The following is a 144,179-nucleotide window of genomic DNA, read 5'->3' on the forward strand; positions in this document are numbered from 1 at the left end:
TCAGTCAAAAAGTGTGGCGCTGGAAAAGCACAGCAGGTCAGGCAGTATCTGAAGGGCAGCTTTGACAATAGAGAGCTTTCTCAGGGTTCAATGACAAGCACACTTTCTCCTCCAGACCTGTCAAATGTTTAATAAAAACATTTTCATTCAATTACTCTCACTCTACCTCGGCCACTGTTTGACTGGTCTCAAGCAGTTCCTGAGCTTCTGAGCTCAGGGCTCATCAGCTGTGTCTGCATTTGTCCTTGTCTTTTTTTCTTGTTTTTTTTTTCTTTTTTTTCTCTTACTTTTACTTGATTTACTTGGTCCAGGGGCGCAAGATGTACCAGGAACTAGATAGGGCATGTCAGAAAGGCAAGGTCAGGGTGATCATGGGGTACTTCAATATGCAGGTGGACTGGGTGAATAATGATGCTGGTGGATCCAAAGAAAGGGAATTCATGGAATGCTTACAGGATGGCTTTTTGGAACAGCTTGTGAAGGGAGCAGGCTATTCTGGACTTAGTGCAATGTAATGAGCCAGACTTCATAAAAGATCTGAAAGTAAGGGAACACTTAGGAGGCAGTGATCATAATATGAGGAGAAAGTGGGGACTGCAGATGCTGGAGATCAGAGCTGAAAATATGTTGCTGGAAAAGCGCAGCAGGTCAGGCAGCATCCAAGGAACAGGAGAATCGACGTTTCGGGCATCATTCCTGAAGAAGGGCTGATGCCCGAAACGTCGATTCTCCTGTTCCTTGGATGCTGCCTGACCTGCTGCACTTTTCCAGCAACACATTTTCAGCAGTGATCATAATATGGAAGAGTTCAGCCTGCAGTTTGAAAGAGAGAAGGCAAAATCAGATGTAATGGTGTTACAGTTAAATAAAGGTAATTTCAGGGGCATGAGAGAGGAACTGACGAAAGTCGACTGGAAGCTGAGCCTAGAGGGGAAGACAGTAGAGTAACAATGGCAGGAGTTTCTGGGTGTAATTGAGGACACGGTGGCCGGTGGACGGTGGACGGTGGAGGGGGGGGGTGGGGGGGGGGAGTGGGTGGGTTTAGACAGCCATGGCTGACAAAGGAAGTCAGGAAATGTATCAAAGAAAAAGAGAGCCTATAAAGTGGCCAAGAGCACTGGGAAATCAGAAGGTTGGGAAGGTTACAAAAACAAAAAGAGGATAACAAAGAGAAGTAAGGAAGGAGAGGATCAATTATGAAGGCTAGCCAGTAATAATGAAAATAATAGAAAAAGTTTCTTTAAATACATAAGAAACAAAAGAGAGACAAAAGTAGACATTGGGCTACTCCAAATTGATGCTGGAAGGCTAGTGATGGGAGATAAGGAAATAGCTGAAGAACTTAATAATTACTTTGCATCAGTCTTCACAGTGGAAGACATGAGTAATATCCCAACAATTAAGGAGAGTCAGGGCAGAGTTAAGTATGGTAGCCGTTACAAAAGAGGAAGTGCTAGAAAAGATAAAAGGTCTAAAAATTGATAAGTCTCCTGGCCCCGATGGGCTACATCCTAGAGTTCTGAGGGAGGTATCTGAGGAAATAACGGAGGCATTGATTGTGATCTTTCAAAAGTCACTTGGAGTCAGAGGAAGTCCCAGGTAATTGGAAAATTGCTGTTGTAAACCCCTTGTTCAAGAAAGGATCAGGACAAAAGATGGAAAATTATAGGCCGATTAGCCTAACCTCAGTTATTGGTAAAATTCTAGAATCCATCGTTAAGGATGAGATTTCTAAATTCTTGGAAGTGCAGGGTCAGATTATAACAAGTCAGTATGGATTTAGTAAGAGGAGGTTGTGTCTGACAAACCTATTAGAATTCTTTGAAGAGGTAACAAGTAGGTTAGACCAGGGAAACCCAGTGGATGTTATCTATCTAGACTTCCAAAAGGCCTTTGATAAGGTGCCTCACGGGACGCTGCTGAGTAAGGTGAGGGCCCATAGTGTTCGGTGTGAGCTACTGGCATGGATTGAGGATTGGCTGTCTGATAGAAAGCAGAGAGTTGGGATAAAAGGATCTTTTTTGGAATGGCAAGTGGTGTCCCGCAGGGTTCCGTGTTTGTGCCGCAGCTGTTCACTTTATATATCGATGATTAGGATGAAGGGACTGGGAGCATTCTGGCAAAGTTTGCCGATGATACGAAGTTAGGTGGACTGGCAGGTAGTACTGAGGAGATGGAGAGGCTGCAGAAAGATTTGGACAGTTTAGGGGAGCGGTGCAGGAAATGGCTGATGAAATTCAACGTGAGCAAATGCGAGATCTTGCACTTTGGAAAAACGAATACAGGCACAGACTATTTTCTTAATGGTGAGAAAATTCATAAAGCCGAAGCACAAGGGGATCTGGTAGTGCTAGTCCAAAATTCTCTAAAGGTTAACTTGCAGGTTGAGTCAATGATTAAGAAAGCGAATATAATGTTGTCATTTACCTCAAGAGGGTTAGAATATAAAAGCAGCGACGTGCTGCTGAGACTTTACAAAGCTCTGGTTAGGCCCCATTTTGAATGCTGTCCAATTTTGGGCCCCACACCTCAGGAAGGACATACAGTCACTGGAGCGTGTCCAGCAGAGATTCACACGGATGATCCCTGGAATGGTAGGCTGAACATATGATGAACAGCTGAGGGTCCTGGGATTGTATTCATTAGAGTTTAGAAGGTTGAGGAGAGATCTAATAGAAACTTACAGGATATTGCATGGCTTAGAAAGGGTAGACTCTGGGAAGTTGTTTCTGTTAGGCGGGCAGACTAGAACATATGGCACAGCCTTAGAATTAGAGGGGGTCAATTTAGAAGGAAATGAGGAGACATTTCTTCAGCCATAGAATGGTGGGTCTGTGGAATTCATTGCCACAGAGCACAGTGGAGGCCAGGACATAGGGTGTCTTCAAGGCAGAGATTGATAAATTCTTGATCTCGTAAGGAATTAAGGGCTACAGGGAGAGTGCGGGTAAGTGGAGTTGAAATGCCCATCAGCCATGATTAAATGGTGGAGTGGACTCAATGGGCTGAATGGCCTTACTTCCACTCCTATGTATTATGTTCTTATGTTGGCTTTGAGCTGTTGCAGTACCTGGTGGCATCAGTGGCTTCTCGTTGGATGCTGCCTGAACTGCAGTGCTCTTCCAGCACCACTAATCCAGTATTTGGTTTTCAGCATCTGCAGTCATTGTTTTTACCTCTGTATTAGCTAGGCCCATCGAGGACCCCTAGAGGCGAGTATGTCAGTGGAGACAATGTTGGAGAATGGAAGGTGGCGCAGTGTTCCAGTGCTGCTAAGGGGATTCATGCCTGGCCACCAGGCCTATGGCAGAGCACTTAACCAGAAGGACGGTAAAGTTGAACACTTTTTCTTTATTTCTTCATTTTCTGCCTTTATATTCACTGTTTTGGTTTATTTTTCTGTGTTTTAAGATGATGCCAGAGAGTGGGACACTATACAACAAAATACATGACAATAAAGAAATCAAATCATGTTTGCATCAGCATCATGTTTGGGCGGCACGGTGGCACAGTGGTTAGCACTGCTGCCTCACAGCGCCAGAGACCCGGGTTCAATTCCCGCCTCAGGCGACTGACTGTGTGGAGTTTGCACGTTCTCTCCGTGTCTGCGTGGGTTTCCTCCGGGTGCTCCGGTTTCCTCCCACAGTCCAAAGATGTGCAGGTCAGGTAAATTGGCCATGCTAAATTGCCTGTAGTGTTAGATAAGGGGTAAATGTAGGGGTATGGGTGGGTTGTGCTTCGGTGGGTCAGTGTGGACTTATTGGGCCGAAGGGCCTGTTTCCACACTGTAATGTAATCTAATCTAAATGATCACCCAACCTAATCTAACATTCGATGGATAGCCATCTACAGCCTAGCATCTGAAGTGCAAACCTGGAGACTTTGGGATGAGTCCAGGGTGTTTACTTGTACTGTCCTTCCAGGCTGAATGCCAGATCCCTACCATCTTCTGAGTGAAAAAAAATGTTCCTCACCTCTCTTTAATATTTCTATTAGTCAATTTAAATATATGCATCTCGTCCAACTCCAATTTGCTTTTCCTTGAATATCTTGCAATCTCATAAATTTGTGCGCTTTGTTTCAGAGCATGCTTGAATATTTCAATCCGGCTCTTATTCAGGTCGTCCACTATGAGTGGGGCATAGAATCGATTCATCCCTTAGCTTCGATCTATGTTATGAACAATGGAGTTATGACATTATAAAAAACTGACTATTGGGGGGAACGTTACTGAAAGGGATGGCAATGGTGAACATTTAAAGATGGAATAACTGCAACAGTTGTTTATTTCTGTTCGGCACAAAAATAAAACAGGATAGGTGACCTGTCCATGGCTAACAGAGGAAATTAGGGACAGTATACATTAGTCATAAAAAGCAGCAGACTGAAGATTTGGGAACAGCAAACAAGGACAAAAAGATTGGCTAAGAAGAAAGAAAATAGAGTATGAGGGAAAGCCTGTGGGGAACATACAACTGATTGTAAAGGCTTCGATAGGTGTGTAAAGGAAAAAAAGATGAGTGAAGACAAATGCATGTCCCTTTCAATCAGAACAGGGAAAGTCATAATGAGAAGTAAAGAGGTGTCAGACCAATACATATTTTGACTCCATCTTCACAAAGGTGAACACAAATAATGTCCCAAAAATGTTGGGGAATACAGGGTCCAGTGAAATGGAGGAACTGAAGGAAATCAGTATTGCAGGAAAATGGTGCTGGAAAATTGATGAGATTAAAAAGCAATAAATCCCCAGGGCTAAACCAAAACAGAACTGCAGATATCTGCAATAAATGCCATTGGTTGTGAATCCTATCAGATCGAATAGATCGGTTGGAGAAACAGTTAGAGGCAATGAGGAATTTACAAGAGCAAGGGGTGTGATGGATGGCAGTTATAGGAAGGGAGAAAAGTCACAGATACAGTCACATGGATGGGTTAACTCCAGGAAAGGTAAGAGAGGTAGGCAGGTAGTGCAGGAGTCTTCTGTGGCTAATCCCCATTTCAAACAAGTATGATTCTTGGGTAATGTAGCACGAACAGCCACGTTTCTGGTATCGAGACTGGCTCTAATGCAATGAGGGGTACGTCGGGTTCCAAGAGATTAATTGTATTAGATGACTCTCTAGTCTGAGGCACAGACAGACATTTCTGTGGCCAGCAGCAAAAAATCAGAATGGTGTGTTATCTTCCTGGTGCCAGGATCAATGATGTCTCAGAGAGGGTGCAGATTGTTCTCAAGGGGGAGAGGGCCCAGCAGGAAGTCATTGCATACATTGGAACCAATGATATGGGAAGGGAAAAGGATGAGATTCTGAAGGGAGAATATACAGAGGCAGGAATTTAAAAAGGAGGTCCTCGAGAGTAGTATTATCTGGATTACTCCTGGTGCTGTGAGCTAGTGAGGGTAGCAATAGGAGGATAGAGCAGATGAATGCATGGCTGAGGAGCTGGTGTATGGGAGAAGGATTCACATTTTTGGATCATTGGAATCTCTTTTAGGGTACAAGTGACCTGTACAAGAAGGACGGATTGCACCTAAATTGGAAGGGGACTAATATACTGGCAGGGAAATTTACTAGAACTGCTCAGGACGGTTTAAACTAGTAAGGTGGGGGGGGGGGGGGGGGGGGGGGTGGGACCCAGGGAGATAGTGAGGAAAGAGATCAATCTGAGACTGGTACAGTTGAGAACAGAAGTGAGTCAAACAGTCAGGGCAGGCAGGGACAAGGTAGGACTAATAAATTAAACTGCATTTATTTCAATGCAAGGGGCCTAACAGGGAAGGCAGATGAACATAGAACATAGAACATTACAGCGCAGTACAGGCCCTTCAGCCCTCGATGTTGTGCCGCCCTGTCATACTAATCTGAAGCTCATCCCACCTACACTATTCCATGTTCGCCCATTTGCCTGTCCAATGACGACTTAAATGCACGTAAACTTGGCGAATCTACCACCGATGCAGGCAAAGCATTCCATACCCTTACTACTCTCTGAGTAAAGAAACTACCTCTGACATCTGTCTTATATCTATTTCCCATCACTTTAAAGTTGTGTCCCCTTGTGTTTGCCGTCCCCATACTTGAAAAAGGCTCTCCCTGTCCACCCTATCTAACCCTCTGACTATCTTATATGTTTCTATTAAGTCACCTCTCAACCTTCTTCTCTCTAATGAGAACAGCCTCAAAGCCCTCAGCCTTTCCTCGTAAGACCTTCCCTCCAAACCAGGCAACATCCTAGTAAATCTCCTCTGCACCCTTTCCAAAGCTTCCACCTCCTTCTTATAATGCGGTGACCAGAACTGTACACAATACTCCAAGTGCGGCCATACCAGAGCTTTGTACAGCTGCAGCATAACCTCCTGGTTCCAGAACTCAATCCCTCTATTAATAAAGGCCAAAATACTCTATGCCTTCTTAACACCCTGTCAATCTGGGTGGCAACTTTCAGGGATCTGTGTACATGGACACCGAGATCTCTCTGCTCACCAGCACTCCCAAGAATCCTCCAATTGGCCCAGTACTTTGCATTCCGGTTACTCCGGCCAAAGTGTATCACCTCACACTTGTCCACATTAAACTCCATTTGCCACCTCTCAGCCCAGCTCTGCAGCTTACCTATGTCTCTCTGCAACCTACTACATCCTTCGTCACTATCCACAACTCCACCAATCTTAGTGTCGTCCGCATATTTACTAAGCCACTCTTCTAAGCCCTCATCCAGGTCATTTATAAAAAGGATGAACAGCAATGGACCCAACACCGACCCTTGCGATATACCGCTAGTAACTGGACACCAAGATGAACATGTTCTATCAACTATAATCCTCTGTTTTCTTTCAGCAAGCCAATTACTGATCCAAACTGCTATGTCTCCCACAATCCCATTCCTCCGCATTTTGTATAATAGCCCACTGTGGGGAACCTTATCGAACGCCTTGCTGAAATCCATATACACCACATCAACTGGTTTACTCTCATCTACCTGTTTGGTCACTTTGTCAAAAAACTCAGTAAGATTCATTAGGCACGACCTACCCTTCACAAAACCGTGCTGACTGTCCCTGATCAGATTATTCTTTTCTAGATTCTAGATAAATCCTGTCTCTTATAACCTTTTCCAACACTTTACCAACAACTGAAGTGAGACTCTAATTACTGGTCTCTAATTACCAGGGTTGTCTCTAATACCCTTTTTGAACAAGGGAACCACATTTGCTATCCTCCAGTCCTCAGGCACTATTCCTGTAGACAGTGATGATTTGAAGATCAATGCCAAAGGCTCGGCAATCTCTTCCCTTGCTTCCCAGAGGATCCTAGGATAGATCCCATCCGGCCCAAGGAACATGTCTATTTTCACACTCTACAGTATTTCTAATACGTCTTCCTTGTGAACCTCAATCTCTTCTAGTCTAGATGCAAGTATCTCCGTATCTTCCTCGCCAACATTGTCATTTTTTAAAGTGAACACTGTCGAAAAATATTTATTTAATGCTTCCCCTATCTCCACTGACTCCACACACAACTTCCCACTATTATCCTTGATTGGCCCTAATTTAACTCTCGCCATTCTTTTATTCCAGATATACCTATGGAAAGCCTTATGGTTAACCCTGATCCTATCCGCCAACAACTTCTCATGTCCCCTCCTTCTGAACTCTCTTTTTAGGTCTTTTCTGACTTCCTTGTAACCCTCAAGCGCCCAAACTCAGGGCATAGTTAGGAACATGGGACTGGGATATCATAGCAATTACAGAAACATGGCTCAGGGACGGGCAGGACTGGCAGCTTAATGTTCCAGGATATAAATGCAACAGGAAGGACAGAAAGGGGGGTGGGGCAAGAGAGGAGGGGGAGTGGTGTTTCTGATAAAGGATAGCTTTACAGCTGTATTGAGGGAGGATATTCCTGGAAATACATGCAGGGAAGTTATTTGGGTTGAACTGGGAAAAAAGAAAGGGATGATCACTGTACTGGAATTGTATTACAAGACAATTTTCTGATTCAGTATGTGGATGTACCGATTAAAGAAGGTGCAAAACTTGACCTACTCTTGGGAAATAAGGCAGGGCAGGTGACTGAGGTGTCAGTGGGGGAGCACTTTGAGGCCAGCGGCAATATTAGTTTTAAAATAGTGATGGAAAAGGATAGACTAGATCTAAAAATAGAAGTTCTAAATTGGAGGAAGGCTAATTTTGACAGTAACAGGCAAGAACTTTCAAAAGCTGATTGGGGGACAGATGTTTGCAGGTAAAGGGATGTATGGAAAATGGGAAGCCTTCAGAAATGAGATAACGAGAATCCAGAGAATGTATATTCCTGTAAGGGTGAAAGGAAAGGTCGATAGGTAGAGGGAATGCTGGATGACTAGAAGAACTAAGGTTTTGGTTGAGAAAAAAAAGGAAGAATATATCAGGTATAGACAGGAGAGATCAGGTGAATCCTTATAAGAGTATAAAGGCAGTAGGAGTATACTTAAGAGGGAAATCAGGAGGGCAAAAAGGGGACATGAGATAGCTTTGGCAAATAGACTTAAGGTGAATCCAAAGGGCTTTTACAAATATTTTAAGGATAAAAGGGTAACTAGGGAGAGAATAGGGCCCCTCAAAGATTAGCAAGGTAGCCTTTGTGCGGAGCCGCGGGAGATGGGGGTTATACTAAACAAGTATTTTGCATCAGTGGACAAGAACATGGAAGATATAGACTGTAGGGAAATAGATGGTGACATCTTGAAAAATGTCCATATTACAGAGGAGGAAGTGATGGATGTCTTGAAACACATAAAAGTGATAAATCCCTAGGAACTGATCAGGTGTACCCTAGAACTCTGTGAGAAGCTAGGGAAGTGATTGCTGGGCTCCTTGCTGAGATATTTGTATCATCGATAGTCACAGGCGAGGTGCTGGAAGACTGGAGGTTGGCTAACATGGTGCCAAAGTTTAAGAAGGGTGGTAAGGACAAGCCAGGGAACTATAGACCACTTAGCCTGACGTCGGTGGTGGGCAAGTTGATGGAGGGAATACTGAGGGACAGGATGTACATGTATTTGGAAAGGCAAGGACTGATTAGGGATAGTCAACATGGCTTTGTGCGTGGGAAATCATGTCTCACAAACTTGATTGAGTTTTTTGAAGAAGTAACAAAGAGGGTCGATGAGGACAGAGTGGTAGATGTGATCTATATGTACTTCAGTAAGGCGTTCGACAAGGTTCCCCGTGGGAGGCTACTTAGCAAGGTCAGATCTCGTGGAATACAGGGAGAACTAGCCATTTGGATACAGAACTGGCTCAAAGGTAGAAGACAGAGGGTGGTGGTGGACGGTTGTTTTTCAGACTGGAGGCCTGTGACCAGTGGAGTGCCACAAGGATCGGTGCTGGGTCTACTATTTTTCATCATTTATATAAATGATTTGGATGTGAGCATAAAAGGCATAGTAAGTTTGCAGATGACACCAAAATTGGAGGTGTAGTGGACAATGAAGAAGGTTATCTCAGATTACAACAGGATCTTGATCAGATGGGCCAATGGGCTGAGGAGTAACAGATGGAGTTTAATTCAGATAAATGCGAGGTGCTGTATTTTGGGAAAGCACATCTTAGCAGGACTTATACACTTAATGGTAAGGTCCTGGGGAGTGTTGCTGAACAAAGAGACCTTGGAGTGCAGGTTCATAGCTCCTTGAAAGTGGAGTCGCAGATAGATAGGATAGTGAAGAAGACATTTGGCATGCATTCTTTTATTGGTCAGAGTATTGAGTACAGGAGTTGGGAGGTCATGTTGTGGCTGTACAGGACATTGGTTAGGCCACTGTTGGAATATTGCGTGCAATTCTGGTCTCTTTCCGACCGGAAGAATATTGTGAAACCTGAAAAGGTTCAGAAAAGATTTCCAAGGGTGTTGCCAGGGTTGGAAGATCTGAGCTATAAGGAGAGGTTGAATAGGCTGGAGTTTTTTTCCCTGGAGCGTTGGAGGCTGACCTTATAGAGGTTCATAAAATGAGGAGTATGCATAGATAAATAGACAAAGTCTTCTCCCTGGGATGGGGGAATCCAGAACTAGAGGATATAGGTTTAGGGTGAGAGGGGAAAGATATAAAAGAGACCTAAGGCAGAGGGTGGTACGTGTATGGAATGAGCTGCCCGAGGAAGTGGTGGAAGCTGGTACAATTGCAACATTTAAAAGGCATTTGGATGGGTATATGAATAGGAAGGGTTTGGAGGGATGTGGGCCGGGTACTGGCAGGTGGGACTAGATTGGGTTGGGATATCTGGTCGGCATGGACGAGTTGGACCGAAGGGTCTGTTTCCATGTTGTCCATCTCTATGACTCTATGCTGGGGAGCTGAGAAAAGACAATAATCAACGAAGAAACTCAGCAAATCTGGCAGCATCTCTGGAGAGTGACTGGGTTTTCCCAGCAATTTGTTTTTGTTTCAATCTCCAGGGCTGACAATCTCCATCCCAGAACAGTTTAGAGAAGTGGCCCTAGATATAGTGGAAGCATTGGAAGTCATTTTTCAAGAAATATATTGATTCAGGAACAGTTCCTGTGGATTGGAGGGTAGCTAGTATAACTCCACTATTTAAAAAAAGGTCCAGAGAAATTAGAGTATTATAGACCAGTTAGTCTGACATTAGTGGTAGGTAAATTGCTCCAGTCTATTATAAAAGATTTAATAGCAGAGCACGTAGAAAATGATGACAGCATATATCAAAGTCAGCATGGATTCATGAAAGGGAAATTGTTCTTGTCAAATCTATTAAACATTTTTTAAGGATGTAACTTGTTGAGTTGACAAGGGGAGCGAGTTGATGTGGTTTGCTTGACATTTTCAGAAAATTTTGATCATGTCTCACATAAGAGATTAGCAGGTAAAAGTAACTGGGATATTGTACCAGCATGGAAAGAGGACTGGTTGGCAGGTGAGAAACAAAGAGTAGGGTTAAATGGGTCTACTTCTGAGTGGCAGGCTGTGACTAGTGAGATACAGCAGGGTCAGTGTTTGGACTTCAGATATTCACGATATATATTTATAATTTGGATGAGGCAAGTGAATGTTCAGTCTTCACAAAGCTGAATGGACAAACTTTGAGGAGGATGCAGAGATGCTTCAGTGTGATTTGGATAACTTGAGTGAGTGAAAAATGCATGGTGGGTGCTGTGTAATGTGGATAAATATGAGGTTATCCACTTAAGTAGCAAAAACAGGAAGGCAATTATCTGGATAAAAGCAAATTACTGTGGATGCTGGAATCTGAAACCAAAAGAGAAAATGCTGGAAAATCTCAGCAGATCTGGCAACATCTGTAAGGAGAGAAAAGAAGAGAAAAAAGAGAAGGCAATTATCTGAGTGGCAATGGCTTGATTAAGGGGGAGCTGCAACTCCTAGAACCTAGTGTCCTTCACAGCTGGGGAAAGAGGGAGGTACAGCAAGACCTGGGTGTCTTTGTTTACTAGCTGCTAAAAATAAGAATTCAGGTGCAGCAAGTGGTGAGAAGACAAATGGTATGTTGGCCTTCACAACGAGAGGATGTGAGTACAGGAGCAGGGATGTCTTGCTGTAAATGTACAAGGCCTTGGCAAACTCCCACCTGGAGCATATGTGCAGTTTTGGTCTCCTCATCTGAAGAAGGATGTTTTGGCGATGGAGGCAGTGCAACAAATGTGTAGGTGGAACTGGGTATTGCTGATGTTGGAGATTAGAGTCAAGATTAGAGTGGTGCTGGAAAAGCACAGCAGGGCAGGCAGCATCTGAGCAGCAGGAAAATCGACGTTTCGGGCATTCCTGATGAAGAGCTTTTGCCTGAAATGTCGATTTTCCTGCACCTCAGATGCTGCCCGACCTGCTGTGCTTTGCCAGCACCACTCTAATCTTGACTGCAACAAATGTTTACCAGACCAGTTCCTGGGATGCCAGGATTGATGTGTGAAGAGCATTTGGATCAGTTAGAACTTTTTAAAATTTCACTTATTGGACATGGGCATCATTGGCTGGCCAGCATTTATTACCATCCTAAATATTCACTGGAGTTTAGAAGAATTAGGTGGAACCTCATTTATCTTCTCCACTTGTAGGAAACCTATAAAATTCTAACAGGACTGGAGAGGGTAGTTGTAGGAAGGAGATCCCCAGTGACTAGGGAGTCCAGAATCACGGGTCATAGTCATCAAGGTCATAGTCATCCTACATTATTTAGGACTGGGATGACGATGAGTTTCTTCACTAAAAATGAGTGAATTGTAGAATTCTCTGCCACAGAAAGTGATTGAGGTCAAAACATCGAAATTCAAGGAGTTAGGTGTAGTTCCTTGGGCTAATGGGATGAAAGAGTATATAGAAAAGGTAGGAATAGCATACTTAGTTGGATGATCAGCCCATATCATGTTTAATGGTGGAGCAGGCTCAGAGGGCCGATAGGCCTACTCCTATTGTCTATGTATCTATTGCAACAGGAATATTAACAATGTGAGGTAGTTGTTAGCAACAGCCCTAAGAATCTCACCATTCTGCTTGTAAAAAGCATAAAGTATGGTGCAAGTGGATCCTGCCATAGAGATCCTGCCACACATCTCACCATTGCCCAGCCTGCTCTGAACCCTGCAAGACCCCATTCTATTTCTTCTTGTATGGTTGTGTTGTATAACATACCAACTTTTTGAAGCACCTTGGGGCATGTGATCAGGTTAAGGGTGTAATATTTAAACATTGTAGTTGCTGTAGGTTTACAAACCCAAATGCCCAAACCTGATCTTCCAGCTTCCAGCTGGCTGATTTGCTGTCTGTCACAGCTAGGGGCATTTTTGGGGTGCTTATTGTCTGGAGACCATTATCATCAAGGCTAGGCAGGGAACAATTCCCCAACCTGAACCTCAATGAGAAACAGTGTGTGAAACAGATATGCTTCAGTAAATACATCCTTATTATATATACAGTATCGATCCCTTGCACCATCAGTGCAGGATGAATACAGCATCACCAGCCACTGAGAAGGGGAGTGTGGCAATGAACTTTACTGTGTTAGGTTCCTTGCAGGCTGAACTAAAATATTTGTAACCTTACAAGTTTGCAGCATACTGTTGGGTAAGGGAGTCCTTGAGCACCTTGGGTACATGCTTACACTATCAGCACCTGACTCGTAGTGTATGCTGGATGTAAAGGTGTGGCTGTGAGGCTTGAAACACAGTTAAGTTTGTTCAAGTGTAGTGCTGCAATGAATGCTCAGCAAGGGTTCTTATTGATAGATGTTCTTGATAGGTGGATCATAGGGATGCGGTGTATTGAGCAATGTCTGAAGCCGAATTTGACTTCACCTCATAACTGCCCCCCGGGCCAATTAGGGTTGGGTAGCAAATGCTGGCCTAGCTAGAGAAGCGCACATGCCATGAGTGAATAAAAAAGATTGTAGCTGTTTTAATGATACTCCATGCAACTCAAGGTTGCTTTGTCATCTTTGAAGGAAAAGGCAGAAGATTTAAACCCAGCAGGAATTCATGCATTTGAGTTAGACTAGGTTTGTTAATTCCTTTGATTGATTAACCATATCTAGAGGAGTGACCATAAGACATAAGCAGAATTGGGCCATTCAGCCCATTCACTATTCAATTATATCTGATATGTTTCTAAACCCCATTCTCCTGTCTTATCCTCATAACCCTTGATCCCCTTAATAATCAAGAGTCTATCTATCTCGGTCTTAAATACACTCCATGACTTGGCCGCCATAGCCCTCTGCAGCAATGGAGTTCCTCAGATTCACCACCCTCTGCCTGATGAAATTCCTCCTTATCTCAGTTCTGAAGAATCTGAGGTTGTGCCCTCAAGTTCTAATCTTTCCTACTCGTGGAAGCATCTTCACCATGTCGACTCTTTGTCGGCAAGTTGGTAATCTGTAAGTGCCATTGAGAAACCCTCATCCTCTAAAATCCATCAAGTACAGACCAAAGGTCCTCAGCTGCTCCTCATATGACAAGCCCTTCATTCCTGGGATCATTCTTGTAACTGGCCCACCTCTACGACCAGAACATCCTTCCTTAAATACGGGGCCTTGAACCTTTTTTATTCACGTGTGGGACAAGTACATCACTGGCTAGCCAGCATTTTAATTGTCTGTCCCTGGTTTCCCTTGAAAATGTGGTGATAAGCTGCCTTCTTGAATGCCTACGGACCACATGCTGTGGGGTAGAACTACAATGCCTTTAGAGAGGGAATTCCAGGATTTTGACTCAGGAACAATGAAGGACTGGTGATATATTTCCAAGTCAGGATGGTGAGTGGCTTGGAGGGGAACTTGCAGGTGATGGTGTACCCATGTGCCCTTGTCCTTTTAGATGGAAAGGGTCATGCATTTGGAAGGTGCTGTCTAATGTCTGCCATGCATCTTGTAAATAGTACGCACTGCTGCTACAGAGTGCCAGTAGTGGAGAGAGTGGATGCTTGTGGATGTGGTGTCAATCAAGCTTTGTTCTAGATGGTATCAAGCTTCTTGAGGGTTGTTGGGACTGCACCCATCTAGGCAAGTGGGGAGTATTCCACCAAACTTCTGACTTGTGTCTTGTAGATGATGAACAGGCTTTAGGGAGTCAGGAAGTGAGTTACTTGTTGCAGTATTCTTTGCCTCCAACCTGCTCTTGTAGCCACTGCATTTATATGATGAGTTATATTTCTGGTCAACGGGTAACCCTGAAAATATTGACAGTGGTGAATTCAGTGATGGTAACACCACGGAATGTTTCAGGGCAGTGATTAGATTGTCTCTTATTGGAGATGGTCATAGCCTAGTGTGTGGCGTGAATGTTACTTGCCACCAATCAGCCCAAGCCTGGTTATTGTCCAGATCTTGGTGCATTTGAAAATAGACTGCTTCGGTATCTGAGGAGTCATGAATGGTGCTGACTATTGTTCAATCCTCAGCAAACATCCCAACTTCTGACCTTTTAATGGAGGGAAGGTGATTGATGAAGCAGCTGAAGATAGTTGGGCCTTGAAACTACCCTGAGGAACTCCTGCAGAGATGTCCTGGAACTGAGATGACTGACCCCCAACAACCCTGACCATCTTCCTATCCAACAGGCATGACTCCAACCAGCAGTGAATTTGAACCCTGAAAACCATTGGTTCCAGTTTTGCTAGGGCTCCTTGATGCCGTCCACCTTCCTTCCCACCTGTCTGTCCCACCTTACCCACCGACTTATCACAATCACCCCCCCATCTGCATTCACCAATCGCCATTCCACCTACCTTACTCCCAACCCCACCCTTACCCTCCTATTTATCTCTCAGCCCCCTTCCCCTCCACATTCTTGATGATAATGCCCAAAATTATCTCCTGCTCCTCAAATGCTGCCTGATCTGCTGCACCTTTTCCAGCGCCACACTTTTCGACTCTTGACTCTCCAGTGTCTGCAGTCCTCATTTTCTCCCAGGGTTCCCTAAACTGGGCATCACTGAGCAGGTTATTGCTGAGCAGGTGCTGCTTAATAGCACTGTTGATGACTCCTTCCATCACTTTACTGATGATCGACAGTAGATTGATGGGGCGATAATTGGCCGGGTTGGATTTGTCCTGCTTTTTATGTACAGGACATACCTGGGCAATTTCCCATATTGCCAAGTGGATGCCAGTGTTGTAACTGTACTGGAACAGCTTGGCTAGGGGAGTGGTAAGTTCTGAAGCACAAGTCTTCAGCACTATTGCCAAAATGTTCTCAAAGCCAATAGCTTTTGCAGTATTCAATTCCTCCAACCATTGCTTGATACTATATGGTGTAATTCCAATTGGCTGAAGACTGGTATCGCTGATGTTGGGGATCTCTGAAAAAGGCCAAGATGGATTGTCCACTTGGCACTTCTGGCTGAAGATTGCTGCAAATGCTTCAGACTTACCTTTTGCAACTGCGCATAATATTCCAAATACAGTCAGACCAAAGTCTACACAGCTTCTGCGCTTTTCCAGCAACACATTTTCAGCCCTCTTGAAATGAATGCTCACATTGCATTTGCCTTCTTAGCTACCAACTGAACCTGCATGGTAACCTTTAGAGAATCCTGAACGAGGACTCCCAAGTCCCTTCATGTTTAAGATTTCCAAAGCCTTTCCCTATTTAGAAAATAGTCTGTGCTTCTATTCTTTCTAGCAAAGTGCATGACCACACACTTTCCCACATCGTATTCCATTTGTTGCTTCTTTGCCCACTCTCCTAAAGTGCCCAACTCCATCTACTTCCTCCTCACATGCACAACACTACCTGCCCTTCCACCAATCCTTATGTTGCTCAGTTTGCAGATGACAACGTCCCCAGTTCCTTCATGTACAACATTAATGTATAACATGAATAGTTATGGTCCCAACACGGACCCCTGCAGAATGGTGGCACGGTGGCACAGTGGTTAGCACTGCTGCCTCACAGCGCCAGAGACCTGGGTTCAATTCCCGCCTCAGGCGACTGACTGTGTGGAGTTTGCACATTCTCCCCGTGTCTGCGTGGGTTTCCTCCGGGTGCTCCGGTTTCCTCCCACAGTCCAAAGATGTGCAGGTCAGGTGAATTGGCCATGCTAAATTGCCCGTAGTGTTAGGTAAGGAGTAGATGTATGGGTGGGTTGCGCTTTGGTGGGGCGGTGTGGACTTATTGGGCCGAAGGGCCTGTTTCCACACTGTAAGTAATCTAATCTAATCTAAACTCCATTAGTCACCAGCTGTCATCCTGAAAAAGACCCCTTTACCTTTACTCTCTGCTAATCCTCTATCCATGCCAGTACCTTGCCCCTAACACCATGCACTATTATCTTATTTAGCAGCCTCCTGTGTTGCACCTTGTCAAAGGCCTTCTAGAAATCAAATACACAACATCGGGTTATAGTCCAACACGATTACTTGGAAGCACTATCTTTCAAGGCACTGGCTCATCATCAGGTGACTGAGGCAGCCCCTCGAAAGCTAGTGCTGCCAAATAACCCTGCTGGTCTGAAACCTGGTGTTGTGTGATTTTTAACTTTGTCCACCTCCAAATCATGGATATCAAATAGATCATGTACACTGGCTCGCCTTTGTCTTTTTTTGCTTGTTACCTTCTCAAAGATTTTCAAACAGATTTTTTCAGGCATGACCTCCCCTTGACAAAGCCATGTTGATTCAGCCCTACTTTACCATGGACTTCCAAGCACTAGGAGAAAGCGAAGACTGCAGATGCTGGAGATCACAGTCGAGAGTGTATTGCTGGAAAAGGTCAGGCAGCCGGTCAGGCAGCATCCGAGGAGCAGGAAAATCAACATTTTGGGAATGAGGCTTGTGGGCCAACGGGGCTGAGAGATAAATGGGAGGGAGGTGGAGCTGGGGGGCAAGGGTGGCTGAGAATGCAATAGGGAGATGAAGGTGGGGGTAATAGTGATAGGACAGAGAGGAGGGTGGAACGGACAGCGGGAAAAGACAATGGACAGGTCAAGAAGGCGGTGCCGAGTTGGAGGCTTGGGAGTGGGATAAGGTGGGGGCAGGGGAAATGAGGAAACTGGTGAAATCCATTTTGATCCCGTGTGGTTGCAGGGTCCTAAGGTGGAAGACGAGGAGTTCTTCCTCCAGGCTTCAGGTGGTAAGGGTTTGGCAATGGAGGAGGCCCAAGACCTGGATGTCCTTGGTGGAGTGGGAGGGGGAGTTGGAGTGTTCAGCCACAGGGTGGTGGGGTTGGTTGGTGCAGGTGTCCCAAAGATGTCCTCTGAAACGATCTGCAAGTTGGGGTCCTGTCTCCTCGATGTAGAGAAGACCACATCGGGTACAACAGATGGAGTAGATGACATTGGTGGAGGTACAGGTAAATTTCTGTCAGATATGGAAGGATCCTTTGGGGCCTTGGATGGAGGTGAGGGGAGAGGTGTGTGCATAGGTTTTGCACTTCCTGCGGTGGCAGGAGTGGGGTGAGGGCAGCTGCAGGGGTGTGGATCTGGCAAAGGAATCACGGAGGGAGTGGTCTTTCTGGAATGCTGATAGGGGTGGGAGGGAAATGTATCCCTAGTGGTGGGGTCTGTTTGTAGGTGGCGGAGAATGATGTGATGTGTCCGGAGGTTGGTGGGATGAAAGGTGAAGACTGAGGTAGGGTCTCTCCTTGTTGCATTGGGAGGGGTGGGGTTCAAGGCTGGAGGTGTGGGAAGTGGAGGAGATATGCTGGAGGGCATCATCAGCCTTGTGAGAGGGGAAATTGTGGTCTTTGAAGAAGGAGGCTGTCTGGGATTTTCTAAGGTGGAATTGGTCATCCTGGGAACAGATGTGGCAGAGGCAGAGGAATTGGGAATAAAGGATGGTGTTTTTACAGGAGGCAGGGTGGGAGGTGGTGTGGTCTAGGTAGCTGTGGGAGTCGGTGGGCTTGTAGTAGATGTCTGTGGTTAGTCAGTTGCTGGAGATGGAGAGGATCAGGAAGGGGAGGGTGGTGTCTGAGATGGTCCAGGTGAATTTGAGGTCGGGGTGAAAGGTGTTAATGAAGTTAATGAACTCTTCAACGTCTTCATGGGAGCATGAGGTGGTGCCGATACAGTCATCAATGTAGCAGAGGAAAAAGTGGGGGATGGTACTAGTTAGCTGCAGAAGATGGACTGTTCCACGTACCTGACAAAGAGACAGGCATCGCTGGGGCCCATGTAGGTTTCCATGGCTACTCCCTTGGTTTGGAGGAAGTGAGAGGATTGGAATAGGAAGTTGTTAAAGGTGAGGACCAGTTCAGCCAGGCGGATGAGGGTGTCAGGAGAAGGGCACTGCTTGGGATGGCGTGAGAGGAAGACCCAGAGGGCTCGGAGGCCTTCGTCGTGACGGATCGCTGTGTGCAGGGACTGGATGACCATGGTGAAGGTAAGGTATAGGAGGCCAGGGAAACAAAAGTCTTGGAGGAGGTGAAGGGCATGGGTGGTGTCCCGAACATGGGTAGGGAGATCCTGGACTAAGGGGGACAGGACGGTGTCCAAGCACTCCACAGTTTCATCCTTAATACTTGTCCTGGAAACTGTAATGACCTCTGCTGAGCCTTCCCTCCCCCACCCCCACCTTTAACTCTTAAAAACTTTTCATGCACCTGATTCTCGAGAATAAAGGCCTTTAATCCCTCTCTTCCCACCTGAGGTGCTGTCCCACAGCAGGAGAAGTACCTCTATGTGATGTTGCCTGTCATTTTCACCAATTTACTCTGGCACTGTCAAAATATATCGTATGGTAATCCATCCCTGCACTGCCTGGTGAGGAAAACATTTTCCCCTTTAATTTCTAAAATATTTGATCTTGGTAATATTATAAAAAGGAACCAATTTTTTTTAAAAAATGTAGTTGGCAAGTATTGTAGGCAAGGCCAAGTGTTTGTTGTTGTTAACCCCTAAATGTCCTTGAGAAATTATTCTGCTTCATTTGGCTGTGTCAGTGTCATAGATGACAGACTTATCCCAACATTTTTAAATGTGAGGCTGAATATTACCAAAAATCTACAATGTGTCAAGATGGTGATTTTCATGGAAGTATTCTTTCCATACACCCTGACAAGATTTCACATGCTATCCTCCAAAAACTGCTTCATTTTCTGTGCACCATGTCCCTGTAGTACCCTATTTGTTGCATTATCCCACTCGCTACAGGTAGCACTATTTAGTATTGCTAGAACCTCCCAGAATTCCTGGCACAGCACCATTTTTTAGCCTACCCAGTGCTTCTAGATCAGTGCTCACTGCCTGGAGCTGCCCTGCTGGAGATCCTGTCAATTACTCAAGTCGCGACTAATCGGGCACCATTTTGCCACTTGGTGGATAGAGGGTGAGTGGTGTGGTTGTCCATGAAGTCTGCTTTGGAATGATGGTGACTGCTGTCCATCTGGATCTTCTGGAAAACTGTGTCCAGTTCTGGTCACCCAGTTATAGGAAGGAGAGGGTTCAGAAGAGATTCACCAGGATGTTACTGGGTATGGTAGGTTTGAGTTATAAAGAAAGCTGGACAGGCTGGGACTTTTTTCACTGGATTGTAGGACGTTGAGAGGCAACCTTGTAGAAGTTTATGAAACAATGAGAAATATAAATAGAGTTGATGGTAGTTGTCTTTTCCCTAATTTCAAGACCAGGGAGCACATTTTGAAGGTGAGAGGGGAGAGATTTAAAAAATACGTAGGAGGCAAATTTTTTACACAAAGGGTGGTTCGTGTGTGGATTGAACTTATAGTCATAGAGATGTACAGCATGGAAACAGACCCTTCAGTCCAATTTGTCCATGTCAACCAGGCTCTTGAGGAAGTGGTGAATGTTGGTACAATTACAATGTTTAAAAGTCATTTGGACATATACATGAATAGGAAATTTTTAGAGGGATATGGACCAGGAGCATGCCGGTGGGACTAGTTTCGTTTGGGATTATGTACAGCATGGATTAGTTGGACCGAAGGGTCTGTTTCCATGCCGTATGACTCTATGGCTCTGGGAGCAAACATTGAGCTGAGGGTTGTCAGGTTACTGCTCTCATTTTACAATGTGAATTGGCACTATCTTATTTCTATCCAATCGGGTGGGAGAATGGGAAACTGCATATCAATGAGGTAAGATTAATTATAATGACACGTTAATGTATGTTAATGCTTGCAAATAGGTCTCTCGCCACCCACTAGTAAGAATCTCACTCGCCATTCAATACTTTGTTATAAAATGGACTTTGACACTAGGGAATTTTCTTATTGCTGACCTCTCAGGATTTTCCCAACTTTCTCTCCAACACTGAAATTGTTCAAGGGCTGGGAAAATTCATGTTGTGTAAAAATGACCAGAAACTCTATTTTTGTGATATTACGTTGAGTGAGAGATAGATATTTGCAAGGTCACTGGGGTTAAGACACCTGTTGGTACATCTGCAGTGCTTTTAGGAAGAGAATTCCAGGAGTTTGATCCAACAACAATGAAAGAACAGCAATAATACTTCAAGAAGTTTTAGCAAACTATTGCAGAGCAACTTGCATATGGTACACTTTGCTGCCACAATATGCTAACAGTGGAGTAATTGTATGTTTAAGATAGTAGATGGACTCCCATTTGAGTGAGCTGCTTTATCCCGGATGGTGTCGAGTTTCTTGAGTCTTGTTGAAGCTGCACTAATCCATATAATGTGGAGGGAGTCTAATTTTCTGAAGAGTGGCATCTGTAGCATTTGGGACCTCAAAAGGACATCAAGATGGATCATCCATTCAACCTTCTGGCAGAAGCTGGTTGTAAATGCTTGACTAAATCCGACACTATTTGGAATTCAGTGTGAAAATTGCAACTGCTTGGATCAGAAAATCCCTGGATTTTATGGTGATGCATCAAATACCAGCTGTGGTACAGAGAAGAATCTGAGCAGGACACAGAAGTGTTAGATCACTGCCAAGTACATTAAAGGGACTCAATTCACACAAGCATTCTAGAAGATTTTACTAAATTAGATCTCATAACGTTGGAGGGGACACTAGGTGGAGGGCTTTCTTCCATAAGAAATTTATTCAGCTCTCAACTTCTTTGTACCAAATGATATAGATGAAAGAATCAAAAAGATGTGTGTGGGCATAAGTGGGGCCTCTGGAGTCTCCAGACCACGGATCTTGAATTTTATATTTGGTGAGCTGCTCAGTATGCTTTCTAAAGTAGACAGGCAGGTGGCTGGAAGAACACAGCTAGCCAGGCAGCATCAGGAGGTAGAGAAGTCAAGGTTTTGGGTGTAACCCTTCTTCAGGGCCTGTTCTTCCAGCCTCCTGCCTGTCTACCTTGGATTCCAACATCTGCAGTATTTTTCTCTCTAACCCAGTACACTTTCTAAGCAGTTGTTCAGTATGTCATTTCCTGTCTGTCTCCTTGATAAAGGCATGAGTGCCTGCTGATGACATTGAATGTAAATCTTCTAAAACAAGCAACATAGGAATTAGGAGAGGGAGCCAAGCATTTCAGCCCTTTGAGCACTCTCCACAATTTAACATGATTGTGACTGATCTTATCCTGGTCTCTTGTTATGGCAATGGAGAACTCTCCTGTTCCCCACAGCCCTGTATCTCACTTTTCATCAGACACATATCCATTTGCTTCTTTAATCTGTTGATTGATTCTGCCTCCACTGCATTCTGGGACAGGAAATCATTTCATAGAATTATAGAACCCCTACAGACTATCTGGCCCAACAAGTCCACACTGACCCTTCGAAGAGAAACCCACCCAGATCCATTCCCCTACCTTATCACTCTACACTTACCCTGATTAATACACCTAACCTGTGCATCCCCGAACGCTATGGGCAACTTAGCCTGGCCAATTCGCCTTAACCTGCACATCTTTGGACTGTGGGAGGAAACCGGAGCACCCGGAGGAAACCTACCCCGACACGGGGAGAATGTGCAAATTCCACACAGTCATCCGAGGCCGGAATCGAAGCCGGGTTCCTGATGCTGTGAGGCTGCAATGCTAACCACTGAGCTACCATGCCACCCTTATGAATTGACTTTATGAGGCAGGTGCTTTATTGGGACCTTCATCACCAAAAACTAATGTGAATCATAGAATCATACAGAACAGAAGAGGCCTTTTGACCCATTGACTCTGTATTGCCAAAACGACACTAAACTGCATTAGTCCCACTGGCTAGCACTACCCCATAGCTGGTGACCAATGCAAAATCCACCCACATTTTGCCCTCAAGATCTTTTGTTAACTGCTATTGACCTACAGGTTGGGCTCCAACCTTATTTCCCTCCCTATTAAGTTGACCAAGTTTACAAATCTGAGTCCTACCACTCCCTGACATCCTGGCTTTCTTACAGTGTACAATAAGGATTTTTACCTACGGAGATGAAACATTATTAAGCATAGTATTCTAACTAGGTAATAATAAATTTTGATTTTAAAATGTTAATAGTCAAACTATGAATATCTGTTAAAATTATTTAAATTAAAATTTTATTGTTGCATTTATGATGCATTTCTGTGTCAAGTTCTGACTCACAACTACTTACATCCTTAATACCATCTTCTTATATGAAAAACAATTTGGACCTATATAACCATTTTCCCATGTAAAAGTCTTCAATTCTTTGCAAGGTATTTGGGACCATTTGAAGAGTGCAAAATTAAATGTCACCAGACACTAGTTAGACTACACTTGGTATACTGTGAAGAGTTTTGGTCCCTTTATCTGAGGAATGATATACTGAGATTGGAGGCAGTCCAGAGAATGTTTACTGGATTGATTCCAGGTATTGAGGGATTTTTCAATGAGTTGTTGAGTAGGTTGTGTTTATGCTCATCGGACTTTAGAAGAATGTTAGGGAGCTTTTTTAAAACATTTAAATTTCTTAGGGGACTTGATTGGGCAGATGCAGAGTTTCAGTCCCCTCTTTGGAGAGTTTAGAACCAGAGGGTGTTATCTGGAGAGTAATGAGGCGAGTAGTTAAGACAGAAATCAAGAGGAATTTCCTCTCTGAGAATAGTGCATCTGTGGAATTCTTTGCCGCAGAGAGTTGTCAAGACTGATTTGTTAAGAATGTTCAAGGCTGAGACAGACATGTTTTTAATCAGTCAGGGAATTAAGGGTTGTTGGGTAAAAGTAGGTAGGTGGAGTTGAGGATTATCAGATCAGCCATTATCTCATCGAATGTTAGAGATGACTCAATGAGCTGAATGGCCTATTTCTGGTTGATTTGTCATGACCTTCTGGTCCACATTCTATTCCTGAAATGTGTCTTACTCTTTGGGAGACTCCTGCTGAAGAATCCTGTCTCAAGTGCAACAAAACAATAAATCACAAAGTGGTTGAATAAAGCTATAGGCAGTAAAAATGGTGGAGCTATTCACAGGTGAAGGTTCAGCAGTACTGAGGTAATTTCATGACTACCTCGCTTTATGAAACTTCTCCAGCTACTGAATTATCAGAGCAAAAAGCAGTATCAAGATTGTTCAAAGCAACAGTTTTATTTTTGTTTTGCTTTGGAACTTCTCCAGTGCCAATGAAAAATCCACAGAGGGACATGGTGAAAACCTTCACTCCTTACAAAAACATTTTAGTCCCAGTCTAATGGGCAACTTGATTATAGCACAGAGGAAAAGAGAACTCAAGAATAACATAACTATATATATCAAGGTGATTATTATTGATTTTTTGGCACCTTACTTTTTAAAAATACTGAATGTGTTGAGTCCTAAACTACATTTGGATAAGAACGTGAATAAGAAATATTGGGAGGGATTTGGGCCAAGTGCAGGCAGATGGGACTAACTTAATTTGGGATTATAGTCGGCATGGACCAGTTGGACCAAAGGGTCTGTTTCTGTGCGGTATGACTCTGTGACTATTATAACTTGGTTGATTGGAATGCAGTTAAAACAGATGAATTCTCACAGTCTTTGGAACTTTCCTTGGGCATTGGGTGATGAATCAAGTTGTCATTCTATGTGAAAGAAAGAGAATCACTAATGTTAATTAACACCAGCATGATCATTCTGCAAACATGATTCATTAGAAGCCAATAATTTATCTTACTGTTTCTGCAATTGATGGGATTGGTTTGGTTTTGAAGATGTACTTGTAAACGGTGTGGACTATGGGAGCAATCAGACAAGGATCCAGATTCTCATTTCCACCTGAATCAGGTATCAGAGTTAATAACACAATATTAGATTGGATTCATTGTAAAGTTTCTGCTGAATACAAGATTGAGATCTATACCTCCCGCATAACACACAGTTAGAACAACAAACAGATAAATTCTGTATAGCACGACCTGTGTTCGATTCTAGGAGCGCACATTAGGAAGAACATGAAGACCTTAGAGATGCTGCTGAGGGTATTTATTGGAATGATACTAGGAACTAGGAACTCAGTTGTGTTAACAGATTGAAAACGTTATGGTTGTTCTCCTTAGAGCATAGAATTTTGGAGCTTAGTTAGAGATGTGTTATCATTTGGAATGAACTGTCTGAAAGAGTGGTGAACACAGATTCAATTGCAACATTCATTGGGGAACTGTAAAAAAAAATTTGAATTTGGAAAACAAACACTCTGCTGTATGTGCAGCTGATCTAAAGATTCAGCGCATGTTTGATGGTTGAATGGTGTCCTTTATGTTGCATCATTCTATGCATCTTCAGACATTCTAAACCAATTCATGACAATATGACTTAATTCATCCTTCGGCTCTGGATGTCACTAGCATGGCCAGCACTCATTGTCCATCCTTAGATGCCCTCGAGAAGGTAATGATGAGGCACTTTCTTGAACCTCTGCTTTGTGCACGGAGAAGTTATTCCCAAAAGCTGCTAGATAAATAATTATTAATTTTTGGTCCTTGTCAATGAAGGAATTGTAAAATATATTCAAGCCAGAATGCAAGTGATTGGCAGGGAAATTTGAAGGTGAGATTGTTTCCATGCACATGTTGCTCTAACCTTTTAAGTAGCAGAGTGTGAAAAATAGTGAGGTGCTGCTCAAAAAGGCTGGATGAGTTGCTACATCATATCCTCTTGCTGAAGGGACATAGGCTTTAAGGTATAGGAAGACCTCTTTAAGCCGTTCTGCAATCACTGATCTTTGCTTCAACTCCATATACCTCATTCTGCTTCATATACCTCAATCCCATTGACTAACTAATATCTCATTTCTTATTTTAAATTAACAATTGATTTAGCATCAGTTTTCACTTGCAGGTGGGAGTTCCAACTTTTATCATCCTTATGATCATAATTTCAATCTTGCACAGTCTGACGCTAATATTTAGACCTTGTCCTGAATCTTAGCCAGTCAGTAAAAGTAGTTTGCTGTCAGTTATCTGTGAGATAATGGCCTGAAAACATCACTGTCTTAAACTGTCTAAAGAAACACGACCCCAATTGGTGTAATTATTCCTTGTAAATTAACCCTTAAGACTCCATATAACATACTGGTAAACCTATGCTGAACTTTCTCGGAAGCCAATATATCATTCATAAGGAATAGTATCCAGAAATGTCCACTGTGTTCCAAATCATGTCTTATCAGAAATTTGTATAACTTTGGCAGCCATGATTGTATTGAATGGTGGAGCACGCTCAAGGGGGCTACTCCTGTGCCCAGTTCTTATGACTTCTATCTCCTTGTTTTACTGTAGAATTTCACAGGATATATAGCAGAGGAATTATTGCCGAACCACTCCATGCCAGAATTTCTGCTCTTATTGAGCCTCCTCCAATTTTTCCCTCATCTAAACCTACAACGACACTTCTGTCACCCTGAACAGCAAGTGCTGCATGTGTACAGGTACACCAGCATATACAAGTTTTCTACCAATTCATATTTTAATCTTGCTTTGGAAACTCTTCATTTTCTAAAATCAAAATCCTGAAATGCTCCATCCAGTCTTACTGCGGGATATTTGCAGTACACAAACTGCATTGATTCTAGAAGGTGGACCTTAAGCATCTCATTAGGGATGATGAGAAGTTATTGCCAGTTCTGGCAGTGGTCCCTTCATCCCACGAATGAATTTTTAAAAAGCCTGTGGTCTAAAAGTGCTGGGTAGTGCTGGCACTGTAGTACAAGAGAGGGAACGGCAGTGGGATGCTGAAAAAACTGAGAATTTCTTAGATTACTTACAGTGTGGAAACAGGCCCTTCGGCCCAACAAGTCCACACCGACCCGCTGAAGTGCACCCACCCAGACCCATTCCCCTACACCTAACGCTACAGGCAATTTAGTATGGCCAATTCACCTAACCTGTACATTTTTGGACTGTGGGAGGAAACCGGAGCACCCGGAGGAAACCCACGCAGACACGGGGAGAATGTGCAAACTCCACACAGTCGCCTCAGGTGGGGAAATGAACCCAGGTCTCTGGCGCTGAGAGGCAGCAGTGCTAACCACTGTGCCACTGCGCCGCCCACTGGCTGCACCACTGGGATGTGAGGAGAGTGTTACCACAATTTAAATGAGGAAGGAATTGGATAGGAACCTTGCAGGCCACTTTATCCCCACCGAAAAATGCAGCCCGAAACCATAGGGACAATCCCTGAAATCAGACTCAAAAGAGAAGGTGGGGGAAAGCAGGACAGCCTAGGAAAAAGCAGCATAAAGAAACAGCTAAAATAAAAGAGCAAAAGAGAAAAATCGACATGAAGACAAAAGGCAGGATTAGGACAGGCCATATTCTCTGATTTAGTCCGTGTTATGGTATAGAAACTCAATCAGTAACCAAGCATTATTTTTTAACCATCTTATCAAAGTTGATGAGTGTAAATGTAGCTGAAGAGGGTTATCTAAGCTTCCCAATTTACATTTTAATTATACTTACCAGTCAGCATACTGACTACCAAACCCACTATTAATGTGCTCAGCCACGCAATTGGGCTGTAGTAGAAAAATGATATCGAGTAGATAGTCTCTGCTATGATAGGCCTGAAATATGAAAAGAAAAGTATTAACTTTGTTCTAATGAGTAAGTGACAATTTATAAACATCTAGGTCAGAGACCTGGAAACACAGGGGAACTTCTTGACTCTGACCTGCCACTTCCAAATGTTACCAACTCTCCTGGAGTGTCCACCATCAATTGCTCGGCAGTTGTTCAAAGTAATCTGGGTGATTTTAAAATGATGTTTGAGTAGATAAAGCTCAGAACTCGAGCAGGAGTTCTGGCCTGTCAGGGTTTATCTCGGTTGCATCATGTTTGAAAGGGCAAAGGATGTGCGGCCAGCCACTGCCCTCAGGAAAATGGCAGGGCTTGCTTTGAACAGGAGGTCAACCCAGAGGAGGCTGCTGCAGTGGCAGCCATAAATCAACTTTCATAAAAGCCGAAAGAAATACAGACACTGTAAATCAGAAATAAAATTAGAAATTGCTGAAAAAGCTCAGCAGGTCCAGAAACATTTGTGGAGAGAAATCAGATTTAACAGTTCAGGTCAAATGACCCTTTCACAGAACAGGGCAGTTTCTTTCTGCTGCCAGACCTGCTGAGCTTTTCTAGCAATCTTTATTAAGTCAACTTTTTCAACTGCCTGGAAAATTCATATCCCTCCCCACCGCCCCCCAACACCACCACCAGAAATCTGACAGGAAAGCTTCTCAGTCCTATTTCAACAAGCTGAGGATCCCAAGACTCATGGTAAGGACATCTATGCCACCAAACAGAGTCACAGAATCAATCACATGTCTAACGCATGATTATTCACATAACAAATTCTGTCACCCATAAAGGGTTCTATGGGTCCTTGCATGGTTGGGAGAGCTCAGTCCTTGAGCCACATCTTGGACTGTACATTTTGTGTGTGTTTCTGGGAGGTGGAATTGATCTTTGCACTCACAACTACTGGCAGGTTGTATTTGGTATTGGATCTTCACATTGGATGAGAGGTAACTCTCCAAATTGGGGAAGTATTCCACATTTGGGTGGATTCCTCTCTTGAACTTAATGGAGGAATAGACCAGAACTTGCATTGGGATGGGTTAATAAAGGTCATACCACATTGAAACAGACCCTTCGGTCCAACTAGTCCAGGACAAGCATGCTCCCAAATTCAAGCAAGTCCCACTTTCTTGCTTTTGGTCCGTACTCATCTAAACCATTCCAATTCATGTTCTTATCCAAATGTCCTTTCAATGTTGTAACTGTATCCACATCCACCACTTCCTCTGGCAGTTCAATCCACATACAAATGACTTTCTATATAAAAAGTTACCCCTCATAACCTTTCAAATCTTTTTCCTCTCACCTTAAAAATATGCCTCTCGTCTTGAACTCCCCCCACCCTAGGGAAAAGACCCTTGCTATTTATCTTATCTATGCCCCTCATGATATTTTGAAGTTGCTGCTGAAACAGATTCTTTGGTATGCCTCTGTGAAGATGTGAAATGAGTCTTGAAGAGTATTTTCTGAAAGGACGAGTTGAGTGTCACCTCCACAAGTGGGATCAGTGTTCCACAAGTGGGATCAGTGTTCCACAAGTGGGATCAGTGTCATTTGCTTCTTGGATTTCAACTAGTTGAGGTCGAAAGGTTTTCCATCTGCAGACAATGTCCACCTCACTAGAAAGCTTGTCCTTTTACAAAGTGGAGTAAATTCTGGCAAAGTTTGCTGTCATATCACCATTGGTAAGGACTTTTGTCAACCCCTTGTGGAGAAGATGGAGGATGTTGATGAATTTTACTGGACAGCTGGCCGCTGATAGGGTCTTCCATAGCACTCCCTGACTTATTAACATATTCAAAAGCCTTGACTGGATCGATGAAGGCCATGTAGAGAGGTTGGTGTTGGTTCTGATGTTTTTCTTGGAATTGTTAAGCAGTGGAAATTATGTCTACAGTTCCATGATTTAGTTGGAAACTATATTGGCTTTCCAAAAAAAATTCTTCAGAAATCAGGAAAAGGCTAACAAGGCTTTAGGTAATGATCTTCCTGGTGCTGGAGAATAGGGAGATTTCTTGATAGTTGCTATAGTCCACTTTGTCTCCTTTCTTGAAGATGGCAGTGTACCTTTCATTGACAGGGCAGATTTTCAGGAACAGTCGTAGAGGTCATGGGTGTGGTCTGCTCCTCCAGCTTTCAAAATCTCCAGTGGAATCCCACCCAATCCTGTGGTATTTCCATTCTTCAGATCTTTCATGGAGGGTTCAATATCTGTCCAAGGTCATCTTCGGGGAGTTACGGGATTTCCTTGAACACATCCTTTTTAATGAGTGTATTGTGGTTTAGGAATTCTTTGAAGTGTTCTCTCCATGGTAAACTGATGTTTTCTCTATCTCTCAAAAGGGTTCCATTCATACTCCACACAGGTGTGAGGCCAAGGGATTTGGGTCTTTGCTGGCAGTGAAGAAGTTGCAGCTCTCAGTCCACCGTTGGTTTTTAATTGCCCTAGATGTTCTTTGTAATTCTCCTTTTGTTATTTGATGAGTTCTCTCTCCTCTTTGCCTTGCTGGTGATGTTGTTTTGACAGACATGGGGAGCTTTCCTCTTTGTATTGATGAGGATTTGAATGATGTGGTCGTTCTCAATGAATCAGTCTTCACGTTTTCTGATCTTGAAGACAATGGTTTCTTCACAATGTCAGATAATAACTTACATCAGCTCTTTTAGTTTTCCTTCATTATATTAGAATGAACGCTCTGGAGATTTTATTGAAGATGTTGTCAGACATTAGCTAGCAAGCCTGACTCATGAAGTCACTAAACGTTTAACTTTTTTTGAACTGTTTCTTCATCTTCAGCCCTTTCTGATGACTTTTGATGGACATTGAGAAGTGGATGAGCCAGTGGTCTGTCCAGCAGTTGGCTGCATTGGTCATTGCTTTAGTGATGAGGCCATCCTTTGGGATTGAATGATGATGAAGTTGATCACGTGCCAGTGTTTTGATCATAGATGTCTCCAGAAAGTCTTGAACTCTATCAGTGGTTGGGCTGCAATGTGGCAAGTAACATTCATTCTACACAAATGCTAAGTAATGACAATCTCTAATAAGAGACAATGTAACCACCATCTCTTGACATTCAATGATGTCACCATCACTGAATCCCCCACGATCAACAGCAGGCAGATTCTGATTGGCAGAAACTGAACTGGACCAGCTACATAAATGACTACAGGAGTAGGTCAGATGCTATAAATACCTGTGAATAACTCACCTTCTGACTCTCCAAAACCAGTTTACCAGCTACAAGGTACATGTCAGGAGTAAGCTGGAATACTCCAACAACACTCAAGAAGCTTGACACTATCACGATCAAAGCAGCCCGCTTTAGTGACACCATATCTGCAAAATGTTCAGCCACTCCATCACCAACACTCGGTAAGAAGTGTGTACCATTTATAAGATGCACTGCAGAATTTCATGAGCTATCCTTAGACAGCACCTTCCAAACCCATGACCAATGCCATCTAGAAAGAAAAGGGCAACAAATACATCGGAACACCATCAGCAAGTTGCCCTCCAAGCTATTCACCATTCTGACTTTGAAATATACCAGGTAAAAACAATAACTGCAGATGCTGGAAACCAGATTCTGGATTAGTGGTGCTGGAAGAGCACAGCAGTTAAGGCAGCATCCGAGGAGCAGTAAAATCGACATTTCGGGCAAAAGCCCTTCATCAGGAATACAGGCAGAGAGCCTGAAGGGTGGAGAGATAAGTGAGAGGAGGGTGGGGGTGGTCCAGCACCAGCTGTTGGTAGGTGTTGGTGTCTGCGAGTAGTGCATTGACTTTCTCTATGTAGTCCCTTCTGTTCAGGATGACTGTGAGCCGACCCTTGTCTGCAGTTAATATGACAACGTTTTTGTCTTTTTTGAGGTTTTCTAGGACTTTCTTTTCTAGTGTGTTCAGTTTGTTTCCTTCCCTCTTTCGGCTCAGAGTAGGTGCAATTGTCTGTCTGAACATTTGTTGTGTTTTTTCCGTGAGTTTGTTAGGAGAAAGTGAGGACTGCAGATACTGGAGATCAGAGCTGAAAAATGTGTTGCTGGAAAAGCGCAGCAGGTCAGGCAGCATCCAAGGAGCAGGAGAATCGACATTTCGGGCATAAATCCTTCTTCAGGAAGGGCTTATGCCTGAAACGTCGACTCTCCTGTACCTTTGATGCTGCCTGACCTGCTGCGCTTTTCCAGCAACACATTTTTCAGCTCCGTGAGATTATTGTCCTTCAATGTGGTTTCTAATGCCGCTAGGAAATCCTTCTTAGCAGCGTCTCGGTAATTGAAATTTAGTCCTTTTACTAGTACTGCTTTTTCTGTGTCTGATGGGGGCCTGGATTCGGTCTGAGAAGTTCTTTATCCACGCCCCTGTGTTATCGGTTTTGTTTTTGTTTGTGAGTTTGACAAGTTTTTTCTTCAGGTCCCGATTTTTCTTCATCTCTGTTTGTCGTTGTTTGGTGTTTACGTCTCGTTCTACCACATCTGTCCATTCTTGATTTGTTGCTTGTTTGAATAACGATTTTTGATGCGCAGTTTCCCTGTTGTATTTTCGGAGTCTGTGGTGGGCGTCATTGATTAGTTCTCGGAGCATTCTGCAGCCGTTTCGTTGTGTTAAACATCTGGCTTGAGGTGTTTTATCAGCGGTTTGTAGTGGAGACATTTTGGCAGTACCTGTTTTCTCAAACATTCATGCAGCAAGTACAGTTGTTCGCGGGTGGAATTCTCTCGGAGGGCATTCCTTTCCCATCTTCGGGCAAGTTGTAGCGTGTTGCGCCCATAGGTTTTTGCAAGGTTTGTGAAGGTTTGTAGCTCAGGTTGAGGTTTAGGGTGTAGGTTTTCTCGCTGAGCAGTAGGTTTGATATCCAAGACCACTCGGAATCCTAGTAGCACATAAACCTACCAAGACTCGCAAGCAAAAACTAACAACCTTAAAAGACCCAGTACCACCCATGGACAAAACCAACGTCATCCAAAAAATTCCATGCAAGGACTGCCACAAACACTACGTAGGACAAACAGGAAGAAAGTTAGCCACCAGGATACATGAACACCAGCTAGCCACAAAAAGATACGACCCTCTCTCCCTCGTAGCCCTACACACGGATGAAAAAAAAACCACCATTTCGACTGGGACAACACATCTCTCCTGGGACAGGATAAGCAAAGACATGCCAGAGAATTCCTGGAGGCCTGGCACTCCAGTCACAATGCCATAAACAAACACATAGACCTAGATGCCATCCATCAACCCCTCAGAAAACAAACAGGAAATGACATCACCACAAACCTCAGGAACCCCATCCAGGAGAAAGATATAAATTGAAAGCAGGAGACAACAGCTTCGCTTCACTTGGAGGTCACCACTGATGATGTTACCTAGCCAGGTAATGAAACCTCTGGATATCAAACCTATAGCTCAGCGAGCAAACCTACACCCTAAACTTCCTTTACCTATTAACCATTGAACTAGGACTCCAAAATCCCTCTATTCTTTTGTTTGCTGCAGTCTTTCTCCACTTAAATAATATTCAGTCCCTCTGTTCCTGCCAAAGTGCATAATCTCATACTTCCGCATATTATATGCATCTGACATGTTTTTACCATTCACTCACTTAACATGATCACATCCCTTTGGAGAATCTTTATGTCATCCTCACCACTTGTCTTCCCACTTATTTTTCTGTCATCCACAAATGTTGTCATTCACATGTGGAACATACATGTCACTGGTTGGCCAACATTTATTGCTTGTCCTTAATTGCCCCTTGAGAAGGTGGTGATGAGCTGTCTTCTTGAACTACTGTAATCCATGTGCTGTAGGTAGATCCACAATGCTATTAGGGAGGAAATTCCAGGATTTTTACCTGGTAACAGTGAAGACACAGCGGTATATTTCAAATTCTGGATTAGTGGTGCTGGAAGGGCGCAGAAGTTCAGGCAGCATCTGAAGAGCAGTAAAATCGACGTTTTGGGCAAAAACCCTTCATCAGGAATACAGGCAGAGAGCCTGAAGGGTGGAGAGATAAGTGAGAGGAGGGTGGGGGGTGGGGAGAAAGTAGCATAGAGTACAATAGGTGAGTGGGGGAGGGGATGAAGGTGATAGGGCGGGGGGGAGAGTGGAGTGGATAGGTGGAAAAGAAGATAGGCAGGTAGGACAAGTCATGGGGACAGTGCTGAGCTGGAAGTTTGGAACTGGCGTGAGGTGGGGGAAGGGGAAATGAGGAAACTGTTGAAGTCCACATTGATGCCCTGGCATTGAAGTGTTCCGAGGCGCAAGGTGAGGTGTTCTTCTTCCAGGCGTCTGGTGGTGAGGGAGCGGCGGTGAAGGAGGCCCAGGACGTCCATGTCCTTGGTGGGGGAGGGGTGGGGTCTGAGGGCGGAGGTGCGGGATGTGGACGAGATGCATTGGAGGGCATCTTTAACCACGTGGGAAGGGAAATTGCAATCTCTAAAGAAGGAGGCCATTTGGTGTGTTCTGTGGTGGAACTGGTCCTCCTGGGAGCAGATACGGCGGCGGCGGAGGAATTGGGAATACGGGATGGCATTTTTGCAAGAGATAGGGTGGAAAGAGGTGTAATCCAGGTAGGTGTGGGAGTCGATGGGTTTGTAAAAAATGTCGGTATCAAGTTGGTCGTCATTAATGGAGATGGAGAGGTCCAGGAAGGGGAGGGAGGTGTCAGAGATGGTCCAGGTAAATTTAAGGTCAGGGTGAAATGTGTTGGTGAAGTTGATGAATTGCTCAACCTCCTCGCGGAAGCACATGGTGGCGCCAATGCAGTCATCAATATAGCGGAGGAAGAGGTGGGGAGTGGAGCCGGAGTAATTACGGAAGATGGACTGTTCTACGTAGCCAACAAAGAGACAGGCACAGCTGAGGCCCATATGTGTGCCCATGGCTACCCCTTTGGTCTGGAGGAAATGGGAGGATTCAACTGAGAAATTATTAAGGGTGAGGACCAGTTCGGCCAAATGAATGAGAGTGTCAGTGGAAGGGTACTGTTGGGGATGTCGGGAGAGGAAGAAACGGAGGGCTTGGAGGAAGTGGAGGGCTTGGGTGGTGTCTCGAACGTATGTGGGGAGTTCCTGGACTAGGGGGGATAGGACAGTGTCGAGGTAGGTAGAAATGAGTTCAGTGGGGCAGGAGCATGCTGAGACAATGGGTCGGCCAGGGTGGTCAGGCTTGTGGATCTTGGGAAGGAGGTAGAACCGGGCACTGCGGGGTTCCCGGACTATGAAGTTGGAAACCTCCCACAGCTACCTGGATTACACCTCTTCCCACCCTACATCCTGCAAAAATGCCATCCCGTATTCCCAATTCCTCCGCCGGATCTGCTCCCAGGAGGACCAGTTCCACCACAGAACACACCAGATGGCCTCCTTCTTTAGAGATCACAATTTCCCTTCCCACATGGTTAAAGATGCCCTCCAACGCATCTCGTCCACATCCCGCACCTCCGCCCTCAGATCCCACCCCTCCAACCATAACAAGGACAGAACGCCCCTGGTGCTCACCTTCCACACCTACCAACCTTCGCATAAATTCCTGAAGAAGGGCTTATGCTCGAAACGTCGCTTCTCCTGCTCCTTTGATGCTGCCTGACCTGCTGCGCTTTTCCAGCAACACATTTTTAAGCTCTGATCTCCAGCATCTGCAGTCCTCACTTTAACCTTCGCATGTACCAAATCATCCACCGACATTTCCGCTACCCCCAAACAGACCCCACCATCAGGGATATATTTCCCTCCCCTCCCCACCCCTTTCGGCCTTCCGCAAAGACCGTTCCCTCCGTGACTACCTGGTCAGGTCCACGCCCCTTCAACCCACCCTCCCATCCTGGCACCTTCCCCTGCCACCGCAGGAATTGCAAAACCTGTGCCCACACCTCCTCCCTCACTTCCATCCAAGGCCCTAAAGGAGCCTTCCATATCCATCAAAGGTTTACCTGCACATCCACCAATATCATTTATTGTATCCGTTGCTCCCAATGCGGTCTCCTCTACATTGGGGAGACTGGACGCCTCCTAGCAGACCGCTTTAGGGAACATCTCCGGGACACCCGCACCAATCAACCACACCGCCCCGTGGCCCAACATTTCAACTCTCTCTCCCACTCTGCCAAGGACATGGAGGTCCTGGGCCTACTTCACCGCCGCTCCCTCACCACCAGACGCCTGGAGGAAGAACGCCTCATCTTCCGCCTCGGAACACTTCAATGCCAGGGCATCAATGTGGACTTCAACAGTTGCCTCATTTCCCCTTCCCCCACCTCACCCCAGTTCCAAACTTCCAACTCAGCACTGTCCCCATGACTTGTCCTACCTGCCTATCTTCTTTTCCACCTATCCACTCCACTCTCCCCCCCGCCCTATCACCTTCATCCCCTCCCCCACTCACCTATTGTACTTTATGCTACTTTCTCCCCACCCCCCACCCTCCTCTCACTTATCTCTCCACCCTTCAGGCTCTCTGCCTGTATTCCTGATGAAGGGCTTTTGCCCGAAACGTCGATTTTACTGCTCCTCAGATGCTGCCTGAACTTCTGTGCCCTTCCAGCACCACTAATCCAGAATTTGAAATATACCGCTGTGTCTTCACTGTTACCAGGTAAAAATCCTGGAATTTCCTCCCTAATAGCATTGTGGATCTACCTACAGCACATGGATTACAGTAGTTCAAGAAGACAGCTCATCACCACCTTCTCAAGGGGCAATTAAGGACAAGCAATAAATGTTGGCCAACCAGTGACATGTATGTTCCACATGTGAATGACAACATTTGTGGATGACAGAAAAATAAGTGGGAAGACAAGTGGTGAGGATGACATAAAGATTCCCCAAAGGGATGTGATCATGTTAAGTGAGTGAATGGTAAAAACATGTCAGATGCATATAATATGCGGAAGTATGAGATTGTGCACTTTGGCAGGAACAGAGGGACTGAATATTATTTAAGTGGAGAAAGACTGCAGCAAGCAAAAGAATAGAGAGATTTTGGAGTCCTAGTTCAATGGTTAATAGGTAAAGGAAGTTTAGGGTGTAGGTTTGCTCGCTGAGCTGTAGGTTTGATATCCAGAAGTTTCATTACCTGGCTAGGTAACATCATCAGTGGTGACCTCCAAGTGAAGCGAAGCTGTTGTCTCCTGCTTTCTATTTATATCTTTCTCCTGGATGGGGTTCCAGGGGTTTGTGGTGATGTCATTTCCTGTTCGTTTTCTGAGGGGTTGATGGATGGCATCTAGATCTATGTGTTTATTTATGGCATTGTGGTTGGAGTACCAGGTCTCTAGGAATTCTCTGGCACGTCTTTGCTTAGCCTGTCCCAGGATAGATGTGTTGACCCAGTCGAAATGGTGGTTTTTTTTCATCCGTGTGTAGGGCTACGAGGGAGAGAGGGTCGTGTCTTTTTGTGGCTAGCTGGTGTTCATTTATCCTGGTGGCTAACTTTCTTCCTGTTTGTCCTACGTAGTGTTTGTGGCAGTCCTTGCATGGAATTTTGTAGATGACGTTGGTTTTGTCCATGGGTGGTACTGGGTCTTTTAAGGTTGTTAGTTTTTGCTTGCGAGTCTTGGTAGGTTTGTGTGCTACTAGGATTCTGAGTGGTCTTGGATATCAAACCTACTGCTCAGCGAGAAAACCTACACCCTAAACCTCAACCTGAGCTACAAACCTTCACAAACCTTGCAAAAACCTATGGGCGCAACACGCTACAACTTGCCCGAAGATGGGAAAGGAATGCTATCCGAGAGAGTTCCACTCACGAACAACTATACTTCCTGCATGAATGTTTGAGAAAACAGGTACTGCCAAAATGTCTCCAATACAAACCGCTGATAAAAACACCTCAAGCCAGATGTTTAACACAACGAAACGGCCACAGAATGCTCCGAGAACTAATCAATGACGCCCACCACAGACTCCGAAAATACAACAGGGAAACTGCGCGTCAAAAACCGTTATTCAAACAAGCAACAAATCAAGAATGGACAGACGCGGTAGAACGAGCCGTAAACACCAAACAACGACAAACACAGATAAAGAAAAATCGGGACCTGAAGACAAAACTTCTCAAACTCACAAACAAAAACAAAACCGATAACACAGGGGCGTGGATAAAGAACTTCTCAGACCGAACCCCGCCCCCATCAGACACAGAAAAAGCAGTACTAGTAAAAGGACTAAATTTCAATTACCGAGACGCTGACAAGAAGGATTTCCTAGCGGCATTAGAAACCACATTGAAGGACAACAAAGTCATGGAGCTGAAAAATGTGTTGCTGGAAAAGCGCAGCAGGTCAGGCAGCATCCAAGGTGTAGGTGAGTCGACGTTTCGGGCATAAGCCCTTCCTGAAGAAGGGTTTATGCCCGAAACACCGATTCTCCTGCTCCGTGGATGCTGCCTGACCTGCTGCGATTTTCCAGCAACACATTTTTCAGCTCTGATCCCCAGCATCTGCAGTCCCCACTTTCTCCTAACAAACTCACGGAAGAAACACAACAAATGATCAGTCAGACAGTTGTTGCACCTACTCTGAGCTGAAAGAGGGAAGGAAACAAACTGAACACACAAGAAAGAAAAGCCCTAGAAAACCTCAAAAAAGACAAAAACATTGTCATATTACCTGCAGACAAGGGTCGGCTCACAGTCATCCTGAACAGAAGGGACTACATCGAGAAAGTCAATGCACTACTCGCAGACACCAACACCTACCAACAGCTGGCGCTAGACCCAACCCCAAAACTAGGAAACAAAATTACATATCTCCTAAGAAAATTACACAGTTCCGGACAATTAAACAAGACGGAATTCCAGAAAATGCAACTAGACGGGACCAACACCCCACGATTGTATGGACTACCAAAAATCCATAAACCAGGAGCCCCCCTCAGACCCATAGTCTCACGACCCGGAACACCAATTTACAGACTGGCCAAAGAACTACACGCAAGACTGAAGTACCCAGTAGAAGAGTCACTGCACTCCATCCACTACCCCCAGGAATTCCTAAAAATCATCAAAAACACCAAAATAGTGGAAGACGAAACAATGATCTCATTCGACGTAACAGCACTGTTCACCTCCATCAACATCGATCTGGCAAAAGAAAGACTTACCACACTTTTAGAAGAGACCATCACACAGCCCAACAATCATCAATCACATTACCAACAAAAACATCATGAAACTAGTGGACCTGTGCCTAACCACCTACTTCACCTTCAACAACATAATCTACAAACAAACCAACAGCACACCCATGGGATCTCCACTATCAGGATTCATAGCAGAAGCAGTGATGTAAAGACTAGAACAAACAGCCCTACCAACCATCAAACCAAAAATCTGACTCCGCTACACAGGTAACATATTTGTCATCACAAAATGAAATAAGGTAGAAAAGACAACACCCTCACAGGCATAAAGTTCACCAAGGAGGAAGAAACCGACAACAAACTCACATTCCTGGACGTCACAGTTGGAAGAAAGGACAACGGAGAACTACAAACGTGCGTATACAGAAAACCGACAAACACTGACTAAATACTTAACTACACCAGCAACCATCCCAACACACAAAAACAAAGCTGTATCAGAACACTATTTCAACAAGCCAGCACACACAGCAGCACAGGTGAACTTCGGAAAACAGAGGAGAACCACCTATACAACGTATTCAAGAAGAACGGATACTCAAAAAATACAGTCCACAGATTCCTCATGAACAAACCACGACAAGCAGACCAAACACAGCCAGAAACCCTAACCACTTTACCATACATCAAAGAAGTCTCAGAAATGACAGCCAGACTACTGAGACCCCTCGGAATCCTAGTAGCACACAAGCCCACCAACACTCTCAAACAAAAACTAACAACCTTAAAAGACCCAGTACGACCCATGGACAAAACCAACATCATCTACAAAATTCCATTCAAGGACTGCCACAAACACTGCGTAGGACAAACAGGAAGAAAGTTAGCCACCAGGATACACGAACACCAGCTAGCCACAAAAAAGCATGACCCTCTCTCCCTCGTAGCCCTACACACGGATGAAAAAAAACACCAATTCGACTGGGACAACACACCTATCCTGGGACAGGCTAAGCAAAGACATGCCACAGAATTCCTAGAGGCCTGGCACTCCAACCACAATGCCATAAACAAACACATAGATCTAGATGCCATCTATCAACCCTTCAGAAAACGAACAGGAAATGACATCACCACAAACCCCTGGAACCCCATCCAGGAGAAAGATATAAATAGAAAGCAGGAGACAACAGCTTTGCTTCACTTGGAGGTCACCACTGATGATGTTACCTAGCCAGGTAATGAAACGTCTGGATATCAAACCTACAGCTCAGCGAGCAAACCTACACCCTAAACCTCAACCTGAGCTACAAACCTTCACAAACCTTGCAGGTAAAGGAAGTGAACTGTTGGACTTTATTTCAAAGGGATTGGAGTATTAAAGTAGGAAGGTTTTGTTAAAACTACACAAAACACTAATCAGTTACCATGTATTGTTTTGGATCCCTTATTTAAGGAATGATATACTGACTGACAAAGTTCACTAGACTGACAGCATGTATCACACATCTTTTAATACTATCGCAACTCTGAAAATCACGAGATTCAGTAGAAACTGTTATAGAAAATAATTGACTTTATTAAACAAAAATATATCACTTGCTTCTTGATGCTTAAACCAAATCTGCAGATGGCTAAATTCAGACACTACAAGCCCTTTTAATTATTGGTTAAAATATTGTTTTGAAACTGAAATTTAACAAAAGTAATTTCAAGACATAAAAATTGAAAATAGGAGGGTTGATGATGCAAGGTCACAGGTGTTGATATGATTCAAGCTTATACCAGATAAGTCTGATAAAACCTGGCGTGATAGATCAAAGTTTCTTTTTTTTCTTTGTTTGTCATGGAGCTGACTGACTGAACATAATCTCATGTAGCTCCCAACATTCTTTTAAGAAAAGAACAGAAAGGTCTATTACAGAAGCAAAGCAGAAAGTATATTACACTACACTAGATCTATTGGAATAATCTCATTTCAAAAGGTCAGAAAGAAAGATTAATTTCTTTTAGCCCATCAATAATCTTACTGACACTTAAACCTCACTAATGGATTGCTCTTATCTCCATGTTAAAGCTTCTTCCTCACCTGGCACTCACCTGGCTTATGCCTGAAACGTTGATTCTCCTGCTCCTTGGATGCTGCCTGACCGGCTGCGCTTTTCCAGCAACACATTTTTCAGCTCTGATCTCCAGCACCCGCAGTCCTCACTTTCTCCTACTCTATAATTGTGTTTCTTTTGACAAATTTCTGTAGTATAATCAATCAATTGCTATTTACTAAATATCTCTCCTCAGGACCCTTGAAACAAACTGCTATCTCAGCTCACTGGTCATACAAGATAGATTTCTTCAACTCACGATTTCAACATTTTTGTATGTGTCTTGAACACTTCCACAATGTTGTATTTCTGGATCTTTCTTCCAATGAGCCATCGTTTCTCAATACTTCAGTCCAGTTCTAACTGCTTGAAGGTTTAACAGCAGCTCTGTTGTTATTAACCCTGTCTCTCTGCATGAACATGCTTCTGGCATTGCCCCTTCACCCCACTCCTTTTGCTCTCTGGAGGTTCTAGAACCCAAGTCAGCAAATACTTGGCAATTGTCTCCCCAGGTGCCTAGCTGGTTAGTTAACTTAAATTATATGATTTCTTGTAAATGCTGCTTTGAACTCACTGTTCAAAATTACTTCCTGACCTTATTTGAAACAAAAAAAATTAACAGGCCTGAAAACTAAATTGCATTTTTCTTCCACTTTAGAATCCAAACTCCCAAACAACAATTATACGTTTTAAATGGTCATCACTTTTTTTTCTCCATTGATGCTGCAGACCTGCTGCTTCTTTTTGGAATTTTCTGGTTTAATATTGAAAGGCTGACTCAGGTTGGCATGGATTCTTTATTTCAAAACCAGATTTCTTATTCCCAGACCCAAAGATCTGTTTAATTGTCTATGGGTTAATCTATTCTGAGACTCAAAGGATATTGTAAAAGTGGAGAAGTCACAAACATTATGATAAAATGCACACTTCTGATCAATTCTACATTGACATGCTCACCTTTCTTCCTGTTTGGTAAATATTATGGTGGTCAGCGGAGATGTTACATTCACAGGGGTAGAGGTGGTCGTATTAATCTCCATGCAGCCTGCTGTTGATGTCTCGAGTAATTCTTTAAATTCATTAGAAGGTGGATAGATCAGGCCACCAATCCCTATCCATGTGGACAAGACTACTCCAACAAACCAACCCACACATGCTCCCTGGGGGAGGTGAAACAAAGAAAAGGGCCTTAATTCAAAGGATGCCGAATGAAAAATAAGCACAGGTAAATAGTAAAACAAAGGGGCAGCACGATGGCTCAGTGGTTAGCACTACTGCCTCACAGACCCAGGTTCAATGCTAACTTTGAACGACCGTGTGGCCTTGCATGTTCTCCCAATGCCTGCATAGGTATCCTCTTGTGCTGCAGTGTCCTCCCACAGTCCAAAGATGTGCAGGTCAGGTGCATTAGCCACGGTAAATGTGATGTTATGGGGATAGGATTGAGGCTAGGTCTGAGTGGGATGCTCTTTAGATGGTCAGTGCAGACTTGATAGGGATTCTATGATTATTGGTATGTCTCTGTTTCAAATAGTCTGTATTGAGTGCAATGCTCAGCCATGGTAAGAAAGTTTATAACTGTAACGTACAAAACATTTGAATTCTGTTACAAGCAGTACATCCAACTTGTTGGAAAGTTCCAGCTAATAAACTCAACTGCCAAAGCACTTCATTTTTGCCTTAAAGCTTAGACTGAGGCATGACATGAGATCTCCACCAATTGTACATCAGAAGTCAGTCTTTAGGATAAATGTTATGCATTTAGTCTAAGGTAACAATGATGCCTTGATGCTTCTCTGTTATAGTCTCGAGTTTGCTCTACCACAGAGAAGGCATGTTTAGATAAAACTAATCACCATCATTTGGACTTCCTGTTCTGTTCAACCATGGCTCACTTGGTAACACTCCCAGTTTTGGGTCACTGGTTCTGGAGTCAAGTCCCACAGCATAGATTGAACTGAAAAGACAATGCTGACAGGCTGATTTACAACTTTCAGTGTTGCACCAAAGGTTAAACCTGGTACTAGTCTGTTCTCTCGGGTAGATATAAACATCCCATTCACTATTAGAAGAGTGGGGGACTTATTTCATTGAATGGTACGGATTAGCTCAGTTGGATGATGGTTGGTTTACAAAACAGTGTAATGCCAGCAACAATGTTGATTCAATTCCTGCACCAGCTGAGGTTCCCATGTAGGACTTTACTCCTCAAGCTCTCCCCTTGCCTGAGGCCAGTTACATCACCATGAGTTGTCACTCTGATGAAGGAGCAGATGTATGGTCTGGCAGGACTGTGGTGACTTTACCTTCACAATACTGAAGGGCTGAAGAAACTACTCCTGTTTTTTATTTTCTTATCCCCGGTGTGATCAACTCCATGAAAACAGATAATCTGGTCATTATCACATTGCTTTTTGTGGGAGCTTGCTGGAAATTGGAAATTGTGTTTCCTGCATTTCAAATGTATTTAATTAGTTGTAAAGCTTTTTGAAATGTTTGGTAGACATAAAGATGCAACATAAACACAAATCTTTTCCCCCACACCTCCCAAACACTGAGTTACAGTGCATATACACCAATTCAGGGTAAATTCTCCAATAGTCTAAACAGTGTATGCACTCAAGATCCATTTGGTAGCTTATGGTATTTGCAATGCACTGTTCACAAAATTCAATTAGGCTGGAAAGCAGGCATTGTTATTAGATGCACATTTAACCAGCATGCTTTGCTTCAAATGTAGGCAAATTTCATGCAGCTGGGTAAATTAATTTGAATAATTTTTGCATGTTCTTTACACAGAGTTGTGAATGCACTGCCAGCAGTAGTGGTGGAAGCAGAGTCATTAGGGACATTTCAGTAACTGCTGGACATCCACATGGACAGCAGTGAATTGAGGGGAGCGTATGTTAGGTTATTTTATATTAGATTAAGATTAATCCTCAGCACAACATTGGGCTGAAGGTCCTGTGCTGTGCTGCACTTTTCAATGCTATCCACCCTGTTGAGTGGCTACATGCTGAATCAGTTGGTGCAAAATCAAGAAAAGTTTGTCGGACTCAAAGTCAGTTTGTCTCTTAGAGGGATGGTGTTCTGGCTGGAACGGGAACGGGAAATGGTTGTAGACGAGAATGAGAACTAATGAAAATGCTGGATGATGGCACAAAATTAAACCAATGAGCTCCAAGGTGTTCCAAAATTGTACTAAAGTCGGGATTGAGAGGATTGCAAAGGAGAGATATTTTCTCTTTGTAGAGGGCGAAAATGGCAGCAGATTCTTGGAAGGCAGTGGGAGGCAATAGTTGTGGTTGTCAACACTGAGTGCAGTCCCAAGGATAGAACACAGAAAAGTGCAGCACAGCTCAGGACCTTCAGCCCAATGTTGTGCTGAGGATTAATCCTAATCTAATATAAAATAACCTAACATACGCTCCCCTCAATTCACTGCTGTCCATGTGGATGTCCAGCAGTTACTGAAATGTCCCTAATGGCTCTACTCCCACCACACTGCTGGCAATGCATTTCGTGCATTCACAACTCTGTGTAAAGAACATACCTCTGATGTCTCCTCTATACCTTCTTCCTAACACCGTAAAACTATGATCCCTTGTGGCAGTCAGTCCTGCCCTGGGGAAATGTCTCTGGCTATTGACTCTATCTATGCCTCTCATTACCATATATACCTCGATCAGGTCACCTCTCTTCCTCCTCCTCTCCAGAGAGAAAAGTCCGAGCTCAGTCAACCTCTCCTTGTAAGACAAGCCCTCCAGTATAGGCAGCATCCTGGTAAACCTTCTTTGCACCCTCTCCAAAGCCTCCGTATCTTTCCTATAATAGAGCGACCAGAACTGGACACAATATTCTAAATGTGGTCTCACCAGAGACTTGTAGAGCTGCAGCAAAACCTTGCAGTTCTTAAACTCGACCCCCCTGTTAATGAAAGCCAAAACATCATATGCTTTCTTAACAACCCTATCTACTTGGGTGACAACTTTGAGGGATCTATGCACTTGAATACCAAGATCTCTCTGTTCCTCTACACTGCCAAGAATCCCGTCTTTAATCCTATATTCAGCATTCAAGTTCGACCTTCCAAAATGCATCACTTCGCGTTTATCCAGGTTGAACTCCATCTGCCATTTCTCAACCCAGCTCTGCATCCTGTCTATGTCATGCTGCAGCCTGCAATAGCCCTTGTTACTATCAATGGCTCCTCCAACCTTTGTGTCATTGACAAATTTACTAACCCACCCCTCAACCTCCTCATCCATGTCATTTATAAAAACTACAAAGAGCAGAGGCCCAAAAACAGAGCCCTGCGGGACGCCACTCAATACTGACCTCCAGGCAGAATACTTTCCATCTACAACCACTCTCTGCCTTCTGTCAGCCAACCAGTTCTGAATCCAGATAGCCAAATCTCCCTGTATCCCATACCTCCTGACTTTATGAATGAGCCTACCATGGGAACCTTATCAAATGCCTTGCTGAAGTCCATGTACACTACACCAACTGCTTGACCTTCATCAACCTGTCTCTTCACCTCCTCAAAGAACTCAATAAGGTTTGTGAGGCATGAACTACCCCTCACAAAGCCATGCTAACTGCCTTTAATCATGGTATGCTTTTCCAAATAGTCATAAATCCTATCCCTCAGAATTCTTTCCAAAACCTTGCTGGCCACAGACATGATCACAAAAACATCAGTGAGTGGTTAAGCTCAGGAAATACAGTTTCAAATGTCATATCCAGTGTTCTCTCAGTACTCACAGCATCACACTCCCAATCACCTATCAATAATTTCTATCAACCAAGTCTTGTACCTAAATCCTTGCTTCACTCATAAGCTTTCCACCATTGCTTACATTACACCCACATCTTACAGGAGAAAGTGAGGACTGCAGATGCTGGAGATCAGAGCTGAAAATATGTTGCTGGAAAAGCGCAGCAGGTCAGGCAGCATCCAAGGAGCAGGAGAATCGACGTTTCGGGCATGAGCCCTTCTTCAGGAATGAGGAGAGTGTGCCAAGCAGGCTAAGATAAAAGGTTGGGAGGAGGGACTTGGGGGAGGGGCGTTGGAAATACGATAGGTGGAGGGAAGTTAAGGTGAGAGTGATAGGCTGGAGTGGGGGTGGGGATGGAGAGCCCCTCCCCCAAGCCCCTCCTCCCAACCTTTTATCTTAGCCTGCTTGGCACACTCTCCTCATTCCTGAAGAAGGGCTCATGCCCGAAACGTCGATTCTCCTGCTCCTCGGATGCTGCCTGACCTGCTGCGCTTTTCCAGCAACACATTTTCAATCCACATCCTACAGTTTGCATTCAATGCAAGTTATTCAGTTTGATAGCCACATCACCCATTTGCTTTGTGTAGAACTTACTGATGCACTTTTCTCTCTCTTGCAGGACACACTGGTGCATTGCTGGAGGGGTTCATGGAGAAAACTGTGCCTGCTACCATTGGAATGACAATAATTGAGATCATGGCCAACAACAGTGCTGAAACTACTGGAGACGTTAGTGTGAATGTATGTTGTCATCCTTCTGACATCCCACTTCACCTTCATCCCAAAGTCTCTTTATGATTTATATTCTTCTTGCTCAACCATTCCCCACTCCTCACTAAAAACCATATGGCAGAACTCTCAGAAGGCAGTGGGAGTAGAAAGCTATGGTGTCAATGCTAAGCAGCAGGATGCACAAGATTGCCAATGACATCACATGAGTGGTCAAGCTTAGGAAACACACTTTCAAATGCCATATCCACCATCCCTCCAGTGTTCTCTCTCAGTACTCAAAGCATCACATTCCCTTTCATCAATCGACAATTTCTATCAATCGGTCAGATTGTTGGAAGCAACCCAATCAGTCTGACCTTTTTGGGCTTTTTCCATTGCCTCACATTTCTCCTCTTGAACAATTTATCTGTCTGTCTTGTTCCTTTCTTCTTTCTGACACTAAAGAACTACACTCCGGTCAGATAGTGAAAGGAGAGCAGGAAGATCGTATTGAGGAAGAAACAGCTCTCATTCTTGCTGCCACCAGCTCAAATCCTGGCACTAGAGGTACTTTAGAAAACACCATCGAACTTGCACATGATACCTGCAATGGTGCATGTGCAAACAATGGGTGGGTCCAAATCCTGGAATTCCCTTTCTCAGGGCAGTGGGGAGCCACCTAAATGCATGTGTTGCAGTGGTCCAAAATGGCAGCTCATCACCACTTTCTCAAGGGCAAGTAGGTTTGACCAATAAATATTTGTGAAAGTGAGGACTGCAGATGCTGGAAATCAGTCAAGATTAGAGTGGTGCTGGAAAAGCACAGCAGGTCAGGCAGCATCCAAGGAGAAGGAAAACCGACGTTTTGGGCAGGAGCCCTTCATAAATATTGGCCTAGCCAGCAAGAACCACACCCAACAAGTGAATAAAACAAAGGGGCACGAGGTGATAGCTACTTCTCTCTGGCAAATAGAATGAAATGTATTCTAGTGTCTTTGCGCGCAAAGTCTGTTATCTCACTTACATTTCTGAATAGCAAACTGGAACAAGAGGCAAATATCCTCTGGATGAGCTCAGTGAATCTGACAGAGATAAGCTCAGTATTAATATTCTATCACTCTGTGGCTGCAGATCCCGCTGCAACTGGTGGGAGATTTCGGTGAGCACCTCCTTGATGAAGTGGTTGAATCTAATGTTACTTGCTAAAGTTAAATGAAGAAATTTGTTTCTTGTAGACCCTTCAAAGCAAAAGGACACAGGGTTCCCTTACCCGTATCCTCTCCTGTTACCACTGTTCATTTCCCTCCATCTGCTCTAGGTCCACAAAGGGAAGAAACTGCTTCACTCTCATCTGAAATGAAGTATTCTGAACAGAGCCCTTGAATTCTAAATCAAGACCACATGCTATAAGATTTCCAATAGAGTACAGCTTCTTTAATATCCTATTATACAATAATTTGGTAGACTAAATAATAATCCAGCAAATATTTTTACTAATTCAGCAGCAGCCAGTACAAGTCTATCCCAATGATTTGGCGTTTCTTTAAGAGTGTGAATGAGAGCTCTTATTGCTCAAATGCACGGCCAACTCTGAGATGCTATGCCTGATTCCTCAACTGTGCAATATTTAGGTGTGGGCCGATTGTGCTCACACTGATTCCTCCCAGAGTGGCTTCTGGTGAGGATTGGACCAGAAGGACACATTGGCCTGGATGCTGTTTTGAACAGAGGCAGCATAAACTACAGGTGTGAAGGCAGTGGAATTTTGTGGAAATTGAATCTTAAAATGCAGATGCACAGAACCATTCAGCCCATCATATTAGAGTTGTTCTTTGTCTGCACATTCTGTGTAGCTGTCACACAGAATACCTGTATTTTGTTCTGTTACCCTGATGTACTTACGTAAGGTATGATAGGTCTGGTTAGCACACAAAACAATACTTTTCACTGTATCTTGGTACATGTGACAATAATAAATCAAACTGAATCATGTCTGCGTCAGTTCCTTTAAAAAGCAACCCAGTCAGTCTGATTTTCCTGGGTGTCTTCCATTGCCTCATACTTGTCCTCTTACACAATTCATCGTGTTCCCTTTTTGAAAATGTAACAGGGCTTCCTGGACATATCTTGGGTGAGTGGTTCATTCTTTGAAAATAATTCTGTTTCATCCATGCAAATGAAACATTATCATTAACCCCATGTCTAAGTTTTGGACCAGATTCACTAGATAAGCCAGGACTGTACTCCATCACAATTGCGCCAGTGGAATCGTATCTCCACAAATACCGTACTTAAGTGCTAAAATTAGTCTTTATTGATGCTTGATAATAAGTTTATGGCCTTACCTTACCATTGCTCTTTGGAAATAATGCTGCTAAAGTAAATACACCTAGTATGGGTCCTAGGATCATTCCTTCAAAAGTTAGCGTTGCCTAGACAGAATAACAAATAAAAAGCACACTTACTACTAGAAATATTTGTGTAAAGTTAAATTGTCGTTACATTTGTACATGTCTAAACAAAGTAAAATTGTTATGTATGTAGTCCAAAGTCTGACTGAGAGATTGAGGAAAAAGCAGGATCATGTGAATCCTGCATATGAGTAAGGACATCCTGCACCGTTGTCACTCCATCATGGGAATGGCCTCAATCACCATGGCAGCAGATTCCCATTGATTTTGCAGAGGGACAGTTGTCACTAGTGGTCGTAGATGCCCACTCCAAGTGGTCCAAGGAGATGGTCATGAAGTCGGTATTAGCAGAAATAACGATCGGCTGACTGGATTAAATACTTCCCAAATTGGGTGGACTTTAAACTAGTTTGGCTGAAGGAATGGGAACCTAAGGGGAGGCTCTGAGTTAGCTAGAGAAGGTGAGGGCTTAAGGAGAAAGAGAATCAAGACAGTAAATAAAAAGCAAGAAGCAGCTGGGCAGTGTAGCACTAGGATGAATGGAAACCAGGTAAGCAGCAGAAAAAGAGAGAATGTTTAAAAGTAAAGGTTCTTCTGGTGGAGGGGTTAGGATTCAAAACAAAGGTATAAAAACTGGTATAAGGCCACTTTTTCTGAATGCTTGCAGCATTTGAAACAATGTAAATGAGTTGACGGCACAAATTGTCACGAATGCGTATAATTTAGAGGCCATTACAGAGACATGGTTGCAGGGTGGTCACGACTGGGAGTTCAATAAGGGGTATCAGACTATTCAGAAGGACAGACAGGAAGGAAAGGGATGTGGGGTAACTCTGATATTTATGAATGACATCTGGGCAGCAGTGAGAGATGATATAGGTTCCATGGAGAAAAAGGTTGTATCAATGTTGGTGGAAATTAGAAATAGTAAGGGGAAAAAGTCACTGAAGGGCGTTGTCTATAGGCCACCAAATAACAATATCATGGTAGGGTTGGCAATAAACAAAGAAATACCTGATACATGTAGAAATGGCAATTACCAAGGGGGATGTTAATCTACATATTGATTGATCAAACCAAGATGGTCAAAGTAGTCTTGAGGAGGAATTCATAGAATGTATCTGTGATAGTTTCCTTGAACAGTGTGTAATGGAACCTATAGAAGGAACAAGCTATCCTAGATATGGTCCTGTGTAATGAGACAGGAATAACTGATGAGCTCATAGTTAGGATCGTCTTGGAAGGAATGATCACAGTATGGGTGAATTTAAAGTGCAGATGGAGGGTGAGAAGGCAAAATCCAATATCAATGTCTTGCACTTAAACAAAGGAGGCTACAATGTGATGAGGGAGAGGTTGACTAAGATAGAATGGGAGCAAAGATTACGTAGTGGGACAATTGAGGAACAGTGAAGGACTTTCAAAGTGATTATTCACAGTGCTCAGCAGAAGTATATAGCAGTGAAAAGGAAGGATTGTAGGCAAAGGGAAAATCATCCATGGATAACTAAGGAAATAAAGGAGGGTATCAAATTGAAAGCTAATGCATATAAAGTAGCAAAGATTGGTGGGAAACTCATGGATTGGAAAATCTTTAAAGGTCAACAGAAAGCCAGGAAAAAAGCTATAAGGAAAGATTATGACAATAAACTGGCTCAGAATATAAAAAACAGACAGCAAATATTTCTATAAATATATAAAATGAAAAAGAGTGGCTAAAGTAAACATTGATCCTTTAGATGTTGAGAAGGGGGATTTAATAATGGGGAATGAGGAAATGGCTGAGGCGTTGAACAGATGTTTTCTGTCGGTCTCACAGTGAAGACACAAATAAGCCAATAATTGATGACAAGGAAATTATAGCAAGTGAGGAGCTCGAAACTATCATTATCACTAAAGAGTGCGTTGGGCAAGCTAATGGGGCTAAAGGAAGACCAGTCTCCCGGCCCTGATGGTATGCATCCCAGAGTATTGAAAGGGACAATAGGGGAAATAACAATTGCACTTTTGGTAATTTACTAGAATTCAGTGGACTCAGGGGCGGTTGGCAGATTGGAAAACAGCAAATATGATGCTACTGTTTACAAAAGGATGTAGACAAAAGGCGGGTAACTATAGACCTGTTAGATTAACTTCTGCAGTGAGGAAACTGCTTGAATCTATCATCAAGGAGGAAATAGCAGGACATCTGGATAGAAATTGTCCCATCGGGCAGGCACTCCATTGGCTTATGAAAGGCAGGTCATGTTTAATTAATTTATTGGAATTCTTTGAGGACATTACAAGCACAGTGGACAATGGGGAATCAGTGGATGCGGTGTATCTGGATTCCTGATTTGGAGATGCCAGTGTTGGACTGAGTAGACAAAGTTAAAAATCACACAACACCAGATTATAGTCCAAGAGGTTTAATTGGAAGCACTAGCTTTCAGAGTGCTGCTCCTTCACCTGATGAAGGAGCAGTGCTCCAAAAGCATAGTGATGTACATATGTTATCTACAATGTCAGTGTAATAGCTAAAATTGTTAGATGCATATCTATGGTTAAAGGGATGTTGAAATAAATGATATGTATGTAGTTGGGTGTGTGCTGTCCTTTGAAGAGAGTGGATCAGCTGACCTGGAGGTGGGAGCTATGGGACAGACTAAAAACCATTGTGGAGCTGAGAGACCTACAATAAAGTATTCACTGTTCAAGTGTATACCATCTACCTTGTGTTCCATTTATACTTGTCATAAATAATTTGAAGTTCATCTATAAAAAAAGGTGCTATAAAAGGTATTATAAAAATACTCAACATTTCCTCTTTCAGTATTTACAGCATTTTCCTCTCATATTTCACTATGTCAGTGCCTACAATACTTTGCCTTTTGAAACTTATTTACCTGAATTATATTTCTTCCCATGAGAGAACTGACTCCAGTCAGGCCTATTGTAACTAGTCCAAAAGTCATTGCTGCATCACAGAAGAACAGTTAAGAGATTAATCTTAGTCAAATAGTATATCTTTAAAGTCATATCTCCAAAAGACCTTGCAATTTGTTCATTGTATGAAATAGTTTCAAATCTCATTGAAGCTCTTAATGTGGAATCTGAAAATCCAGTCAAGTCCTGGATCTGAAAAAAAAATTCATTAAGATTCTTCCCAGTGTGTTCTGTTCTGTCTTTTTCTACTAAGGAACCCATGGATTAATTTTCTAACCCAGCATGGGGTATATCAGAAGGAAAAACACTGAGCAGATTATCCTTTTTCCTGCTGTAAGCCTCACCAGAATTTCAATAAGATGAAATTTGAGAGCTGGAGCAAATCCTGCAAATATCTCTAACAAAATCCCAAACTTTCAACGGAAAAGGTCACCAAACCCCTCTGTGAATGCTTTCCTTCTACATAAGACCGACTTACTCTATTGGAAGCAGAAGAACATAGGAGAATGTTTCTTGAGGGCCTCTTGCTCCAGAGAGTGGCATAAAGCAATGACAACATTTTTGCAGATGCATCCTTTTGAACACAGAGAGCTCATTCCAGCCATATCCCTATCTTTGGGTATTTGGAGAGGAATGGTAGCCTAGCACAGTGGTGGATAAGATGTGTGCTTCATTGCATTTACACACCTTAGCAGAATCCCTGATCTTCAAACATAATACATTTAATATGTCTCAATTTCTAACCTTCCTCTACAATTTGACAGAAAAAGCTTCAAATACAAAGCCATTAAATTCAGTGTGTTGGGTCAATTTTCTTACTGGATCCTGTTTGTTAGAGAAATCTGCAAAATTGTTTTTAGAAAGGACCAGATTTCTACATCTACCAATAAACCCTAGGAAATCTCAATCATCCAATCTCCAGAATTAAGATATACGCATTAGTAATGGAAGTGTAATTTTTGAGTCTATCTTCTGTCTAACATAAGCAATTATGAATGAAAATGAGTTTCTTGATAAAATTTACACACAACTTTTATATAGGAATTCTTAGCAGAATCAACTAGAGTTTCAATTTGTTGAATCATTGTGTTCTCATTACTGAATTAACACTAATCAATATTGATATAACAATTTAAACTGTATTGCAGGCTAATAATGCAAAACCTGGTAGTTTAGAGTAATATTGGAGACATGATCAGTATTACATGGTAATACCAATGCGAGGGGCAGTACTACAGAGTGATAATGGTGCAGCGGACAGAACCTCAGTTTGGACATGCAATTTATAAGACTGTCAAGCCCTTGGAGAAGGTTTATTCAAATGATCCAAGACATGACAAGCTTCAGTTATGTGGAGACACTAGAGAAGCTGATAGCAGAGAAAATTAAGAGGACATTTGTTAGTGAGGTTCAAAATTATAACTAGCTTTGATAAAGAAAAATTGTTCCAACTGACAGAGAATGCAGGTTTAAGGTAACAGTTAAAAGAACCAGAAGGTGACATGAATATTTCTTTTTTTTTCACAGCAAGTTAATGTGATGAAATAAATGCACTGCCTGAAAGTGTTATGGAAACGTTAGACAGTAACTTTCATGATTGAATTGGGTAAAATGCTTTAAAATATTTACAGGGTGATGAGAAAGTGAGACCAATTGGATATGCTTTCAAAGAGTTTGAATGATCATGACTTACAGTGAAGCTTTTCTTCCACTGTACTAATCTAATTTCTTTTTATTAAACCTCTTTTTCTAATTGACCTGTTCAAAGATGTTATTACATACCTCTGGAGCAGGTGAGACTTGAACCTGGGCCCCTTGGTCCAGGGTAAGGACATCACCACTGTGCCACAAAGGCCCCCAAAAGCTCAAAACACAAATTTGAGTGGCATCCTTTGTGTACCATACTAAGCTTCTCTGTATCCTTCCAATTTTAGCATATGTACTGACAAAGCATGCTGCTTATAAAATTTGGCAGTTCCTAGCCCATTCCCATTGAGCGAAAAATGTTTCTATAGCAAACAACTATAATGTTAATGAACACCTCAATCCTAAATTTCCTTTTCACCTTCTCAGCTGTTACAAGTATGGCAGAGATGACTTTTTGCAGCTGCTAACTTAGCCGTATTTCCAGCTACAGAGATATTGAAATGGTTTGTTGCAGTTTGGATATCATCACCACTTGGCAGGAAAGTAGCTTCAGTATATTGCACAACTAATGAGATGACAGAATTTTCAAAGATTTTAAATGAGCTTTCAAAGTGGACCACTATGCATGTATACAGGATGGAAATCAATCACTTGATGATCAGCTCTAGAAGGGAAATAATCTTTTTTTGGTTTGCCAGAAAAGTCTTTAAGAATACTAGCATAAGGGAATGCGAAGTGACGCTAAACGATAGGGGCATTCTATCATGCCTTGTGCACAGTATTGGCCCTTATCCATCAAATGATGCATTTACCTCATTACAGTTGGCCTCCAATTCACAAGAAATGTTAATGGGTAGAAACCTGCCTATTTCTGTTCTGCCAAATTTTAGCCAACACGTACCCAGGTAACAAGGTTTCCATGGCATAAATGAAAACAACTACGACATTCAGGTTTCAAGCTCTAATCCTTTTTCTGAATGAAACTACACATGCAAGGATGAATGTACCACAAACTCAACGTTACGGGTTCACCTTTGACCACTTTCTTTTAGCTATGTGCATGCAATAAAACAAGACGTAAAGTTACAATCAAGAATGGATTCACATTCTGTTATTTTTTTCATTAATGATTTCCACATCAGTACATTTATCAGGAAAGTGAAGTGAAAGTAAAAACTTCCAAGACATTAGTAACAAGGCATCAAACTTCATCAGTGGTCGTCCCTCCATCATAAGGTCAGAAGTGGAGGTGTTTGCTGATTGCACAATACTCAGTACTATTTCTGACACCTCAAATAGTGAAACAGTCCATGTCCAAATGTAGGAAGAACTCGATGATATCTGGGCTTGGTAAGTGGCATGTCACATTTGTGCGAAGCAAGTGGCAGGAAATGACCATATCCAATAAGAGAGAATCTAACCATCACCATTAACTTCAATTGCATTGTCGTTACTGAATTCCCCACTATCAATCTTAGCAGAGTCCCTGACTTCAGATTCCTTGGGGATTACCATTGACCAGAAAGTGAACTGGACTAGCCACGTAAACAATGTGGCTACAAAATAGGTTAGAGGTTCGGACTGTTGCAGGGAGTCAAGAGTGTGGTGCTGGTAAAGCATAGCAGTTCAGGCAGCATCCGAGGAGCAAGAGAATCGACGTTTGGGCAAAAGTCCTTCATCAGGAACTCACTTGAATCCCCAAATCCTGTCCACCATCTACAAAGTGCAAGTCAAGAGTAAAATGGAGTCTTCCCCACTTTCCTGGATGAGTATAGCTCCAACAACAAAGAAGCTTGATACCATCCAGGATAAAGCAGTTCATTGATTGACACCACATCCACAAGCATTCAGTCTCTCCACCAATGACGTTCAGTAGAAGCAGTGTATATCATTTACAAGATGCATTGTAGAAGTTCACTCATGCTCCTCAAACAGTATCTTCCAAATCCATGGGCATTAACTAGAAGGACAAGAGCAGCAGTAGATGCATGGGAAAGTCATTACCTATAAGTATCCGACCAAGTTACTTACCAGTCTGACTTGGATATACAGCACCCTGCCTTCAGGTTCACTGGGCCAAAATCCTGGAAATCCTCCCTCACAACATTATGTGACCATCTATGTGAAATGAACTGCTGGAGTACCAAGAAAGAAGTTCACCACCACTTTCTCAAGGGCAACTAGGGATGGTCCAGTGATACTGGCATCCTGTGAATTTGCAGCAAGTGGGTGCTCAAGAAACTTCAGCTCAGAGGTGATGAGCTGGATTTTGAGGTATGGGCACTGCGACACACCAGAATGGGGAAGAGTTATCTGGACACTGTTTCGAGGAGACAGTTACATCCTTTGTGATCATGGTTAAGGAGGGTGTGACTCCAAGTGAGGCAGGTATTACAATCCAGAATTTAGTTTTAGAGGAGCTTCAGCCAGTGCCCTTGTTCAGCAGGCATGAGATTCTTGCTCCTGGTATGATCAAGGGCACAGACTGCAGGGAGGATAAGCACACTGAACACAACATCATGGTACAGAGTGCTATGCAACTGTGGAGAGAAAAGAGAAATGTAGTAGTAATACAGGATATTATAGGAGAATAGATAGTGTTCTCTGAAACAAAGACAGAGTCCTGAAGGCTGTGTTGTCTACCTCGTATTAAAGTGAAAGACACTACTTTGAGACTGTAGAGGAACTTGGTGTGGTAGGGAAAGGATCCAGTTGCTGTGGTATACGTAGGTATCGATGACAAGGGTAGGATGATGAAAGAGAGATTTTGCTGAGATTTTACAAACAGCTTGGGGCTAGTTTAAAAAGCAAAACCACAAAGGTAATAATCTCAGGATCACTACTTCAATATGTCCAAACTTGCATAGAGTAAATAAGATTAGAGAGGTAAATGCTTGGTTCAGAGATTTGTTTGGAAGAAATGAGTTCTGATTCATGGGGCTCTGCACCAATGCTTGAGAAAGTGAGAGAGAGAGAGAGAGAGAGAGCTGTTTTGCTAGGCAGGCTTCATTTGAACCATACTGGTTTATAAGGACATGGAGCAGGAGTAAGCTATCCAACCCTTCAAGCCTACTGCCATTTAATGTGATCATGGCTGATTACATCATGTGCTCAACTCTGCTTTCCTGCCTGTTCTCCATAACCCTTAAACCCTATATTAATTAGAGATCTGTCTATCTCCTCCTTAAATTTACTCAATGTCCCAGAATCCACCATACTCTGGAGAGAGTGAACTCCACAAATTCACAGACCTGGGTGAGAAATAATTTCTTCTCATCTTGGTTTTAAAACTGCTCCTGCTTATGCTAAAACTATGACTTCTCATTCTAGATTTCCCCACCTAAGGAAACACGCTGTGCCTACTTTGTTAATCTCCTTTGGTATCTTATACGACTCAATTAGATCTCTTGTCATTCTTGTCATTTTTCCAAACTCCAAAGACTACTGATCTAAGCTGCTCAAACTCTCTTCACAAGGCAAACCACTCAGCTCAGGAGAAGGAGAATTGACATTTCGGGCATAAGCCCTTCTTCAGGAATGAGGAGGGTGTGCCAAGCAGGCTAAGATAAAAGATAGGGAGGAGGGACTTCGGGGAGGGACGTTGAGAATGCAATAGGTGGAAGTAGGTTAAGGTGAGGGTGATAGGCCTAGGCCGGGGGGGGGCTATGGGGGGGGCGGAATTTACTTCAGCAGATGCAGTAAATGATGCATGTGGAGGTGCATCCGCTGCACCCGATGTGGCCTCCTATACACTGGGGAGACAGGCCGCCTACTTGCGGAACGTTTCAGAGAACACCTCTGGGACACCTGCACCAACCAACTCAACCACCCCGTGGCTGAACACTTTAACTCCCCCTCCCACTCCACCAAAGACATGCAGGTCCTTGGACTCCTCCATCGCCAGACCATGGCAACACGACGCCTGGAGGAAGAGCACCTCATCTTCCGCCTAGGAACCCTCCAACCACAAGGGATGGATGCAGATTTCTCCAGCTTCCTCATTTCCCCTCCCCCCACCTTGTCTCAGTCCCAACCCTCGGACTCAGCACTGCCTTTTGACCTGCAATCTTCTTCCCGACCTCTCCGCGCTACCCCCACCCCCCCACCCCCCATTTCATCTCTGAATGGATGGAGTGTGAACAGTCTGAAAGAAAACAAATATAGAAAAATTAGTTGAAAGACAACCTAGGAGTTTAGAGGTCAGAATCTTCTTCCTGTTCGAAAGTTCTCCCCAAGGTTTCCAGATTGGTTTAATAAAATCTTCAACACAGACAGCAGCCATAGAACTGATGCCAGAAGAAATTGTGCTGTGGAGAAGAAGGAAAAAGTAAACAGAAGTTTCTACATTCCCAACTTTGCAGTTCACATGAAATGCAAAGAATTTGTTTAACCCCTTTGCTAGCACAGTCGTTACTTACTGTCAGTAATTTAATGTCCTCAGCAAACATCATGATTTCAATAGAACAGCTTTAATTGTATTTCACATACTTCAAAATGAAAAAGTTAGTGAGGTTGAAGACTTGTGAGGAACTCATTTCCAATATGCAACATACACACTTACTGCCTTTTCTATGGAGATAATTATCAGACATTTGTGTGTCCGGAGGTGGAGAGGCCATACAGTTAATTAGTACTTATCTCAGACCGTGTAAGTTGGTGGCTGATTTATACTTTCCTTCTGGTTTACAGGTCCATGTGAGATAGGAACTGAAGACTTTGTAATAATAATTAAGAAAGGAGATGTGGAGGTTCCGGTGTTGAACTGGGGTGGACAAGATCTGAAGTCACACAACACCAGGTTATAGTCCAACAGGTTTATTTAAAACCACCTCACCTGACAAAGAGAGAGCACTCCAAACGTTTGGACTATAACCTGGTGTTATGTGATTTCTGACTTCATAATTGACAGTGCAACTAAACATACAGGAAATAGTGGGGAATCCACTGTCTAGTGAGAATGAAGAACTTAAATAGTTCATTTGAAGTATTTGGAATATTAATGTGACAGCTGACAATGCTCCTATAGACACCTATATACGAGAGGGGCTTAAAGAGGTGCCTAAGGAGGTGGCAGATATACTTGGTTTGATTTCCAGAATCTAAAGTATTCCCTGTGGATTGAAAAATACAAAGGTAACTATGCTGGAAAGAAAGGAGGAAGAAACTGGAAACTGTGGTCAGTTAACCTGGTGCCAGTAGCCAGAAAAATGCCAGCACCAATATTAAAGAAATAGTAACAAGCCACTTGGAAAATTTCAATCTGATTAGGCAAAGTCAACAAGGCTTTATCCAAGAGAAATTGCTTGACAAGTCCTTTAGAGTTTTTTGATGATTTACCTTGTGGGTGTAATCAACAGGATAAATAATGGGAAACCAGTAGATGTGATACACTTACATTTTCAGAAGGCTGTAGTGACTGTAACAAGGTCAGCCAGGTGAATACGAGTTCCCTGATTGGGGCTGTTAATCTGGTTTAATCAGGGAGTTCTGGCTGACAGATATAAACAGGAGAGTTAGAAGTTTTGTCACTGACAGCTGGTTCCAAGGAAGCTGGATCAGTGTCGAGTGCTATGCATATGCATAGCTTCACCAAGATTTCCTTACTCTCATAATCCACTTGCAATATTACGTTTGGTACTAAGAGAATTAAGGGATCTGGGAATAGAGTATCATTGATCAAGTTTAAAGTAATGATTGTCAATTTTGTAATACTAGTCTTGTAAATGGGTTTAAGGATACAGTGTGGGGATAAAGACATTAAAGTGGATGATCAGCTATGATCAGTTTGAATGATGGAGCAGATTTCACAGGTTCATGCTCTTATGTTCCTGGAGTGAGAAGGTAAGAATTAGTTGTGATTTTATGAATGGCAGGGCAAGCTTGGTAGGTCATATGGCACACTTGACCAAAACCTAGGAATGCCTCCAGAGTTGGTAACTCAATGACACATGATGAATTGCTAAAATAACGATAGATTTTCTAATAATGACCAATGGAAGTTGACAGTAACAATTTTTTTGTATATTTTATTTCCAATTCAAAAATTGTGAAAATATATTCAGTATCAACATCTGGCAAAAAATTCCAACTAATGTTAACCTAATTCTAAAGTTGTGAGAAATTACATACCTTAAAGTGCCACTGTATGCACCGGCAACAAAAAGTCCAGGAAATCCAGGCATCTGATGAAACAGCTCCATAACTAATAAGGGGGTCAACTTCCAAAGGAAAATTTAGAAAGAAAAATGAACATTTGTGAAAATGATTCAGAATATTTATGTTACAATGACACTATGTTTCAGCATTGGTTCAGCTGTAGCAACCTTTCCTCTGAATGTGAGGATTCTGGATCTAAGTTCTTTTCCAGAGACCAGAGGGCATTCTCGGCTGATATTTCAGTGCAAGACTAAGAGAGTATTAGGTGAGGCATGAAACTAAATCCTTGTCTGTGCACACAAATTAATTTATAAGATCACATTAAACTATTTGAAGAGTGCAAAGTTATCCCGATAGCTAGGTCAATCATCAACAAAATCAGTATCGGTAGGACCACTGGAGACAGTGTAGGTTTGATAAGCTGGAGGCTGTCTGTGTGGGGTGTGTTGCATCTCTAGTCACTTCTCGTCCATGCTCTCTCACATGGGTGATCTGTGCATCTGCCGGAAACCTCTGAAATGACGCTGCCATGAAACCACTGGGTCCTACCTGGCAGCTTCGACGCATGAACTGAAAACTTGAACCCACTTGTAAATCACCAAAGAGCGAGTTCTGCTGTAAGAGGGCCCTGACACTAACATTATTTAAAAGACCAGGCACCTAATCTAAAGATCAGGTAATTTAGAATATCATCTGCTATTTCTAAGTCACTGGACATGACCTGGAGTGCATTTGGAGATATTGTGCAGAGTTCCTGCATTGGCAGGAGGTGTTGTTGGATTCTCAGAGGGCTGACATAGGGTTTAGTGTGCTGTCCACGCAAGGATTGCAAGAGATAAGGGTTCCTACAGTCACAGTGCGTCTGGGGAAATGGAGCAAAGGCTGCAGAATGGTTCAGCTGTTTGTATGCCCCTTATAAACTGGCTATAGACTCCTCTCTGCTCCTTGGTAATGACAAGATCCCTCTGGCAACTCAGCCAGTGCTCTACAACTTACCAGGGAGTGAAGTCAAAAATTAAGTTAAAATAAAGATGCATTGCCATTTGATGTCAAATTGATGCCTGAAGCTCTGAGACACTGCATGTAATTGAGAGGATAGGATAGAGTGGTGTTTGCACAAGAAAACCCTTGAACAATGCATTGGAGCTATAGCTAAGCAATAATATCCTGCAGATGCCAGTCTGGGAGAGGCCAAGATCACAGACTGGTTTTATCTGCAGAGTACTCTGTTTCAGGCTACAGAAGAAAGGTGGCAGGTTAAATCATTGTAATTCATCCAGGGTTTGCTCTTCATTGTTTGCTAACTGCCCTTTTTTCAAAAGAATACATATAACTTATTGGTTAGCATTTTTCATATTTTGTCTTTTCTTGTGTCTTGGGTGTTAACTTGTCCTTTCATTTGCATCAGGATCAATATCACTACAAGATATGGCCTTACATGCAAGAATTAAGATAGTGTTTTCTCCAAAAAGAGTTTGGAGGGGTTAGCTGATTGTGGTCAGTTTCATTAATCACCTCAATCACTACAGCTGTGGAACCAACCATGGTGCAATGTCTAGAGAGTAATAACTCAACTTCCACTACAAGTAGTTTTCAAAGAGAGCAATTGAAGTTCAGACTATTACCATGTAATTTAAGAGTGCTGTCATTATAGCTCTAGGTAGTCTTTGAAGGGGAACTAGGAGTGGCATTCCAAATGATGGGTCAACCTCAATGGGTTATTAGGAGATGGCCTGTGCATCCAAGTAAGTGTCTAATTTGACAGTTTTTTGAAATCCTTTCCTGAAAATAGGTAGCCATGATGTGGAGACTTCACCAGATGGAAGATTAGTGCTCTGAAAGCTTTGGATTTCAAATAAACCTGTTGGACTATAACCTGGTTGTGTATGACTTCTGACTCTGAAAGTGAGTCCTCCAACACCTGCATTAAATCCCATTTCTCTCCTTTTACAATGTGCCATATTATCTTTTCAGCATATTTAGCTTAAAACACTTTGCATTTATTTAGTGTTCCAATGCACATTGCAGTGATCATGTCATAATTTTGCTGTTGTACCCAAAGATGGTGAACTTGGCCAAGATACTGAGAAACGTGATGACTAGGACCATGAAAAAGCCCTGGGGAAAGTCTGCAGTTAGTACCTTTTTATGGGGATCTGAATATAAATTGCAGACAATATATATTTGTTTTACTAATGCAAGAATCAAAATAAAACGCATGTTATAACAAATACATTTAATTTCAAAAATAATTTTACTTACCTCGTCAGTGGAGTTAACTCTGTTCGCTTTTATTGGGTCACAGTTTTCGTAAACAGCGTACATAACTAAACCACATAGGCAGGATATTGTGAACAGAATACAAATACTAATCAAATTCAGGATGACAGCTCTATTAAAACCAAAGTACAGTGTTAGTTATACATAAAATAGGATTCTTTACAACCTATAATACTTACAAAGAAAGGAAGGACTTGCATTTCCATGTCCTTAAGATGTCTCAAAGTGCTTAAATACCAGTAATTACATTTGAAATGTAGAAAAACACAGTCACAGAAAAAAAACCAAAGTGAGGAAGCTACGTCATCTTTGACTGAAGGGTGCGTATTGGCCAGGACATGTTAAACTAGCCCGCTTTTCTTCATATGATGTCACTGGGTCTCTGACAATAATCTCGATCAATCTATTCTGTATCATCAGTAAAATTAAACAAGGAGAAGTCAACAATGTTGTCAAGCAGCAATCATACAGCAAAACTCCGTTCATTGATCCTCATTGTGGATTCTACTGCTTCTCAGATGCTGCCTGAACTGTGTGCTTTTCCAGCACCACTCTAATCTAAACTCTATTCTAAACCATTCCAGACCCAATTACAGTTTTCAAATCCTCTGGGACTTTTCCAGAATCTAAGGATTCTTGCAAGTTTATTACCAGTGCACCTACTATCTCTGTAGCTACTTCCTTTAACAGTCTAAGCTGTACCCCATCAGGTCCAGTGGACTTGTCAGCCTTTAGCCTGATTTGTTTCCCCAATTTATTTTTCTCTAGTACTAGTTATTCCTCACCCTCTTCATCTCCTTGATTTAGTATTTTTGGAATATACTTAGTGTCCACTACTGTGAAGATTGACATAACATATTTATTCAACTCATCTGCCATTTCCTGGCTCCCTAGTGTTATTTCCCCAGCTCTGTTCTCTAAGAGGCATATGTTCTTTTTCACATATTTTAAAAAAAGCTCTTTTTCATAGAATCATAGAATCCCTACGGTGTGGAAACAGGCCATTTGGCCCAACAAGTCCACACCAACCCTTCAAAGAGTATCCCACCCAGACCCATTCCCTTACCCTATAACCCTACATTTTCGCTGACAAATGCACCTAACCTACATATCTCTGAACATAATGGGCAATTTAGCATGGCCAATTCACCCTGACCTGCACATCTTTGGTGGCTTCTTTTTTATGTTACTAGCTAGTTTGCCCTCATAGATTATTTTCTTACTCATTTTTTGGATTTTATTGTTGACTTTTAAAAAACATTCCCTATCTACTGATCTACCACAAATCTTTGCCACATTATATGTTTTCTTTCAATTTGATACTATCTTTAACTTCCCTGGTTAACTATAGTTAATTTATCTGGAATTCTTCTTTCTCTTTAGAATATTTCTTTGCTGTGAGTCAAGAGCTCTTTTTTTACATGTCTGCCTATGTTTATCAACCATGTTTTCTGCTGAATTCCTTCCCTAATCCACTCCAGCTAACTTTGCCTTCATTTCTTTGAAATTACTCTTATTTAAGTTTAGCACAGTTCTTTCCAAACCAATTTTCTCACTCTTAAACTGAATGCTAAATTCTACTTTGCTGTGGTCCTCGAGGATCTTATATTCTAAAATCATTTACTAACCTGCATCATTACACATTGACAAATCCAAAATAACCTATACCTTGTTGAATCCACATATTGTTTGCGAAAACCATCTCAAATATATTTTGAATTCTTCCTGGCTATCTCTATCAATTTGATCTCTTCAGTCAACATAAAGATGAAAGTCAAGCATCTGTTTTACATGCAAACATTATCTTCTGATATATTCTTTGTCCTATAGCACAGCTCCTGTTAGGGGGTCTATAGACCATGCTTATTAGTATGTTCTTCTCTTTGCTATTCCTTACATCCATCCATACGAATTCTATATTTTCTGATCCAAGATTATTTCTTGCTAAAATACTAAGAATCTCGTACGAACAAAGTTACCCCCAGCACCCTTGCCTTCATACCTGTCCTTTCAAAATGATACATAACCCTGAACATTTAGATCCCAGCTTCAATCTCCTTGTAATAATGTCTCCATAACAGCCATAAGGTAATACTTGTTCACTGTGATTTATGCCATTAATTCATTTATACAGTACTAACTACTATAAACATTCACATAAAGGGCCATTTAGGTGTTGCCTTTTTGCCTTTTTAGTTTTTGATCCCTTTTTGTCTCAATTTGTTGCTTTCGGTTTGTATGCTCTGCTCCTCTGTTTCACTCTGGGTTTAATTGTTAAAATAGTTGCTGTGCAGTACCACCCCTCTCCTTTTTCCAGGACACTGAACCCAGTATGGATCAAATAAAGCCTGTTTGACTGAAGCCACTCCTTTCTATCACTGTACAGACACTGGTGCCTTAAGAATTGTAGCCCGTTCCTTTAAGCCACGGATTTAACACCATTATTTCTCCTATGTCAGTTTGCTGTTGGCTCAGTTAGTAACTCTAATAATGTTAACCTTTGGAGGTTCTACATTTTAGTTTAGCTAGTAACCCTTCAAAATTCTCCAGGAGAATCTGGTACCCAGTTAGTATCCTCAATAGCTCAATTTCCTTTAACTGTAACTATGCAAATCTTATTGGAACCAGTTGATGTATTGACTGGTACACTTTGGTTAACTGGGATATGGGTATATCTGCACCATTAGCAGCTGAAGTACATTGAACAATTCAGTTTAGATTTGAAATTTCAGAAGTTTTGTGCCTCATCAGTTCCTGGTTCCCTTGGAGTAAAGGCCTGTTTAAGTCCTTCCAAATTCCTTTGTCTTAACAATTAAGAAAGTGATGGAAAATCATCAAACTGATTTTGCAATTTTGGCATCGCGAATGAGATTAACTTACTTTTTTGCTTCTTTCTCGCTCTTACAAGCCAAGTATCTTTGTACTTGCACTTGGTTACAGCCATATAGCGATATCCATCCAAATAAAGCTCCAAAACACGCAGTCCAAAAAGTGTATCTTTTCCTTGGGTCAGGATCAAAGCTGAATAAAAGATAATTCCCAATTAGTTCACCAAATATAACTTCTTTTTATCTTCTACATATATCTGTTACAAACTCACAACAAAGTACTGGTGTCTGTCAGGTAAGTGAAGACATGATTCCTACACTTGCTTCTGATCAATTATTCCTTTAATCTATTTTAAATAAAATTGATGAGATGTAGGAGCTGCTGGACTGGCTAGAATTTATTACCTAACTTTAATTGCTGTTGCATGGGTGGTTCTAAATCAAGAAACTAGAACTCGTTGTAAGTTATGTTCAAGCAGTGGAGGAGGATTGCTGGACTTGTTGAATGCTGTGCATTCAAAGTTGCTTGTTTTTCATTTCGCCTATTTTTCTGATCAACCTATTCAGGGATGTTGTTACCTACCTCTGGAGCAGGTGGGACTGGAACTGGGGCCTCTTGGAACCAGGGACAGGGACACTATGACTACACCACAAGAGGACCCTATAAACATGTCAGACAGTGAATTAAGGACAGAGCTGAAGATGGCAAGGGCTCATCTGGGATTTGAACACAGGCCCTCAATTGATTTCTCAGTCAGGAGTCATCAATATGACCAAAAATGTCTGACTGTCTCCTGGACAAGTGGACAACTGGGGTGCATGAACATTGTAGGAGCAGGGAGTCACCAAATTCCATAAAGACAGCTTCTTTCTCTCCTTGTGAAGAAGTAACAAAGAATTGGAAGACAGCTAGCTGTTCTCACTCACCATTTGCCTTTAAGCTTCTGCCTTTAACCAGTGACTGAGACACTGAAGTGTGCCAACTGACCTGTGTCTGCAGAAAAGAACTGAAAGAACTTGAAAAGGTCATTGGAGATCAGAAAGATTTTGAAAAAGCCAAAAGGACATCTAACTGTATGCTGAGGTGTGGTGCTACTGAATTGTGTTCCACATTTTTTCTCTTGATACCCATAACACATGTGCTCAGTATCTATATCTGTCTGCATTTAAAAGTGGCGTTGAGAAAAAGGTAGAGTTTAAATTAGAGAACTTTAAATTGACAATCAATATTTTTGTGGTTAGAACTGATTTTTTTGTCATAAATAGCAGTTTCATGTTAAATGCAGAAATGTGGTCAGTGATTTCTGTTATCTGAGTTCATCAGATAGGAAAGCTGAGAACCTTTAAGTAATTTGTTTCAATCATTAACTTTTCTGACACAACCAAGAGTAGCAGGGCTCAATTTTCAGTGCACTTTCCCAAGTGGGTCATGAGACTTCAATAACACTCAATGCAAAGATTCTCACTCAAAAAGATTAGTCCGGCCACCATTCTTTGCAATGTTCCAAATCTTCCCAAAACTTCCAACGTGGATTGATCCCTTAATCAGCACAGCCAGAAGACTAATCACCATAATGCACAGCTGGAATGCATCTGTCCAGACAACAGCTTTAATACCACCCTGGGAAGAAATGACAAATAAAAATGGATTTAGCTCAGTGGCCAAGTGAGAGATGCTAACACTGCAAGTGGCTTCACCATGCTCCTGACAGAGTACCAGTCCAGTTCAATTTTAAATGCATCGATAATTGACGACCTCATTTAAGGGAATAGAATTAGCTATTTGCTCCATGAGCAATTCCTTCTTCCAGGCTTCGTCAGTTGCAGACATTTCTATCTAGTCAATCCCTTTCTAAATTTTACAAACCACAATCAAATCAACCCTTCGGATTCTATATTTTAGGCAATTGAAGTTTAATGCCTCTGATTTTTCATCAGAAACTAATCATTAGAACTCAGGTTATATTCTGGTGAATCTCTGCTGCATTATCAGGTACAGGCTGATTGTAGCAACAGATGAGTTCAGTTCATAAACTCTTAATCCTTGGGTGGGACAAATGATCTGGGAGTTCAAAGTCCACAAAGGTAGCTGGGGGAATTAAATTCAGTTATTCCAATAACATCTTGAATTAACAAGCTGGAATTATTGATGGAGAACATGAAACTACTGATTATCTTTTTTTTAAAAAACTAGTGTCTAGTGTCATTCCAAACCTTTCATGGTTTGGTACATATTTTCCTAACAATGCAGTTGATTCTTAACTACAGATATTTTTATATTAACCTGTTCTGACATGTTATGACACACCACTATAACAAGTGACACTTGAACCTGGGCCTTCTGTCACAGAGTTATGGACACTACCATTGCATCTCAACAGCCTGTCTAATCAACCTGTTAATGACACATCTCCAGGGCAGATAGGATATGAACCTAGATTTTCTGGGGCTCTTAACTGCGCTCTGATATGGCATAACAAGAATAACAGTCTGAATACACCAGCTAACACTGCCCCAGACATTAACACAATAAAAACACACCCAGCCAAGTCAACCCTATAACATCCTTATCTTTAACATCTGAGGACGTGTCAAAAATGGGAGAACTCTAATCAATCTACAGCCCCTGACATAATCATGCTTACAGAGTCATACTTTTCAAATAATGTCAGAATCCCAGATAAATCCTGACTGAGAAAAGATGTAGGAACCTTGGTGTACATCCAGCACTGGATTTCCTCAATATTTACTTCAGATCCTGTGAACTCTCATAGTATTAGGTCTAAGCTGCAAAGAGAAACCCCCTGCTAACTATCACCTACAAACCTCTCTTCATGTGAATAAATACACATTCATGTTAAACACCATTTGAAAGACAGCAGCAAGGACATGAATGCAGTCCACCCGAGGCACCCACTACTGACTGAATTGCCTCAGTCTTAAAGGACCTCTGGATGTATGTTTGCTCACTGAGCTGGAAGACTCATAAAGGACCTCTACCAGATTGGTCTTGCAGCAGTGAGATACACCCTTGACTTTATCCTCACCAATCTACCTGTCTACCTGTCATAGCTGTGTCTACCCATGACTGTGGTGTTAAGAGTAACTACTGTAGAGTCCTTGTGATGTGTGACTCTACATCAAATAGATTACAAACAGATCTAATGTCTCAAAATATGGCATCAAGGCGGCACTGAGAAGCTGTTCACAGCTGTGTTTTGGCATATCCCTCTCCATACCATCACCTTAAAGACAGTGAACTAATTCTTGTTCAATAAAGAGTGTAGCAGAGCACTGAGTATGTCTGAAAATGGGGTGCTAATCTGGTTAAGATACAATGCAGGATTACACAGATAACAGTGGAAACAATATATTATAGTCAGAGCTAATTACTCTCACAATCAATGGATCAGGTTCCTACTATACTCAGTCATGAATGGTAATGACCAGTTAAGTATCTCATTAGAGGAGAGGGTCCATGAATATTTAATCCTCGGTGGAAGGTAGAGTCCAGCACTTGAGCATAAAAGCCAAGGCTGAAGGGCTTTCAAAGATCTTCAGCCGGGCATGTCGATCCATCTTGGTGAATCTCTGAAGACTGTACTGTCGGAAAAGATTTGCTAACGTACGATAGGCCCACAAAAGCAAAATTGGCCAAACTGTACCAGAACACCCAGAATTTCCGAGCAGCTCACAAGCTGGATCAGACAGCACACAGACAAGGGAATACACGGTAAGCTCCCATGGACATGACAGAGCACCACAGATATGTCACAACCCTAAGTGCAGTTTCACAACCCAGCAATACCAAAGCCACACAAAGAGCAGGACAGACAGGCACCAGCAAAGGACATGTTCCAGGAACAGGACAATGGAAGCACCTCACCACTTTAGAAGAGACTTTAACACCTACCTGTGAACCATGATACTGTCAGGATGTTGCATTGCGTGAAGGAACAGGACATTCATCCGATTAAACTGTTTTCCAATTAGCATTCTTGTAACCAAATTACTCCATTTCCAGAAACATTGTAATTTTCCATTTCTTAATCAGTGTCATTGTGCAGTTTTACTATAAAACTGATCTCATCCTCACCTCTGGGAGGAGAAATCTGATCTACCTCTGCAGACTGTCAGTTCTGTGTCAGCCTCATCAATTTCTCCTCCAGTGATATAGCTTGCAATAAACTGTTTGTTAATTTCGCTTTGAGCTATCTTTTGTGATCTCTAACCTATTGGGCAAATTTCTCCTTTGGCGTGAGTCAGCAGGCCCTTTGTTTTTCCCTCTCAACAGGGTAAGTGATACTTACATTTTAAATGTAACCCGATTGGTACCTGGCGGCCAGCCCTGCCCAGCGGCTCAGACCAGAAAAAGGCTGGGCGACTGCGGAGGGTGGCCACCATTCTGATCTGTCTTCATCTACTGTAATTCGGAAATTGAGTAATGACCCTGGCCTGGGGAGGTGAGCATTTGGCTCCTAAATTGCTGCCAGAACTTGCCTGTGGAGGTAGTCTGGTAGCGGGTTAAATTTATTTTCAAATTTAACTAATTGGCTGCTGCTGCAATTTGGAACCTGAGTCGTGACTCTGGTCTGTGGAGGTGAGCATTTGGCTCCATAAATTGTTAATTGACTTTTAAGCTGTCAGGTCTGGGCCCGAGGAGGTCGCCTGTTGGGAAAGTAAGTGAACTGGCAGCCGGTAATTCGGTACTAAACAGCGTGGACTGGGCTTGTGGAAGTCGTCACCCTGTACGAAATTAATTACCTGAAATTTTACAACAAACTTTAATTTGGCCCACGCGTGATTCACCTTGAGTCTGAACTTCTGTCACGAACCTGTTCTAGCCAGGAGAAAGATGGTCGGGCAGAGAAGGTTAGGCACAATACGTGGAGAGACCGCTCATCAAATTCTCGCTTTACTCCTGATAGATCCACAGCTCGAACAACATTGACTTGTACTGTCCTGTGGTTTTGAAGTGTTTGTTTTGGGTGTGTCTGCTTGGTCTGTGCTGCTTTGCCAATGTCAGGTGTCCCACCTGGCTGTGTGTGTTCGGCGCTGAAATCTTTGTTTACTTTGCGGTCAGCGATTACACACTTGAGTAACTTTTAGGCCTAACCTGTCAATCACTCACTGCCTGTGTTCGTTGAGCTGTCTGTCTCTGTTTTTTCTTTGAAACCTAAAATACAGCACTTAAAAATCAACCCAGCACGCCATGGGAGCACGGACATCCACCGTCTGCCGGGAGATGCCAGCTGTGGGAGCTGGGCAACCCCAACCACATGATGAGAACGGCCCGGGGCCGAAAATGAAGAATAGCACCCTGAAAAGGCCTGGTAAATACATAAATTGCAAGAACAAGGTAGGAGATGCTCTTGTTCCACCGGTGTCACTGGCAGACACCGCGCTAAAAGACACAGGGGACAGCCGTTATGTTATCCCCTTCATAAGGGACCTCTACACCTGGTCCCAAGGGAACTGGCCATGTGGGGGTTCCCTCAAAATTGATTACTGGACCGCGGCCATTACAGGGGGGCACGGGGATCCCTCCTGGGACACTGTCTACATGTTGCAGCGTCTCGTGAACTTTCAGGACACTGCCAAACACCATCAGCCCCCTAATGTTAAAGACCACAGCAATAAAACCCTGACTGCAGAGACCCCTACCACCCTGGGCACAGCCCTGCCACCCTACGCCCCGCAATATCCTAAACTTCCCTTACTGGCCCCAGAGCCAGATCTGCTGCTAAATGAAGTGGCTGCCTTTGTTACCAGGCTCGCAGCAGGATACAGCAGCCACTGAGCATTGAGTCAATACCGCTGCCCAACTCAGACAATAACATCAGGCTCATGTGCAGCACGGCTGCTCCCCTGAAAAACCAGGGCACTGAATGCCAGCATTCACTGTGCTCTGGAGGGCCTCACACTGGAGATCCCAGACACCTACTATTCCATGTTGCAGGCGGTAACCGCCCACAGCCCGGAACCCCCTAACCAGTCAAGCTCCTGCTGTGCCTGGTCCTGTCCCACCACCCCTACCTGTGCTCTTTTTGACCCCCTCCTTTCCCTGTTATCAATGGCCCTTTCATCCCCCACTTTATCTTTCCTCCTCTGGGTGATACTGGCTGGTCGCTTTGTCTGTCAGTTTCATTGTACAGCTTCTGGCCCACAGGAACCGGCATCAACATATGCTGCACTCGCAGACCCCCATCTCGCCCTCCCCTCCCTGTTAGCACTCACTGGCCTGTACTTTGTGGGACCACAGGGAGTGCAGCAGAGGTACAGCTTGGCAAGGAACAGGCTGCACTGTTCTGCAATGGCCCGACGGCTGTTCCATACATTCCCCGCATTGTTAAGAGCCTGGGGATCCCTAAGGAATTAGGCCACATGATGGTGGCACCTAAAGGGGCGCCCCCTCCACTTCGTGCTCCTCGGTCAAGCCCCCAGCCCTCTAGTAGAGATTGCCCAACTTGAGCAGAAGACGTTCTGTGTGCGCTGCGCTCCTGCAACACTCCAGGCCACTTTCACCAAGCTAGCCTCAGACACTGCCCCCTCCTATGAGAAGCCCTTATTGCTAGCAGACCTCCTGATCTCACTGTCGGCACAACACCCTAACCACTTAGGCCAAGTGAAGTCCACCCCCACCACACATTGCCACACTGAAACAAGGAGCCATCCTGCCATCTATACGACAATACCCACTGTTCCCAGCAGCCATAAAAGGCATCATGCCGGTGATTGACTCCCTACAGCAGGGTATCCTAGTTCCACCAGCAGGAGCATTAGTGCTACACATGACCAGGTCAAGGCTGTGTTGCCCGCACCCCAATCAGTGCCCATTCATCTGTTCCAACCCGGGGACTATGTCATGATCAAATCACTAGAAAAAAGATTCTCTCTCCACTCGGAGGAAAGGCCCGTACCTGATCCTGATGATGAGCTGGACTGCTGTGAAACTGGAAGGACGGCCTGAATGGACACATACCACCCGCTGCAAGAGGACTCCACAACGAATGACCAGGGACCACACAGAGGAAGACACCACTCCGACCACCAAGGATGGATCCAGCTGCTCGCAACAGCCATCACCATCAGCACCCTCAGCCTGATCTGTCTGACCAACACACTGGGGCTTGCTGGTAAACAAGGACAAGGGGTGAGACATTTCATAATGTGCTGAGACTTACAGGCCAACATCTTCCTCAAAATGGCCCGTGGCTATGCCCAGAGATTTAATCAGACCCACTGCTGCATCTGCACTAGCGTCCCTGTCTACTCTCACGGGAGCATTCCCTTAGCCTCAATCCCCTTAAACATCTCTGACATGGTGGAGTGGTGGCTAGACCCAGACAGGTGCCCTGGAGTTACCACACTGGCTATGCCCAACTACAACGGAAGCACCTCAACACTTTTTAGAAGAGACTTTAACACCTACCTGTGAAGATGAATGGAACCATGATACTGTCAGGATGTTGCATTGTGAGAAGGAACAGGACATTCATCTGATAAACTGTTTTCCAATTAGCACCCCTGTAACTAATTTACTCCAATTCCAGAAACATTGTAATTTTCCATTTCTTAATCAGTGTCATTGTGCAGTTTTACTATAAAACTGGTCTCATCCTCACCTCTGGGAGGAGAAATCTGATCTACCTGTGCAGACTGTCAGTTCTGTGTCAGCCTCGTCAATTTCTCCTCCAGTGATATAGCTTGCAATAAACTGCTTGCCAATTTCACTATGAGCTGTGTTTTGTGACCTCTAACCTATTGGCCAAATTTCTCCGACATGTACCATCATGGAATCTGGTCTTCAGCCAACTCAATGAGACAACCACAAAACAAGTGAATTCTCTCAAAGCAGTGATGGTTATTGGCCCCACAACGTTCTGGCTGTGATGCTGAAAACTTGTTCTTCAGAACTAGCCATCTCTCCTCGCCAAGCTGTTCAAGTACTGCTCCAACACTGGTATCTACCTGATAAATGAATTCCTAACCAGATATACTTTGTTCAGAACTGCCAAGACAAATGACTCAGGGTGATGCACCAGCAGACAATTTGCCATGACCTGCCTTTGGGGCAGAAAACTCATGGAATGGAATAGATTTCCTTGTCCACACAGAGCAGACAAAATCCTGCTTTACTAATGAGCACCACAGCAGGTTCCTTTCAATCATCAGCACAGCAATGGAAGGTGTAGTCAACAATGTCATCAAATGGCTATGGTTCAATCACCTACTGATGTTTTGTCTGAAGCCATTGCTTTAGATAACTGAACCATGAAGTACTTAAAGATTATTCAGGTCATGGCAGGGATGGTGGTGTACCATGACGACTTGCACACATCAGTGGATTGCATGATAGTCCTGGACAACCATAATGAACCAAGTGTCCGCAGGCTGAGTGAAAAGGAATGTGAGCTCAGGAGTCTATGTGGTTTCCTCCTGCTGCTTTTTCTTTTATACTTATGTATTTACAAGGGGAGTGTCTTAGAATCTGTTGATCCTGTGAGCTCTACCAGCCAATTGTGACAGGACGCAGAGTCCTGGGGACAGCAGAAGCTATAAGTTCAGCACCAAGTCATACAACGTCCTGACTTGGGATGCTTCACTATCGCTATGTCAGAATCCTGAACCCCCTTGCTAACAGTGCTCTACATGTACCTGTATCTCTAGGAGTTGATTGGATCAAGAAGGCAGCTCACCATGATCTTCAAGAGCACTTAGGGATGAGCAATATATGTTTGCATTATCACTGACATTACCTTCCAATGAACAAACAAAATAATCCACCAAAATAACTAATTACAATCTAACTGTCAGAAATCTGTAATAATTGTATGTTCTTACCAATGTGGTATACAGTGTACACACAAGTCCTGTTATTACAACTGAAATCCACAAGTCAATTCCGGTAACTGAAAAATAAAGTTATTTAAACATTGAGTTTTTAAAATGCTATTGACTGTCATTATGACATAATTTAAATGGTAGAATTTAAGTGCTCTAAAACTACTTCAGGCATATACCACACATTTTTAGGGATTTTTAAATCATGCAGTTTTCTTACTCATAATACCTAGTCCCTGATTTTATATGCAAATGAATTTGCCAGAGTGCACAGGCTGAGGAGGAAAAACAATTAATGTGCACATGGCCACACCACATGCCAGCTCCACACTGAATTTGCTGCCATGCAGCAGGGCAATGTTTAGCTTCCCTAACCACCTTTGTAAAAACACTTCTACCACCAAAAACAGACATATGGGATCATCGTAAGTTCCTCTCCAAGCCACACACCATTCTGAAACAATATCATCATTCGTTTCACTGCTGCTAGATCATCAAGCTGCAACTCCCTCCCTAACAGTACTGTGTGTTCCTGCACACTAGGGACTGCAGCTATTCAAATAGACAACTCACTACCACTTTCTCATGGGCAATAAAAACTGACCTTGCCAACAATGTTCACAATCTGTAAAAGAATGAAAACAAATGCAAAGCATCATCTAATATGGCATACCAATCTCCCAACAGGAGCTGGGTCCCATTGAGGAACTCCCTACCCTCAGTGCTATTTTTCCAGACCAATGTGTGAGGAAAGGTCATGCCCAAATAATAACACACTGGAAACTTCCCAAGGGACTATCTAAAGCCAGGGAAATGCTGCAGCAATTCTATGATAGAACAGCCATGCAAACTTCAATTTGGAACTTGTTGAGAAGCAGGCAAATCAATGTCTAATCTTTTGGGAAAATAACATACTTACAATAACACAATGCTAAGAGGAAGGCAAAGCATTAGTCATTAATTGTGCCACCTTGTATTTAGCATCATTATTATTATCCACTTAAAGTTTCCACACTGGCCTCAGGGCTCAGCATAGGCAAGGATTTGTGGTGGAATGCTACAGTTTCTTTAAATCAGTCATGCTCTTTTTTGCAATGGGTTGAGTACAAACAGGTAAGTCATCCACCTGCTCAGTCCCTTTTCTAATATTAGTGTTGGACTATGTGGGGGAGCTGAGCTTGTGCAAGTCCTCCTGAGGGATTATAAAGATAATGGGCCTAATACACAGTATGATGTTTTCTTCAGAAGACATAAAATATCTTCTGTTAAAGATGGAAATTGTAGTCACTTATTTTTCTCTTTCAGCCAGACAGATCTCAAGGCACCTCAGATGGAGTGGCCATAGGCTGCTCTGCATCACGTGGGATTATTGGGACAGGTAATGTTGAATCACTCTTGAAGCTCCAAGTCCTGATCATACTACATGCTCCTGCAATTTAGTGTTGGTCCACTTGTGTTTCAGTGAACAGAGATTCTGCTTGATCACACATCGGCTTTGAAGGGAATGTATTAAATTCCTCCAGTGGTCTAATGGATTAGGTATCAGCCTCTGGAGTGGGGATTGTGGGTTCGCGTCTCATCTGGGTCATGTAAGTGCATTATTTGGGCAGGCTAGTTCAGTTCCACCCTCAGGTAACTGTCTGTGTGGAGTTTGCACATTCTACGTGTGTCTGTGTGTGTTTCGTTAGGTGCTCCAGTTTCCTCTCACAGTCCAAAGATATGATTTGGAGTTAGGTGGATTGGCCATGGTAAATATGGGATTATGGGAATAGATTAGGAGGCTGGGTTTGGGTAGGATGCTGCACAGAGTGTTGGTGTGGACTCAATAGTCCAAATGGCTTCTTTCTGCACTGTAAGAATTGTGTCATTTACTTTCATTTTTATATGAATTGACATTTCTTGTAATAGAATTGAATGAACAATAAAAATAAACTCCCAGCAGCATTTATTGTACAACAAATAATGACCAAATAAAATGAACAACTTACCTTGACTTAGTGCAAATGAGGGTGCATATGTCACAAAGCCAAGATAAAAGATCTGTCAAATAATTGAGTCATAGTGAGTGTGACTTTCTAAGAAAACTCAGTAAAATTCACAGAACATATGTCATGCAATTAACAGAAACCTATAAAGAACCCATTTGTCAATAAGTAACACTGATCCCATCAAAAACTTTAAAATTCTAATTCTATTTGCAATCTCATTTATGCATTAAAAGCAAATTATTTAAGATAATGGGAACCTGAGGTGTAGTTGCAGTGTACAGGAGAATGAGAGTAGGAAGGACAGGGACAGTATTTCACATTCACAGGAAGTTGCTGGCAGACAGCAAGCTGGTTTGAAATGTGTCTACTTCAATGCCAGAAGTATCCGAAATAAGATAGGTGAGCTTGCAGCATGGATAGGTACGTGCGGCTTCGATGTTGTGACCATTTCGGAGACATGGACAGAGCAGGGTGAGGAATGGATGTTGCAGGTTCTAGGTTTAGATCTTTCATTAAGAACAGGCAAGGCAATAAAAGAGGGGGAGGTGTGGCCTTGTTAGTCAAGGATAGTATAACGGTGGCTGAAAGAACTTTTGACAAGGACTCATCTACCGAGGTAGTGGGGGCTGAGGTTAGAAACAGGAGAGGAGAGGTCACACTACTTGGAGTTTTTTTATAGGCCTCTGCAGAGTATCAGGGAGTTGGAGAGGATTGGCAAAATTATTCTGGGTAGGATTGAAAGGAAAAGGGTGGTCATTATGGGGGACTTTAACTTCCCAAAATTGACTGGAAATGCTATAACTCTAGTACATCGGATGGATCAGTTTTTGTCCAATGTGTGCAGAAGGGTTTCCTGACACAGTATGTCGAAGGGCCAACAAGACAGGAGGCCACACTGGATCTGGTGCTTGGTAATGAACCAGCCCAGATGTTTGATTTAGTTGTAGGTGAGCACTTTGGAGAGAGTGACCATAATTCAGCTAAGTTTAGTTTCACGATGGAAAGGGAAAGGTACATGCCACAGGTCAAGAGTTATAGATGGGGCAAGGACAATTATAATGCGATTAGGCAAGAATTAGGATGCATAGAATGGGGTAGCAAAATGCAGAGGATACAGACAATGGAAATGTGGAGCTGGTTTAAGGAAGAGGTTTTGTGTGTCCTTGATAGGTATGTCCCTGTCAGGCAGGGAGGAAGTGATAAGTTAAGGGAACCATAGCTCACTGCAGAAATTGCATCTTTTGTTAAGCGGAAGAAGGAGGCATATGTGTTGATGAGGCAAGATGGTTCAGATGAGGCGATGGAGAGTTACAGATCAGCTAGGAAGGATTTAAAGAGAGAGTTAAGAAGAGCAAAGAGAGGATATGAGCAGTTTTTAGCAAATAGAATAAAGGAGAACCCTAAAGCTTTCTATAGATATGTGAGGAATAAAAGGATGACTAGGGTAGGAATAGGGCCAGGAGAAAGTGAGGACTGCAGATGCTGGAGATCAGAGCTGAAAAGTGCAGCAGGTCAGGCAGCATCCAAGGAGCAGGAGAATTGACGTTTCGGGCATGAGCCCTTCTTCAGGAATGAGGAGGGTGTGCCAAGCAGGCTAAGATAAAAGGTAGGGAGGAGGGACTTGGGGGAGGGGCGTTGGGAATACGATAGGTGGAAGGAGGTTAAGGTGAGGGTGATAAGGTGAGGGTGATAGGCCAGAGTGGGAGTGGGAGTGGAGAGGTCAGGAAGAAGATTGCAGGTTAGGAAGGCGGTGCTGAGTTTGAGGGTTGGGACTGAGACAAGGTGGGGGGAGGGGAAATGAGGAAACTGGAGAAATCTGAGTTCATCCCTTGTGGTTGGAGGGTTCGTAGACGGAAGATGAGGTGCTCTTCCCCCAGCCGTCGTGTTGCTATGGCCTGGCGATGGAGGAGTCCAAGGACCTGCATGTCCTTGGTGGAGTGTTGAGCCACAGGGTGGTTGGGTTGGTTGGTTCGAGTGTCCCAGTGGTGTTCTCTGAAACGTTCCGCAAGTAGGCGACCTGTCTCTCCAGTATAGAGGAGGCCACATCGGATGCAGCGGATGCAGTAAATGATGAGTGTGGAGGTGCAGGTGAATTTGTGGCAGATATGGAAGGATCCCTTGGGGCCTTGGAGGGAAGTAAGGGGGGGGAGGCGTGGGCACAAGTTTTGCATTTCTTGCGGTTGCAGGGGAAGGTGCCAGGAGTGGAGGTTGGATTGGTGACTTCCTCGTCAGGTCCACACCCCCCACCGCCTTGAGTTAGATCCATCGTGGCAGGAATATGTCTGGGTGTCATCTGCATGTGGTTTCCCCTATTTTCCAGCCCCTGACTCCAATTAAGTTCAGCATTTCAATACCTCCTCTTTACTTCCCTATCCCACATTGGTTAGTAAAAATCAAAATCTTCTAAACATACTCAAAGACAGTTTCCACCGTTCCCAGAGATAGAGAAATTAAAAGATTCACCACACTGAATAAAAAAAGTTTCTCCTCATCCTGGTGCTAACTTATATCTCCTTTATTCTTAAATTGTAACCCTTGGTTTAAGACTCCCAAACCAGCAGAAATAATATTCCTCCACCTATCCCATCTGATCATCTTCTGTTTGGCAAATCTCAATCAAGTCACTACTTAATCTTCAAAATCCAGAGAATCATAACCTAAGTATACTTTAACTCCCATAGGCCAGATATAATTTTGCTAAATCTCCACTTGTTCCCTCGATATATCCTTCCTCTCTAAGAGGATGGGAAGTAGTCTAAAAATCGAAGTTAGACTTTCAGGAGTGAAGTTAAGAGAATGTTGTACACACAAAGGTTAGTAGAAGTTTAGGATGCACTTCTGAAGCAAGATCAATTGTAAATTATAAATCAGTCACTGGTAATTTTATTTTGATATGAAGTTATTGAAGGGCATGGACAAAGATCTGTGGAGAAATGAAATCAGCTCATGAATCAGCCAACATTTCGGTGAATGGCAGAAAACGTTTGAGGGGACAATGAACCTGCTGCTTTTCCTGAGTTGTCACTTCCCTATAGTTATATGGGCTTCCAATTCTTTTCAAATTCTATGTGCCACTTTGTCAAATGCGTTCTGCCATCCCCATGCACATCTATTCCATATTCTTGATCACAGATTTCAATCAAGTTAGTTAGGACCAATTTCTCAAGTGCATGCTCCTTGATTAACCCATGCATTTACCAGATGCAAATTTACTTTGTCCCTGGTAATATGAGTTATTGGAAACTATTACTGACATGAGGAGGACTAAGGAGCTACATTGATGACTGCATTGGCGCCACCTCGTGCTCCCGCGAGGAGGTTGAGCAATTCATCAACTTTCCCAACACATTCCACCCTGACCTTAAATTTACCTGGACCATCTCTGACACCTCCCTCCCCTTCCTAGACCTGTCCATCTCCATTAATGATGACCGACTTGACACTGACATTTTTTACAAACCCACTGATTCCCACATCTACCTGGATTACACCTCTTCCCAACCTACCTCTTGCAAAAATGCCATTCCATATTCCCAATTCCTCCGCCTCTGCCGCATCTTCTCCCAGGTGGACCAGTTCCACCACAGAACACACCAGATGGCCTCCTTCTTTAGAGACCGCAATTTCCCTTCCCATGTGGTTAAAGATGCCCTCCAACGCATCTCGTCCACATCCCGCACCTCCGCCCTCAGACCCCACCCCTCCAACCGTAACAAGGACAGAATGCCCCTGGTGCTCACCTTCCACCCTACCAACCTTCGCATAAACCAAATCATCCACCGACATTTCCGCCACCTCCAAAAAGACCCCACCACCAGGGATATATTTCCCTCCCCACCCCTTTCGGACTTCCGCAAAGACCGTTCCCTCCGTGACCACCTGGTCAGGTCAATGCCCCCCTACAACCCACCCTCCCATCCTGGCACCTTCCCCTGCCACCGCAGGAACTGTAAATCCTGCGCCCAACCTCCTCCCTCACCTCTATCCAAGGCCTTAAAGGAGCCTTCCACATCCAAAGTTTTACCTGCACATCCACTAATTTATTGTATCCGTTGCTTCCGACACTGTCTCCTCTACATTGGGGAGACTGGGCGCCTCCTAGCAGAGCGCTTTAGGGAACATCTCCGGGACACCCGCACCAATCAACCAAACTGCCCCGTGGCCCAACTTTTCAACTCCCCTCCCACTCTGCTGAGGACATGGAGGTCCTGGGCCTCCTTCACCGCTGCTCCCTCACCACCAGACACCTGGAGGAAGAACACCTCATCTTCCGCCTCGGAACACTTCAACTCCAGGGCATCAATGTGGACTTCAACAGTTTCCTCATTTCCCCTTCCCCACCTCACCCTAGTTCCATACTTCCAGCTCAGCACTGTCCCCATGACTTGTCTGGACTTGTCCTACCTGCCTATCTCCTTTTCCACCTATCCACTCCACCCTCTCCTCCCTGACCTATCACCTTCATCTCCTCCCCCACTCACCTATTGTACTTTATGCTACTTTCTCCCCACCCCGACCCTCCTCTAGCTTATCTCTCCACGCTTCAGGCTCTCTGCCTTTATTCCTGATGAAGGGCTTTTGCCCGAAACGTCGATTTCGCTGCTCCTTGGATGCTGCCTGAACTGCTGTGCTCTTCCAGCACCACTAATCCAGTATTTGCTTTCCAGCATCTGCAGTCAATGTTTTTACCATGAGGAGGACTAAACTGCAGTTTTGTGATTTATTCTTCTTTTTATATAACATTCAAGTCACTCAATAGATGTGACCACTTCCACCTTTGATAGTACTGTTTTTTCCAGGGAATCGAAGGAAATGAACATTTTTATATTTTTTCATTGGGTGTGATATTGCTGGCTGGGCCATCCCTAATTGTCGTAGAAAAAATGGTGGTCAGCTGCCTCCTTAAACCATTGTGATCCCTGTCATTGAGGTCCACCCAGAGTGCTTTAAAGGAGGGAGGCCCTGGATTTTGACTCAAACTACATTGAAGGAATAGTGATATATATCGAAGTCCAGATGGTATCTGTCTTGGAAGGGAGCTCCTTGGTAGTCTTGTTCTATGTACCTGCTGCTCTTGATCTTCTAGACAGTACAGATCAAGATTTGGGAAGGTGCTGTCTCAGGAATCTTGGCAAATTACAATGTGTATGGGTTGCCTTCCACTTCTGATGGACTTTTAAATTTGGTCCAATGCGTATTTAATCTGGATCTTATCATTCTGAAAGCCAATGTTAAAAAAAGCTGCATCTGCACAAAAGCACACTGCCAAACATTTTCAAATTCTAATGGACGATTGTTTTTCCAGGTAGGAAATTATGATTTTAAATACCCAGCACAATCTCAACCCTCTTTTTCTTATCAATTTCCAATACCCAGAGAACGCCACATATTAAATTTAGCGTGAAGACAAAATAACAGCAGAAAGTAAAGAAGATGTTAATTGTATTAATAATTAACAATCCACCATCATTAATTAAAACTCACTTTAACAAGAAGGTTGCTTGCTAGCATCTAAACACACTACTGTTCAACACAGCAATTTATTTCATGTCTTTACAGGAGGGAGAGTTACCAGGAAGGTCAGCATTTGTTGTTCGTCACTCATTCATTGAGCGCTTTAAAAATCAGGTTGCGATCTCCGTGGAAAAATCATTTATTATTTTGTCTTTGGACCTAATCTGCCATTTTTGAGGGTTAAACTCCCCTCCAAAGAATTGTTTATCACAGCAATATGATCTATGGCCCTTTGGATCAATGCTATTTCTTTGAAAAGATATCCAAATAATCCTAATCTCCTGTAGTTTCTTCATATCCCTCCACCATTCTTCCTTTTCAAGGACATATTCAAGAGCCATTTTAGACTTTGTTCATAAGACTAAACAGAAACCATGTAAACTCATAATTCAAATATTACTTTCCAAAAAAGGCTTCATACAATATCCAACTGAAGTAACCTGCCTTTTGAATGCTTCCCCAGAAATTGTCAGCTGGGGAAATACCGTTGGTAATGATGATGAAAGCAAGTCCACAGTAACCATCCAATGTCTGTGACAGCCTCTCAGTTATCTTAACTTACATACATTTTGGGAGAACTGCAGATACCCTAGCTCCACTGTTTAATATAACATATTAAAAACTATGTTTTAAGATTATCCTTTTACATGACAAGAACAAATAAATGAAAGATAACCTTAAATGCATCTTTGAACTTACCATGTATATCATGAAGGAGAAGACAATTTGATATCTCACCACTTGTCCAAATCTTCTATTAATATACTGTCAGAGGGGAAAGAGAAGATGTAAGAACTTGAATCTGCTGAAGGTTTTTAATTAAATTGATAAAAGACAATAAATTGGTTCTACTTTTGGGAGAACCACTAAATTGAACAATCTATTAGGCTCATTGTTACCAATTGTTTCAGCACAACATGATACTTTAACATTTCTTGAGTTTTATATTCTTAACAAAAGTCCTAACCAGTGCCAATCGTTTGGGACTGCTATTAGATTCATGTGGTACACATCAATGAGTGGGCCGTTTATGATTAAACCGCGTTGTGTCGGGTCAGAATCATATCAGCTCCTTTCTGTACTTCCTGAAGTCATTGTGATCACCACATCAGCCTGCCCTGTTTCACCTTCTTTGCTTCTTCACTTGACTCTCCCAGTTCTCAATCACCCAGCTTTGCTTTCTTCTCTCTTTCTCCTGCTCATTTATTTTCCTTCCTTATTCCAATCTTTTCTCCTTTGCAAAAGACTGTTCTACATTGCTTCACAATATGTACAGAATAGTGCAGGGAGTAAACCACTCCTTTCTCACCCAATATGGTCCTGTAATTTAAAATCACAGGTATCAAGACTACCAGATCAAAACCAACACCATCGACATTCAATATGCAGATGATGTCACAGGGCTTGATGTGCTATTTTAACCTGAGACTTGAACAGGAGAACAATAATGGCTTGCTCTCCATTTGAAATCCGTCAGGATCTGCAGTCAGGACCACAACATGCAGCTTTCCTTTTTTATAGGATTCATGGTGAGCAGGGAAAGGCATTAATGCTTCTCTGACCTTCAGAGAGAAACCGGAGATCAACCTGCACCAGGTTACCACTTTGTCCTTGTGAGTATTCACTGGTCCTGACTATCTAACTAATGTGGAGACTGTTCTTGGAGGTTCCAGTAGTTAGATTACGGGCAGGTAACCAGATCTAGTCATTTTCCCAGCCTTTTAGAATGAGGCAATGGTTCCTAATAAAAGTGTTCACTTACAGCAACCTAACTAATTAAATAAAGCAAATTGTTACATTGATTAAGATTAAGTATAATTTAAATTAATCAAATATTGTGGTGTATCAGGCACCTAGGGTATACAACAAAAGGGCCACCCTATACTATATGAATATACAGAATGAGATTTGTAACAGGTCATTCAGACCTTCGAACCTGCTCCAACCTCTCATTCTCTTCCACAACCATTTCCAGTTCCTGTTCCAGACAGAACACCATCCCTTCAAGAGACAAACTAACTTTGGGTCCAACTAACTTTTCTTGATTTTGCACCAACTGGTTCCACATGTAGCCACTCAACAGGGTGGTTAGCATTGACTGTATGCAAAACTCATTCAAATTAACCAACCCAGCTACATGAAGTTTGCCTGCATTTGAAGCAAAGCATGCTGGTTAAATGTGCATCTATTAACAATGCCTGCTTTCCAGCCTAATTGAATTTTGTGAACAGTGCATTGCAAATACCGTAAGTTACCAAGTGGATCCTCAGTGCGTACACTGTTTAGACTATAGGAGAATTTACCCTGAATTGGTGCATATGCACTGCAAATCAATAATGAGGAAGAATGGTGAAGCGATTGTTGTAGTGATTGTAACGAGGTCAACCAGGTAGACCTGACAGAATGAGTTCCTTGACTGAGGCTGTTAACCAGGTCCAATCAGGGAGCCCTGGCTGACAGAGAGAAAGTCCACCTACATCTGGTTTGGAACAGTTTAATTGGTTCTGATTTGGATGTTGCTTAGCAATCAAAATAAACACCTGGTTAAATGGTCACCCAGATCAAATGGAGGTTGATACCAGTGTGGCTGTATCAGTGATTACATAACCAGTCTTTAACAGAATTCGCCCTGGACTCTAATCTTTAAGTTTATGCAAGACCGCAGCCAGACTGAGAACCTATTCCAGGGAACCATTACTGATTAAGGGTACAACTTTGGTTCCGGTTTCTTATGAGAAGCAGTTGGCTCAGTTCTCACTGATTGTAGTGAAAGGCTGGGGTCCAAGCTTGATGGGGCAAAATTGGTTGAGAAAGATTCACATTAATTGGCTCAACATTTTTCAATTAGCAAACAGCTACCCGAATGAAGTGCTAATTAAATAGTCAGGAAGGTTTAGGGACTATCAAAGGAGCCAATGCCCCCTTGAATGTTGACCAGGAAGCAATTCCATGATTCGGTCAGGCCCGCACAATGCCATTTGCCTTATGGGCAATATAGAGGTAGAAATCAGGAGGCTGGAAAGTGAAGGGGTCTTGCACAAAGATGACATGCGCCACACTAACCTGTAGTTGTGGTTAGATGAGGATTCCCAGAGGTATGTTGCATTTAATACCCTCAGGGGTTTGTACCAACATACGAGATTGCCATTTGCGTATCATCAGCCTGTGCCATTTGTCAGTGGACAATGAAAAACATTTTACAAGATCTACCCCAAGTCACCATTTATCTGGATGACGTGCTAATAACAGGGTAGACCAATAAAGAGCACTTGGAGAACTTGAACATGGTCATTAGAATTTCCCCAAGGTGGGTATACACCTTAGAAAGGACAATGTGTGCTCCAGGCACTCCAAGTGACTTGGATGACAAAGTCGACAACACATATTGGAAGATAAAGTGAGGCTCCTGTGTCTGTTCTGGAGCTTAGGCCTTTCCTTGTGGTGGGAAGGAAACTGCTGGTGTAAGTGTGAGACCAGACCCAAGCAATCTGGCTGACTCTTAACTACTGTCTAGGGATGGGCAATAAATGCTAGCCTGGCCAGCAACGCCCACATCCTGTGAATGAATTTTTTATAAAAAGGGTCATTGACCTGAAACATGAACTTACAGTATTTATCCAACATTTTCGGGATTTATTTGATTTCCTATTTCTCTCGTCACAGATACTGCTAGAGCTGTTGAGTTTCTGCAGCATGCTCAGTGTTAGTTTGAGATTTACAGTATCCACAGTGGTTTCCTTTTATTTGACCGGAGTACAAACCTGGTGATATGTGGGAAGAGACTGCAAGCTGTCTTCTGACTGAAGATTTCATCAACTACCAAGTCAGCTGGTTTTAGGTGGGAGATTTGCAGCATCGCATCTTATTAGGAATGACTTATCAGACTATTTAACAATAACTGGTGAGATGTGTTTGACCAAGATTTTGTGTTAATCTCCCTTGACTGCATGGATATTTGATGCTGTCAATAGAGGCTGCCTTTAGCAGATAAATTAGATGACCCAAGTTATATTTGGGATATATCAGTGATGAATCAATTCTCAGAGATTTTCTGATCCCCTTAAGAAACAAACTGCTCCCACTGCAGGAAAGACGAAAATGTGAAGACAAGAAAAATCCAAATGTCATGATTGGAGAATTTCCATAGTATTGTACCATCAATGTACATCAACATTAGCTTCATTGTGAATATTTCCTTAGACCTAGAGGTGTTTAAAAAAAATTGATCATTTAGGAATTGCGGGCTATGCCAGCATTCATTGTCCATCCCTAATTGCCCAATGGGCAGTTAGGAATCAACCACATTGCTGTGGATCTGGTGTCACATGTAAATCTCTCTATAGGCTGTTAGAGAACCAGATGGGTTTTTATGACAATTGATAGTGGATACATGGTTGCCACTGGATTGATTTTTAAATTAAACTCAAATTACCATCTGCCATGGTAGTATAGCCTCAAAATTAGGGGGAACAGATTTAGGACTGAATGGTGAAGGAACATTTTCACCCAAAGAATTGTGAATTATGGAATTCTTTGCCCAGTGAAATGGTTGACACTACTTTAGTACATGTTTTTAAAGCTAAGGTAGATGTTATTTTGAACAATAAAGGAATTAAGGATTAAGGTGAAAGGGTGGGTAGGTGGACCTGAGGCCACGAAAAGATCAGCCATGATCAGCCATGATCTTATTGAATGGTGGAACAGGCTTGAAGGGCCAGATGGCCCACACCTGCTTCTGGTTCTTATGTTCTGAGAACATTAGCCTGGGGTTTGTGAATAACTACTCTAGGGACATTACCACTACAGTACCTGCTCTTGAAGCCACAGTGGTCAACTATTCTGCTGACAGAAAGTGAGAGCAAAATGGTGAAAAACTGGAAGACATAATTAAAATTAGCTTTACCTCATAAGTACTGATAATGTTTAGTCTGTAGAAGAGTGGAATGTAAACCAAACAAACAGTTATCGTTGTAAATACTCTAGCAATGTTGAGCATCAGAATATTCAACCCCGTGTTGTACACTTCAGCTGGATAGCCTATCACTGTAACCATGAGCAGAAAAAGCAGAAGATTAGTCTCAAACAAAACATTCCAGGATTTAAACATCAATAATACATCAACCTTTAGAAAACTAGAAATCTGAAGGTAAAGATAAACTGTAGTCAAAGCAGTCAATTTCTCCACATAAACCATGAGGGGGAAGACACACGATATATGCTCCTGATCTCCTAGCATGTGCTCAATACTTTGTGGCATTTCCCACTCGGATTGCTGGGTTGTAGAGTTAGCCCTCTTCACAGCTAGTCCACACTATAGAATCCATAAGCAGCCTGGAGATTTTTATTGCAATCTTTATTTCATATCCATGATTGTGATATTATGTGCTGAGCACACTGATGAATAGCTGCCCATTCAACAAGGGGCATAGGTTTATGTGAGGATAGGAACAATTTAATGTTATCCTGCTTGCTTTCACGCCAACCTATAACTTTGGAGGGGGTGGCTATTCTGCCTGAAGCAGATGATGTTAGAGGCTGGTGGGAAACAGTACTGTAGAAGAATGTAAACATTGTGCTGAAGGTCAGGGCCAGGGCACCACGGTTATCTACTGCAGGTCTTAAGGGAAGGAGACTGATGAGAGCCAGGTGCTATGTGGAGAGGCAACAGGCCTTCTGAACAGAAAGACAGCAGGAGCAGTTAGTCACAGAGAGCAAAGCCAGGAATCTTGGCCCAAACACCGGGAGATAATGTTGGAAGAAGTTCAATATTATCAGGCAGTGTCAAAACAGTGAATACATCCTTAAAATGCTTTGATCCAGTAACTGCACTGCCTATGTCTCCCACTGCTCAATACAGCAAACTGAGGTAATTAAGAACCAGTTTGGACTATTAAACTTTGCACAGTCATGAAGGAGAAATTAGATCCAGAATAAGACACAACCCGAGTAAGTATATAGTTCAGGAACTTTGGGGGCAGCATGGGAATTCAGTGCAAAGCTGGAGAGGTGCTTTCTGTTTGCGTCTATGGTCCATAATTTGTAAGGTTTTCTTTTCACAGGATATACTGGAGTCCAGGATCAGAGGCTGAGTGAGAAACATAGAGAGACATCCCAGGAAAACCACAAGTCCATTGGTTGGCAACAGCTGCTAATTTGACTATCTGCGATAGGTTATTTCAGACTGAAGATAAATAGGAGGAACATGAACAGATTACAAATTAAAAGGCCAGTAGTAAATTTTTAAAACAAATTAAGAATAAAGCAGATAAAGTAGAGATGCAGGGCTAGGAGATGTATACTACCTGCGTGATGTGGGAGCTGTTGGGTCCCATTGTGATTCCGAGTGACACATCTGTAGGATGTGTTGGTTGCTTGAGGAAGTCTGACTCATATTTGATGAGCTGGAGTCTCAGTTTTAAACACAGTGACACATACAGGATGAGCAGTTACCAGGTTGCTGTGTTTCAGGAGGCAGTCACACCCCTTAGATTAACTAACTCAGGAAGGTGTGATGACAAATGAGACAGATATCTAGGAGGTAGTGCTGAAGAAGCCTCAGCCTTTGAGTTTGTCTAATGGGTTTGAGGTCTTGCTCCCTGTGCAGATGAGAATGAGGGCTGTAGGGAGAACAATCAAACTGATCATTGTACAAAGAGTGCTTCAGGGTGGGGAGGAGTAAAGAGAAATGACCCAGACCAGATTGTCCACACCACAGGGTTCTGAAGGAGCTGAGCTGTGTAAGCATTGATGGTCATCTTTTAGGAAACACTGGAGTCAGGGAGGATTCCAAAGCACTGGAAAATGGCTAATGTAACACCCCTGTTTATTAAGAAGGGAGACAGGAGGAAGATATGAAATTATAGGCTGGTTAGCGGGTTTTTGGTAAGATTTTACAGTCCATTATTAAGGATAAGATTGAGGAGTATTTGGAAGTGCATGGTGAAATCCCGCTGAGTCAGCATGGCTTCATCAAGGGAAGGTCATGCCCAACAAATTTGTTCGAATTCTTTGAGGAGATAATGAGCAAGTTAGTCAAAGAAGAGTCAGTGGACATGATTTTATTGGATTTCCAGAAGGTCTTTGACAAGGTGCTGCACAGGAATCTGCTAAACAAGATAGGAGCCCATGGTGCTAGGAGCAAGGAACAGGCATGAATTGAGGATTGGCTGACTGGGGGAAAGTGGAGAGTGGGGATAAAGGTGTGTTTTTCAGGATGGCAGCCAGTAACCAGTGGAGTTCTGCAGGGGTCAGTGCTGAGACCACAACTATTCACATTATACATTAACGATCTGAATTAATAAATTAAAGGCAATGCCACTAAGTTTGTAGATGGCAGAAAGATGGTGGAGGGACAGTAGTGTTAAGGAGGCAGTGAGGCTACAGAAGGACTTGGACAGGCTGGAAGTGACAAATGGAATACATTGTGGTAAAGTGTCAGGTTATGTCTTCAGTACTAATATGGACCACAACCTTTAGTTGCTCACTTTCCTTTTCAGAATATCCTGTGCTCTTTCAGAGATATCTCTGATCCTGGCACCTTGGAGGCAGCACACCATCCTGGAGTCTCAGTTGTGTTTACTGAAACAACTATCTGTGCCCTTGATCATGCAATCCCTTGACACTACTGCCCTCACCTGCACTTCAACTCTCCCTGTTGTACAACAAGGTCAATCACGGTGCATTGATCTGGCTACTGCTGTTGTTTTCCCCAGAATATCCATGACAGTATACTTGCTTGAGAGTGGTTTAGCCAAAGGGGACTCCCTTTATTATCAAACATATACTTTATTCAAAAAAATTCTTTATCTACAATCACAGTCTTTGCATATCTAGAGAAACAAACATTGGAATTTGAAATTCCCTGCAGGTGCAAAAACCAAAGCCATTTCTTCCTTATGCAGGACAGTATTTACATACATTCAGGTAACCAGAAGCTCTGATAATGGAACACACCCTTGGTATACTTGGGCAGAAAGACCTTAGGTCATAGTCTTTCCCCACTGCACATTGACAGCAACTGCCCCAAGCTTTAGTGTCCCCCTCAGCATGTCTTTGTAGACCTTGGAAAGTACCAATCTGCAACACTCAGTCGAGGTCAACTCTTTACGCTGGAAGACAGTGAGGTCTGCAGATGCTGGAGATCAGAGTTGGGAGTGTGTTGCTGGAAAAGCGCAGCAGGTCAGGCAGCATCCGAGGAGCAGGAGAATCGACGTTTCGGGCCGGAGCCCTTCATCACGAATGAGGCTGGGAGCCTCTGGGGGTGGAGAGATAAATGGGAGGGGGGTGGGGCTAGGGAGAGGGTAGTTGAGAGTGCAATAGGTGGATGGAAGTGGGGGTAAAGGTGATAGGTCGGAGAGGAAGGTGGAGTGGATAGGTGGGAAGGAAGGTTGACAGATGGAACAGGTCATGAGGGTGGTGCTGAGCTGGAAGGTTGGAACTGGGGTAAGGTGGGGGGAGGAGAAATGAGGAAACTGGTGAAATCCACATTGATGCCATGATTTTACTCGTGCTTCTTGCTCATATATTCAGATCTAACATCAAACACAACTACATTTTTAACAGCATCTTCAAGATATCTTTCAATCGGAACTTTGAACGCTGTATTGAGATATTTTAAGGTTTTGCAACTCAGACAAATATTCAAAATAATCTTGAAATTGCAGGGTCAGATTGTAATTGGATTACTTAAAGCAGTTCAGCAGAAAGTTCACTTTTAAAATGAAAAGACTGTGGCCTTTAAAAGTTTGAAGAGTGATCCATTTTTAAGAAGTCCAAATTGTGACAGTTACATAGACATCATCAACCCCTCAAGAGTATTTAAATCTGTTTAATCCTTTTATGACTCCCACACAAAGACTCCCACCACTTCCTCTGGCAGCCCATTCCATACATGTACCACCCTCTGCGTGAAAAAGGTGCCCCTCAGATCTCTTTTATATCTTTCCCCTCACACTCTAAACCTATGCCCTCTAGTTCTGGACTCCCCCACCCCAGGGAAAAGACCTTGTCTAAATCTGTTTAGTCCATTAATGACTCCCACTCTTGCAACAGCCAAAATACAGCCCTAAGTTCAGATGGCTGTGCTGAGTTTCAGGTTTCATCTTGTGTGAACTCTGTCAATCTTCCACTGCTGACATTAATTGGATATTTCAAAAAGATGGATGGGATTTTTGCATCCTGATCCTATCTACATTTTAGAGATGACCCCATTATCCAAGCTTCTCTCTTCAAGATGCAAGCAGATGTACTGAGAATTTCCATCACTTTTTGGTGTTATTTGTACTGTATTTAAGAGTTTGCTTTCAGATTACTCAGTTCAGGCTGCCAGAAATGTCTGGACATTTTTGTCACTGTAACATTTTGCTGGCCACTCTAGGAGGTGGCTCTGAGCTAGCTGGGCTCTGTACGCCGCGCGTGTAAATAAAGGGTGATATCATGATAGGGTACTAGCCTTGATGGAGTTATTAGAGAAACAATAAATTGAGTCACTGAACATGCAAATAAACAAACAATTTAATATACATCATTGAATCAAAATAATATCTGGGGCTTCATGTAACATTAATTTCATTGACTGAATATACTGGTTAGGAGAGAGTGAGGACGGCAGATGCTGGAGATCAGAGTCGAGAGTGTGGTACTGGAAAAGCACAGCAGGTCAGATAGCATCCGAGGAACAGCAGAATCAACGTTTCAGGCATTTCTGATGAAGGGCTTACATCCAACTGTTGATTCTGCTGCTCCTCAGATGCTCCCTGATCTGCTGTGATTTTCCAGCACCACACCCTTGACTCTAGTTGTAAGGTATCTATGTCATATGGTTGTTTAAAAATTGCGTTTTAAATATTATATTTTGCCAACAATAGGAGTCATCCTTTACACAATAAGATTTTGGAGATAGTGAAGCACACCTTCAAGAAACACAACTTCTGTGATGGCCTTACTATAGTTTATTGTTAATGACACCACGCCCAAACTTAGTGCAAAGAGAGCCAGAAGTATATGTGCACACATAGGAAACTGAACAGCCACCTTTAAAAGGCATGCTACTCTACACCACTATTCGATTCTTGCATCAGAGTGGGCTTGATTTCAGGGTGATCTTGTAGTAAGCACAAAAACTTTGGACTTCTTGGCCAAAGTCCGTGATCACCCTATACACAAGGTATTGGAAGAATTGCTTTTGTCAGCCATAAGCGGTGTCAAATTTCATAGGAATTTGATTGTTACGTGAGAAAGTTCCTGGTAACTACCACATCGTGTGGTTGCGTGTCTAGCTTCATTTGATAGTATCTGCATTAATTTTAATCAAACAAACTGTAAACATCATTGTTTTCAAACTGGTTAATGCAGTACCTGTGAGAAGTGTCACTACCCACTTGGAACAAAGCTGCAAGTACACTGGATCAGGATATTGTTTCTAGTGTAATTTAGGCTCAATATAATGGTTCAAAGGTTTCGTGACAGTACTGCACTCTTTAGTAACCAGATCTAAAAGGAGAATCAAAATGCTGATAAAAGCGGACAGAAAATTCTGGAAAGATATAGCAAGTTGATCACCATTTTAAAAGGGAAAGCTTTAATGATGCTGCTTTGGGTTCTCAGCATTTACTTACAGTGTGGAAACAGGCCCTTCGGCCCAACAAGTCCACACCGACCCTCCAAAGGGCAACCCATACCCCTACATTTACCCCTTCATGTAACACTACAGGCAATTTAGCATGGCCAATTCACCTAACCTGCACATTTTTGGACTGTGGGAGGAAACCAGAGCATCCAAAGGAAACCCACACAGACACGGGGAGAATGTGCAAACTCCACAGAGACAGTTGCCTGAGGCGGGAATTGAACCTGGGTCTCTGACGCTGCAAGGTAGCAGTGCTAACCACTGTACCACTGTACCGCCCATCTTATGGGAATGGAATGAATTGGGAGAGCAGCTGATGCCATGAGCTATCAATCCTGCAATTGCAACCTGATGTCTGTGTGTTTCGTGATGGTGGTAATAGGGGGAAAGAGGTAGAAGCACCGCTTCAGCTTCTCTATCAGGATCTCCCACACAAGTTGGATTCTGGGTCAAAAGAGCCTCAGAAAGTAACATTTATTTTGTTTCTTAATACAACAGGAGTGTTCTGCAGGATCTGTGCTCTCAATCAGCCTTGGGCCCCCATTTGTTTTCTATTTATAAGTACATCCGATATAGGAGCAGAATTAGGCCATTTGGCCCATCAAGTCTGCTCCACCATTTGATCATGGCTGATATGCTCCTCACCCCCATTTTCCTGCCTTCCCCACATATCCCTTCAACCCATTATCAATTAAACTCTGTCTAACTCCCCCTTAAATTTACACGTTCTCCCAGCATCCACTGAACTTTGAGGTAATGAATGCCACAGATTCACAACCCTTTGGGAGGAGTAGTTTCTCCTTGACTCTGTTTTAAATTTGCTACCACTTATGCTAAGATCGTGATCTCTCGTCCTAGAATGCCCCACAAGAGGAAGCATCCATTCCACATCTATTTTATCCACACCTTTTATCATCTTGAATACCTCCATTTGATCTCCCCATATTCTTCGAAATTCCAGGGAGTATAGGCCTAAACTGTTCAAGCTCTCTTCATACAACAAACCCCTCCTCTGAACTGTCTCCAATGCCACTAGATCTTTCCTCAAGTAAGAGGAGCAACACTGTGCACAACACTTCAGATGCAGTCTGACAATGCCTTGTATAGCTGCAACAATACTTCCTGACCTTTATATTCTATTCCTTTAACTATAGAAGCTAACATTGCATTTGCTTTCTTTCTTACCTGCTGTACCTGCATGCTAGTTTTCTGTGACTCATGAATGAGGACATCCCTCTGCACTGGAGCACCTGAAGTCTCTCCCCATTAAGTTAATAGGCCATTCTCATTTTTTTTTAACCCAAATACATGACCTCACTTATCAACATTAAACTCCATCTGCCACATTGTGGCCCACTCTCCTAACCTACCTATATCCATCTGTAAGGTTCTTATTTCCTCATTGCACATTATTGTCCCACTTATTTTTGTGTCATGTTTATTTATGGGACATGGGCATTGCTGGATAGGCCAGCACTTATTGTCATTCTAAATTATTTTAATTACCTTTGAGAAGGTGAAGGTGAAGGTGAGCTCTCTTTTGGAACTCCTGCATTCCATATGGTGTCGATAAACTAACAGTGCTGACAGGAAGGAAACGCCGTGATATAGGCCCAGTGACAGTGAAGGAATAGTGATGTAGTTCCAGGTCAGGAAGGTGTGTGACTTGATGTGGAACCTGCAGTTAATGATGTTCCTGGGTAACAGCTACCCTTGCTCTTCTAGGTGGTAGAAATCATGGTTTCAGAAAGTGCTGTCTGAGAAGAATGTGTGAGTTGCTGCAACGTATTTTGTAGATATCTCAGAGTGGTGGCTTATTGGTCAAGGGAACAAACACTGAAGGTGATGGGTTGGTGCCAGTCAAGTGGGCTGCTTTGTCCTGGATGGTCTCAAGCTCCTGCTGTCTTGTTGGAGTTGCACCTATCCAGACAAGTGCAGAGTATTTCATCATGGTCCTTTGCCCAACACTTCTCTTCATTCTAAACAAAAAAAAGAATTACAGATGCTGGAAATCAGAAAAACAAACAGCAATTGCTGGGAAATCTCAGAACCTCTGGCAGCATCTATGGTGAAAAAGCAAAGCTAACTTTTTCAATCTAATGACCCTTCACTTGCTACAATCGGTTCTGACAAAGGGTCTCTCTCCATAGATGATGCCAGACCTGCTGAGTTTTCCCAGCAATTTCTGTTTTTGCTTCGCTGTATCCATTCATTGACAGATCCTTAGCTCCTATGGTCTCCCTCTTAGAAGAAGGATATTGTAAGATTGGAAGGGTTGAGAAAAGATTTACAAGGATGTTGCCAGGGCTGGAGGATTTGAACTGTAGGAAGAGGCTGAATATGCTGGGGCTGTTTTCCCTGGACTGTCGGAGGCTGAGGGGTGACCTTATAGAGGTTTATAAAATCATGAGGGGCATGGATAGGGTAAATAGACAAGGTCTTTTCCCTGGAGTGGGTAAGTCCAGAACTAGAGGGCATAGGCTAGGGTGAAAGGGGAAAGGTATAAAAGGGACCTAAGGGGCAACTTTTTCATGTAAAGGGTAGTGTGTGTATGGAATGAACTGCCAGAGGAAGTGATGGAGGCTGGTACAAATGCAGCATTTAAAAGGCATCTGGATGTGTATATAACTGTGGAAGGTCAAAAGGGGAGACATACTAGCTAATTTGCTGAAGCCATTCATAGAAATTGGCTGTGAAAGCCATTTCCCCGACCAGAGGAAACACGTTCTTTAAACAACCTGCTAATTGGATTCTCTCACTGACAATGCTGCTGTACCTCCGCACCCACTGATGAGCCCCGCCTACCCACTCCTCCCCAGGGGTCTCTCTCTCTCTCTCTCTCTCTGGGAGCTCCAGCTAAAAGTGGGCGGCACGGTGGCACAGTGGTTAGCACTGCTGCCTCACAGCACCGGATTCCCGCCTCAGGCGACTCTCTGTGTGGAGTTTGCACGTTCTCCCCGTCTGTGCGTGGGTTTCCTCCGGGTGCTCCGGTTTCCTCCCACAATCCAAAGATGTGCAGGTCAGGTGAATTGGTCATGCTAAATTGCCCGTAGTGTCAGGGAAGGGGTAAATGTAGGGGCATGGGTGGGTTGCGCTTCGGCGGGTCGGTGTGGACTTGTTGGGCCGAAGGGCCTGTTTCCACGCTGTAATGTAATGTAATCTAATCTAATACCGCCTCAGACAAGATGTCACCAAACTATTTAATATTGATCGTCTCTAACCACTTGCCACTATGAACAGCTACCCGATCAATTTCAATTGTTCAACTAATCAATGTTCTTAGATCAGTAGTATTATTAGTCTTCTTAATATTGTTAAATTATCCATCGTAGTTAGACCTGTACTGTTCTGTAATAAACAATCAACCAGTCATTTGTAACCCTTTACAAACTGTATACACCTGTAGCTGAGGGAAGGGGTTAGATTCATCAGTGCTGAGCTGCCATTCCAAGCTGAACGGCCATTCCAAGCGGAGCCGTCATTCCAAACTGAGTGGCTATTTTGAGCTGAGCCGGCATTCCGAGCTGAGCAATTATTCCGAGTTGAACGGCCATTCAGAGCTGAGCCGTCATTCCGAGCTGAGCGGCCATTCCAAGATGTGCGGCCATTCCAAGCTGAGCAGCCATTCCGAGCTGAGCGGTTATTCATTGCTGAGCTATCATTCCGAGCTGAGCGGTTATTCATTGCTGAGCGGCCATTCCAAGATGTGCGGCCATTCCGAGCTGAGCTGCCATTCCGAGCTGAGCGATCATTCTGAGCTGAGTGGACATTAATCTCTTCCCACGATATTGTGAAATAAAGAAACATGTCAATTTCAAAAGGTCTGCGTACAAGGTTTATTGGAAACAGGAAATTTCCCTGACAAAGGGTTTAGAGGGATATGAGTCAAGTGTTGACAAATGGGACTAGATTATTTTCGGATGTCTGATCGGCATGAATGGGTTGGAGTGAAGGGTCCGTTTCCATGCTGAACATCTCCATGACTCATTTGAATTTTGCCATTTCCTGTGGCTGTTAAGATCATTGTGGCTCTCAGACTAGTTTTGCTGTGGACTTGTTTCAGATTACAAGGACACCAGCTAGATTTCTCAGTTTGCAGTAAATTGACATATAGGGAGGTTAACAATGCTCCCTCCATCTGGACCCAAAACCTACACTCCATTCCTTTTGAACAGGGCAAATCAGGGCCCAAGATTCTAGGGTTTCATCTGCAGACGAGGTTTCCAGTAAGTCCAAAGTGCATTGATCATTTTTATCACCCTTCAGCATCAGAGCACTTTGTCAAGGATTCTACATTATGGAATAGCTGTGAGAACAGTCAGCTGTGGGTCACTCAACGCCATTCTCAGAGCAACTGATGAGCAACAGGCTGCCTGTCATCACCAGAGACAAAAGAGGGATCTCTCCCACAGAAACTAGAATATTTTTCTAGAATGGCTCAAGAAATAAAGTAAAAGATTTGCTACCAACATTGGGTCTCAGAGCCAAGCTGGCAGTATTTGAACTTCCAGGTTATTATTCTGTACAGACATAAAAAGTCCCAATTTGTCATCAGAGAGAATGTTTACGGAGCTGACCACTTATTCCCTATGGACAGAAGGATCTCCATCCTCTTTTCCACAGACTTCCAGTGCTCCAGTGATTTCCAGGTAACCTGGGCACTGAAAAGAAAATCAGCATCTAACAGCCCTATGGTCGAACCAGAACATGCCATTGTCCTGCCACATACTGGTATCTGTAGCAGCCCATCTCCCTGCCCGAAACATCGATTCTCCTTCTCCTTTGATGCTGCTTGACCTGCTTCGCTTTTCCAGCAACACATTTTTAAGCTATAATCCCAGTGAGTCAGCATTTGTAGATACCTTCCTAGCTGCTGAGTTACATGTGATTCTAGTAACTTGTGAAAGTGAGTTTGAATAAGTAAGTCCCTCTGAATGCTAAGGGTTCATTTGTGAGTGAAGGGAATACTGAGAGAAAGTGAATAGTAAAATAATCTGCATGTCATCATCCAACAGGAGAGAGGTAGGTGGAGGTTACATGAAGATTCTTTGCTTGGAACTGAAATCTGCTGATTTCTCTTGAAGTGATTGAGTAAGGCCTGAGAAATAGTAAATGTTCAAATAACTCTTATACAGGAGCCGTCAGACAGCTGAAGGAATGAACTTAAAATCCAGAATTAAAAAGGTAGATCCCTTGGTAACAGAGCAGAATGGGTTCATGCACAGAGAGCTGAGAACAGCTCATGTACAAAATGTCGAAGATTTCAAGCACACTCATTCAGGATTAATGATATATCAAACAATCAGTTATAGGAAGGAACTGAACTGCTGCAGTAATATTAGCTCAATGCTTCAGAGCAAACCTCATTAAACTTTTCTTCAGTTATGAAAAATAAGCTAGGAAATTTGCCTGACTGTTGACAATTGAATGTAGAAAGAAAAATATGCCATTCTTCCAACCAATATACTCAGTTATAAGCAAGATGCAAAATACCCAGAGAAAACTTAACAGTACTGCAAAACCGCTATTTAAATACAACCATTAACACCACAAAATGTCCTAAGTGCTTTGTAAGGGCATTAGAAACAAAATTTAACAGTGATTGACTGCTCTATTAGCACAAGTGAAAAGCAACTTGATCAGAATCCAAGATGGAGCACGGGAAAATTTTCTGGCCTTAACAGCTGCTCCTTTTTTGAGGTATTTTAGGATCTGGGGATGATTTCCTCGAATTCCAGGAACAGCAATTACCGTTTTATATGCTGTTGCATTGTTTTGGAACTTTGGGAAAAAAAATGTCAAAACAACAGGGAAAAACAGACAAAGGAAGCACATGATGAGGACAGTGCAGGAGAGAGAGAAAAAGACCCTTTGCTGTTTGAATTAATGTATCACTGGACATTGGAGTGTGTCTGGGAAAATGAACAAACAGTGAAATTCACAACTGATCTTGGAGGAACTGTTTGGGTGAAGTTCACAGCTCAGAATCAGATAAGTGTATTGTTTTTAAGTGGGGTCGACAGCAAGTCTGCAGTAGTGAGTAGAGTGGGTTCTTTCTTGATTATATGCTTTTTGAGATATGTCTCTTGATTAAACTTAAAATATAAGCCATAACTTTTAATTTAACCTGGGGCAGTGTTTTGTAGAGGAATAAGACAGTGTTATTTTCTGGGTCTGTAGATTGTGAAGGAGCGAAAATGGCCTTTAGTATAGTGATATGTACTTCTTGTCAGATGTGGGAGTTTAAGGAGAGTTTAAGGGTTACTGCGGATTATATCTGCCATAAATGCTGTTGGTTGCGAATCTTATCAGATCTAATGGATTGGTTGGAGAGACGGTTAGAGGCAATGAGGAATTTGCAACAGCAACAGTATGTAATGGATGGCAGTTATAGGAAGGGGGGAGGGGGAAGTCTCATATACAGTCACATAGATGGGTTAACTCCAGGAAAGGTAAGAGAGGTATGCAGCTAGTGCAGGAGCCTTCTGTGGCTATACCCATTTCAAACAAGTATGCTGTTTTGGAAAATGTAGGGGGTGATGGATTCTCAGGGGAATGTAGCATATATAGCCAAGTTGCTGGTATTGAGACTGGCTCTAATGCAATGAGGGGAATGCCGGGTTCCAAGAGATCAATTGTATTAGGGGACTCTCTAGTCCAAGGTACAGACAGATGTTTCTGTGGCCAGCAGAGAAAAAGCAGAATGGTGTGTTGTTTGTCTGCTGTCAGGATCAAGGATGTCTCAGAGAAGGTGCAGAATGTTCTCACGGGGGAGAGGGGCCAACAGGAGGTCATTGTCCACATTGGAACCAACAATATTGGAAGGGAAAAGGTTGAGACTCTGAAGGGAAATTACAGAGAGTTAGGCAGGAATTTAAAAAGGAGGTCCTCAAGAGTAGTAATATCTGGATTACTCCCAGTGCTATGAGCTAGTGAGGGCAGGAATAGGAGGATACAGCAGGTGAATGCATGGCTGAGGAACTGGTGAATGGGAGAAGGATTCACATTTTTGGACCATTGGAATCTCTTTTAGGATAGAAGTGACCTGTACAAGAAGGAGGGATTTCACCTAAACTGGAAATGGACTAATATACTGGCAGGGAGATTTGCTAAAGCTGCTCAGGATGATTTAAACTAGTAAGGTGGGGGTGGGGTGGTTGGGACCCAGGGAGATAGTGAGGAAAGAGATCAATCTGAGACTGCTACAGATGAGAGCAGAAATGAGTCAAACAGTAAGGGCAGGCAGGGACAAGGTAGGACTAATAAATTCAACTGCATTTATTTCAATGCAAGGGGCCTAACAGGGAAGGCAGATGAACTCAGGGCATGGTTATGAACATGGTACTGGGATATCATAGCAATTACGGAAACATGGCTCAGGGATGGGCAGGACTGGCTAATGTTCCAGGATACAAATGCTACAGGGAGGATAAAAAGGGAGGCAAGAGAGGAGGGGGAGTGGCATTTTTGATAAGGGATAACATTACAGCTGTGCTGAGGGAGGATATTCCCGGAAATACATCCAGGGAAGTTATTTCGGTGGAACTGAGAAATAGGAAAGGGATGATCACCTTATTGGGATTATATTATAGATCCCCTAATAGTCAGAGGGAAATTGAGAAACAAACTTGTAAGGAGATCTCAGCTATCTGTAAGAACAATAGGGTGGTTATGGTAGGGGATTTTAATTTTCCGAACATAGACTGGGACTGCCATAGTGTTAAAGGTTTAGATGGAGAGGAATTTCTTAAGTGTGTACAAGACAATTATTTGATTCAGTATGTGGATGTTCCTACTAGAGAAGGTGCAAAACTTGACCTACTCTTGGGAAATAAGGCAGGGCAGGTGACTGAGGTGTCAGTGGAGGAGAACTTCGGGGCCAGCGACCATACTTCTATTCATTTTAACATAGTGATGGAAAAGGATAGACTAGATCTAAAAGTTGAAGTTCTAAATTGGAGAAAGGCCAATTTTGACAGTATGAGGCAAAAACTTTCAAAAGCTGGTTGGGGGGCAGATGTTCACAGATAAAGGGACGGCTGGAAAATGAGAGCCTTCAGAAATGAGATAACAAGAATCCAGAGAAAGTATATTCCTGTCAGGGTGAAAGGGAAGGCTGGTAGGTATAGGGAATGCTGGATGACTAAAGAAATTGAGGGTTCGGTTAAGAATAAGAAGGAAGCATATGTCAGGTATAGACAGGATAGATCGAGTGAATCCTTAGAAGAATATAAAGGAAGTAGGAGTATACTTAAGAGGGAAATCAGGAGGGCAAAATGGGGACATGAGATAGCTTTGGCAAATAGAATTAAGGAGAATCCAAAGAGTTTTTACAAATACATTAAGGACAAAAGGAATACTAGGGAGATAATAGGGCCTCTCAAAGATCAGCAAGGCGGCCTTTGTGTGGAGCCGCAGAAAATGAGGGAGATACTAAACGTGTATTTTGCATCAGTATTTACTGTGGAAAAGGATATGGAAGATATAGGCTTTAGGTAAATAGATGGTGACGCCTTGCAAAATATCCATATTACAGAGGAGTGAAGTGCTGGATGTCTTGAAACAGTTAAAGGTGGATAAATCCCCAGGACCTGATCAGGTGTACCCGAGAACTCTGTGGGAAGCTAGAGAAGTGATTGCTGGGCCTCTTGCTGAGGTATTTGTATCATCGATAGTCACAGGTGAGGTGCTCGAAGACTGGAGGTTGGCTAATGTGGTGCCACTGTTTAAGAAGGGTGGTAAGGACAAGCCAGGGAACTATAGACCAGTGAGCCTGACGTCAGTGGTGGGCAAGTTGTTGGAGGGAATCCTGAGGGACAGGATGTACATGTAATTGGAATAGCAAGGACTGATTAGGGATAGTCAACATGGCTTTGTGCGTGGGAAATCATGTCTCACAAACTTGATTGAGTTTTTTGAAGAAGTAACAAAGAGGATTGATGAAGGCAGAGCAGTAGATGTGATCTATATGTGATCTATTCAGTAAGGCGTTCAACAAGGTTCCCCATGGGAGACTGCATAGCAAGGTTAGATCTCACGGAGTAAAGGGAAAACTAGCCATTTAGATACAGAACTGGCTCAAAGGTCGAAGACAGAGGGTGGTGGTGGAGGGTTGTTTTTCAGACTGGAGGCCTGTGACCAGTGGAGTGCCACAAGGATCGGTGCTGGGTCCTCTACCTTTTGTCATTTACATAAATGATTTGGATGCGAGCATAAGAGGTACATTTAGTACATTTGCGGATGACACCAAAATTGGAGGTGGAGTGGACAGCGAAGAAGGTTACCTCAGATTACAACAGAATCTTGATCAGATGGGCCAATGGGCCGAGAAGTGGCAGATGGAGTTTAATTCAGATAAATGTAAGGTGCTGCATTTTGGGAAAGCAAATCTTAGCAGGACTTTTACACCTAATGGTAAGGTCCCAGGGAGTGTTGCTGAACAAAGAGACCTTGGAGTGCAGGTTTATAACTCCTTGAAAGTGGAGTCGCAGGTAGATAGGATAATGAAGAAGGTGTTTGGTATGCTTTCTTTTATTGGCCAGAGTGTTGAGTACAGGAGTTGGGAGGTCATGTTGTGGCTGTACAGGACATTGGTTAGGCCACTGTTAGAATATTGCATGCAATTCTGGTCTCCTTCCTGTCGGAAAGATGTTGCAAAACTTGAAAGGGTTCAGAAAATATTTCCAAGGATGTTGCCAGGGTTGGAGGATTTGAGCTATAGGGAGAGGCTGAACAGGCTGGGGCTGTTTTCTCTGGAGCATCGGAGGCTGAGGGGTGACCTTTTAGAGGTTTATAAAATCATGAGGGGCATGGATAGGATAAATAGACAAAGTCTTTTCCCTGGGGTGGGAGAGTCCTGAACTAGAGGGCATAGGTTTAGGGTGAGAGGGGAAAGATATAAAAGAGACCTAAGAGGCAACTTTTTCACGCAGAGGGTGGTACGTGTATGGAATGAGCTGCCAGAGGAAGTGGTGGAGGCTGGTACAATTGCAACATTCAAAAGGCATTTGGATGGGTATATGAACAGGAAGGATTTGGAGGGATATGGGCCAGGTGCTGGCAAGTAGGACAAGATTGAGTTGGGATATCTGGTCGGCATGGATGGGTGGGACCGAAGGGTCTGTTTCCATGCTGTACATCTCTATGACTCTATGACTCTATGACAAATTAGGTTTGAAGGAATGCCCTAAGGGCAGAATGTTTTACAGGCAGATGGATCCAAGCTTTTAGACCCTCGAGTCCAGACACCCGAAGGCACTACTATCAATGATGGAACACTTAAATTCAAGAGAGGCGTGCAGACTATATCAGAGATTTGTAAGGCTGGAGACATTTAGAGGTAGAACAGGCAGTGCCAAGGAGGAATTTGAACATGTGTTTGAGAGATTTAGGGTATTGCTTAACTGCAAGACCAACCCAGCATAGAACATAGAACACAGAACATCCCAGCGCAGTACAGGCCCTTCGACTCTCGACTTTGCACTGACCTGTGGAACCAATCTGAAGCCCATCTAACCTACACTATTCCATTCTCATCCATATGCATGTCCAATGATCATTTAAATGCCCTTAAAGTTGGTGAGTCCACTACTGTTGCAGGCAAGGCACTCCACACCCCTACTACTCTCTGAGTAAAGAACTTACCTCTGACATCTGTCCTTTATCTCTAACCTCTCAGTTTAAAGCTATGTCCCCTTGTGCTAGCCATCGCCATCCGAGGAAAAAGGGTCTCACTGTCCACCCTATCTAACCCTCTGATTATTTTATATTCTTCTCTCCAACAAAAACAGCCTCAAGTCCCTCTGCCTTTCCTGGTAAGATATTCCATCCATACCAGGCAACATTCCAATAAATCTCTTCTGAATCCTTTCCAAAGCTTCTATATCCTTCTGATATTGAGGTGACCAGAACTGTACGCATTACTCCAAATGTGGCTGCACCAGAATTTTGTACAGCTGCAGCATGATCTCATGGTTCCAAAGCTCAACCCCTCTACCAATAAAAGCTAACACACCGAATACCCTATTAACAATCCCTATCAACCTGGACACCGAGATCTCTCTGCTCATCTACGCTGCCAAGGATCTTACCATTAGCTCAGTACTCTGCATTCCTGTTACTCCTTCCAAAGTGAATCACCTCACACTTTTCCGCATTAAACTCTATTTGCCCCCTCTCAGCCCAGCTCTGCAGCTTATCTCTGTGTCTCTGTAACCTACAACACTCTTCCTCACTATCCACAACTCTACTGACCTTAGTGTCATCTGCAAATTTACTAACCCACCCTTCTATGCCCTCATCCAGATCATTTATAAAAATGACAAACCACAGTAAACCCAAAACAGATCCTTGCAGTACCCCACTAGTAACTGAACTCCAGGATGAATATTTCCCATCAACCACCACCTTCTCTTAGCTTCTCTTAGCTAGCCAGTTTCTGATCCAAACCGTTAAAATCACCCTCAATCCCAAGCCTCTGTATTTTGTGCAATAGCCTCCCGTGGGGAACCTTATCAAACACCTTCCTGAAATCCATATAGATCACATTAAACCACTGTATCCTCACCCACCTGTTTGGTCACCTTCTCAAAGAACTCAATAAGGCTTGTGAGGCATGACCTGTCCTTCACAAATCTGTGCTGACTATCCCTAATCAACTTATTCCTCTCTAGAAGATTAAAAATCCTATCTCTTATAACCCTTTCAAACATTTTACCCAAAACCAAAGTAAGGCTCACAGGTCTATAATTTCCAGGATTGTCCCTATAGCCCTTCTTGAACAAGAGACAATATTTGCTCTCCTCCAATCTTCTGCACTATTCCTGTAGACAATGTTGACATAAAGATCAAAGCCAAAGGTTCGGCAACCTCCTCCCTGGCTTCCCAGAGAATCTTAGGATAAATCCCATCCAGTCCAGGTGACTTATCTATTTTTACACTTTCCAGAATTGCTAACACTTCCTCCTTATGCACCGCAATCCTATCTAATCTAGTAGCCTATATCTCAGTATTTTCCTTGACCACATTGTCTTTTTCTAGTGTGAATACTGACAAAAAGTATTCATTTAGTACTTCCCCTACCTCTTCTGACTCCACGCAAAACTTCCCACGACTGTGCTTGACTGGCCCTAATCTTACCCTAGTCATTCTTTTATTCTTAATATAGCTATAGGAAGCCTTAGGGTTTTCCTTGATCCTACCTGCCAATGACTTCTTATGTCCCCTCCTCTTAGATCTCTGTTTAGGTCTTTCCTGGCTAACCTGTAACTCTCAAGTGCCCTAACTGAGCCATCACATTTCATCGTAACATAAGCCTTCTTCTTCCTCTTGAAGACAGCTTCAACTTCCTTAGTAAACCATGGTTCCCGTGCTCAACAACTTCTTCCCTGCCTGACCGGTACATATTTACCAAGGACCCGCACTAGCTGGTCCTTGTATAAGTTCCACATTTCAATTGTGCCCAACCCCTGCAGTTTCCTTCCCCATCCGATGCATCCTAAATCTTGTCTAATATCATCGTAACTGCCTTTCCCCCCAGCTATAACTCTTGCCCTGCGGTAGACACCTATCCGTTTCCATCACTAAAGTAAACATAATCAAATTGTGATCACTATCATCAAAATGCTCACTTACCTCCAAATCTAACACCTGTCCTGGTTCATTACCCAGTACTAAATCCAATGTGGCCTTGCCTCTCGTTGGCCTGTCTGCACACTGTGTCAGGAAACTCTCCTACATGCACTGGACAAAAACTGAGCCATCTAAAATACACGAACTATAGTATTCCCAGTCAATATTTGGGAAGTTAAAGTCCCCAATAACAACTACTCTGTCACTCTCGCTCCTATTTAGGATAATCTTTGCTATCCTATTCTCTACTCCTCTGAAACTCTTTGGAAGCCTATAGAAAACTCCCAAAGGGTAACCTCTCCTTTCCTGTTTCTAATCTTACCCCATACTACCTCAGTAGAGGAGTCCTCAAGCATCTTTTCTGCAACTGCAATACTGTCCTTGACTAACAGTGCCACACCACCCCCTCTTTTACCATTTTCTCTATTGTGATGGCTGAATGAGTTTGAAGAGTGAGGACATGGATAGAAGAGGTTATGGAGTTTTGGATGGCCTCAAATATATGGAGCAGAAAATGTGAGGGATAGGCCAGGACTGCATTGGAATAATTAAAATTTAAAAATGCATGAATGAGGGCTTGTCAGTAGATGAGCCAGCTCAGGGTTCAAGTTAGCTCAAGTTATAGAGATGGAAAGAAGTAGCAGAGTGGATATATGAAAGGAAAATCATTTTTGAGAAACCTATTGGGAGTTTGAGGATTCAGTTAGCAGAGAAAAACAATGGGAACCATTGCATGTCATAGAGTCATAGAGATGTACAGCATGGAAACAGACCCTTCAGTCCAACCCGTCCCTGCTGACCAGATATTCCAACCCAATCTTGTCCCACCTGCCAGCACCCTCCAAACCCTTCCTATTCATCTGCAGAAGGCATCCAATCAGGTTATATATAAAAGAGGTTCATATGCAGAGAAGTAATATACTGGCATGAACAGAGAATGTTTTTTTTCGCTCATAGGATGTAGATGTTCCTGGCTAGGCCAGCATTTATTGTCCGTCCCTAGTTGCTCTTAAGAAGATGGTGGTGAGCTGCCTTTTTGAACCGCTGCAGTCCACCTGTTGTGGCTTGACCCATTATGCCAATGGGAGGGAATTCCAGGATTTTGACCCAAGTCAGGATGGTGAGTGGCTTGGAAGGGAACTTGAGGGTGATGGTGTTCCTATGTATCTGCTGCCCTTGTCATTTTGATGGAAGTGGTCATGGGTTTGGAAGATACTGTATGAGGACCTTTGCGAATTTCTGCAGTGCATCATGCAGATGGTACTCACTGCTGCTACTGAGCGTTGGTGGAGGGGGGAGTGGACGTTTGTGGATGTGGTGTCAAAGAAATGGGCTGCTATGTCTGAGACTGTGTCAAGCTTCTTCAGTGTTGCTGAAGCTTACCCAACTAGGCAAGTAGGAAATATTCCATCACCCTCCTGACTTCTGACTTGTAGGTAGTGGACAGACTTTAGGGAACTACTCACCTAGCCTCTGACCTGCTCTTGTAGCCACTATATTCATATGGCAAGCCCATTTGAGTCTGTGGTTAATGATAGCCCCGGGATGTTGACCATGGAAGATTCAGTGATAGCAACACAATTGAGTGTCAAGAGGCGGTGATTAAACTGTCTCTTATGGGAGATGGTCATTGCCTGGCATTTTTGTGGTGCGAATGTTACTTGCCACTTGTTAGCTCAGGTCTGGATATTGCCCAGATCTCTGTGCATTTGAACATGAACAGCATCAAAATTTGAGGAGTTGCAAATGGTGCTGAACATTGTGCAATCACTAGCGATTATCCCCACTACTGACCTTATGATGGAGGGAAGGTCATTGATGAAGCAGTCAAGATTAGAATAGTGCTGGAAAAGCACAGCAGGTCAGACAGCATCCGAGGAGCAGGAAAATCGACGTTTCGGGCAAAAGCCCTTCATCAGGAGCTGAAGATGATTGGGCCTAAGACACTACCCTGAGGAGCTCCTACAGAGATGTCCTGGAGCTGAGATGACTGACTTCCAACAATCACAACCATCTTCCTGTGTGCCAGTACCAGTACCGTCTGCATGATGCACTGCAGAAATTCGCAAAGGTCCCCATACAGTATCTTCCAACCAGTGGAGAGCTTGCATCCAATGCCCAGGGCTCTTTGATGCTGCACTCATTGAAATGCAGCCTTGATGTCAAGGGCTGTCATTTTCACCTCCTCTCTGGAATTGAGCATTTTTTCCCTGTTTGAACCAAGGCTGTAATGAGATCAGGAGCTGAGTGACCCTGCTGGAACCCAAGTTGAGCGTCACTGAGCAGGTTACTGCTGAGCAGCTGCTGCTTGATAGCTCTGTTGATGACACCTTCCATCATTTTACTGATGATCGAGAGTAGGCTGATCGGGTGGCAATTGGCCAGGATGGATTTATCCTGCTTTTTATGTACAGGGCATACCTGGTCAATATTCCACTTTGTCGGGTAGATGCCAATGTCGTAAAAGTACCAGAACAGCTTGTCTAGGGGAGTGACAAGTTCTGGAGAAAAAGTGTTCAGGACTATTGTTGGAAAGTTGTCAGAACCATAACGTTTGCAGTACCCAGTATCTCCAACCCTTTCACACAGTTAACTGAATTGGCTGATGGCTGTTCACATGAATTATCCACTCAGCAATTCTGGCTGAAGGTTGTTGAGAATGCTTCAGGTTTATCTTTTGCAGTTATGCTTTGGGCTCTTTGTCATTGAGGATAGGGATAAACACAGAACTGCATTTTCCAGTGAGTTGTTTAATTGTCCACTAGTTCATGACTGGTTGTGGTAAAACTGCAGAGCATAGATCTAATTCATTGGTTGTGGGATTGCTTAGCTGTCTATCACTTGCTGCTTATGCTGTTTGGCACGCACATTGTCCTGTTTGGTGGCTTCATCAAGTTGACACCTTATTTATGGGTACGACTGGTGCTGTACCTGGCATACGGTCCTGCTGGATCTATTCAAAGTCTGTCCTATTTAGCACAGTGAAGGTGCCAGAGGGTATTCTCAATGTGAAGGCAGGACATCATCTCCACAAGGACTGTGAGGTGGTCACTTTAAACATTGCTGTCACAGACAGATGGGCCTGCAGCCATTAGCTTGGTAAGGATGAGGTTAAGTATGTTTTTTGCCCCTTGTTTGTGCCCACATCACCTGCTGCAGATCGTGTCTAGCAGCTATATCCTTTAGGACCCAACGTGTTTGGTCAGTAGTGCTGTTGCTGAGCCAGTCTTGGTAACAGACATTGAAATCCCACCCTGCAAGACTACATCTGTGCTCCTGTTACCTTCAGTGCTTCCAAGTGCTGTTCAACTGGATTCATCAGCTGCAGAAGGACGGTCATAGAGTCATAAAGATGTACAGCATGGAAACAGATCCTTCAGTCCAACTCGTCCATGCCGACCAGGTATCCCAACCCAATCTAGTCCCACCTGCCAGCACCCGGCCCATATCCCTCCAAACCCTTCCTATTCATATACCCATCCAAATGCCTCTTAAATGTTACAATTGTACCAGCCTCCACCACTTCCTCTGGAGGCCCATTCCATACACGTACCACCTTCTGCATGGAAAAAGTTATCCTTTAGGTCCCTTTTATATCTTTCCCCTCTCACCCTAAACCTATGCCCTCTAGTTCTGGGCTCCCCCACCCAAGGGAAAAGAGTTTGTCTATTTATCCTATCCACACCCCTCATCATTTTATAAACCTCTATAAGGTCACCCCTCAGCCTCCAACGCTCCAGGGAAACAGCTCCAGCCTGTTCAGCCTCTCCCGACAGCTCAAATCCTCCAACCCTGGCAACACTCCCACAGAATTGCACGCAATATTCCAACAGTGGCCTAACCAATATCCTGTACAGCCGCAACATGACCTCCCAACTCCTGTACTCAATACTCTGACTAATAAAGGAAAGCATACCAAACATCTTCTTCATGGTAATTGAGAGGTTTCCTTTCCCATGGTTAACTTGCTGTCAAAAAACTTAATAAAGGACTCGCAGGGCAACTCCCTCCTCAATTATTTGCACCCGTGCTGTACCTGTCTTTCTGGTGGGATGGAGAAATTCAGCGATCATAATAGAATTAAACAAAACAGGAATTGCTGGATCGGCTCAGCACGTCTGGCAACATCTGTGAAGCGAAATCAAGGTGAACATTTTGGGTCGAGGGACCTTTCCCCAATTCTGAGGAAGGGTCACTCAACCTGAAACACTAACTCTGACTTCTCTCCATAGATGCTGCCAGACCTGCTGAGCTTTTCTAACAGTTTCTGTTTTAGTTTATGATTTACAGAATCCGCAGTTCTTTCAGTTTTTAATGTGGTGATAGTGGTGGCTGGGACACTGTCTGTAAGAAAAACTCTGCCCCCACACCTAACCCCAGCCCCCCACACCAGGTCCTAGCTCCCAGCCCTGCCGTATTTTCACTATCCCTCCAGAACTCCCCTCTCTGAGGATGAAAGATCAGTCCTCAGCAGAGGCCTCACCTTCATCCCCGTACGCTCCCGGATTAACGAGTTCAACACGCGGCGAGTCATCGAACAATTCTTCTGCCGCCTTTACCTCCACTCCTACTTCTTCAACCAGGACTCTCGCCCACCCTCTGACGACCCCTTCACCCACCTCCAACACACCCCATCCACCTGGACACCCCGTGCTGGCCTCTTACCTGCTCTTGATCTCTTCATAGCCAACTGCTGCCGCGACATTAACCACCTCAACCTCTCCACCCCTCTTACCCACTCCAACCTCTCACCTTTGCAACGTGCAGCCCTCCACTGCCTCCGCTCCAACCCCAACCTCACTACCAAACCGGCAGACAAGGGAGGCATGGGTGGTAGTTTGGCGCACCGATCTTTACATTGCTGAGGCTAAACGCCAGCTCGCAGACACCTCCTCCTACTGCCCCCTTGACCATGACCCCACCTCCCACCACCAAACCATCATCTCCCAGACCATCCAGAACCTCATCACCTCAGGGGATCTCCCATCCACTGCCTCCAACCTCATAGTCCCACAACCCCGCACCGCCCATTTCTACCTCCTGCTCAAAATCCACAAACCTGACTGCCCCGGCCGACCCATTGTCTCAGCCTGCTCCTGCCCCACCGAACTCATCTCTGCATACCTCGACATGGTCCTGTCCCCCTTAGTCCAAGAAGTCCCCACCTACATTCGGGACACCACCCACGCCCTCCACCTCCTCCATTATTTGCGCTTCCCTGGTCCCCAACGCCTTACCTTCACCATGGACATCCAGTCTCTGTACACCTCCATCCCCCATCACGAAGGACTCAAAGCCCTCCGCTTCTTCCTTTCCCGCCGTACCAACCAGTACCCTTCCACTGACATCCTCCTTCAACTGACTGAACTGGTCCTCGCTCTGAACAACTTCTCTTTCCAATCCTCCCACTTCCTCCAAACCAAAGGAGTAGCCATGGGCACCCGCATGGGCCCCAGCTATGCCTGCCTCTTCGTAGGATATGTGGAACAGTCCATCTTCCGCAGCTACACTGGCACCACCCCCACCTTTTCTGCTGCTACATCGATGACTATATCGGCGCTACCTCGTGCTCCCACGAGGAGGTTGAACAGTTCATCCACTTTACTAACACCTTCCACCCTGACCTCAAATTTACCTGGACCATCTCAGACTCCTCCCTCCCCTTCCTAGACCTCTCCATTTCTATCTCGGGCGAGCGACTCAACACGGACATTTACTATAAACCGACCAACTCCCACAGCTACCTAGACTACACCTCCTCCCAACCTGCCCCCTGTAAAAACGCCATCCCATGTTCCCAATTCCTTCGCCTCCGCTGCATCTGCTCCCAGGAGGACCAATTCCAATACCAAAGAACCCAGATGGCCTCCTTCTTCAAAGACCGCAATTTCCCCTCAGACGTGGTTGACGATGCTCTCCACCGCATCTTCTCCACTTCCCGCTCCTCCACCCTGGAACCCCGCCCCTCCAATCGCCACCAGGACAGAACCCCACTGGTCCTCACCTACCACCCCACCAACCTCCAGATACATCATATCATCCTGCGTCATTTCCACCACCTCCAAACAGACCCCACCACCAAGGATATATTTCCCTCCCCTCCCCTATCAGCATTCCGGAAAGACCACTCCCTCCGTGACTCCCTCATCAGGTCCACACCCCCCACCAACCCAACCTCCACTCCCGGCACCTTCCCCTGCAACCGCAAAAAAAGCAAAACTTGCACCCACAACTTCCCCCTTACTTCCCTCCAAGGCCCCAAGGGATCCTTCCATATCCGTCACAAATTCACCTGCACTTCCGCACACATCATTTACTGCATCCGCTGCACCCAATGTGGCCTCTTCTACATTGGGGAGACAGGCCGCCCACTTGTGGAACATTTCATAGAACATCTCTGGGACACCCGCACCAACCAATCCAACCGCTCTGTGACCGAACACTTTAACTCCCCCTCCCACTCCACCAAGGACATGCAGGTCCTTGGACTCCTCCATTGCCAGACCATGGCAACACAACGCTTGGAGGAAGAGCACCTCATCTTCCGCCTAGGAACCCTCCAACCACAAGGGATGGATGCAGATTTCTCCAGATTCCTCATTTCTCCTCCCCCCCCCACCTTATCTCAGTCCCAACCCTCGGACTCAGCACCGCCTTCTTGACCTGCAATCTTCTTCCTGACCTCTCTGTGCCCCACCCCCACTCCTGCCTATCACCCTCACCTTAACCTCTTTCCACCTATCGCATTCCCAATGCCCCTCCCCCACATCCTTCCTCCCTACTTTTTATCTTAGCCTGCTTGGCACACTGTCCTCATTCCTGAAGAAGGGCTTATGCCCGAAACGTCGATTCTCTTGCTCCTCGGATGCTGCCTGACCTGCTGCGCTTTTCCAGCAACACATTTTTAAGCACTGTCTGTAAGGTATGATTCCGTGAGTATGACTACATTAGGTTGTTGCTTCACTGCCTCAGGAAAGGTTAGCCTCCTAATAACTGAAAAGGCCACAAATTGTCAGGAGAATTATTTGTTGCCTTTCCTCTGCCCCAACTTCATTTGCCTGGGAAAAAAAAATGCATTCTTTCCACACACTGGGCCGAGTCTTCAATGGCAGGATTGCATAAATAAAGCTCTCCAAATAACAGTGCAGTGCCAGAAAGTCTTATCCCGACTCAAAATGACTGTTGCAATCTTTTTCAGTAGTATGCTTTTCTCGCATTGCCACTGAAATAACAGCAACCCATCACAAAGACAGCCTTTCATACTCGTGGAGAGTCCTTGACAATTATCTAGCTTTCTTCAAGTCAGAACATAGTCCCTGGCCAGATTAACAGCCCCAATCGGGGAACTCATGTTCTGTGAGGACCATCTGGCTGACCTCGTTGTAATCATCACACTGTCCATCATATGTTTCTGTCCAAAGTTAGAACCAGAGAAAGGAAAAAAAGAAGCCATTCAATCCAGAATGACTGTTCTGTCTAAATAAACTAGCTGCCCAATCTACATTTGCTTTCCTTCAATGACATGTTGCTAAACTTCATTCAATGAATGGTCCTAGCCTTTTGTTTAATGGTGCTATCACCCAGGCCAGAACTGGTGGTGTGAGATAGAATGTACTGCAGAGCCTAGCCCTACCAGTCCTACATCAACCTTTTAAGAATTTTGTTATGCTTCAATGACTTTTTATTCTTCAAAATTCAGGAAAATAAAGACTCCATTTCCACAATCTTTGTTCACTCCCAAGAATCGGAAGTCACATGACACCAGGTTATAGTCCAACAGGTTTAGAGTCATAGAGATGTACAGCACGGAAACAGACCCTTCGGTCCAATTCGTCCATGCCGACCAGATATCCAAACCTAATCTAGTTCCACTTACCAGCACCCGGCCCATATCCCTCCAAACCCTTTCTATTCATACACTCATCCAGATGCCTTTTAAATGTTGTAATTGCACCAGCCTCCAGCAGCTCATTCCATACACACACCACCCTATGTGTGAAAATGTTGCCCCTTAGGTCTCTTTTATACCTTTCCCCTCTCATCCCAAACCTATGCCCTCTATGCCCTAGACCCCCCCACCCAAGGGAAAATACTTTGTCTATTTATCCCTATCCATGCCCCTCATGATTTTATAAACCTCTATAAGGTCACCCCTCAGCCTCAGCACGGTGGCACAGTGGTTAGCACTGCTGCCTCACAGCGCCAGAGACCCAGGTTCAATTCCCGCCTCAGGCGACTGACTGTGTGGAGTTTGCACATTCTCCCCGTGTCTGCGTGGGTTTCCTCCGGGTGCTCCGGTTTCCTCCCACACTCCAAAGATGTGCAGGTCAGGTGCATTGGCCATGCTAAATTGCCCGTAGTGTTAGGTAAGGGGTAGATGTAGGGGTATGGGTGGGTTGCGCTTCGGCGGGGCGGTGTGGACTTGTTGGGCCGAAGGGCCTGTTTCCACACTGTAAGTAATCTAATCTAATCTAAATGCTCCAGGAAAAATAGCCCCAGCCTATTTAGCCTCTCCCTATAGCAGAAATCCTGCAATCCTGGCAACATCCTTGTAAATCTTTTCTGAACCCTTTCAAGTTTCACAACATTCTTTATTTGATCTCACAAGTTATCAGAGTCTAGTCCCTTCGTCAGGTGAAGTCATCACTCCCAAGAGGAAAGTTCCATAATCCTCGCTGACTAACCCTAGTCTGTTGAAATGGCCTAGCAAGCCACTCAGTTTTATCAATCGCTGTGAAGTCTAAATAAAGAAATGAAACCATATGAACCATCAGGCATTGACCTAGGTATGAGAAAAGACAATTGCAGAAACAGCTCTGTCGACCCTGCCAAATCCTCCTTACTAAAAGTTGGGGGCAAGTACCAAAATTGGAAGAGCTGCCTCACAGACTAGAACTTTATACAGGATGTAGGTAAGGGGTGGAAGAGTAGGGCTCAGCTCTGCAGTACGTTCTAGCTACATGTCTCACACCACCAGTTCTGGCCTGGGTGATAGCACCATTAAACAAAAGGCTAGGACCATTCCATTGAAGGAAAGCAAATGTAGATCGGACAGCTAGTTTGAGTTGCCTGATTGTAGATAGGAGTTGCCTGATTGTACTGGGTTAATCCAGCTCTGAAGAACTGGATCAGTGTCAAAGGACCAACCATGTGTAAATAAAGGGATACAGTCTTCTGTAGAATTATTTCAGAGAGCTCCAAGATAATTATCAGTCAGAGAATCTCAATGACGCTGCAAGGTGCATCATAGCAGAACTAATGACCTAAAACTTCACTTCTATTTAACACGATCTACCTTTGTTATCACTGTGTTAACTTCCTACCCTCAAATAAAATAGCCAAACGCTTCCAATCTAGTGTTCTAGACTGACAACAGATTATCCTCTGCCTCTACATAACAGTGGTGTTAATAATCACCTGATGACTAAGACAGCATAAAGATCAAACCTCCTTAGACTCTAACCTCCTGGAATGACACGGAACCTGCAGAACTCGTATTAAAACACCTCAAAGTACTTTAGGGACTGTTATCGAAAAATACTTCACATAAGGAGCTAATACGACAGAAATGAGGAAGGTAAAGGAAGAGGAAGATTGTCTTAAAGAAGAAAGGACAGAAGTGGAAATGTGGATAATTCCAGAGTTTAGGAATCAGTGATCTTGTAAACAAAACCACCAACGGTGAGGTGAAGGAACTCAGGGATTCATAGAAACCAAAACCAAAACCAATACAAGTTCTTATAGGGTTGTAAGGCTCAAGGATACAGCAGAGATGAAAGAGGAGGAGGAAGCCATGACAGTAATTTATACACTGGGATGAAAGTTTTAAATTCAAGATATTGCTAGATTGGAAGCAATAGGGGCTGTGGGTGAACAGGATGTGGTACACATTAGGATATAGAAGGAGAGTTTCAGAAGGTAGGAGGTCAGTCAGATGCCATTGTAAAAGTTAAGTCTGGAGGTAAAAGCATAGACCAGAACAGACATATTATTGTAAACACTGACCATGCAGAAGAAATACTTCAAGTTACTACATCTAGCAACACAGAAATGTGCTTTAAAAATACTTCATCTATTCAGCATTTCTTGGAAAACTGTAAACATATTTTAAATGAGCAGAATGCTCAGTGAAACATTCAAACATATTGACAATTTGATTGTAATGTATTTAAGAAATTGATCCAATATTTGTTCTGTGACCAGACACAAATACACAGCTATCTCCATAAATCCATGAAACTGGGTCTACCTTCTGTGCTTCAGTTCTTTTTAAAAGTGAGTTTGTAATGTTAGGAAGTGATGGCTTAGTGGTGTTAACTATTAACCCAGACCGGTAAAAACAATGACTGCAGATGCTGGAAAGCAAATACTGGATTAGTGGTGCTGGAAGAGCACAGCAGTTCAGGCAGCATCCAACGAGCAGCGAAATCGACGTTTCGGGTTTTGCCCGAAACGTCGATTTCGCTGCTCGTTGGATGCTGCCTGAACTGCTGTGCTCTTCCAGCACCACTAATCCAGTATTAATCCAGACACCCGGGTTTGAATCCTGCTGGCAGATAGTGGAATTTAAATTTAATAAAAATCTGCAATTAAGAGTCTGGGGGTGACCATTAAACCATTGTCAATTGACAGGAAAACCCCACCTGGTTCTCTAACGTCCTTTAGGAAAGGCAACTGCAATTCTTACCCAGTCTCGCCAACACGGTAACACCAGACTCACAGCAAAGAGCTTCCCTCTTAACTATCCTCTGGGCGATAAATCCCATTCATTTTTAAAAAAATCAAATCACAATGGTAGACAAACATTTTATTTCTGTAGCACTACGTGATTTCTGATGAGGGAGCCAAAAATACCTACATGCAACAGCAGACATGAAACTTGCAGCCAACGAGAAGGCGATTGGATAGGCAGATATTTGTCTGTTTCAAACAAAGCAGATTCAGTCATTAAAGTGACACGAAGTTTCATTTTTTTAGAAACTTTTCTATGAACGCCGTGTTCGATAAGTTTATTCACTATCTCTAATTTTTAAACTCTGCTTACCGGTTTCCCACAAGGAAATCTTCCGTTGTCTTTTGACTTGCCCCACCAGGTTTAAAAGCATGAAACAGTCCAATTGCAGTGGACACTAATAGTACAGAGGCAAAAACAACATAATCCCAGGCGTGAAAGACATGATTCTCTGCCATAGCGCGCTCAAGATAAAGTTCAACAGTACGAAGAGCCGATGATTATTCGATCAGATTATTCCTCATTTCCCCTCCCCCCACCTTACCCCAGTTCCAACCTCCCAGCTCAGCACCATCCTCATGGCGTGTCCTACCTGCCAATCTTCCTTCCCACCTATAAGCTCCACCCTCCTCTCTGATCTATCACCTTAATCCCCATCCCCAGCCACCTATTGTACTCTTTGCTACCTTCTGCCCAGCCCACCCCCCTCCAATTTATCTCTCCACCCTGGAGGCTCCCTACTTTCATTCCTGATGAAGGGCTTTTGCTCAAAATGTCGATTTTCCTGCTCCTCGGATACTGCCTGACTTGCGGTGCTTTTCCAAAACCACTCTAATCTAGACTGTCCACACAAAGACTTGTTGATAGTCATGATTTGGAGGTGCCAGTGTTTGACTGGGGTGGGCAAAGTTAAAAATCACACAACATCAGATTATAGTCCAACAGGGTTATTTGGAGGTACAGGCTTTTGAAGCTGTGCTGCTTCAAAAGCTAGTGCCTCCAAATAAACCGGTTGAACTATAATCTGATGTTGTGTGATTTGTAACAAAGGCTTGTTGGTAGTGCCTTTGAGCTTGCTGCACAACAGAGAAATGGAACTGAGCCTGTAGAGAGCAATAGCCCTACAGTTGTTCTTTGTCAACTTGGACTGGACTCCTCTATGCTCTTTGCCAGTTACAGGAGGCTGTCAGCAGACTAGCCAATGCAACTACCATCTAGTGTGCATATCTCATGGCCACACAGGTCATCCTACACTGAGCATGGCTTCAGCTATAGAATCGTGGAGGCTACAGTACAGAAGAAGTGTGGCTGGTTGGTCTAGGGGTATGATTCTCATTTTGGGTTTTCTTCTGTGGGCAGCACGGTGGCACAGTGATTAGCACTGCTGCTTCACAGCGCCAGAGACCCGGGTTCAGTTCAAGCCTCAGGCGATTGACTGTGTGGAGTTTGCACATTCTCCCAGTGTCTGCGTGGGTTTCTTCCGGGTGCTCCGGTTTCCTCCCACAGTCCAAAAATGTGCAGGTTAGGTGAATTGGCCACGCTAAATTGCCCATAGTGTTAGGTGAAGGGATAAACGTAGGGGAATGGGTCTGGGTGGGTTGCGCTTTGGCGGGTCGGACTTGTTGGGCTGAAGGGCCTGTTTCCACACTGTAAGTAATCTAATATAAGAAGAGGCCATTCAGCCCATCAAGTCTGTATCACCAAAAATATACAACTACCTCCACTAATTTCAACTTTCCTGCACTAGGCCCAGAGCCTTGAATGTTTTGTCACTTCAGTTACACATCCAAGTACTTTTTAAAGGTTGTAAGGTTTCCAGCATCAGTTATCCTCATTCCAGGGTCCCACCACTCTGGGTGAAAAAAGGTTTTGCACAAATCCCCTCCAATCTTCCCTGTACTTTTCATTTTGAAATGCACCTCTTGTTATTGACCCTTCAACTAAGTGGAATAGCTGCCTTCTATCTACCCTATCCATGCTCCTCATAATCTTATATATCTCTATCAAGTCCCCTCTTAACCTTCTCAGTCCAAAGAAAACAGTCCATGCTTATCCTGCATCTCTTCATCGCTGAAATGTTCCATTCCAGGCAACATCCTGCCAAATCTCCTCTGCACCCCTCCCTGTGAATCCTTCCTACACTACGATGACCAGAACTGCACACAGTACTTTAGTTGAGGCCTAACCAAAGTTCTGTACAGCTCCAGCCTGACTTACTTCCTATTAAATTTTAGGCCTCAACTAATAAAGGCAAGCATCTCATATGCCTTCTTAACTACCCTACCAATCTGTCCTGCCACCCTGAGAGAACTGTGGATGAGAACCCAAGGATCCCTCTATTCCTCTGAGCTTCTTAGTGTCCTGCTATATATAGAGTACTCCCTTGTCTTGATCCTTCTTTGAAAGTGCATCATCAAAGTTAAGTTGCACCTGCCATTCGTCAGACCATCTGACCAACCTGTTTATGTCTTCCTGTAACCTTATACCTCCTCTTCACTGCCAACCAGTCACTTAAAATATATGAGTAGGAATAGTCCATTCAACCCATCAAGTCTGCTGTGCCATTCGATCACAGCTGATATGTTTCCCAATCCTATTTTCCTTCTCCTGCCTTCTCCATTTAACTCTATGAATCAAGGCCCTATCTATCCAGTTCTGAGGAAAGACCACCAGACCTGAAACGTTAACTCTGATTTCTTTCCACAGGTGCTGCCAGACCTGCACAGCTTTTCCAGCAATTTCTGCTTTTGTTTCTGATTTACGGCATCTGCAGTTCTTTTGGTTTTTACTCCCTATCTATCATTGTCTTAAATGACTTGGCCTCCATACCCTTCTGTAGCAATGTGTTCCACACATTCACACCTTCTGGCTGAAGAAATTTCTTCTCACCTTGGTTCAACCCTTCTCCCTGAGGCTGTGTCCTCAGGTCATAGTCTCTCCTGTCTTCCACATGCCCACTCTATCTCGGCCTCTCAGTAGTCTGTAAGTTTCAATCAAGTCTCCATCGAGTACAGACCCAGAATTCTCAAGCGCTCCTCATATGACAAGCACTTGCACCATCATGTATTTGTAACGTACAGATCACAGCTCTATTCTAGCCTACATTTGAACAATAGATGAGAGTGCCAGACCAATTAACAGGGCCTCTTTGTTTGTGCTTCTGTGTTGATCTCTTTTTCTTTTCCTTGTGGGGTGTAGTGGTTGAGCATCAACAGTTCTGTATATCTAAAAGCAGGAAGCAAGTGGGCAGCCAGAAGGAAAGAAAACAATAAAACTAGTGAATAAGGTATAGATTTATGAATGTGTGATTTACTTACTCATACTTACAATGCAATCCCATGTGGGGATGTAAAGTTAGAGATCCAATATACTATCATTTCCCGTAATTACAAAGAGCTATTTTATATTGTCCTGCATTGTGTTCCGACTTGCATATAAATCGACTTGCAACCAGACTCAAGACTCATTTGCAATCTGAGAACTGCCTGTACTGGTCCAACATATCTGGTGTACCTCAAAATGGAGCTCCAGTTCAACCAGTGCATTTTTATTCATTTACAACTCTGACTGTTTTCTCCGTCTGGGTATATGGAAAGAGTTGGGTATGTAGCAAGTGTTCAAAGGTCTGCACATTTCTCATCGTACCAGATATCAAGCTGAGGCTGTGCTGGGAGTTGAGAAGAAGGAGTGAGAGAAAAAATATAATATTCATGGCTAGTGTAGTAAACATTAGTCTGAAACATCCATTAACTATTGTGCACAAAGCTTTGGTTAATAAGTCTATTCCATGAAGAATTCAACAAGTATGACAGTTTTGAAGTAAACAACTGTTCATGTAAATGAATCAGTAAAGATATGTCATGAGGTTTGTGAAACATAACCTGGATTTAGGCAAGTTAAGAAGTTTATTGGAGCTTTTCTTAAAATAATTCATTCATGGGATGTGGAGGGGGCCATTGCTAGGTCAATCCTGATAGTTTATTCACAATTCTTTAGATTAGATTACTTGCAGTGTGGAAACAGGCCCTTCAGCCCAACAAGTCCACACCGAACCCGCCAAAGCACAACCCACCCAGACCCATTCCCCTACATTTACCCCTTCACCTAACACTACGGGCAATTTAGCGTGGCCAATTCACCTCACCTGCACATTTTTGGACTGTGGGAGGAAACCCATGCAGACACGGGGAGAACATGCAATCTCCACACGTGCAATTCCTGTCACCTGAGGCAGGAATTGAACCCAGGTCTCTGGCGCTGTGAGGCAGCAGTGCTGCCCACAATTGGTCTTAAGAAGGTGGTAGTATCTTGTGTTCTTGAACTGCTGCAGTGCTTGGGGTTTTAAGGAAACCCACAATACCATTAGCAATGGAATTCCAGGATTTTGATCCAGTGATACTGAAGGAATGGTGATCTATTTCCAAGTCAGGATGGTAAGTGGCTTGGAACGGATGTTGTAGGTGCAGGTGTTCTTATGTATCTGTTGCCCTTGTCTTTCTGAACAGTAGACATCACAGGTCTAGAAGGTGCAGTCAAAGGAGCCTTGGCGAGTTACAACACTGCAGTGTACAAACGCATCAAAACAGAATTTAGAATACCAAAGTTCAAATTTCAGTGTAATGACTTCAAGCTCTGACAACTCATCCTGATCTGATGTTTGTATCCACATCTGGAGATGAACTGCACACATTTGTCTCTGTTTCGTTAGCTAACAGATCGGTTGTTTTGTTGCTGGCACTACATCAAACTTAGACAGTTCTCGAAATTTTGACAGAAGCCACCCCTTATGTTAGTGAGGAGCACTTTGAGGGGTTCACAGTGTTGGATTATCATTTTAATTTATTATTCTTATCAGAGAGTGTTTACCGAACTAACGCCTGGGTTGGGTGGATTGCCTGAGGAAGAAAATGTGGCGAGGCCACACCTGTATGCTCTGGAGTTTAGATGAGTCAGTGATTATTTAACTGAAATGTAAAAGATCCTGAGGGGATCTTGAGTGGGTGGATGTTGAAAGGATTTTTCGCTTGTGAGAGCATTTTTAAATTTACGTTTTTTACATGGGTGCCTATTTAAAACAGAGAAGAAGAAATTGTTTTTTCTTTAAGGGAGTTGTGAGTCTTTGGAATTCCCTTCTTCAGAATTTAGTGGATACAAAATCTTTAAATATTTTTACTCAGAGGTAGATAGATTCCTGATTATGAAGAGAATGAAAGGTTACTGGAGAAATGCAGGAACATAGACTTGAGGTTCAGCCATGTTCTCATTGGATGACTGAGCAGGCTTAGAGGGCCGAATGGCCTACTCCTGTTTGTTGTTTATGTGGGTCATAGATTTGCCATTGTCACATCCGGTACCTCGGTAAATGCCCCGCGACCATTCAGTTCCATTCATTTTGACTTTGTGGTGGTTTAATATACCTGATTGGCTTGCTATAGTAAACATGAAGAACTGTAGAAAATGAAGCAAAACATAGGTGCTGGAGAAATTCGCAGGTCTGCCAGCAACTGTAGAAAGAAAAGCAGAATTAACTGTTAAACATAGAAACACAGGAAATCGGAACATGTGTCGCCCTTTCGACCCTTTGAACTTGCTTCACCATCCAATGTGATCGTGGCTAATTATCAATTCAATACTCTGTTCCTTCTTTCTCTGTTGTCATTTGATTCCTTTATCACCAAGTACTATATCCAACTCATTTTTGAATACATACAATGTTTCAGCCCTGACTGCTTTCTGTGATAGTGAACAGGCTCACCACTCTCTGGGTGAAATCATTTCTCCTCATCTCAATCCCAAACATATTTATCCTGCATCCTTAGACTGTGATCCCTGGCTCCACGCACACTCACACACAAACACACATCATACTTATTATAGAATCGTAGAGATTTCTATGAGATCTGCCTTATTCTCATGAGGCCAAGCAAATGTAGAATCATCATAACATCATAGAATCCCTTCAGTATGGAAAAGGCCATTCAGTCCATACAGTGTACACTTACCTTCCAAATAGAATCTCACCCAGACACAGTCCCCTATCCTAGCCATTTCCTATGGCTAATACACCGAGCCTACACATCCCCAGACATTATGGAGAATTTAGCATATCCACGTGTCACTGCTTGTAACCCCGCCATACTGTTCTGCTTCTGTAAAATCTTCTTTACTGTCCTGTTTTGACACCATCACCTTAATAATTTGTTATGATCTCTCCAAATCTTAATTAATTTGGACAGTTTCAGATTACTTGCGACTCTAATACCTATCATGTCATTCCAACCATTTAGTTGTCTCCAGCACCACTTTATTTTTAATTTTTTGTAATTGTCTCTCTCCCACAATTAATTAGATTATGGATCATCTATCTTGCTATCCAGCTGTTGACACTTTACTCACATCATCTAACATTTTTGTTCACCTGCAGGGACTTATTATTCAGCCTGTCGATGCTCCACTCACATAATTTGCATGATCTTTTGATCTCTTTACCAATAAATTCTGTGCCTGTGTGCACTCCATCCAGTGCTCCAAAAGCTCGTGATTTCAAATAAATATGTTGGACTATAACCTGGTGTCGTGTGACCTCTGACCTTGTCCCCCTCGGTCCAACATCAGCTCCTCCACATCACATCATCAGACTGTGGGAGGAAACTAAAGCACCTGACAGAAACCCATGCAGACACGGGGAGAATGTGCAAATGCTTACACAGAAAGTCACCCAAGGCTAGAATCGAATCCAGGTCCCAGGTGAGGCAGCAGTGCTAACCACTGAAGCACTGTGTCGCCCCCTAACCAACAATCCTAACCAGTTCAACCGCTCCTTGTGGATCAGTCCTGCCATCTCAACAATCAAACTGGTAAATGTTCGCTGTATGCTCTCCGAGGCAAGTACATCCTTCCTCAGGTAAGGAGACCCATAGTTTTATTCATTCATGGGATGAGGGCGTCATTGGCCAAGCAGCATTTATTAGGCGAAAGTGAGGACTGCAGATGCTGGAGATTAGAGGCAAATAGTGTAGCGCTGGAAAAGCACACCAAGTCAGGCAGCATCCGGGGAGCAGGAGAATCGATGTTTTGGGCAAAAGCCCTTCACAGGCAACATTTACTGCCCATTCCCTAATTGTCCAGAGGACAGTTAGAAGTCAACCACATTGCTGTGGGTCTGGAGTCACATTTAGGCCAGACCAGGTAAGGACGGCAGTTTCCTTCCCTAAAGGACATTAGTGAACAAGATGGGTTTTTCCAACAATTGACAATGGATTCATGGTCATCATTAGACACTTAATTCCAGATTTTCTTCTTTAATTATTTAATTCAAATTCCACTATCTGCTGTGGCTGGATTCGAACACAAGTCACCAGAACATGATCTGGGTCTGTGAATTAGCAGGTGATCACCTCCCTGAATGCAATATTCCAGGTGTGGTCTTAGCCAGGCCTTGTGTAATTGTAGCAGGATGTGCATTCTCCTGTACCCAAATGCTCTCACTATGAAGGTTAACATACTATTTTTCTTTACTGCCTGCTGCACCTGCATGCTCACCTTCAGCAACTGGTGTACGAAGACACCCAGGTCTCATTGAACATTTCTCTCTCAATTTATCACCATTCAGATAATAATATGCCTTCCTACTCTTGCTCCCAAAGTGGATAACCTCATATTAATCCACATTATATTGCATCTACCATGAAATTGCTCGCTCATTCACCTTCACCGAAATTGATTGAAACATCTCTGCCTCATCCTCAAACCTCATTCTCCTACCCATTTTTGTGTTATCTCCAAATTTGAAGATATTAGATTTTGTTCCCGATCCAAATCATTAATATATGTTATGAATAGCTGGGGTCCAAGTACTGATCCCTGTGGCAACCCATTAGTCACTGCCTGTCTTTCAGAAAAAGATCCATTTGTTCCAACTTGGTTTCCTGTCTGCTAAACAAGGCGTTGGAGCAGAATTCAACCCATAGTCTGCTCTGCCATTCGGTCATGGCTGCTAAGTTTCTCAACCCCATTCTCTTGTTTTTTTCTCCATAACCTTTGATCCCTTTATTAATCAAGAACCTATCTACCTCCATCTTAAATACACTCAATGGCCTCCACAACTCTCTGCACCAATGAGTTTTCTAGATTCACCACCCTCTGGATGAAGACATTCCTCCTAGTCTCAGTTCTAAAGAATTCTCCCTTCATTCTGAGGCTGTGCCCTCAGGTCCTAGTCTCTCTTACTAGTTGAAACACCTTCTCCTCATCCACTCTATCCAGACCTCTCAGTATTCTGTACACTTCAGTCAGATCACCCCCCTCATCCTTCTAAACTCCATCAAGTACAGACCCAAAGTCCTCAGCCGTTCCTCATATGACAAGCCCTTCATCCCCAGGATCATTCTTGTCAGTCTCCTTTGAATTCTGTCCAAGGTCAGCACATTCGTCCTCAGATACAGAGCCCAAAGGTGCTCACAGTATTCCAAATATGGACTGATCAGAGCCTAATACAATAATACATTTCTGTTTTTACATTCTAGCCCTCTTGAAAATAATGCTAACATTGTATTTGCATTCCTAATTGCCAAATGAACCTGCATGTTAACCTTAAGTGAATCCTGAAGACACCCAGGTCCCTTTGTTATCCAAAGCTTTTGCCTACTCAGACAATAATCTCTGCCTCTGTTTCCCCTATCAAAGTCCATAACCTCACACTTTCCCACATTGTATTCCATCTGCCACTTCTTTGCCCACTCTATGAGTTGAACATCGGTGGACCCTCATAGAGTTAGTGGTCAGATTAAATATGTTCCTCTGCTGCCACATAGTGGTGTCCATCTGTCACAGCTTCAAATACATTACGATCCAAATAACAAGGTTAAAAATCACACAGCGCCAGGTTATAGTCCAACAGGTTTAAGTGGAAGCACTAGCTTTCAGAGCGCTGCTTCTTAATCAGGTGGTTGTGGAGTACTATAACCTGGTGTTGTTTGATTTTTAACTTTGTATACCCCACTTCAACATTGGCATCTCCAAATCACAATATAAGATGTCAGTTAAAAAGCATGATCATACCAGGGGAAAGGGAATGAATAATTAAAGAAATAATTAAAGATCTGATTATAATCTTAAATCAACATTCCAGACTACCCCAGTAACCTTTAGCCCCTTTCTCACCAACAATTTATCTATCTCTGCCTTAATGTAGAGCTGCTGGTGTTGGACTTAGGTGGACAAAGTCAGATGTCACATGACACCAGGTTATAGTCCAACAGGTTTATTTCAAATCACAAGCTTTTGGAGCACCGCCCCTTCATCAGGTGCACTGCACTCTGAAAGTTTGTCTCTGAAGATTTCAATTAAACCTGGTCTATAACCTGGTATTGTGTGACTTCAGACTTTATCCCTGCCTTAAGTATAGTCAAAGACTTTCCTTCCACACCTTTTCAGACAAACAGTTCCAAAGACTTATGAATGAATGATTTTATTGTCACATGTATTTTCCGGTGAGAAAGACAGTGCAAAGCTTTTCCACATGTAATGCACCAGGCCAGATCTGATCAAAACATTTCCAGAAGGTACCCCAGACCTGAACTTTGCTAGTTGTTTTAAGCAGGTGTCCAGTGGATATTCCAGGAGAGAATCAGCTGGTCAAAAAAACCCCGGTTTTAAACAAAACTGAACTTATTTACACAGTACTGAATAAACAAAAGAGAACAGACTACAGAATAGCTTAACCGATCTGAAAACCCAACAGACTATCCCAATTTAATGATGCTGTTCCAAATGCCTGCAACAGGCCCCATAAATACCCCTTGGCAAAAAAGGTAAAATCAAACACAAGGTCTTATAGGAGAGAGAGATGGCAGAGAGAGATTTAACATGGAACCTCCTCCCACTGTAACTATTTCTTTGGGTTCCCCAGCTTAAACTGACCAGCAGCTCCTGAACAGCCAGACTGCTAAAACCAAAACAAACCAGAGAAAATCTCAGCTGGGAGGACTGGCTACTCCCCTTTCACTGTACACGGTTTTTTTTTAAACTTAAAACCTTCTTCAGGTAGATAAACCCAGACATCTCAGAACCCATAACTTTATGACTCCTCTGAGAAAAAAAGGGCAACATAACCTTGTTAAAGGAGCAGCATCATCACACCTCTCCCTTTTTAAAAAAAAGACCCATCAATATCCAAGGCGGCTTCATTTAAAAACACATTAATCTTACACTATTAGTACATTATAACACTCATATAAATTACATTGACGATTGATTCAAACATGCACCACTACATTCTGTTTCAGTCTGTTGTACTCCTGCTACCGAACTCCTCAGCTTCTCATTTGAGTCTGGACAATGAATCAGCAATCATGTTTTCTTGTCCTGCCACATTCCACAATTTTCAAACTGAATGTCTGTAACACGCCTATAGCCCGGGGAACTCAACATTGAATTCTCCAATTTCAAATAACTCCCTTCCTATCCCCCAACTCCCTTCCCAGCCCCTTCATCTCCCTTCCATTGCACCCTGCCAGCAATCAGATCCATTCCTTCCATTGACCAACCAGGTCATACCCTCTACTTTTCCCCATTTCACCACCCTGCCCTACCACCTCCTTTATCTGCAGCTCCCCCAACACCCACCTCCCCCAATCCAGAAGAAGGGTTACACCCAAACCGTCGACTTCTTAACCTCCTGATGCTGGCTGGCTTGCTGTATTCTTCCAACCTCCTGCCTGTCTACCTTGGATTCCAGCATCTGCAGTTTTTTTTTGTCTCCAACTGAACAGTTTTGCATTTTTGTCCTTAAGTTTCACCACAAACTTCAATGGGTTATGATCAGTGTACATGGTTGTCTCAGATACGTTACTGGTAACATAAACATTTAAAATATTGTACCGTCAATACTAAGCTCAAAGTCTCCTCAACTGTTGAATATTCCTGCAGATGAATGTTCAATTTCCTGGAGAAATATCCAATAGGTTTTTCTATCTTCTTGTCATCTTCCGACAACAACACAGCACCAACATCCACATTACCCGCATCGATAGCCACTTTGAAAGGCTTTGCTTAATTAGGTATGGCTAATACTGGGACAGTGGTTAACACAATTTTCAGGCTGTCAAACACCTTCGGACAGTCCACTGTCCACTAAAACTTCTTGCCTTTCTTTAGTAATTCAGTGAGTGGAGCAGTCACACTGCTAACGTTTGATATGAATTTCCAATAAAATCCATTCAATCCCAGGAACCATTGTACTGCTCTTTTTGTTGATGATATGGAACACTCCCTAATTTCCTTTGTTTTCCCATCCCGTGGGGCCATTTGGCCGTGACCAATAACATGGCCCAGGAAGGTGATTTGGATTTTGGCAAGTTCACTTTTAGCTAGGTTTATCACTAAGCCTGCCTTCCAAAGTCGATCAAACAAGTCTGATAAATGCTTAAAAAAAATCACCATATCATCTGTATACTCAACTCAGTTGGGAAATCCAGCAATGATGTTATTGGTTAGTCTCTGAAATGTGGCTAGCGCATTTTTCATACCAAACAGGTATAGGTCAAGGACAATGTACTTATTGATGGAGTCGGTGGATGAGTGCCATGCTTCTAGGAATTCTCTGGCTGTGCTCTGTTTAGCTTGTCCTATGATCATTGTATTGGTCCTGATGAATTTGTGATCCCTGTCATCTGTGTGCTAGCTACCAGGTCCAATTCTTTGGCTCCACACCCTCCCCACTGGGCTCATTCCCCCGCTCCACACCCTCCCCACTGGGCTGATTCCTCCACTCCACAGTCTCCCCACTGGGCTGATTCCCCCACTCCACAGCCTCCCCACTGGGCTGATTCCCCCACTCCACACCCTCCCCACTGGGCTGATTCCTCCACTCCACAGTCTCCCCACTGGGCTGATTCCCCCACTCCACACCCTCCCCACTGGGCTGATTCCTCCACTCCACACCCTCCCCACTGGGCTGATTCCCCCACTCCACACCCTCCCCACTGGGCTGATTCCTCCACTCCACACCCTCCCCACTGGGCTCATTCCCCCACTCCACACCCTCCCCACTGGGCTCATTCCCCCACTCCACACCCTCCCCACTGGGCTCATTCCCCCACTCCACACCCTCCCCACTGGGCTCATTCCCCCCCTCCACACCCTCCCCACTGGGCTGATTCCTCCACTCCACAGCCTCCCCACTGGGCTGATTCCCCTGCTCCACACCCTCCCCACTGGGCTGATTCCCCCGCTCCACACCCTCCCCACTGGACTGATTCCCCCTCTCCACACCCTCCCCACTGGGCTGATTCCCCCGCTCCACAGTCTCCCCACTGGGCTGATTCCCCCGCTCCACACCCTCCCCACTGGGCTGATTCCCCCACTCCACAGCCTCCCCACTGGGCTGATTCCTCCACTCCACAGTCTCCCCACTGGGCTGATTCCCCCGCTCCACACCCTCCCCACTAGGCTCATTCCCCCACTCCACAGTCTCCCCACTGGGCTCATTCCCCCGCTGCACTGCCTCCCCACTGGGCTCATTCCCCCGCTCCACACCCTCCCCACTAGGCTCATTCCCCCACTCCACAGTCTCCCCACTGGGCTGATTCCCCTGCTCCACACCCTCCCCACTGGGCTCATTCCCCTGCTCCACACTCTCCCCACTGGGCTCATTCCCCCTGCTCCACAGCCTCTCGCTGCGTGTGTCAGACCCACCAATGCCTGAGTGATATCTCTTGCCACTGGGCCCACCACATCGATGCTGCTGTGATACCTTTCTGCCACTGCCTGCACCAAAGCCAATTAACAACAAACTCACTGACCCTCAGCCTTCATTCAACGCTGAGCCTGCCTCATCAATGTCGCTTCTGCCAATGTAACAGCCACCCATTTGGATGCCAGCTTCACCCATTGAATGTTTTGCCTCATCTTTGTTTAAAAGGAAAACCCCTTTTAATGTCAACTCTTGTATAAAAAGAAGAATCCTCTCCACCCCTACCCTGTTGAGCCTCCCAGGATCTCATATGTTTCAATCAAGTCACCGTTTACTCTTCTCAACTCCAATTTATCTAAACTTGGTCTGTCCATCTGGGGAGGGTGAGGGAGTGGTAAGCCTAATACAGGAGGAAGTGAGGACTGCAGATGCTGGAGATCAGAGTCTAGAATGTGGTACTGGAAAAGTACAGCTGGTCAGGCAGCATCCGAGGAGCAGGAGAATCGACGTTTTGAGCGTTAGCCCTTCATTAGGAAGAGTTAGCCTAACAAAGACAGGGACATTGGAGAATTCTGCAATCAGAATCGCAAAACTGTCACAGAGGAGAAACAGGCCATTCTCCCCACTGTGTCTGCGCCAGCTCTCCAAATGAGCATCTTGACTTCAGGCCTTTCTCCTGCCCTTTCCATGTGACTGTGCATTATATTCAAATAATTATCTCATGGTCACCTGAAGATGGCAGCGGTGGAGGAGGCAGTGTCTGGGCTCAGCCCAGAGCTTGTCCTTTCCATCTGCTTCCCTTCCTTTTTTCTCTATTTTTCCCTTTTCTTTTCTAATTGTGTAGTTTTTTTTTTGAGCCTACCAAGTTATGTGAAGACAGCAACAGTGCTGTAGCAGCTGAGGGTCTGGAATGGGATGGCCAGTGGTCAGTGGGTCAGGACTTAGTGGGATGACCAGCAGTCAGCAGCAGAGAAGACTAGGAAAGACAGTGGTTAATGGCCAGGGCTGAGTGGGAGGACCAGTTGGAAATAGGCCCGAGGCAAGTGGGGCAACTAGCAGTCACAGGGCCAGAGTAGCCAGCGGGCTGGGGTCAGGAGGGGTATAGCTGGCATGATGGGGACTCTGGGATGGGAAGGGGTATAGCCAGAGGGCTGGGGTCCCCAGAGAGCAATAGCCAGCAGGCTGAGGCCCAGTGCGATCAACCTGTCACAGGCCTCAAGCCTGGCAGTGCAGGGAGATGGAGACCACATGCAGAAAGACCACAGCCTATAGAAGGACTGTAACGTTTGTCTTTTAACTTTATTTATTTATCTTTCCTAATTTACACTCTGAAGAACTGTAATGTAGAACTTTAGCCTCTCTTTATTCCTCCGTTTTGGACCTAATCTATTTTAGTACCTAAGATTTGTACCTTAGTACTTTGTACCTAAGATGGTGCCTTGTGTGGTGACATTGTACATATTTTATTGCATTCCTGTACTTTGTACGTGACAATAAACCTGATTCCAATTCTGAATTCTAATTCTAATTCTGAATATCTCAATTGAATCTGCCTCCACCATAATCCAAACTGTGTGTTCCAGACCCAGACCACTTGCTGTGTGATAAAGTCTTTTATCACATTAGTGAGTAAACCTTTAAAGGATGCACCTGCAGCTTATAATGAAAAATGGAGGTGCGGGATTTTACAGTAACTGCATTAAAATCTCTTCAACCTTTTACAATTGCTTATTGATCTCTTTTTCTCAGCTTACCTATTGGCTGTATCAATGACCCCACACACAAATTTCTCCATTTTATTCGCTACTTCCCTGACAGGCTCTCAGCAGCATTTTAAGTGCTGCAAGAAACAATCATTTTTCTTGTGTCCGATTGAAATTTTTTAGGTGTTCCTTTCTATCTATCTCACTGTGACATGGACTATATTTCTGTCTCTTTGCATTTAAATGGCATCACTGCAGATCACATTGAAGACTGTAACACTTCCAGTTGCAGGTTCTTAATATGGATTGGATTGGGGTTCAAGGAGTGAGGGCTGAAGATATAGGTAAACCACTGGGATAATGTCCCAGAGAACCAAGACGAGTCATTTGATGAGCACTTGGCCACCCCATACTTCTGATCAGTTCCAGCAATGGGGATCTCAGCACTGTCCCCCAGCACCTCCACGTCCACAGAGTGACAGTTCAGTCTGATGCAATGCTTCCTCCTGAGGCAGGTTTACTGAGCTCAGGAATTTTCACATCTCCATATCGCCACCTCAGTCGTGACAATTTGTCCCATTAACTCTGCTCTGTTCTGTTGTCTGTCAATTATAACAAGCTACCTTTAATTCAGCTCCTTACTAAGAAATCTCACAAGCAATCAAATACTGAAACAGTTATTTAAGCTTTATTGCATGTCGCACAAAATAAAACTCCTCAAGCAAGCAAGTTCAGCCTCACAACCCAACTCAGCTAGTACCCGATTCGTGGTGGAATTTAGTTATGATTTCAACCAACAGTGACTGTCTCTGGATGTGTCCAGAATTCAATCCCTCTGCAGTGTTATTCTTTGGAGTTCTCTTCCTAAGGAATCTTGGAGTTCAATTCTTTTACAATTTTTCATCCTTCAAATTTTCAGTTGACATCATTGATGATCCTTTAGATTCCCTCACCCACAATATTACCTACTCCTCTGGAACTAGCAAGTCTGCAGGGCTTGCTTTCTTATCCGAAGTAGCTTCTTGGCTCCTTGTTACGTTTGGCATTGGCTGTCCATTTGAAGACATAGCTTTCCTGTGATTATCTCCTCAAAATTCTTCTTCAGAGCAATCATTTCATCTTGTAGCATTAGGCAGCCATGTATCAACCAGATGTTAAAACAGCTTTGTTTATATAGCTTCAATTCCTTCTCCCAGACATGGTTAATTACTTTCAATTCCTGTATACGTTTGCCCTTGTCCTTTAATAATTTATTCCAGACAATCTGTGAACAGCTATTAAAGCTTAGAAGTTTACACTGTCACAGTTCCCTGACCTACTGAAAGTTCCCAGCTTTATTTCTAATAAAATTTAGATCCTGGTTTGGTTTGCCACATGAATACAAAACACTTAAATAGAGTCACAGAGTCATAGAGATATACAGCACGGAGCCAAACCCTTCTGTCAGAAATAAGGCAACGAGAGTCCAGAGAAAGTATATTCCTGTCAGGGTGAAAGGAAAGGCTGGTAGGTATAGGGAATGCTGGGACTAAAGAAATTGAAAGTTTGGTGAAGAAAAAGAAGAAAGCATATAGATAGGATAAATCGAGTGAATCCTTAGAAGAGCATAAAGGCAGTAGGAGTATACTTAAGAGGGAAATCAGGAGGGCAAAAATGGGACATGAGATAGCTTTGGCAAATAGACTTAAGGTGAATCCAAAGGGCTTTTACAAATATTTTAAGGATAAAAGGGTAACTAAGGAGAGAATAGGGCCCCTCAAAGATTAGCAAGGTAGCCTTTGTGTGGAGCCGCAGAAAATGGGGGAGATACTAAGCAAGTATTTTGCATCAGTGTTTACTGTGGAAAAGGATATGGAAGATATAGAATGTAGGGAAATAGATGGTGACATCTTGTAAAATGTCCATATTACAGAGGAGGAAGTGCTGGATGTCTTGAAATGCATGTAAGTGGATAAATCCCCAGGACCTGATCAGGTGTACCCTAGAACTCTGTGGGAAGCTAGGGAAGTGATTTTTGGGCCTCTTGCTGAGGTATTTGTATCATTGATAGTCACAGGTGAGGTGCTGGAAGACTGGAGGTTGGCTAATATGGTGCCACTGTTTAAGAAAGTCGGTAAGGACAAGCCAAGGAACTATAGACCAGTGAGCCTGACGTTGGTGGTGGGCAAGATTTTGGAGGGAACCCTGAGGGACAGGATGTACATGTATTTGGAAAGGCAAATTTGATTAGAGATAGTCAACATGGCTTTATGCGTGCGAAATCATGTCTCACAAACTTGATTGAGGTTTTTGAAGAAGTAACAAAGAGGATTGATAACGGCAGAGTGATAGAGGGAGTTCCAGGTTTTGATTGGATGGCAGTGAAAGAAGGGCAATACTGTCCTCAGATATATTTGGCTTCACACAAAGCTTTCAGGTGCTAGTAATTTTTCCACCTATCTGTATCACTCCTAAGTGGAGCAACTGTTAACTTTACCTCAGGCAGCACACAGTATTTTTGCTAGCTGCTGATTTTAAACAGGTAGGAATGCCATCAATATTACCCAGAGTCAACCAGGGTGGCACGGTGGCTCAGCGGTTAGCACTGCTGCCTCACAGAACCAGGGCCCCAGGTTCAATTCCAGCCTCAGGTCTGTGCAGTTTGCACGTTCTCCCCCTGTCTACGTGGGTTTCCTCCAGGTGCTTCGGTTTCCTCCCACAGGCCAAAGATGTGTGGGTCAGGTGAATTGGCCATACTAAATTTCCCCATAGTGTTAGGTGCATTACCCAGAGGGAAATGGGTCTGGGTCAGTTACTCTTCGGAGGGTCGGTGTGGAATGGTTGGGCCAAAGAGCCTGTTTCCATACTTAGGGAATCTAATCTAATCATGGCACTGGAAAAAGCACAGCAGGGCAGGCAGCATCTGAGGAGCAAGCGGGTTGGTGTTTTAGGTATAAATGTTCCTCAGGGCTCAGGGTTTTCCAGCACCACACTTTATCGACTGTGACTCTCCAGTATCTGCTGTCCTCACTGTTTCCTAATTAATATTACCGTGCTACTCATCAGCTACAAAACTGTAACAGGTGGAGTGTGAGAATACCAGATATTGATAGTACTGACTCAAGGCAGTCAGGGCATCTTAAAGGATAAATCCATCCTGTTTTAGAGGCCAGGACTTCTATCAATGATACATGTATTGACAGGTTATCTGATGAACAGTATTCAGACATCAAAACCAGGACATATGGAAAAGCTTTGGGAAGTGGGGCTTCATGATGATGCTCATGTTAGGACATGAATGGTAAGAATCTGGAGGAAGGAGCACTTGGACCCTAGGAGGTGCAATCACATCTCCAAGAATATATCCATCCAGAGTAGGTAACCTAGCTTTCCTCAGTTCTTGCACACAGCAGTTGCTAACTACAGACGTCAGATTCAATGACATGTCTGTCTCATTTTCTTTAGAAAACTCAACAAGGCTTTATTTGTCACTAGATCCCAGAATCCTCTATTCCTGTACAATGCACAATGGTAAAAACAAACCTCTGTTTAAAAGCCTAATTGATTTTTGTATCATCCTCACAGAATTATACCTTACAGACAATATCCCAGACACTACCGTCACCATCCCCGGATATGTCCTGTCCCACTGTCAGTACAGATCTGGCAGGGTTGGCAAGGGCATAGAAGGTTCTCTGTGTTTCCAGCACCAAGAATGGCTTGAAAGCAGCATTACTAATCGAGCTGGTCAGGTCCTAAAGGATGTAACACTCAGACTTTTCTGCAGTACGTGGTGAGGGAACCAACAAGAGGGAAGAACATACTTGACCTCATCCTTGCCAATCTACCAGCTGCATGATAGTATCGGTAAGAGCAACCACCTTCACATTGAGAATAACCTCTATCATATTATGTGGCACCATTGGCTAAATAAGAGTGACTTGGGGCAATGAGGCATTGTGGGCCATCAGCAACAGCAGGATTGTATTCAAACACAATCTGCAAACCCATGGCCTGACATATCCCCCACTCAACCACTACCGTGAAGCCAGGGGATCAACCCCGATTCAATGGAGAGTGCAGGAGGGTATGCCAGGAGTAGGAGCAGGCACACCTGAAAATAAAATGACAATCTGGTGAAGCCACCAAACAAGACTACTTGCAATCCAAACAGCATAAGCAGCAAGTGATAGACAGAGTTATGTGATCCCACAACCAACGAATCAGATCTAAGCTCTGCAGTCCTGCCACATCCACTCGTAAATAGTAATGGATAATCAATAACTCACTAAAGAAGAAGGCTTCACAAATATTTCCATCCTCAATAATAGGGAAGGCTAGTGAGAACGATAAGGTTGACACTTTCACAACCATCTTCAGCTCAAAATTCTCACTGGATGATCCATCTCAGCCTCCACCAATGGTCCCCAGCATTACAGATACCAGTCTTCAGCCAATTCGATTCATTCCATGTCATATCAAGAAACATTTAGAGGTACTGAATATTCAAAGCCTATGGACGCAGACAACATTCCGGCAATAATACTGAAAACTTGAGCTCCAGAATAATCTGCTCCACTAGCCAAGCTGTTTCAGTGCACTTATAACACTGGCATCTACCCAACAATGTGGAAAATTGCCTAGGATTGTCCTATACACAAAAGCAGGAGAAATCCAATCCAGCCAATCACTGCCCCATCAGTTTACTCTCGATCATCAATAAAGTGATGGAAAGTGTCATGAATACTGCCATCTGCTCAGCAATAACCTGCTCAGTGACGCCCAGTTTGAGATTCCCCCCAGGGCCACTCAGCTCCTGACCTCATTACAGCCTTGGTTCAAACATGGACGGAAGGGCTGAATTCCAGAGGGGAGGGGAGAGTGACAGCCCTTGACAGCAAGGCCGTATTTAACCGACCAAAGCAACAAAGAGCCCGAGCAAAACTGGAATCAGTGGTATCAGGATGCAAACTCTCCCGTGGTTGGAGTCACACCTGGCACAGAGGACATTGGTCGTGGCTGTTGGAGATCAGTCATCTCAGCTCCAGGACATCTCTGCAGGAGTCCCTCAAGCTTGGTGTGTTCGGCCCAACTGACTTCAGCTGCTTTATTAATAACCTTCCCTCCGTTGTAAGATCAAAAGTCAGGATGATCGCCGATGATTGCACAATGTTCATTTCCACTTATGACTCATGAAATAGTGAAATAGGCCATGTTCAAATGCAGCAAGATGTGGACAACAGCCAGGCTTGGGATAACAAGTGGCAATTAACATTCATACTGGGTCACCTAATTATCACCACTTGGCATTCAATAGTATCATCATCACTGAGTTCCCCACTATCAACATGCTGGCAGTTATTGTTGACCAGAAACTGAACTAGACTGGCCATATGATTGCAGTGGCTACAACAGCAGGTCACATGCTAAGTATCCTACAGCAAGTAACACACCTCAAGGTACAAGTCAGGAGTGTGATGGAACATTCCCCACTTGTCTGGATGGCTGTAGCTCCAATTACACTCAAGAAGCTTGACACTATCCAGGATAAAGCAGCCCACATGATTGGCAGCACAGCCACAAACATCCCCTCCCTCCACCTACAGTCAGCAGCAGCAGCCTGCGCCATTAAGAAGCAGAGCCCAAACCCTTCAAAGAATCATAATTATTTAAATTGTTACATAGTGATGGCAATTGTGTAGAAGTTGCACGTGGCTCTGTCCAATCCTCTTTGTAATTTCTAAGGGCTTTCAGAGCCAAAGGCTGTGTTATTCATAAACCCTGCAGAGATGGAATCACCCAGGAAGGGTACAGAAGCATTGCTACTGCTAATGTCAGGATCATATTTAAATAAAAGAATGCAACACTTGCTCATTTAGCAGCCTGGCCAGCAGGTAAGAGCCCATCAGAACTTTCCAGGCTATTAGTGCAGAGTGGGGCGGGTGGAAGAAGCTGGCCACAAGTGACAGCAAAGGGAAACCTTGCTACTGTCTAGGTAAAGGGTAAGGTCATCACATTAGAGAGAGAGAGAGAGAGAGAGAGATGACTGATGGTGAATTTTACTAGAGGGTCACCACACCTCAGATGCAGGAGGAGGTTGAGAAGCAAAGTCCCTCATGGTAACCTCAGCCAGTGCAAGAATTGAACCCGTGCTGTTAGCATCACTCCACACTACAAACCAGACATCCATCCAGCCAACTGAGCTAACCAAACCCCAGTTGGGTGATACCTGGCACAAGAAAGGCCCAAAGCTTCTTTGTATATTCTGGAGGAATCCTCATGGTCCACAAAAAGTCCAAACAATTAATTTAAAACTTGACGTCTGGATCTCTTCTGGCCATGATCTTGTCCTCCCCAAATGTTATCTGGTTGGTAGTTTGAGCTTCAGGAATCCAGTACAACCATAAGAAAGATAAACACTTGTTGCTCATCCTCTTGCAATCTTTAGCATAGGTGAGCACTTAATTTTGCCTCTATGCTGCCCCACCCAGTGTGATTTCAATCAGGTAGTATTATTCTTGTCTTTCCAAGGCTTTTCTCTTGCTGCAACATGGTTACCCTGCTGTTTCATGGCCTGCTTTATTTTACCTATGTGCTGCTCCTCAGAGACATCATCCAAATACACAGAGTCACGTTGTACACATATACTGACAGAAGCCTCCTACACCTCATGACCCTCCCTCTCAATTTCCCTGCTGTCTTTAAACTGCCTGACTGTTTGTGTGGCATCTATACTGGATGAGCAAAGATTTTCTGCAATTACCTTCTTGTCACAGCACAATGTCCACTCCCTTGCCAGGAATTTTCTTCTGCTCTCTCTGGCTAAATTAGATTGTTGACCCAGTTACTGCTGTACTTCACCCATTCCACCTGTATAACATCATTCCACTCTGTTCCTTTCTCAGTTCATCTGCTGTTGAATCCCTATGTCCATTCCTCTAAACTTGATCATTCCACTGTATTCCTGGTCATTCTCCCACATTCTACTTCCTGCAAACGTGAGGTTATCCAGAACACTGCTTCCCAGATTTGTACGAAACCTATTCACACATTGCACTGTGCTTGCTGACCTACTCTGGCTCTAGCTTAAACAATAAAACTTTTGTCCTTGTTTTCAAAACCCTCCATGGCCTCACCTGTTCATAAATTGAATCTCTTTCAGCCCCACAAACCTCTGAGATACTTGCACTCATCTAATTTGGGCCTCTTTAATCTCTCCACAAACTGCTGGCTGTGCCTTCAGCAGCTTTTGCCTAAACTCCGAAATTGTCTATGTCCTGTTTTTGTACCCTGCTTTCCTCCTTTAAGACACTCCTTAAAACCGCTCTCACATAATAAAACTTGGTGCCAATTTTCATTGTATGGACCCCTATGATGCACCATGTTTATTATATTAATGATGCCATAAGCTGTAGTTGTTGTAGTACACTTGATCACTGCTTTGTCTGTGTATTTTAAATCCTTATCTATTATTGATTCCATTGCAAGAAAGAATTTCCAAATCAAATGTCAGAGCCATGCTAATCTTTGATTTTTTTTTAGATTAGATTCCTTACAGTGTGGGAACAGGCCCTTCGGCCCAACAAGTCCACACCGACCCTCCGAAGAGCAACCCACCCAAACCCATTCCCCTACATTTAATCCTGACTAATGCAACTAACACTATGGACAATTTAGCATGGCCAATTCACCTAACCTGCACATGTTTGGACTGTGGGAGGAAACACGCAGACGCAGGGGGAATGTGTAAACTCCACACAGTTGCCCGAGTCGGGAATTGAACCCAGGTCCCTGGCATTGTGAGGCAGCAGTGCTAACCACTGAGCCATCGTGCCGTCCCCAACTCTGAGACATTGATCTAGGTATTTTTGCAATGTTTCAGTGCTTTGATTTAATTTATTATTGTCACATATATCTCGGTATAGTGAAAAAGTTTTTTTTGCATGCAGTCCAAGCAGATCATACCACGCACAGTGCATTAGGGTAATAGAGTGAAGAATACAATGTTATGGCTGCAGAGCTGGTGCACAGAGAGCAAGACTGAGTTTAAAATTTGAGAGGAACATTTAAAAGTTAAATAACAGCAGGGAGTTGCAACTTCAGGAATAAAATAAACCCAACATGCTCTTTGCTTTTGATCAATTTGATAATTGCCAGAAGATTGACTGGACTGCTGTTTCACTGTAATTGACCTATTGTTTGATATAATGGTTATTATGAATTACCTTGGTCCAATCACATTGGCTCTACCCAGCTCTCTGTACACTAACTTATTCTGCTCTTTTATCAAACCATCACTCTTTATAATTCTCATTTAGCCTCTTTTTAGTTTTGAGTGTGCCACTTTAAAAGTAACTAGCAGCAAAGGTTTAGTTTTAATCAAGATGAAAGATGAGTTTAATGCACAATTATTACATAATGTTACTAAACAATGCAAATAAGATACAGATACGAAAAAATTAAACACAGATACGAATAAAAGATACGTAAGAAGGTGGGAATAAAGTCACTCTATCATGTTGCAGACTTGTTATCGTTTCAAGATTCTTCTTCAGAAGTGAAGCATGTTGAAAACTTAAATTCAAAGTTGCAATATTTTCCATGGGTTTCCCCCATTGGTGGACAGGTTTTGGGATTTGGATTCAAAATTCCTATATTTCACTTTTATGCCACTGTACGTTATGCACCTTGATCGCAGTCCTTAGCCAGTTTTCCTTTTCTTTCCCATCTCCCTGTTGGGAACCCTCTCTCTGATGCTGTCAAAGAGTTCTTCCTGGTATTCTGAATACAATGGTGTAGCAGCAAGATTTATCAGAACTTCAGGCAACAACTGCATTAACTTTTGATGAATTCTTGTTCCACAAAGCAAAACCAGTTGTGCTAGACTTTTCGGGGGCGCGGGGGGGTTTCCTGTCTCATGATTTTGCTTAGAAATTTTGAATTCTCCCAGTGTTAGGAGGACCAATTGTGTTGTCCAAGGGTTAACCAAACTCTAGATGACTCCCATTTCCACTGATGCTGAGATAACACACCAACCCATCTGTCTTTCTGGCTGAAGTGAATCAACAAAGACAGTAATGACTCCCGGGAATTACTTTTCAGGATCCTGTGTGCACTTTACATGAGATTAATCTTCTTTAGAACATACGGACCCCACCCCCATCCACTCCAGTGCAGCTCACTTGTGATCAGTGACTCACCATGTGCAGCTCCCATTTCTACATCAACTATTAAAGTTATGACTGTCAGATCAAGTTGCTATCCTAAGCTCTTAGACGTTCTACTCTTCCTTTTGGCCTTCATCTTTAAGTGTCACTAACTGTCAGCCATTCCTGGGTATCTGAAATCATGCATCTGCAAGAGGACAATTGGGAAGTGTGAAGTGGGAATGGGGAAAGCAAGAGGTTGATGGTTTGTATCTGCAGTTTGGACATTATACCAGATCACAGTCTAAGGTTGAAGTGGGATTTCAGAAAGTACATGAGCAAGAACCATACTATCATCCAGAATGGCTTCATGACCAGGATTCCTTAGGAACAGATTGATAATAATGAAGCATTATCCATTATGGGAGTGTGGTGGTACAGCCTTTCGAAGTTACAGGCTGGTGAGAAAAACAGCAGGCTGATTTTAAATGGTGCTCATCTCATGTACATCTAGGCCTCCTTTGAAATGTGCAGCCACTCATCAGTGTGTTCAGAACACAATACTGAAATCATGCAAATGACAGGGAAGCATGAGATTGCCTAAGTTACTTTCAGACACAAGTTATAATCATTCGTCTCTAACCGTTATTAGGCCCAAAATACTTCTTATCCAATTTCGAGCCTTTAATACTGAATGTCAGTGCTGTAGCAAACTGTACCACTTCAATGACCTTAAAGAGGATTCTCACAAACAATCATCTTGTCCATTGCATTGAACTGTTTTTCTTTTTACTGAAATTGAATTATCTTTCTGTGTTAGTATTTATGAATATACTCATTGTATTATTCAACAAATAAAAGATCCTTGTGGTTGGTTTGGCCCCTTGGCTAAGTAACCAAGTAATAAAAATCTCTAAGCTGTTAATGTGGTCCAGCTGTGAAGATGGCAAATTCTACAACTTAGCAATGCTAGTGGGAAATGCCACAAAGTATTGTTCCCGAAAATCAGGAGCATCTATCCCATGTCTTACACATGGGATAGTTAAACCCTCACAGTGTTTAACTTTTATGTGGAGAAGTTAAGTGTTTTGTCAATAATTTACCTTTATCTTCAGATTCTAGCTTTCTGAAGTTGATATGATTATTGATGTTTAAATCCTGGAATGTTTTGTCTTAGAATAATCTTCACCTTTTTCTGATCATGGTTACAGTGATAGGCTATCCAACTGAAGTGTACAACACGGGGTTGAACATTCTGATGCTCAACGTTACTCGGATATTCAGACTGATAACTGTTTACTTGGTTTACATTCCATTCTTTACAGACTGAATCTTAACGGTACTTATGAGGTAAGTTAATCTTATTTACTTTTTCCATTGTGTTCTCATTTTATTTAGAAAATGTTCAGGACCTTTAGAAAATGGCAGGGCCAGTCTAACAACCAAAGTGAGTGAAAGAAACATAAAAGATCATAATGTGAATTGAAAATTGGAGTAAAGGGTAGCGATGAGGCTCAGTGTTATCAAGGATTAATAAATAAGGATGGAATGTACAAGAAAATATTAAAAGGGAAAGGCAAACCAGTAGAACCTATTTCAAAGCCTTGTACCCAAATGCACATAGTATTCATGATAAATTTGATGAGCTGACAGCACTAATAGAGACAAATGGGTACAAGCTGGTGGGGATTACTGAAACATGGTTACAGGAAGATCATGACTGGGACTTAAATGTGTAAGGGTACTCAATATTTTGAAAGCAATAGACAAGAAGGAGCAGGAGGTGGAGTTGCTTTATTGGTGAAGGGTGACATCAAAGCTGTTTTAAGAAATGATATTGGCACTAGGGACCAAAATGTTGGATCAATTTGAGTGGAAATAAATACACAAGGGAAGAAACTCATTGTTGGGAGTAATTTACAGGCGCCCAGACAGTGCTTCTGAAAAAGGGTGTAGTTTAATCCAGGAAATATGCGGGCTTGTGAGAACAGCACAATAGTAATTATGGATGATTTGAATATACATATTGATTGGATTAATCAACTTGACAAAGGTAGCCTCAAAGAAAGGTTCATAGGGTGCATGAGGGATTGTTTCTTAAAGCAACATGTCATGGAGCCAACCAGAGAACCAATGGTTTCAGATTTGGTGAAGTATAACAAGGAAGGATTGATAAATGTCGGAGTCGAGAGGAGGGTCCTGGGAAAGCATAGCAGGTCTGGCAGCATCTGAGGAGCAGGAGAATTGACATTTTGGGCACAAGCCCTTCATCAGGATTCTCGATTCTCCTGCTCCTCGGATGCTGCCTGACCTGCTGTGCTTTTCCAGCACCACGCACTCAACTCTGATCTCCAGCATCTGCAGTCCTCACTTTCTCCCATGCTTGATAAATGGTCTGTAGTTAAGGATCTTCTTGGAAGGAGTGGCCAAAACATGCTAGAGTTTCAAATTCAGATTGAAAGAGTGAAGACAAAAGCACAAACAAGAATTTTGCATTGGGCAAACATAATTATACAGGCCTGAGGAAGGAGTTATCCTGGGCAAAATATTTAAGGGCAGGACAGTTGAAGAACAGTGGAAATGCTTAGGGAGAGACCCAATGTCTCTCAATGAAAGTGTACTGCTGTGAGGAAGAGGAATTGTAAAACAATAAAAAAAATCTCCCATGGTAAAGCAAAAACTTGGGCATATGGCATTGCAAAAGTTAGTGGTACTCTACACGTTTGGGAGAACTTTGAACGTCAATAAAGGGTTACTGAAAATGAAATCAAAAGAACTAAGACGAACCGTGAAAGGAAGCTAGGAGAAAAGATAAGTATTGATACCAAAAGTTTCTCTAAGTATATAAAAAGAAAGAGAATAGTGAAAGTAAATGTTGGCCCTCTAAAGGATGAAAATGGTGAGGTATTATGGGAACTTAGAAAATATTTGCCTTTGTTTTCACGGTAATTTCTTCTGAAGAACTGCAGGAATAATATGGTGAAACTACAGTAACTAGGGAGAAGGTATTAAGTAAGCTGATGGGCTGAAAGGCAAATCAGTCCCTGGGCCCTGATGGCCTGCACCCTAGTGTATTAACGGAGATGGCTGCACAAATAGTGGACACATCAATTAAGATTTTCCAAAATTCCCTGGATTCGGGAAATGTAGCAGTGCATTGGAAACATGCTAATGTGACACCTCTGTTGGAAAAAGGAGATTTGTGAAAGGCAAATGATGCTTGATAAGCTTGATGGGGTTTGATGATGTATCCAGCAAGGTAGATAATGGGGATCCAGTGGATGTGGTCAATCTAGACTTCCAGACAGCATTTGACAACCTGCCGCTAAGAAGACTAATCCAGAAGGTTAGATCCTAGGGGGTTTAGTGTAGAGTATTGGCTTGGAGACAGGATTGGCTGACTGACAGAAAGCAGAGGGTCAGGATAAATAGATCCTTCTCTGGATGGTGACCTGTAACTAATGGGGTGGCATGGGGTTCAGTTCTCAGACTTCAATAGTTTACAATCTACATAAATGACCTGCAAAGGGGCCATTTTGATCGGCTAGAATCAACCCGAATCTGGCAGACAGAGTTTAAGGGGGATAAGGGTGAGGCTATCCATTTTGGCAGGAAGAATAAAAGGCTAGATTATTATTTAAATGGGAAGCAAATTCAAAGGATAACAGTGCAGAGGGATCTGGGTGTTCTTGTACGTGAATCACAGAAAGTGGGTTTACAGGCACAGTATATAATAATAAAAAAGGCAAATGGAACTCTGGCATTTATTGTATAAGGATGGCATTATAAAAGTAAAGGATTGTTGTTACAGTTATGTAAAGAGTTAGAGAGACCCACACTTGGAGTCAAAAAGTGTGGTGCTGGAAAAGCACAGCAGGTCAGGCAGCATCCAAGGAGCAGGAGAGTCAACATTTCAGGCATAAGCCCTTCATCAGGAATATGGGGGGGAAGGGGGCAGAGAGATAAATGGGAGGGTAGGGGTTGGGCTGGGGGAAGATAGCTCAGAATGCGATAGGTGGATGCAGTTGGGGGATGATTGTGAAAGGTCAGTGGGGAAGGTGGAGTGGATAGGTGGGAAGGAAGATGGACAGGTTAATCAGTTCAAGAGGGGGGTGCCACATTGGAGGTTTGGATCTGGGATGAGGTGGGGGGAGGGGACATGAGGAAACTGGTGAAATCAATGCTGATATCATGTGGTTGGAGGATTCCAAAGAGGAAGATAAGGAGTTCTTCCTCCAGGCATCAGGTAGCTTGGATTCGACAGTGGAGGAGGCCCAGGACTTGTATGTCCTTGGTGGAATGGGAGTAAATTTTGAAGTGGTTGATCATAGGGCTGTGGCGTTGTTAAATGCGTGTCTCTTACCCACCCTCGATCACTTCATCTTCAACTGCCACTGTGACATTGACCGCCTCAATCTGTCCATCCCTCTCACCCACTCCAACCTCTCCCCATTATAAACGCAGCCCTCCACTCCCTCTGCTGTAACCCCAATATCATCATTACAACAGTGGACCGGGGGGTGGGAGGGGGTGGTAGTTTGGTGCACTGACCTCTACACCACTGAAGCCAGGTGCCTACTCGCACGCTCCTCCAACTGCCCCCTCAACCAAGACCTCACCTCCCATCACCAAACCATCATCTCCCAGACCATCCACAACCTCATCACCTCATGGGATCCCCCATCCACAGCTTCCATCCTCATAGTCCCAGAAGCCTGCACCGTCCAATTCTACCTCTTACTCAAAATCCACAAACCTGACTGCCCCGGTCAACCCATCGTCTCCACCAGCTCCTGCCCAACTGAACTTATCTCCTTATATCTTGACACCATTCTGCCCCCTTGGTCCAGGAATTCCCCACATACATTTGAGACACCACTGACACTATCCACCTCTTCCATGACTTTTGTTTCCCCAGCTCCCAATGCCTCATGGACATCCAGTCCCTTTCCATATCCATCCGTCCATTGGCAAAGGCCTCCAAGCCCTCTCCTGCTGATCCAACTAGTATCCCTCCACCGACACACTCATTCAATTGGATGAACTGGTCCTCACCCTTAACAACTTCTCCTTCTAATCCTCCCACTTCCTTCAGATCACAGGGATAGCCATGGGCACCTGCATGGGCCCCAGCTATGCCTGCTTCTTCATGGGATACATGGAACAGACCATCTTCCACGCTATATTGGCACCATTCCTTGGCTGCATTGATAAATGTATCAGCACCACCTTGTGTTCCCATGAGGAGGTGGAACAATTTACCAATTCACAAACACTTCCACCCTCACCTCAAGTTCACCTGGACCGTCCCGGACACCTCCCTCTCCTTCCTGGCCCTCCATTTCCAGCAACCACCTCAACACGGACATCTACTTCAAACCCACTGACTCCTTCAGCTACCTGGACTACACCTCCTCCCAATCTGCCTCCTGTAAAAATACTATCCCTTACTCCCAAGCAGAGATTTTCCTGCCCTCCATCCACCTCATTTACTGTGTCCATTGCTCCTGATGTGGTCTTGTCTACACGGGGGAGACAGAACGCCAACGTTTCACAGAACATCTCTGGGACACACGCACGCAACAACCCCACCATCCTGTGGCCAACCACTTCCACTCCTCCTCCCACTCCACCAAGGACATGCAAGTCCTGGGTGAATCACTTTGGTCGTAGTAACCGGAATGCAAAGTATTGGGCTAATGGTAAAATTCTTGGTAGTATAGATGAGCAGAGAGATCTCAGTGTTCATGTACACAGATCCTTGAAAGTTGCCACCCAGGTTGACAGGGTTATTAAGAAGGCACACAGTATTTTAGCTTTTATTAATAGAGGGATCGAGTTCCGGAACCATGATGTTATGCTACTGCTGTACAAAACTCTAGTGCGGCCGCACTTAGAGTATTGTGTACAGTTTTAGTCACCGCATTATAAGAAGAATATGGAAGCTTTGGAAAGGATACAGAGGAGATTTACTCGGATGTTGCCTGGTATGGAGGGAAGGTCTTACAAGG

The 144,179-nt window shown here is 43.5% G+C and overlaps 1 protein-coding gene and 1 pseudogene across 2 annotated transcripts; both read right to left on the bottom strand.

Moving 5' to 3' along the window:
- Positions 1 to 23,905: 23,905 nt before the first annotated feature.
- LOC140464140 (sodium-coupled monocarboxylate transporter 1-like) lies at positions 23,906 to 115,146 on the bottom strand. Of its 2 annotated transcripts, none has more exons than XM_072558906.1 (17): positions 114,959 to 115,146; positions 114,773 to 114,834; positions 85,561 to 85,700; positions 81,357 to 81,422; positions 75,144 to 75,195; positions 73,156 to 73,223; positions 65,778 to 65,932; positions 64,364 to 64,504; positions 61,466 to 61,595; positions 59,177 to 59,265; positions 57,233 to 57,354; positions 51,361 to 51,431; positions 48,410 to 48,496; positions 41,530 to 41,732; positions 27,279 to 27,382; positions 24,497 to 24,597; positions 23,906 to 24,404 (listed from the first exon to the last, which is right to left on the bottom strand). In XM_072558906.1, the coding sequence occupies exons 1-17, from the start codon at positions 115,102 to 115,104 to the stop codon at positions 24,309 to 24,311; spliced, it is 1,833 nt and encodes a 610-aa protein (XP_072415007.1). In that variant the 5' UTR covers positions 115,105 to 115,146; the 3' UTR covers positions 23,906 to 24,308. The 2 variants fall into 2 exon arrangements, with proteins under 2 accessions (XP_072415007.1, XP_072415008.1); XM_072558907.1 differs by lacking the exon at positions 114,959 to 115,146 and adding an exon at positions 92,791 to 93,263.
- On the bottom strand, positions 53,260 to 53,356 carry LOC140464243 (U6 spliceosomal RNA; annotated as a pseudogene).
- Positions 115,147 to 144,179: the final 29,033 nt, after the last annotated feature.

The sequence above is a fragment of the Chiloscyllium punctatum genome, chromosome 39 (genome assembly GCF_047496795.1).
Source record: "Chiloscyllium punctatum isolate Juve2018m chromosome 39, sChiPun1.3, whole genome shotgun sequence".
NCBI classification, from domain to species: domain Eukaryota; kingdom Metazoa; phylum Chordata; class Chondrichthyes; order Orectolobiformes; family Hemiscylliidae; genus Chiloscyllium; species Chiloscyllium punctatum.

Bases quoted from the DNA above. Each gene is read 5' to 3' on its own strand.
- LOC140464140 (XM_072558906.1), bottom strand. From the start codon at position 115,104: ATGGCAGAGAATCATGTCTTTCACGCCTGGGATTATGTTGTTTTTGCC. The intron at 81,423-85,560 runs GTAAAGCTAATT...CCCCTCTGACAG, and splicing joins ACATTATCAGTACTTATGAG to TATATTAATAGAAGATTTGG. The intron at 27,383-41,529 runs GTGAGCATGTCA...TTCATATTTCAG, and splicing joins TTTACCAAACAGGAAGAAAG to GCCTATCATAGCAGAGACTA.